This window comes from Mustela lutreola, chromosome 5, assembly GCF_030435805.1.
Source record: "Mustela lutreola isolate mMusLut2 chromosome 5, mMusLut2.pri, whole genome shotgun sequence".
Taxonomy (NCBI): domain Eukaryota; kingdom Metazoa; phylum Chordata; class Mammalia; order Carnivora; family Mustelidae; genus Mustela; species Mustela lutreola.
Genome location: NC_081294.1, coordinates 50,736,839 through 50,850,644, shown reverse-complemented (window position 1 = coordinate 50,850,644; position 113,806 = coordinate 50,736,839). Strand labels below are relative to the sequence as shown.

The 113,806-nt window shown below is 49.6% G+C and overlaps 2 protein-coding genes across 5 annotated transcripts; one reads left to right on the top strand and one right to left on the bottom strand.

The window, feature by feature from the left end:
* The first annotated feature begins 4,408 nt into the window (after positions 1-4,408).
* CCNJL (cyclin J like) lies at positions 4,409-59,830 on the top strand. Of its 4 annotated transcripts, none has more exons than XM_059174204.1 (7): positions 4,409-4,505; positions 5,270-5,384; positions 30,363-30,396; positions 32,856-33,069; positions 54,625-54,927; positions 56,072-56,231; positions 57,687-59,830. In XM_059174204.1, exons 2-7 carry the CDS (start codon positions 5,326-5,328, stop codon positions 58,108-58,110), a joined length of 1,194 nt encoding a protein of 397 aa, XP_059030187.1. In that variant the 5' UTR covers positions 4,409-4,505; positions 5,270-5,325; the 3' UTR covers positions 58,111-59,830. The 4 variants fall into 4 exon arrangements, with proteins under 4 accessions (XP_059030187.1, XP_059030190.1, XP_059030186.1 ...); XM_059174203.1 differs by lacking the exon at positions 4,409-4,505 and adding an exon at positions 4,651-4,873; XM_059174207.1 differs by lacking the exon at positions 30,363-30,396 and having other exon boundaries at positions 4,411-4,505.
* Positions 59,831-67,451: 7,621 nt separating this feature from the next.
* On the bottom strand, positions 67,452-72,220 carry FABP6 (fatty acid binding protein 6). The gene is made up of 4 exons (XM_059173459.1): positions 72,063-72,220; positions 70,715-70,890; positions 69,446-69,535; positions 67,452-67,567 (listed from the first exon to the last, which is right to left on the bottom strand). Exons 1-4 carry the CDS (start codon positions 72,127-72,129, stop codon positions 67,514-67,516), a joined length of 387 nt encoding a protein of 128 aa, XP_059029442.1. The 5' UTR covers positions 72,130-72,220; the 3' UTR covers positions 67,452-67,513.
* Between the last annotated feature and the right edge of the window lie 41,586 nt (positions 72,221-113,806).

Below are 113,806 nucleotides of genomic sequence, written 5' to 3'. Positions count from 1 at the left end.
AGGAGAGCGGACATTCTGGAAAAGAGGAGTCCAAGCTAGTGAATCATCAAGGCCTTTCTTCATTTGGTGGACCCTGCATAGAGAGATGATAATGCAGCTATGAGGAAGGAACAACAGCAACACCGACAAAAAGCCAAATGATACCGTGACTTGTTATTCAGTGGAAGGCCCCACCAGTGAGCAAGGACATCATGTCATTTAAAAAAAAAAACAAAAAACATTGATGGGGCACCTGAGTGGTTCAGTTGGTTACACGTCTGCCTTCGGCTCAGGCCGTGATCTTGGGGTCCTGGGACTGAGTCCTGCATGGGGCTCCCCGCTCAACAGGGAGTCTGCTTCTCCCTCTCTCTCCCTCTGCCTTGCTCGGTCTTTCCCTCTAAACAAATAAAATCCTTTTTTAAAAAATTGGCTTTTTTTTCTGATTATAAAAGTAATACATGTTTCTTGTAGAAAAGTTAGAAAATACAGATGTTGGGGCACCTGGGTGGCTCAGTGGGTTAAGCCTCTGCCTTCAGCTCAGGTCATGATCGCAGGGTCCTGGGATGGAGCCCCACATCGGGCTCTCTGCTCAGCAGGGAGCCGGCTTCCTCCTCTCTCTCTGCCTGCCTCTCTTCCTGCTTGTGATCTCTGTCAAATAAATAAATAAAATCTTAAAAAAAAAGAAAATACAGATGTCCTAGAATAAAAAGCAAAAGAAAATTTCCCATAATCCCACCACTCTGATTATAGTTAATATTTTTACAGATATTCTTCAGTTTCTTTTGTGTATGTGTTTCACCAGTCCCTGTTCTAATAGTTTGGTACAATAGAAAAAAAATGTGATAAAACTCCCTGTAAACAAACCTTTGTACTCATCTGCTTCTTTCTTTTTAAATAAATTTCCAGGGATGCCTGGGTGGCTCAGTTGGTCAAGCTTCTCCTTCAGCTCAGGTCATGATCCCACAGTCCTGACATCGAGTCCTGCATTGGACTCCTTGCTCAGTGGGGAGCCTAGTTCTCCCTCTGCCTGCTGCTCCCCAACTTGTGCGTTCTATATCAGTCAAATAAATACAATCTTTAAATTAATTATTAAAATAAATTTCCAGAAGTGGAATAGTTAGGTCAAAGGATACATTTAAATTTTTTTGAGTTTTATCTTTTAGTAAGAGGGTGTTAATTTATATTCCCAACAACAGTTACATTTGTCAAATTTACACGTTGTGTTTCTAAAAATCCTCAACAAGGATGTACCACACGGTTTCTTTTTTTTTTTTTTTTTTTTTTTTTAAGATTTTATTTATTTATTCAACAGAGAGAGATCACAAATAGGCAGAGGCAGGCAGAGAGAGAGAGAGGAGGAAGCAGACTCCCTGCTGAGCAGAGAGCCCGATGCGGGACTCGATCCCAGGACCCTGAGATCATGACCTGAGCCGAAGGCAGTGGCTTAACCCACTGAGCCACCCAGGCGCCCTACCACACGGTTTCTTAAAAAAAATTTTTTTTTAAGATTTTATTTATTTATTTGAGAGAGGGTGTGACTGGGGAAGAGGCAGAGGGAGGGAGAAGCAGATTTTCTGCTGAGCAGAGAGCCCAATGTGGGCTCCATCCCAGGACCCTAGGATCATAACCTGAGCCGAAGGCAGATGCTTAACCAACTGAGCCGCCCAGGAACCCCTAAAATTTTTTTTTTGTAGTGTCTTTGCTAGTGAGTATGAACATTTTCAAAATGATACTAATCCATTTGAATTTCTTCTTTCACGGCATGCCTGTTCATCCATTTCTGAATTTTGGTGTTAGTGTTTCACGTAGTACTGATTTACAAGAGGTCCAAATAGTAGTAAGACAAACTTAAGTCACGTTTGTTAAAAACATTTTCTCCAATTTGTCATTTGCCTTTTCAGTGATACTCGACATGTCTAAGTCTTGCACACTCATTCAAATATATATACTCATCCTTTGGTTTCTTCCTGTGCTTTGTATCTGGGCTTTCTCCTCTGAAATAATTCACCTATGTTTTCTCTTAATTGTCTTGTGATTTTGTTGTTGTTTGCTTGTAGTACTTTGGGCTTGATAAAGCTAATTTATAGGTAGGGACCCATAAAATGGAGGCTACCCTAGTGACCTGTTCCACATCACAAACCCAAACCTAAGTCAGACGGCACTCTTCCGGAAACACCTGGCAGGGAAACCTACATACACTAATCATGAATCTCCAAATTAGCTTTAGCTAGTTTACCTTACCTTAGAAAATTCCAGGACCGGCTAGCCTTCTAAGGAAATCCCCATCCTCCTACTGAACCAATCATACCCTGCTTCTGTATTGCCTTTTCTAACATCCTGGAAAACTTGTTTTTGCCTCAGATCCCTTCAGAAGACAGCTCCGCTGCTGGTGAGGCACTGTCTTCCCACCCCCCCACCCACCCCCCGCCCCCCACCCATGGACTGTCTTCCCTTGAATAAAGGACATCAAACTTGTCACTAAATTTTTTTAGTCATTTGACAGGTTCTTATATTTACCTTGGAGATGGCTTAAATAAATCTCTATAGTTACTAATTTCCCCAGCCTAATTTATTGAAGAATTTATCCTTTTCCCCACAAAAGTGAAATGCCACACTTATTTAAGGATGATACTTAAATATCTTGTATACGCATCTTGACTTCAATTATTCCACTGATGCTTACCTGCCCATTGTTGTACCAACACCACACTATTACAATTGCAGCTTGGCAATATGCTCTAAGATTCTTAGTTTTTCTTCACAGATATTTTTCCCTTTGAGTCTTAGAAAAAGTGTTATGTGTCCTCCCTCACCCACCGCTATCTATCTGTAATCATTAGAATTTTATTAAAAGAACTAACTTGAGGGGCATCTGAGTTGCTCAGTTGGTTGAGCATCAGACTCTTGATTTCAGCTCAGGCTTTCAGCTCAGGACTCTGAGTTCAAGGCCCAGGGTGGCCCCACGCTGGGCACAGAGCCCACTTAAAAAAAAAAAAAAAAGTTAATTTGAGTCAAGTCAGTATTTTCACCTCCTTCTATTTCTCCAAACCTTTCTTATTATGTTTCAACTTTTCTAATTTTTTCATTAACAGCCTGCACTTAACAGTAAATTTATTCCTAGGTATCTTATACTTTCACAAGAGCATATATATATATATCATATATATACATACACATATATGTATATATACACACACACATATATATTACATATATATTATACTACAATAAATATATGTGTTACATTAAAACTGCTCTTTAAGGGACGCCTGGGTGGCTCAGTTGGTTGGACGACTGCCTTCGGCTCAGGTCATGATCCTGGATTCCTGGGATCGAGTCCCGCATCAGGCTCCCAGCTCCATGGGGAGTCTGCTTCTCTCTCTGACCTTCTCCTCACTCATGTTCTCTCTCACTGTCTCTCTCTCAAATAAATAAATAAAATATTAAAAAAAAAAAAAAAACTGCTCTTTAAGCTCCAGTTGAAGCTTATCAATGCTGACTTAAAAATTTTTTTCCAGGTAGCTTATGTGCTTGCGGGAAATCAGAAACTAAAGATTCTTTAGGCATGCCTATTTTTTGTTGTTGTTGTTGTTCTTTTTTTTTTTTTTTTTAAGATTTTATTTATTTATCAGAGAGAGAGAGGGAGAGAGCGAGCACAGGCAGACAGAATGGCAGACAGAGGCAGAGGGAGAAGCAGGCTCCCTGCTGAGCAAGGAGCCCGATGTGGGACTCGATCCCAGGACGCTGGGATCATGACCTGAGCCAAAGGCAGCTGCTTAACCAACTGAGCCACCCAGGCGTCCCTGTTGTTCGTTTTTTTATACTTGTCATGGCCATTATCCTTTTACACGAATTATCTTATGTGATAATACATTATCTCCAGCAGGCTGGTGCAATTTTTATTCCCATTTTACAGAAGAAGGTTCCCAGCCTCAGAGTGTGTGAGGAACTTGGCAAAAAACATACACTTTGTAGGTGTATTTGAAACACATATGTAACTCTCCAAAAGTAACACACACACACACACACACACACACAAAAGTCAGCCAACAGGACAGCTCACAGATGAGCCAATAGATCAGCTGATTCATGGGAGTGCCTTTCCGAAAACAATCAGCTGAATTAAAATAACAATGCTTTCCATCCACCTTACCCTTCCAAAAGACAGGTTTTCCTCCAACCTAAGACGAGATCTACACTCTGCAGGAACCTGATAAATACCAGTTGGTATACTGATCCTCCTTTAGAATTAAGGACTCGTGGATAACCAAGAGTGGCTTTTCTCGAGCTTTCGTGGGAACTGTCCGTTTGGGAATCTACCTCCGGATAGCAGGACAAGTTTAGGGGAAAGAAAGAAAAAAAACCTACGTAAGGCTGGCTACAGAGAAGCACGCGGGAGACAGAACTTTCTGGGGGCATCCTGCCCGCGCGTTTCACGCGTGGTGCGCGCAGGTGGCGCTGCGGTCCCTGCGCTCCGCGTGCAAGCCCACGAGGCGCCCGGGAGGCCACCCAGAGACTCCGCGAAGGTGAGAGGAAGCTTTCCACCCAGGCAGGGGAGGAGGGCGGGCAGGAAGCGGAGCCAGCCCTGGCGAAAGAAAAGACTCCAATTCCCAGCCCCCCGCCCCGCGGGGGTGCGGGCCGGCGGCGCATGCGCGACGCCCGGCCCCCAATTCCCCCAGCGAGGGAGGGAGGCCCCCGGCGGCCGGGAGGCTGCGAGCCGCGGCGGGACCCGAGCGCACACAGGGGCGCGGCGGCGGGGGCGAGCGGGGCTGCGGAAGCGGCGGCGGAGAGCCCCGCTCGTCCGCCCTGACGCGTGCAGGCACCCGAGGGCACCGCCGGCTCGGCCCTGATAGGGGCCTGGCGCCCGCAGCCCCCCACGGCCGAAGAGGGATGCGTGAGTTTCGCCCCGGCTCTAGGGCAGGATGTGGGAGCAGGACAAAGGCTGGGCGGCGGGGGAGGAGTGGGGGACGGCGAGCCGGTGGCCGCTGCCGGAGCCCCAGCCTCGGGCGACCTACCGGAGCCGACAACTTTCTCTGCAACTTTTGCAAAAAGGAAGATAAAAATTCTGCCAGTTGTTGCACAGCTCCAGGTCGCTCCGGCTCCCGCGAGCAGAGGGCAGAGGGGCACCGTACCCTCGCCGGGACCGGAGGCGACCACCAGCTCCGCCGAGCGGGGCAGGAATGGGCGCCCGTTCGGGCCGCAGCTGGGGACGAGCTAGGGTAGGGGTGCCGGGGGTCGGAGCCGGGGAAGGGGGCGTGCTGCGGCTGCTCGAGTTGCCGTGTCCACACAGGGTGCGCCCTGAGGGCCCGGTAGCGTCGGATCGCTGCGCTGCAAACCCGATGATGGATGAGCCGTGGTGGGAAGGGCGCGTCGCCTCGGACGTCCACTGCACCCTGCGCGAGAAGGTCAGTTCCTCCCCGCCGCGGTCGTGGGGCTGGGCATTTAATGGGGTCTCGATTCGATGTCCTCACGTCGTCCCGCGTAGGTGCTCAAACTCCCGGTGCCTTGCCTTCGTCCTGCCCTTCCCCTTCTCCCGGAGTGTCGTGGGGGGAGACATTCGAGATTTGGAGAGTTTTAACTGGTCTTACTTATTAAGAACCCAGACGGCTCAACGGAGATAGTCACTAAACTCCTTAAAGCTGCGTTTCCCATAGTATTGACAGCTGAGGTAATTTTAAACAGTGCGTTAAAAAAAAAAAAAAAAAAAAGGCTGTGTATTTATTTTAATGTGAAATTTAAAAATGTATATCTAGCAAGTTCTGCGTAGGCTAGATGGTAATGATTCCCATTGGTTGTAACGATGTAGCAGTTTAAGATAGAAAAAGTTGTGACTCGATGTAAAGAAATGATAGGTAAATGAAAGTACGTGGTATATATAGTTATGCCCCCCTCAAAAAAAAAAAATCTCTGGGATGGGACTGAATAAAATTGAAGAAACACTAGTCTAAAAGAGAGGTTGCAGAACTGGGAGAATCTAGGGAGTAAACAGACACTCCCCTCCCCCTGCCAGTTTGCCTCTGGGGGCAGCTGAAATGTGATCCCTACACTCACTCCCCTCACCTTAAAGGGAGAAGTGCTGATGGGCACGGAGAAGGTAGAACTTCCGAGGTTGGTGGCATGGCCTGTGTGTCTTGCCTCCTGTTTCTGGGCTGAGACTGGGAAGGGTGGTATGGGGAACAGGTGTGAAATAGAGGAGTGTGTTGGTTTTCTTTCTTTCTTTCTTTCTTGAGATTTTATCTATTTATTTGACAGAGAGAGAGAGCGTGCATGAGCAGGGGAGAGAGGAAAGGCAGACCCAGTGAACAGGGAACCTGATGAGGGGCTCCATGTAGGACCCTGAGATCATGACCTGAGCCACGCAGGTGCCCCCTGTGTATTGGTTTTCTAGGGCTGCTGTGACAAGGGGACTTAAAACAACAGAACTGTGTTCTCTCACAATTCTGGAGTCTAGGAATCCAAAATCAAGGTGTTGGCGGGGCCATCCTAATCCTTGGAGTTCCTTGACTTGCAGATGCGTCATTCCAGTGAGTTTGGTTGTCACAGGGAGTTCTGTTTATGTGTCTGCCTGTTTTCTCTCCTTGTAAGACCACCACTCATTGGAATAGGGTCCACTTTAATCCAGTAAGACCTCATCTTAATTAATTACGTCTGAAAAGACCCTCTTTCCAAATAGGACCACCTACAGAGATTATAGGTGGACATGAATTTGGGGACATAGGTAGATACTATTCAGCCCAATATAGGGAGGGAGAGGTCTTCCTTGTGGGGTACCTGGGTCCCTACACAGACAGGTCCCACAACCAGTGCATTTGTATCCATTGTCTATGGAGTTCTGCTTAAAAAGTCACCAGCTGTTGGGGCATCTGGATGGCTCAGTGGATTAAGCCTCTGCCTTCTGCTCAGGGTCCTGGGATCGAGCCCCACCTTGGGTTCTCTGCTCAGCAGGGAGCCTGCTTGTCCCTCTCTCTCTGCCTGCCTTTCTGCCTGGTTGTGATCTCTCTGTCAAATAAATAAATAAAATCTTAAAAAAAAAAAAAAAGTCACCAGCTGTTGAGGGTTTTTTCCCCTCAAGGAGGGAGTGGCTGTTTTCCATTATTATTATTACTAACTTTTTTTCCTGTACCTATTAATCTACCTCTGTCTGACCTTGGTTCCCCAGGCTGTAGTTTTTTTCTGCTTCCTTTGGTCCTCTTCTGGGAGGGCAGAATGACCAGGGTGCAGCCCATTCTGGTCATCTGGAGAAGGAATCCGGGTCTTGGTGGTCAGGTAGAAAGCAGGGATAGCTGTTGGTATACCAGGCAGTCTAGTCTTGGTTCTTTCCCAGAGCTGGTGGCTAAGTGAAGTAGTGAGAACTGCCATGGAAACTGGGCTTCCTTGTCTCTCATAGGCTTGAGTGTAGTCAGTTCTGCTCAGATCTTGGGAGCAATGACTGTCCTTGATTTGTCCCTTTGATGCAGGAAGGCTTTCTGCGAGCAGCATCAACTGAACTAGCTCAGTTACCTGAGGAACCCCCCCATGTTTCATACGAGCCTTCCAGCCGCTCAGAGGAGCAGGGGCTGACAGTCCCCTGTTAACTGTGCCTCAGCCACACTGTGGTGCCATGGTAATTTCTTACGGGCTACCCACCTCAGCAAGGACACATATGTCCAGATTTTACAGGTTAGAAATAGAAGCCTCACCCAGGGGTTGATGCCCGGGGTCTTTTAAGGGCAAATCCCACGTTTCTTTGGCTATGGTGTCCTACTTCCTCAATATATTAACTATTTTTCTTCTTTATTTCTTCTCTCTGCTCAAAGAAACAGACGTCCCTTGAGACAATTTGGCTTTATGGAGAGTTTGCAGAGAAAAGTGAGGACTAGGGGGAACCCACACCAGCCTCTCACCTTTCTTAAGGAATGAGGGCTGGCCTTTAATTTTCCCCAGAGTAATTTTTTGGTAGGCGTCTATCCCAGTAATACGTTTCTAATGCTGTAGGACAACTTCGCAAGTGTCCGGCACTTAGTCGACCCTCGTTGTTTGTCACATGTTGCCAGGTGAACACAGAGCACGTTTGCTCGTGTGCTGTTGAATTGTCAGTCATTGAACCAGGCGCGGTTCTGCTCCCTGACAGATGTAGGAAGCAAGGCTGATCACAGAGATAATGGGAGCCCCACTTTGTCAGATGTGCGATTCCAGAATAACATTGTACTAGCGCGTGCAAAATGTGACCCTGTGGAAGTGAACTGTGGTGTTGGATGCGAACTAGTTACCATGGTCAGACTCTGAGCCACTTGTTTAACTTCTCAAAACTTGGAACCTGGCCCCATTGTCCATTCTCCCCACTACCACCCGAACTTAGATCGTGTCGGTTCCCTGCTTAAAGACCTCCACTGTCATCCTGTTGCACTCACAGTGACCTCTGCCTGTAGTACCTGACACGTTGGGCCCTGGCCCGCTCTCCGACCTTGTCTCCTCCTCCTTCGCATACTGACCTCCTTTCTCTTCCTTGAATGAGTCCAGCTTTTTCAGCGTCTCCGGGCCTTTGCGCACTGGCTGTTCCCTGTACTTGAAGTCTGTATTCCTCTTTTACTGTTCTCTGTGTCTCTCCATCAAATCATCCTGATTTCTTTCCTTTATAGTATTTGCCAGTACCTGGCTTTCTTTATTTTCTGTTGATTATCTTATCCCCTGCACTAGAATGTATGTTCTGCAGGAATTGGCCTGTGTCTGTCTTGTTCAGTGCCAGTGTCAGTATCCAGAATAGAGTCTCCCTGATCTGAGCAGAGTGGCAAGAAGAATGAATCTCCTTTGGGATTTAAAAAAAAAAGATTTTATTTATTTAATTGTCAGAGAGACAGGCAGAGCGAGAGAGGGAACACAAGCGGGGGAGTGAGAGAGGGAGAAGCAGGCTTCCCGCGGAGCAAGCAGCCTGATGTGGGGCTCGACCCAGGACACTGGGACCATGACCTGAGCTGAAGGCAGATGCTGAACGACTGAACCACCCAGGCGCCCCTCCTTTAGGATATTTTATAGGAATGTTAGGAGCGAGTGAGGACCTGAGAACTTGGGAGATATGTCACATGACAGGCACTGTGTCTTTCCACTTAATGATTGTTAAATGTGAAGCTCAGTGTTCACATTGATCACTGCTTTCACGTAGCGTGTGGTCAGAGTAAGGCCTGGGGCTTGTGACCACCCTCGGAAGGCTTCACAAGTGTGACAGGTAATCCTTATGAAGAAAGGCATCATTATCCCATTGGGCTTTTGGGTGGCAGGGGGTTGAGGCTGGGAAAGCCTTCAGTTTGCCAAAAGTCACGTCCTTGGGACCTGACAGCTAGACACCATCAGCAAAATCTAAGCAGTTAGCCTAAAGCATCCTGACCATGTGGGGGAGAATGGAACCCTCCTCCCGCCCACATCCCTCTGGAGAAATGTCTCCCTCTCTAGCTACTTTATTCCCATGCTCAGCCTTAAATTCCTCCCTTTGTCATCCTTCCTGGCTCTATTGCTTCTGCTGGAACCGATCTAGAACCCCTTTCTCCAGCTCCTTCCTGCTGGGGGTTGGGCTGCCAGCCGGTACTGGGGTGGGGGTGGCAGTGGTGGTCAGGTTTCTTTCTTGTAACACCTGTGCCCTTGAACTTCAGTGAGCACGAGGCAGGGAACAGATCCTCACTTTTAAAGCATCACATCCTTTAATGTGTCTCTTTCAATGTCCGTGGTGGTTTTTTTCTTCCACTCATTCTTCTCCCTTAATTCCTTAAACTTCCCCACTGCAAGGCCAATGGTGACAGTGAGGCTGTTGGTGATGTTTCCCCATAACCAAGTGTATATATCCCCATGAGTATTCAGTTTAAAGCTGAGAGCCCATTAAAACCTGGGGCACCTGGGTGGCTCAGTCAGTTAAACATCTGCCTTTGGCTCAGGTCATGATCCCTGGGTCCTGGGATCAAGCCTCACATCAGGTTCCCTACCCAGCAGGGAGCCTTCTGCTCTCCTCTGCTTGTGGTTTCTTGCTCTTGCTCATTCTCTCGAATAAAATATTAAAAAAAAAAAAAACTGAGAGCCACCTTTTCTTTTTTCCCCAAAAGAGGAACCCACCTTAAGTTTAAAATTTAAGACCCCCACCCTCCCAAAGCCATGTGGACAAGCCCTACCTGGCATAATCTCATAGCTTTATCTTCGGGACCCTGGGGAACCTGTGTGCCAGAGGCTCCCTCCATCCTTTTCACCTCCTAGGGTCGGGGTCATATGATATCTTGGGGGTCTTCTTGGCCTGCCCCAGACCTCCAGTCAGCCTACTTCCTGAAGCTTGCCTCATTGTGTCCTTAGAGAACTTTACCTGTCCGAGACACGTTTCATGAGCCAGTAGACTGACAGAGGACATTTTTACTGATCTGTGACTAAATTTATACAAAGCTCTTCCTATACACCATCAAGAAAAATGATGTTTAGTGATGATAATCTTGGCGGCTACTGTCTGTTGAACACTCACTGTTTCCGGTGGTGTGCCGAGCGTGCTCTGCTCCCCAAGCATTGACCCCGAGCGCTGGCATTGACCTTGTTTTTACAGATGGGTAACTACCACACTCAGAGGGTGTGAGTAATTGTTGAGAGCAAACAGATCATTGTATCAAAGCTTGTGCATTTACAAAATCATCCATTTTAACAAAGATTGGAAATCCATGGCACAAGACCATCCAGGCTCTGCCGTCCATGGCACCATAGGCTTTGGGTTTCAGTCGGTGTGATGATGACTCTCCATGTTGGGTTTTCTTTCAACCATGCTGAGAAGCTAGCAGTCCTGGGCTTTGGCCTTGCCCTGGGCCTTGGAAGGGCTGATTGCCCGGCCGGGGCCTTCCTTATTTGGTCCTGGCCCCTCACCTGTGGGTGATGCTTCTCACCTTGAAGCGGTTTGGCCTCTGCTGTTACATGTCCCTGGGGTGGACATGGTGGTGTTCTGACTTGTCAGGGCAGGGGAGGAATGCCTCCAGGGCTTCTCTGACCTGAACTCTGACAGCTGGAGGTGGGAGAATCTCACCCCAGCTCCCCTGCCCCTGAGTTAAAGCCACATCGTTTTCTAGTGGCTTCTAAAGCATCACATCCTTTAATGTATCTCTTCCAATGTCCGTGGTTGTTTTTTTTCTTCCACTCATTCTTCTCCCTTAATTCCTTAAACTTCCCCACTGCAAGGCCGACATTTGACTTTTCATAGAAAGTGTTGATCCAAGTCCCTGCTCCGCAGTTTGACTGGGTCACGCCCTCATTGGTTTTTCTATTCCCCTCCCCTCCTTTGGGGCTTCTGCACACCCAGGAGTGAATTCTTCCCAAATCAGGAGCCCAGACTAGATCTACCAATAATACCAAATGCTCTTGACACTGGCCACAAGATGTGTCTGCCCAGCTTAGTTCCAGAAATGTGTCATTTAAGCCCGTCAGACCCCATTGGCTGGTTTGGATAAACCCTTACCTACTGACAGAGCTGCCTACGGTTGTGGTCTTCAAGGGAGATCCTAAGCTGTTGGCCCTTAGGGCCCCTTCCTGGAGGGCGAGGTGAGGCTTTTAGTATAAACAGACTTCCCTGCAGCACTGTTGACAAGGGTAATTGGGCTTCCCCCACTCCCCCACCCCTGGGTTGTATAGAGAGGATGGAAGACGGATTGGGAAATGGCGTGCTCAGTGGGCCCACAACACTCACCTGAGGCTTGGTCTCACTGCACCTTACCTGTGGAAGAAGCACATTATTTTGGAGTCTTCCTTTCGCCTGCCCGTCAGGATGGTGTGACACCTGCCTCCCAGGTGTCCCAGAGAAAATACATGGATATGGGCGTACTCAGTCAGCCTTTGGGGCCTCATGGATTTTGGGGTGGGGCAGGGGTTGGCAGGTGCCCCAGCTGACTGAGGAAGCCTGTGCCAAGTGAGGGAGGACGTTTCAGGCTTTGAGCTGGCCCTGTGCCTCTGCCCTTGACTTGTTCTTTGTCTTCCTAAACCACACACCCCCTTGGGTAAAGCGAGCGCAGCCAACGATTCTCTCGTATGTCTGAGCACCTGGCAGGTGACACTGTGGGTCTGCAGTTTTCTCTCTTTTTGTTTTTTTAAAGTTCTTAAACCGGGTACACACACACACACACACACACACACACAGTGGGGTGGGGTTTTTTTGCTTGTTTGTTTAGGAGACTGCAAAAACAAATAAAAGCAAGCAGAAGAAAGTCAAGTTCCTCCTCCAGTCCCAGCACTTGGAAGTAATCTCTGTTGAAACTTTGGGTTAGGTTCTTCTCTTCCTTTGTGTGGATGTCATCATCATCATGCATTTTATTTTGTTTTCTGTGTTTTGTTTTTTTGGTAAGAGCGGGGGGGGGCGGGCTTGTCTCTAAACACTCTGTTCATTTCACAGTGTATCATGCCCACATTTCTGTATCATTCTTCTGTACCCAATTCCTGGTTATTGGACACTAGCAAAAAAAAGTAGAAACAAGTGATTGTGCTTATTTAGAATAATTAATATGAGAACATGGTAACAAAAATTAAGCTACACAAAACGGTAGATAGTGGGGCGCCTGGGTGGCTCAGTTGTGTGTTGAGTGGCTGCGCTGGGCTCAGGTCATGATCCTGGGGTCCTGGATTAGGACCCTTGCTTAGCAGGGAGTCTGCTTTTCTCTCCCTCTCCCCTCCTCCTACTCATGCTCTCTATCTCTCTCTCTCTCACACACACACACACACTCCCTCTCTCAAATAAAATCTTGAAAAAAGAAAAGGGGGTAGATAGTGTATAGGCTTCTTTCCACCCTGTTCCGTTGCACTGGTCTCCCTTTCTAAAAGGTACCACTGATCCCAGCTTCTTGTGAATCCTTCCAGAGTTATTCTCTGCATAAACAAGAACACCTCTGTGTGTGTGTGTGTGTGTGTGTTTTCTAACACAGGTGTAGTAAAATTTACACTTCTTGTACCATTTGATTTTTTTAATGTATATTTTGTAATAATTCAGATTTTATCTGTGAAACCAGTGAACAGAATCTACATGATGAGGACGGATTTTTTTTTTTCTGTCTTTTCTGCTCAGTTATATAATAGATACTAATAAATTTTTATTGAATAAATGGCTGAGATATTTCTTTTTGGTCATTTTTAATCTAAATATATATATTTCATCTTACAAAATGCACTGTAGGGATGCCCGAGTGGTTCAGTCAATTAAACATCTGCCTTTGCTCAGGTCATGATCCCAGAGCCCTCCATTTGGCTCCCTGCTTAGAGGGGAGCCTGCTTCTCCCTCTGTCCCTCTCCCCTGCTCATGATTTCTTTCTCTTTCAAATAAATAAAATCTTTAAAAATAAGCCATTGTATAATATATTTCTAGAACTTAATTTTTTTCTTTCTTAACTGTATACATTGAATAACTTTTTATGTCATTAACTATTTTTCTACGATGTCATGCATTGTGTTTAATTGTGTGGATACACAGGAATTTGGTTGGCTCATCTCCTTCTTGGATATTTAGGTGGAGTTATTACTCATTTTGAGTTAAAACTGAGTTACAGTCTGCAGTAAGATGTACAGATCTTAAGAGTACATTCAGTTTACAGTGCACGGTGAGTTTGGGTAAATGTATGCAGTCATGTAACTACCACCATATTCAAGATACAGAACAGTGCCAGAGCACCTAGCTGGCTCAGTTGGTAGAGTATGTGGTTCTTGATCTCTGGGTCATGAGTTCGAGCCCCACTTTGGCTATTAAGATTGTTTAAATAAATGAACTTGAAAAGAAAATCGTTAAAGGGGCACCTGGGTTGCTCACTGGGTTAAGCCTTTGCCTTTGGCTCAGGTCATGGTCTCAGGGTTCTGGGATCAAGCCCTGTATCGGGCTCTCTTCTCAGTGGGGAGCTTGCTTCTCCTCTCTCTCTCTGCCTGCCTCTCTACCTACTTGTGTTCACTCAGTGTCAAATAAACAAATAAAATCTTTTTTTTAAAAAAATCCTTAAAAAAAAAAAAAGATATAAGCATAACCAAAAAATACAGAGCATTGCCATCAACCTGGAAAGCTCCAGTGTGCTTCTTCTCAGTCAGTCACTCTCCATCCTGTTCCCCAGTCCCAGGCTATGGTCTGCTGTTTGTGGATTGTATTTGTCTTTCCTGGAGTTTCATGTAAATGTAGTTACCTGCATGGACTCTTTCCTGTCTGCCTTTTTCTATTTTGCATAATGTGTCTGAGGTCCATCCCTGTTGTTGTGTCTGTTAGGAGTTTATTTTTTTCCTGCTGAGTAATACTCCATTTGTTTATGTGTATAACACAAGTCTTTGTTTGAGGCACTCCCTAGTGTACATTTGATTATAAATTGCACCGTGGTGGTGATCCTAGTCTGTCTGTGGGTATGGTCTTGGGAATAAATTCCTAAAATGAAATTGTTGGTGACAGGGTAAAATGTTAAGAAGGCACATTGCCCATTAATAAATTTCCTGAAAGATTGTGTCTGTTTGCACTTCTACCAATGGTGTGAGAGAGTGCCTGCTTCCTAGCAGCCTTGCGAGACCTAAGTATTGGATTTTATTAAAAAAAAAAAAAAAATCAATGCCCTTTGGATAGGTCAGAGGGTGTCTCCTGGCTGTGTTTGAAAGGAATGGGAACCCAGAGTGGAAGAAGCTCTGGAGGGGAGTGAGAAGGGAACTCTAAATAGATATTCCCAGGACCTGGGGAGCCCCGTCTGCAGAGGGAACCAGCCTGGGGCACGTGTCAGTCTGGGTGAGGGCTGTTGAGGTCCTCTCCTACCTTGGCTGGAAAATGCACTGTGCTCCTTCTTAGACCACTCCGTGTGTGGTGCCACTGGCCCCCAAGGAGCAGTTCCTTAGAAATTGAATCCTTCTTGAGGCCAAATTTGCATTGTCCTGAGGTTTGGCTCTCTTGGAGGTCACAGGAGCAGGCAGAGCCAGAGGCTGGGCATTCTTTGGGATACAGACATCCACACTGTATCACGAGCTACCCAATCCAGAAATAACTGGGCAGTGACTTGGGTGTGTGGGCTGAGGCTACAAGGATGGGCAGGGAGGGTCATTGAAAGAGAAGCATCAGAAACTAGATGCAGTGACTGTAAGGAAAAGTTGGAAAGAACCTAAATACCCATCAGAAAGGAATTGGTTTTACTGTGATTGGTCTAGTACACTAAAATATGGGGGGCCCATGAGGTATGACATTATGGAAGACAGCTTGGCACATAAACACTGCTGGTTTTCTGATCACTGTGAAAAACCCTGACAACTCAGAGCATGTCTGACTCTGGAGTGTCCCTCTGTTTTAATTTTTTAGGATAGAGATTTTTAAAGATACACAAAAGTAGAGAACAGAGTAAAATGAATCCGCATGTACCCTCCACCAGGCTTAGTACTTGTTTCATCTCTGCTTCAGACAGCATGTCAGTTTACCCATAAATATCTGGTAACAGACTTTTTTTTTTTTAATGTAACAACCATGCCATTATCACACCTAACAAAATCAACGACAATCACTGATAATCCATTACTGTCCGGTCCGTATTTACCTTCTCTACGGGTCTCAAAAATGGCTTTAATCATTGGTTTATTCAAAACATTATCCAGATAAGGTCCACATATTACATTTCTTAAAAAAAATTAACTCTTGGGGTGCCAGGGTGGCTCAGTCTGTTGAGCGTCCGACTCTTGATTTTGGCTCAGGTCATAATCTTGGGGTTGTGGGATCAAGCCCCACCATGGGCTCTGCATTCAGTGATGGATCTACTTAGGATTCCCTCTCCCTCTGCCCCCCACCAATAAAAAAAGAATTTTTTTTTTTAATTACTCCTAAGTTTTTTATTTGCTGTGGCCTCCCTGCCCACCCTCCCTGCCCAAGTCCCTTAAAAACATTTTTTTTCCTGTAATGTTGACTTTTGGAGAAGCCAGGTCATTTGTTCTGATAAATGGCCCCTACCTTTGATTTGGCCTGTTACTTCCTCATGGTATCATTTAACTTGAGTTCACGGTTCACAGTTTGTTTCCTATACTTTCCTACTTTTGTGGGATTTGAGTATGTTGTAGCCTGCTTGCTGTCAAGCTGTCGGCTCAAACAGCACTTCTCAGAGAAGCCTTCCCTGACTCCCCGACGAGGTTGGGCCTGGGCCCCTTATTGCATTCTCAGACCACCCCGTGTTATTCCTTCATTGCTCAGCATGGTTTGCAATTACACAGTTCTTAAGGGGAATATTTGATTTAGAACCAGCTTCCCCCCAAAAAGAGCAAGCCCGTCAGGGCAGTCTGGGGCTATGTCTCTTCAGTTCCAAGCAGAGTGACTGTTGCACATCAGGGATGCTTATCTGGAGTCTCTGCCCTACAGCCTACCCATTGTCTTCCCGGACTTCACTGTTGAAACAGGCTTATGGGGTGGGTAGCATGGCTCCCAGTAACTCCATCCTGCTGGTAGAGAAGAGGCCTCTGAGAGCTTAAATGCTCAGCCAGGGTTTCCCTCTTAAGTGGGAGAGCTGGGACTTGAAAACCGTGGACATGCTGTCTGGAGTCTTAGGATGGCAGGAGAACGGCAGCCAGCCTTGAAGTCAGCGATGGCGTAACATGAACTTCCCTTCAAGCGATCTGAGAATGTGCGGGTTAGTGGCCTAAAGCGCTTGGCTCTGAGTTGATATCTCTCTTTTTTTTTTTTTTTTTTTTAAGATTTTATTTATTTATTTGACAGAGAGAGATCACAAACAGGCAGAGAGAGAGGAGTAAGCAGGCTCCCCACTGAGCAGAGAGCGCGATGCGGGGCTTGATCCCAGGACCCTGGGATCATGACCCGAGCCGAAGGCAGAGGCTTTAACCCACTGAGCCACTCAGGCACCCCTCTGAGTTGATATCTCTTGTCAGTATCTCCTTTGGAGCTCATTTTCTGTTTTGAAATAATACCAGACTTACAGAAGAGTTGCCAGCATGGTACAAAAATTGTGAACATTTTATTTAACATGTTTGCCTTACCCTTCTCTCCTTCCATCTTTATTCATTTTTTCTTCTAGAACCGAGTTGCATGGGGCGCCTGGGTGGCTCAGTGAGTTCTCTGCCTTCGGCTCAAGTCATGATCCCAGAATCCTGGGATCAAGCCCCAAGTGGGGCTCTCTGCTCAGCAGGGAGTCGGCTTCCTCCTCTCTCTCTGCCTGCCTCTCTGCCTACTTGTGATCTCTGTCTGTCAAATAAATAAATAAATAAAATCTTAAAAAAAAAAAGAACCGAGTTGTAGGCATCATACTCCATTATCCCTTAACTCTTCGGGGTTCATTTTGCATGGGATTGGCCATGAAGTGGTTTCTGGGGGGCATTTTTGTCAGGCCACTAGGGACATCTTCCTAGGTGTCAGGAACCTCCCTGGAGGCCTATTTGGGGAGGAAGGGATTTTAGCACTCTGGTGAGAAGGGAGAAAGCCTAGGGGCCACAGGTAACCTTTCTAGACCATGAGTCTGGGGAAGGCAGAATTCTGGCCGATTTCCTTGGGCCATCTCCATGACCTCATTGGCAGATAGCCTCTTTATTCAGCATTTACTGAGCCCCAAATACAGCCTGTAGACCTATAGGGGGCTCTGCCAGGGTAGACTCAGCCATGTCCTGGGGATCCCCAACAGTAGTGTAACAATAGTCCACATTTATGGGTGCTTGCTTGACAAATACTCCCTTCCACAACCCAAGTCCTCAGCAGCCCCCTCTAGTATGTACTATAATTATCCCCTTTTTACAGCTGAGACATCCTTAAGTGTAGCTAGTTAAATGACTTACCTAAGGCCGTACAGCTAAGAAGATGGCAGAGCTGGGATTGGAAGGTACACAGCCTGGCTCCAGAGCTCACCTTGTTAACGGCTGTACAGATGGTGATACCTCGTTGCCTAGAGATGTGTGAAAAGCTTCAAAGAGGAGGTGCAGTTTGGGCTGGGTTCAAAGAATAAGCAGAAGCTTGCTAGGCGGAGGGAGGTGGAGGGAGGTGGAGGAAGTTCATCTCCCAGAGCCCAGGGCAGTGTGTGATGGCCACTCAGTGACCTGCGAAGGGCAGTCTAGTGAGTAGGGGAGGGGAGGGAGAGAGACCAGAAGCTTTGGCTCTGGGGAGGTGGGGCTCCCAAATGTGCAGATGTATCCCATGAGTGCTCAGAGTGCTAAGAGGAGGGGAGTGCTAGATCACTGGGAAATGGCCTTGGCCTTGGAGACCTGTGTCTTCATCGTTGGTGATGATCCAAAGAAATGGCATCTGAGCTAGGGCAGGAAGTGGGGAGACGAGAGTTTTAGGAAATAGAGTCAAAGGACCAGTTAGCAAAAGGAGGGAAGGGTTTCAAGTTTCTTACTAGTTGGAACAAAGTATTTTTCCATTGCTGTGCCTGATTGGCTTTTTTCACAGTGAACATGGTTCTTGGAAAGCTCTTTCTCTGGGAGTGCCTGGGTGGCTCAGTGGGTTAAAGCCTCTGCCTTCGGCTCAGGTCATGATCTCAGGGTCCTGGAATCGAGCCCCACATCGGCCTCTCTGGTCAGCAGGGAGCCTGCTTCCCCCTCTCTGTCTGCCTGCCTCTGCCTACTTGTGATCTCTGTCTGTCAAATAAATAAATAAAATCTTTAAAAAAAAAAGAAAAGAAAAGAAAAGAAAGCTCCTCCTAGCGTGTGCTAATTTCGGTTTCTTCTTTAAAGACTTACTTTAGTTAAGGGAGTTGATGTGTTTTGGGTGCTTGTGATAGGCCAGATGCTGTTAAATGCTTGGTGCACATTCTCTCATTGATTATTAATGTTGCTTTAAAAAAAGACCAGTTGGGATGCCTGGGTGGCTCAGGTGAGTAAGCGTCTGCCTTCAGCTCAGGCCATGATCCCGGGGTCCTGGGGTCAAGCCCCACATCGGGCTCCCTGCTCAGCAGAAAGCCTGCTTCTCCTTCTGCCTATCTTGTGTTCATTCTTGGATTCAACATACATTGTTTAAAAGCTGATGACATGCCAAGCAGTACCATCTCCTGGGAATAGAAGTGGTGAACACAACTATGTTCTCTACCTTCACGGAGCTTGTAGTCAAGCATCAGGCTCACATGAAGCACATGTAGAGCCCAGGTGGGTGTCCTGCTATGTCCCCGGGAAATCTGAGACGACGATAAGTCTGGAAATGAATTCACTAGACCACTAGGCTGCCTCAGGCTGGGTGGTGGAAAGCAGTAGAATTTTATTCTCTCACAGTTCTGGAGGCTAGAAGTTCAAAATCAAGGTGTCTGCAGGACTGTGCTCCTACCAGAGATTCTCGGGGAGGATCCTTCCTTGCCTCTTGGTGCTCCTTGGCTTGTCGCTGCGTTTGTGCATTCTTGGTCTCCATCTTCACCTGGTCTTCTCCTGCATCTCTCACTGCCCAGTCTTTCTCTGTATGTCTGTGTGTCTCCGTTTTCTGTTCTCATGAGGAAACCAGTCATTGTGAGCCCACTCTAATCTAGTACAACCTTGTTGTAACTGGGTCAAGACCCTATTTCCCAAAAAAGGTCACATTCTGAGGTTGTGGGTAGATAGGGATTTTGGGGAGAGATTACCCAACTTAGTACAGGGGGAAGCCTTAATTTTTCTGTGAATTCTCAGAAGAGTCCAGTACCTGTGATCAGCTGACCACAGTGGCAAAAATCCTGAGCGGTACGTCAGCAGGGGAAGCTGGAGAGACTCAGGGGTCGTGGTCATGCTTACCCTCTTAACCTGTTTTGGGCTCCGTGGTTGGGTCAGGGTGCCAGAGGATCCATTAGAAGGAGTCTGAAAATTGAGGAAGGGACCTGAAAGTGTCATGTGATGAGCTATTGAGGCCACCACTTAGGAATGGAGACCCAGGAGGGAAGATTGATCCAGGGTTGGACCTGTTATAGAGAACCACCCATGCACCTAAATAAAGGAGGGTGTGGGAGAATGAGGGGCACCCCCAGTTGAGAAGGTGTGAGGGATGTGGTCATATCGAGAAGCTGCCGAAGTGAAGAACTTGGAGGATGTTTTATAAAAGGCCATGAGTGTTGTCTGTGGAAGTGTTGGGAGGTCTTTGGAGGGGAGCAGAGTGGGAGAGGGACTGCAGAGAGGCAGGTGCACCTGTGTTTGGCCACGGCTGGATACCCAGACATTGTTGCAGGGCCTGTCACCAAATGTGCTTTGGAGGGTAGAGGCTCTGGTTTCTGGGAATAAGGTGTGTCTGGAGCTGGCCCACTCGTGAGTTCAGGGGGCCCGTGATCCATGTGGTGGCTTGTGGAGACCTTTCTGTCCACTGGAGGTACGCTACCGGCCAGAGGTCAGCAGGAGGGAATGTCACTGGCATTGTGGGCTCCATGTGCCACAGGCCACCCTCTCTGAGAGTGTTGAAATGGTTTTCTCGCAGAGATGTTGGTTCTTTACCGAAAATACCCCCTAGGGCTTTATGAAGCAATTGGGGCGGATAGGGGAAGGAAGGTGAGCCTCGGGCCTCTCAGGGCCTCCTAGGTCAGTAGCGTGCGCTCCTGAGGCCTCTGAAGAACCAATCTATCCCCCTCCCCTTTCTTTTTCCCTTTCAATTTGCAAGTCTCCACTTCCTGTTGGTCACCTTGGTTACACATGGTGTTTCTTCATGTCTTGCTACTCTTTGTTCTCAGGCAGACACGATCCCTCAAGCTGTTTCCCAACCAGCTGGCCCCGTGCCTGGAGGCCCAGCCTCCCTAGGGAGGCACCAGTTGGCAGCACTGAGACGAGAGCATGGCGGGAAGCACAGAGGAGACCAGTGTGGTTTTCCCTCAGTGGCTGGTGTGGGAGAGCAGCTCAGCCCCATGCTGCCTCTTGGGCCATTTATGAAGTGGTGGTCACACACAACACAGCATCACACGCCAGGTCCCTGGGCCAGTTCCTCTGATGTCCCAGTCCAAGCTTTGCCACTAACCTGCAGGGTGGCCTCCGTTTTCTGGGTACCCGACCAATCCTGGTGGTGGTACCGCTAACTGGGCCCACCTCAGCAGGATGAGTGCCGGGATGGAGAGCCCAGGAGTAACAGTTGTCTGTAGGTGAGTGAGAGGAGTGGGGGCATGCGTGTGTAGAGAACCAGCTCTGTGTACATGCTCATGCTTACCTCTCAGTGCTGCGATTGCTGGTGAATCTAATTTTCTTTGTATTGATATATGTGTTTCCTAAAATTTCTGTAGTAATGAGTTATTTTGTAATTGGTTGAAGATAACATTACTTTGGATGGAAAACACAAACCTAAACTATCCCATGGAAGCCACAAAACCATGTTACAAGCATGGAGTCAAAAGACCAGATTCAGAGCCATCACTTACGACCTTAAGCAAGTTCCATAGCCTCTCTGAGCTGTCCTTGTCTGGAATACCAGGATGTGGAGCATCCCCACCTCAGGGGCTTGTTGGAGGATGAGAGGACTGAATGCATGGGACACAGTATCTGGCAAATGAGATACATATGTATTTGAGATGATGTGTGCAACACATGTATATAAAATGGAAGCTTGTCTAGAACTATTCATCACAATGGGTGATTCCAGATACTTGTGAAGACCAGAGAGGAGTTATAAAAGCCTGGGGATACTGAATTCTAGGGGAAAGAGAAAGCTCTGTCCTTGCCTTGGGGTGGCATATGCCTCAGTCTACCCAATAGGAGATGATTTCCAAGGAAGAATCAGTTGTGGCTTTCCAAGGAGGATTGAGAGTTGAGTTTCTATAGAATATATAGAAAAGATATGTGTACATAATATATGAGGTGGGGCAGTTGGCAGGTCGAGGGCGGCATTTAATTTGGACCCAAGACCCTAGACATGGGGCAGGGCACTCAGCCCTTGGCTGCCTGGTGGCATCTGTAGCCTCTTGTGCTGGTCCTAGGCTCCTAATATCCATGGCTTTGTGGAAATTCTTACCAGGGCAATTCTGTGGGGAGAAGCAGTGGTTTTTGATCTCAGCGAGCTTTTCAGTAAATCTCTCGGCTTAGCATCATCGACTGATTGGGAGTTGAGCCAGGAATTTTCTCGGGAGTCTCACCTTGCAGATGCATTGGGGTTTAATTTCCCTGGCACACCCATGCCCAGCGGCCAGCATCCTGAAGCACCATCTCCCAGAACTCTGGGAGTTCTGGAGTTCTGGGAGTTCCCAAGCTCTCTGGGTTGTTGTTACTCTCCCTGCACCCCAAAAGGAAGGGTGGTAAGGAAGATCTGTGGGTAACCAGATTTAATTGGGAGTGTCCTAAAACTGTGTTCAAGTTTTTTCCCAAACAAGTGTTTCAGGGCTTCTAGTGAGGTCATACATGATCCCTTTTAGGAAGGAACAAAGTAGGATGCAGTATAAAGTGTGGCCCACAGATCTCTGTTCTTCAGGGAGTGAACCTTGGGTCTGGGATGTGATGGAACACACATTAGGAAACATTGCCTTGGAAATGACTGAGTGCAGAGTGCATAATTTACCATTCTTTAAGTCCCCTGTAAAACACTACCTGCTTCCTCTGTGTTCACCCTCTGCTGCTGTTGTGTAGACTGAGGCACACACCACCCCAAGGCAAGGACAGAGCTTTCTCTTTCTCCTAGAATTCAGCATCCGCAGGTTTTTACACCACCTCTCTGGTCTTCCTGAGTATTTGAAATTGCACATTATGATCGTTTCTTTCAAGCTAAGATCAGGAACAAATAATTTTTACTTACCTTTTCATTTCAAATATTTGTCTTTGTCCAAATTTGAATGTTTTGTTAATTATTAAGGGTCTTTTTTATGTCAAGTATTGGGGTCACAGAGCTGAACAAGATGAAACCATCCCTTTCCTCATGGTAATTACAGTTGAGGAGTAAAGAAAGACACTAAAAGTGGATGGATAGATGGATGGATGGATGGATGGATGGATGGGTGGATGGATGGATGGATGGATGGGTGGATGGATGGAGAAAAGTTCTAGATGCTTGAGGAATATCTGACAGGGCATGACTAGGATGTACTTTTCAGAGGTGACTTTTGAGCTGAGATCCAAAGGAAGAGTAGATTAATAATGAGAAGTAAAACCATAAGGCATTTAGAAACAACTCAGTGTAAGACACCAAGGGTTAAAATGAAGACTTCCCTTCCTCCCTTAATAGGAGAAACCAGGGGTGACTGGCTGAACGTTTATAGTGCATGTGACCTTCAAACTTCTCTGAGGTTAGCCTCAAAATGCCGCCAGAGCCTGTGTGTGAAGAACACGGGCTGACTTTTCTCCCCCATCTGTCCTTCAGCAATGACAGGCGAGGGTCCCTGCCTGGCTGTCCTGGCCGTGTGCTCGGGGCCTGTTTAACTAACTACACTTTAGCCTGGCCTTACCCGTTCTCCCATGCACATTTGAGCCTAGCCCAGGTGTAGAATATTTGCCACCTCTGCCAAGGTCAGTGCCTCTGTGGGGGAGGGGAGAGCAGTGGCGGCGAGATCTATGCCTGGAATCTTCGGAAGCCCGTCCAGGCAGCCCTGCTCCCTCTGTGTGCATCCCAGTTTGGGCTTTGTAGGCCTTGTGATTCACTTGTCCGCGGCCTTTCTGGGAGCACTGTCCCTCTCAGATAATCCTCCTGCTTTGCAACCCGCAGACAGAGCTCTTCTTCAGCAAGCAGAGTACTTATTAAAGGACTCAGCCTTTTCTGGACATGTACCAGCTACCTTTCCCCCAGAATGGTGCCCCTAGTCACAGAAGTGTCCTGTGTCATAGCAGTCCCCGCCTCTCCCTCATTGGTTACCCTAGTGAAGGATTCAGGGCTGTATAAGGGAAACTGTGGCAAGGCAGGGATAGCCACAGGCAGAAAAAGCATTCCCCCAGCTGGTGTTGGCTGAGGTCACTCCTGTGTTCATCACGAAACACTCTCTGTCCATTCATTCATTCAAACATTCATTCACTCATTCAGCAGACACTCATTAGCCCTTGCTGTGTGCCAAGTCCCAGGGGCACGGCCAAGACATGGAGGGAAAAGTGACTCCCTCTCTCTCCCAGAGGTCACATTCTGCAGGACGGCGGGAAGAGGACAGTTACTAAGCAAGCAAACCCCTTGCTCGACAGCCACTGCGCAGTGTGGGAAGAAAGGGTCCTGTGGCATGGGAGGGAGGTCAGGGAAGACCTCTCTGATAAGTGACCAGCACAGACACCGCAAGGAGGAGAAATGGCCCAAACGTCCAGAAGGGGGTTCTGGTGAAGTCATGACACAACCTTACGGTGATAAAACGCTCGGCAGCTGCTGAAAACATGGTTTCTGGGGCTGTCTTGAAGGGAAATTGGGATACCCTTGTAGGTTATGATCCCCTTTTGTGGACGTTTGCAGAGAGAAAACATCTGAAGAGTCCATGTAAAACTTAACAGGACTTCTCTGTGCACGAGGGATCAGAAGTGATATTGGTTACTTTTTTCTACTTTTGGAAATTTGTGGGCGAATATATGATTTATAACTAGTAAGGAGGAAAGAAAAAGAAAGATCACTGCTTCCGGGTTAGACTTGGGTGGGATCTTACGTCTTGTGTGGACGAAATAGGCTAGTTAGCACAGTGCTGGTGTGGGGCATGGTCTTATGAAAGGGCTGATTTTCTCACAGTTAAGATGTGGGATTGCCAGGGAATCCTTGGAAATACATTTTGAGTGGGGCCTTAGTACAGTGGGTGTCTAGTCTCTGCCTCTTTTTCTTTTCAGATTGGAAACACAGTCATTGAAATTCAAACTGGTTACACATTGAATGGTTTTTTGTTGTTGTTGTTGTTTTTGATTTCAGTCGTTCTTTTGGAAGTTATTTTTAAATTTGTTTTTAAGGTTTGTTGGACATACAGCGTTCTGTTAGTTCCAGCTTGTACAACACAGTCATTGGATAGTTCTATGCATTAAGCTATGCTCACCATCATAAGTATAGTTATGTCTGTCGCCATATAACATTATTACAGTGTATTGACTGTATTCCCCATGCTGTACTTTTCATCCTCGAAATCATCTTTTTTTATTGACATTATAGTAGTTTCAGGTGTACGACATAAGGACCAAATATTTGTATATATTGGGAAATGATCACCACAGTAAGTATAGTGTTCATCACTTCACGTAGTTACATATTTATCTTGTAATGAGAACTTTTAAGATTGACTCTCTCAGCAACTTTCAGAAGTACGAGTCAGTATTACTAACTCTAGTCACCATACTGCACATTACATCCCCAGGATTTATTTACTTTGTACTTGTAAGTTTGTGTCTTTTGACCATCTTCACCCATTTCGCCCATCTCCTACTCCCTCGCCTGTGGCAACCACCAGTCTTTTCTGAGTTCGTTTGTTTGCTTGTTGGTGTGTTGTACTTCAAGTGTTTTTTAAGAATCCAGTGTTGAAAGCATGAAAATAAAAATCACACAAGATCTGAGCCCTCCAGAATACTGCTGTGAACATTTTTTGTCTAATAGTTTTTTCTTGTCCTTTGTTACAATTTTTTTTTTCATTATTACTATTTTGAAAAACCAAAATAAACTGCTTTGGTAACAGAAGGGGTTTTTCGTAAAGATGGATTCCGCCTCCCGCACCTGAGCTCCTCACTGTCCTCTGTCCCTCTGTCCCATCCTGCTCCTCTCTGAATAGGGAGGACAGTGTGCTCTCCTGTCGGTGTGCTCTCCTGTCGGACTCAGGTGATGACGGGCCAGGGGCTTGGGAGGCGGAGTTTCTGGAAGCCCCTGCCTGTCCTGGTGCCCTTCCTCATTGATGCGCTCCTGCCCCCACCCCCCGGACTTCCTGCTGGCCACAGAGATGTTGCCCCTGTGCTGCTGAGAGGAAGGTCATTCTGCCTGGCCGGGTTCCTGCCCCTTTCCGCCCACACTGGCTGCTGAGCGCCTGCCAAGTGCCTGCCTAATCCGGGAGGGCTTTACAGGCCGCCCCTCTCAGGCTGCTCTTTTGTTTCTGGAATCCAGGCCCCTCCGGAGGAGGGGCTGGCTTCGTGCACCCTGGCTGCTGGCGGCCAGGGCCTTAAGCTGCCTTAGGTCAAAAGTGCTGGGGGAGGAATGCGGATCTTTAAAGCAGAGCCCTTGCAATGAAGACCTTTCCCCCTCTAATTGGGTTAGGGAAGGAATCAGCTGCGCCCTCCAACTAAACCAGGGAGGCACGCTGGCATTTCGTTTGCCAAGGAATCACCCTTCTCTGCAGCAGAAACCCAGGCTCAGAGCCCCTGATTGCATCTGGCTTGGGGTTCTCTGGAAGACCTGGGGTGGGGGGTTGGTTTCCTCTCCCGTGGAGGCCCTTCGGCCCCCTAGCCCCCCAGCCCCCCTGTAAACTCTCAGGTAGGGAGCTTCATTCCACCGGCAGAAGCAGGTTCCTTTGAGAGTCCAAAGAGCTTTTCACAGAGGCAGATAAGCTCAGTTTATCTGAAGTTTGATTGCCCCGCTCGAGGAAAAGGCCACTAAAGCTTGCTGATTGCCCTTAAGTGCCATGTCCTTTGCAGTTGTGGCAGCGTGACACTCATTTTTTCCGATGATGGTGCCGGGGCTCAGAACTCACCAGGTTAATCAAAAGTGGGGTTGGGACCCCCCAAGCCGCCTGACTTCTGTGCTGGGCTGTTCCCCAGTGAGTGGGGACGGGAGTGGACTGGGTGCAGGGAGGTGCATAACTGATTCATCCTTGTTCTTGTTTTTTTAAGACTATTTTTTGGGGCAGTGTGAGGTTTGCAGCATTACTGAGCAGAGGATACAGAGGTATTCTGTACCCCACAACTGCCTCCGTTTCCACATGCCCCACGAGGCAGTACCTAGTACCTTTGTTCCAGTCACTGAGCTCAGTGACACAGTGTCGTCACTTAAAGTTTTCGGTCTGCTTCAGGGTTCTGTCTTGGCAGTGCACATCCTGTGGGTTTGGACAAATATATGATGACGTGTGTCCGCCATCATAGTAGGTTACAGTCATTTTCGTTGACCTGAAAATCCTCTGTGCTTGGCCTCTTCTGTCTGTCACCACCCCCGCAGCCCCCAGCAGCCACTGCTCTTTTTACCCTCTCCATAGTTTTGTCTTTTCCAGAATGTCATATAGTTGGAATCCTGTTAATATGTAGCCTTTTCAGATCATCCTCTTTCCCATCGTTATGTGCATTTGAGTTTCCTCCTGCCTTTTCCTGACTGTCCTTTTTTACTCATGCCCGTGGTTCTGGACCAGCTGCCTCGGTGCCGGGCACACACCGGACTCTGGGACAGTGGTATAGGCCACACGGCCCTGGCCCCCATCCTGGGGAGCAAGAGCTTAGCTGGAGGACACGTAAATAAGTAAACTTTGGCCATGAAGAGTAGCATGCTCTGAGAACCAGGGGGACCTGATTTGGAATGGTCAGAGGCCAGAGAAAACATCTCTTAGGAAAGGATATGTTACCTGCCAGAGAGAGAGAGCACAAGCTGATAGAGGGGTGGCAGGCAGAGGGAGAGGGAGGAGCAGGTCCCCACTGAGCAGAGAAGCTCCAGGGGGATTGGATCCCAGGACCCCAGGATCATGACCTGAACCGAAGGCAGGCATTTAACCGAGTGAGCCACCCAGGTGCCCCAGGAAAGGACATTTAAACCAGGACACGGGGAAGGAGCAGAAATGGGTTGAAGAGCCTCCCAGGGCAGCTGTTGTAGGTTTCAGAATCCTGCCCACTTTTGGCACCAGCTGTCTGCTAACTCCTTGATGGGTATTGTTGCCCGTTCCAGAGGTCCATAAGTCTATAACTTTCTCTTTCTTTTTCTTTTTCTTTTTCTTTTTTTTTTTCTTTTATGCACAAATGGCTTCCTTTGAGAATCTGCTCAAGCCACTGGACCCTTCCCCAGAAAGGATACCGAGGGAAGACCTACAGTGTGTTGCTCTGAGCTCTGTTCTGCCAATTCATCCAAGAGAAAAGTCCAGAAGCTATTAAGTTTGGCTGAGTTGAGCGGGGAGGGAAGTCCGGACTTTGCATGTCTTCCTTGTTGTGTGGTGGGACTTTGACCTGCCTTGATGAGGGCTGTGCAGACTGGGCCGAAGGTCAGTTGTCTGATGTTCTGTAACCAAGGATCTGTGAGTGTGGTTTGCTTCTTGTCAGGAGCCTCCGAGCTCTTGGCCGAGAGGAAATAGCCACAGAGCCTGCAGGTTTGTAGGGGCTGCTGGAGGGTAGAGAGGGAGACTGCTGTTGGAGCTATGGTCCCCCATTGGCTGCTGCTCTCAGCCATCTGGCCGTGGTCCTGGAGGGGCCCGGGTCTTCACACATAGTCATCCTGCCGGTCTTGATGCCCTGCTCAGAGCCCTTCCATGGCTCTCTGGTGCCCTCAGGAGAGGCTAGATATTTTAGCAGGGCACATAAGATAGGACTGTGCCCACCATCCCCGCCCGCTCTGTCCAGGCACACCCTGCCTGTCTCTCTGTTCCAAGTGCTTTGGATTCCCTGGGAAGAACACCTGTGTAGCTTTGCAAGTGCTGTTTTTCCTACGTCTTCAGCAGGTCAGTCCCTAGACATCCTTCAAAATCTTGGCCGGATACATCTCTCCTCCTTGAAGTCACCACTGACTGCTCCTTTGTACCGAGAGGCTCAGGGCATTTGCTGCTCGCTGTAATTCAGTCCCTCATTCCTCCCTAGCTCTCCCCGTCCCTGCCTTCATTCCTTCCACAACTGAGTATTGGGCACCTGACAGTGTTCCCCAGTCACCTCAGGGTGGTGACTGAACGGTGAGGAGCCAAAGCAGACCCAAACCCTGCCCTCAGGGGGTTTGAAATCCCATGTTGGCCTCATAAATTCATCATAAATTCATCAGTGAAGATGAATAATAAACAAGTCAGGTCTTTCCTTTAAAGAAGTTAAACTGATGATAAAAGGGCATCTCCATTATTTAAACAAAAAGAAAGATGGGGGAGCCTGGCTGGCTGGGGTGGTGGAGCTCTGAACTCTTGATGTCCAGGTTGTGAGTTCAAGTCCCACATTGGGCATGGAGATTACTTAAAATGAAGGGTTGAGAAAAAAGATAAATTGAAAGTCTTGTGGTCTCAGATCTGGTGCAGATTAAGTAAAGCCTGGGGTCTCAGGACTTTTTCAACCTCTGTTTCTTTATGTGTAAACATAAGGGAGAGGCAGTAATTTATTCACTTGGGAGCACCTTCTGTGAGCGGAGCTCCAGGGTTCCTGGGTTCTGTGGGGGAACGCATCAGAGGAGAAGAGGTCCCAGCGTGCAGGCTCATGTCAGGCTTCCCTTCACTGGGAAGGCCTTGCTCCCTCAAAGGTGTGCAAGGCAGTCACTGCCCCTGGCTTTCCTTTGTAGTATGGGTCACAGTTTGAACTTGTGTAATTGCCTTATCATTTGATTTCTAGCTCTCGCTTACTGGGCCATAAACCTCGTGAGAATGGGTGATGTGTCCATCTTCTTCTTTTTACACAGCTGTGTTGAGATATAATTCATATGCCATAAAAGTTACCGTTTTCAAGTAAACAGTTCAGTTGCTTTTAGTGCATGCAGAATTGTGCAACCATCAACACTATCTAATTTCAGAATCTCTCATGATCCCAAAGAGAAACCCCATATCCACTAGCAGTCACACTCCCCGCTCCCCATTAACCTCTACGCACCCCTAGCTCCCAGCAACCAGTGATGGACTTCATGTTTATATGGATTTGCCTATATTGGGTATTTCATATAAATAGGACCACAATATGTGGTCTTTTATGACTGGCTTTTCTCTACATAGCATGTTTTTAAGGGTCATGTTCATGTTCTTTCTTGTGGCCAAATAATATTGCACGGTGTGGATATCCTGTGTGTTGTGTACCCATTCATCAGCTGGTGCACGTTCAGGTTGTTTCCATTTGGAAGCTACTGCCACTGCCGGCTGGTTGGGTTCCACAGACCCCCCCCCCCCCCAAAGTGGGTCCTTAGCTTCTCACAGGAGAGATATCAGACGTGAGACAAGAGGAAGTGAGAGCAGTTTGGTGGAGACCTAGAGCAGATAAAGAGTGTCTGGGAGACTCAAAGGAAAGAAGAGTGAGTCTCATCTTCTCCTGTAGTCTGGGTTTTTATTGAGGATGGTGGTCTGGTGCAGTGTCTTCTCAGGCATCCAGGAACAAAGAGAAGTATTTAGGTGTCTGCCAGAAGGCTCTTACGCCCTGGAGCCAGGAGTCTCGGTGACTCATCGGTCTTGGAAAACCGTTCAGGATGACCCTATCTCTTCTCTCTTTAGATGTTATCTATTGTGCTGAAAGACTCAAGAAATCATTAACTCCTTGACCTTTACAAGGAGGACAGCCATTATCTGTACCGTAAGGTATGTGTGTGGTGGGTCGGTAGGTCCTCACAAGAGTAGAGGCAACAAAAAAGTAGTCTTTCTTAGGGTCCTTCTAGTTTCCCTAGCTCATGTTGGCTAATGCTGCTAGAAGCATTACTATGCAAGTTTTTGTGTGGCTGTAGGTTTTTAGTTTGTTCACATCCTCACCAACATGTGTTTCTTTTCTGATTTTTGTTTTTACAGTGGCCATTGTGGTGGATGTGAGGTGCACTCTCAGGTGATTTTGATTTGCATTTCCCTGGTGACTAAGTGTTGCATATTTTCTCATGAGCTTATTGACCATTGCTGTGTCTTTGCAGAAATATCTATTCCGCCCTTAGCCCATTTTTATCTATCTATTTATTTATTTATTTTTAAAGATTTTATTTATTTATTTGACAGAGAGAAATCACAAGTAGATGGAGAGGCAGGCAGAGAGAGAAAGAGGGAAGCAGGCTCCCTGCCGAGCAGAGAGCCCAATGCGGGACTCGATCCCAGGACCCTGAGATTATGACCTGAGCCGAAGGCAGCGGCCCAACCCACTGAGCCACCCAGGCGCCCCCTTAGCCCATTTTTAAATTGGGTTTTCTTTTTATTGTTGAGTTGTAGAAATTCTTTATATATTCTGGATACAGCCTCCTACTGATACACGATTTCCAAACATTTTCTCCTATTCTGTGGGTTGTCTTTTCACTTTCTTGATGTTATCTTCTGAAGCATGAGAGTTTTAAATTTCGAAGTCCAATTTAGATCTTTTTTTCTTTTGTTGCTTCTGCTTTTGGTGTCCCTATCAAAGAAACTGTTGTTGAAGTCCTAAAGATTTGCTTCTGTTTTCTTTTAAGAGTCTTACGGTTTTAATCTTAAATTTAGGTGCATGTCTGTCTTATTCTAGATTATATCCCCAGTGCCTGGAATAATGTCCGATATATAGAAGGTACTCAATACTTACTGAATCAGATGAAGGAATTAATTTATCTTGGATGAAGGTGCCTGGGTGGCTCAGTCAGTTCAGCATCTGCCTTTAGCTCAGGTCATGATCCCAGAGTCATGGGATCAAGTCTGGCTCTCTTCTCAGTGGGGAGCCTGCTTCTCCCTCTGCCTCTCTCTCTCTCTCTCTTTCTCTCAGAAATAAAATCTTTAAAAAAAAAAAAAGTTAAAAAAAAATATCTTGAATGAATGAATGAACAGATATCTCTTGTCCCAGAACTGTTGCTCCCTATGAGAAGCCCTAGTGCTAGGCAAGCTGCATTGCACAGGTGAGGAGCTTCGGTTTGTTTTAATCTTGCCCCCAAGGAACCAGCTGTGCGTGAGCTCCCTCGGTTCCTTTTCTGCCAGCTCTTCCTTGCCCATTTTCCCTCCATGTTGTTTCTCTTTAGTTTCTCGACTGGACAAGATATACTACAGCAGGGGCGCCTGGGTGGCTCAGTGGGTTGAAGCCTCTGCTTTCGGCTCAGGTCATGATCCTAGGGTCCTGGGATCGAGCCCCGCATCGGGATCTCTGCTCGGTGGGGAGCCTGCTTCCTCCTCTCTCTCTGCCTGCCTCTCTGCCTACTTGTGATCTCTCTCTGTCGAATGGATAAAATCTTTAAAAAAAAAAAAAAAAAAAAAAAAAGATATACTACAGCATTTCCTCAGTAAATCGTGTCTGGCCTACTTTGGTTAAATTGCAAATAGGGTAGGTATATAAGGAAATTTTTCCTGTCCTAAAAATCTTGGTTGGTTTGATATTTCTTTTGTTGGCTTTTCTGGTGTTAGAGAAATATGTTCAGATAACACGGCAGTGTCCAAATTACAAAGTAAAAGTTGCCTCCTGGCGGGGAAGTATGTTTGGAATTTACATGTGGGGAAAAAAGTGTATGTACAAGCGGAGAGCATGAAGGTAAAATGAAAACTAAGGATCTGGGCGAAGGGTATTTTAGGAGTGCTTTGTACTCTTATTTTAACAGCTTTCTTTGTACATTAAATATTTTTTTAAAAGTTCTCTCTCACAGTCCCACCCACAGAGGGAATTAAGCCGGGGGACCCTTAGAGGGTCCTGTGTTTATATTCACTTTTCTTTTTTTTTTTTTTTAAAGATTTTATTTATTTATTTGACAGAGAGAGATCGCAAGCAGGCAGAGAGGCAGGCAGAGAGAGAGGAGGAAGCAGGCTCCCTGCTGAGCAGAGAGCCCGATGCGGGACTCGATCCCAGGACCCTGAGATCATGACCTGAGCCGAAGGCAGCGGCTCAACCCACTGAGCCACCCAGGCGCCCCCTTACATTCACTTTTCATCTCCTCCTCAGCTGTTGAGGAGGTGACAAAGATGAAGGCCGGTGACCGAGCAGGCACAACTTGGTGAAATAGTACAGCCAGAATTTGGGTGCTGGTCCCCGAGCCGCAGGCCTGTACATACTCATCTTTTCCCCAGGGAATGACTGTCTTCGGGGCCTGTTATCTCCATCACCTGCCTCTGTCATCATATTCTTGGCACGTCACGGGCCTGTGCTCACTGAGGGCAGATGGGAGGTGGTCCAGGGGTTTCTGGAATGTGGGGGGTATGGCTGCCATCCTGGGACTTGGAAACAGATGAGTTATGGAGGGAATTGCTGCCCGTAACCAGCCAGCAGGCAAACCCTCATGTCTCGCTTTTCCTGGGCATCCGAAGCGCTCAGGAGGCAGCCCTGACCACCCCACCCCCATCCTGCCTGTCCTGCAGGAGCTGAAGCTGCCCGCCTTCCGAGCCCACTCCCCACTCTTGAAGAGCCGCCGATTCTTTGTCGACATCTTGACCCTGCTGAGCAGCCACTGCCAGCTGTGCCCTGCAGCCCGGCACCTGGCCGTCTACCTGCTGGACCACTTCCTCGATCGCTATCACATCACCACCTCCAAGCAGCTGTACGCCGTGGCGGTCTCCTGCCTCCTGCTCGCAAGTATGTGCACTCGCGGCTTCCCACCGTCCCCCTCCTTGGAGCCCGGGTGCTCCCGAGTCATTTTACATTTCTGAGGTCTTTGCATGTCTTCTGTGTCTGTCCTTTGCTGAGTGCAATCTGTAGTCATAATAATCACCATTTTCTTCAGCATCAGTAATATCCTGGACTAAGCCATGAGGATTTTCGTAGCAGATCTTAATGAATCCGCACAGTGACCTTGGAAGACAGATACTTGTAGTACCCCCCCCCATATTACCAAGGCACAGAGAGATTAAGAAGCTTGCCTCGGGTCATCTAGCTTAGTAGATAGCAGCCAAGATTTGAGCCCAGAATGGCATGATGACAGACCTGTTCTCTGAAGTCTGTGGCCCCTGCTTCCTGGCATAGGGGCTCTGAATATGCTGGAAGGGAAACCTGAGCAACCGCCCTTCTTAGAGATGTGACTGCTTGACCGGGGCCCAGCGGGACCCATTGTGTGGTCACTAGGCCTGGGCACTGGCTGCCTAGGATTTGCATCTTTGAGCAAGGCCTCACAAAACACGCAGTGTGGTTTTGACCTCTGTCTGTCTGCCTTGGTGGAGATGACCACGTGGCTGTGCTGCTTGGGTCATGCACTTAAAACACAGTTTTGTCCTGCCATCCTGCCCTGGTTTACCAGCAGTCTGAGGAGAGGGATCAGCTGTCCAGGTCCTGTCTGTCTGACCTCGTGCATCTCCAGCCAAGCCCCCTGCTGTCGTAGAACTTTGCACACAGCACACACTGTCTCTTCTGTCTGGAGAGCTTCCCCTACACCACAAACCCGGCCCACCTGTATGGTCCTCATTAAATGTCACTGGGCCCTGCATCCCTGAGAAACCAACCCCCACTGCCCTCATGAGATAGCCCTGGTACACGTTTCCCTGCATCGAGTACATTTCATTAACACCCACCTCCCCTGAGAAAGAGCTTCAGGGAAGGTAGGGAGCTGAGTACATCACAGGGCCTCCAAAAAAAAAATGTTGGTGGAGTAAAGGAGTGAATGGAGCTAGGGGTTCCTTTTGTGCTAGGTCCTGCGCTTCTCCAAGGTGGCCATCTGTGGTCATCACTCTTCTTTGACGTCTAGTGTTTTCTCCATAGAAATCAGTTAGATTTGACATTCTCCTCCATGATACGTAATCATCCTGTTTTATTACATCAGCCGTTCCCGAATCCTTGAGTCGCACGGGTGCCGCAAGAAGATGGTACCCGTTTTCTCCTGTGGCTTTGTCTGCTCTTGGCACACTGCCATGAACCTCTCCAGGCGTGATCACCCAGTTCTGGAAGCATGGCTTTCGAGTTTTAAACACTCTCATTTCCCGCCACGGCACCGTTCACTTGCCGTTACTTGTCACCAGTCCCTTTCGTGGCTTGCAGTTTACAGCCGTCCCTGTTTGTGATTTGCTTTCCCTTGGGCCAGCTGCATTGGCTGTGTTCTGCAGAGAGGGCAGCCTTGCGGGGTGGGAATCTGGCCTGCCTGTTCCTTCCAAGTCCCAGATCAACATGCTGCTCTCTTCCATCCTGGGCTTACAAGGCATCCCCGCTAGCCTCAGCCTAGGGCAGAACGGGCATCGCGTTTCAGGCGGCCCGGGAGGAGTCTGCACCGTGGCCTTTGGCCTGCTGCTGTCTGTGATCTGTGGGCTGCATCCAGGCCCCATGGGGGCAGGGGACTTAGATTTCCACAGGGCCGTGCAGGCTGTCCCCCAGCGTCTGTCTGGGGAGCTGGGATGTGAGGCACACACTGGAGACTCCTTTGTGCTGCTGCCGCCATGGTGGAGGGAAGGGGGCCTTTCAGACGGAGAGGCAGACGCCAGCCCCCTCCGCCCCCCCCATGTCTGAGGGGAGCAGCCAGCCTGGAGCAGCAAGAACGGATTTTGTAGGACACCTGCCATATGCTCAGAGGCCTCCGGAAAGAAAAGTTTCCATGACAGCCTGAAACCCTATTCATTGCTTCCTCCCCTCTGCCCAGGCTGACTGTCAGCCACAAGGGGGGGGTCACCTTGCCTCAGGAAGCTTGGAGTTCTGCTAATTCAGTACCAAATTATTCTCAAGAAGAGGTGTGGTTCCTGTCCCTGACTTTCAGTTCTTTGGGTTTTAGAGCTGCTTCCAGATAAGGGCCTTGGCACAGATGGAACCTTCTCACCTACATACATTCCCTCTGCCCTCATAAATGGGGTCGGTCAAGGGGTCCATGTCCACAGGCCAATGGAAGGAGATGGGAAAAGCAAGAGCCTATAGGTGGTTTCATGGCGGACAAGTGGCAGAGCCGCCCCTTGGTCTTCCTGTGCCTGAGTTAACTGCATTCCCTATACAGGAGAGCACCCCACTCTAATTATAGTCTGGCTATAAGTGTAAATCGGGTAGAGACGCTCTCTCCACTTTCTCCATCTTATACAGCTTCCCATCCCCTCTGTCTTTTTGTTGGTGTTGCTGTAGTTGCTTAATTAAAAGGATAATTGGACATCCTGGAGACCCCACAACTTCCAGGTGAGTTGGCTTTGACAGGACTCCTTCACTGTCATCCCAGAGGCAACAAGCTTTGTTGTTTACCCGTCCCTTTCTGTGCGCCCAGGCCTGGGCCAAGCAGGGAACGATCTTCCCAGCCAGCTTACGTGGTTGTGCCATCATCTGCCCATTCTTGAGGTTCAGAGAGGCTGAGTAACTTGCTGAGGGTCACACAGCTCAGAGTTTTGTTTATTCTTTTTTTTTTTTTTTTTAAGATTTTATTTATTTGTTTGACAGAGATCACAAGGAGGCAGCGAGGCAGGCAGAGAGAGAGAGAGAGGAAAGCAGTCTCCCTGCTGAGCAGAGAGCCCAATGTGGGGCTCCCTCCCAGGACACTGGGATCATGACCTGAGCTGAAGGCAGAGGCTTTAACCCACTGATCCACCCATGCACCCAGAGTTTTGTTTATTCTTAATTGGGGTAAAATACATAACAGCATGAAATTTACCATCTTAACTGGTATAAAGCATACTGCTTCATGCTATTTAATACGTTCACATTGTGGTGCAACTGTCCGTCCCCTCTCTTTATTCCAGAACATTTTCATCACCTTGAAAGGCACCCTTGGATCCACCAAGTGGCTGCTTCCCACTCCTTCCCACTCTCAGCCCCTCATCTGTTTTCCGTCTCTCTGGATTTGCCTCTTCTGGATACTTCCTCTGAAAGAGTCACACAGTCTGTGAGCTTTTAAGTCTGGTTTCTTTCCCTTTATCTCACTTTTCAGGGTTCATCCAAGTTGTAGCACACATCAGTGTTTCATTCCTTGTTGCGCCCGAATAACGTTCTGTCGTAGGACGTACCGCCGCTTACCCTTTCATCTGCTGATGGACATTTGCATTGTTTCTGCATTTCGGCTGCTATGACCAGTGCTGCTGTGGACATTCACTACCAGCTTTGTTTGAACACCTGTTTTCAGTTCTTTTAGGTGTAAACTCGAGTGGAATTGCTGATTAGAATTGGCTCTTCAATGTTGAACTTTTTAAGGAAACTCAAGAGTTTTGCTTTTGCCTGGCTCAGAGATGACTGGGGGTTGAGTCCTTGGCCCCGGGCATGGAGCAGCCTGAGGTAGGAGAGAGGATGGGAGGAGCGCCTGGGTGGCTCAGTGGGTTAAGTGGCTGACTCTTGATTTCAGCTCAGGTCATGATCTCAGGGTCCTGGGATGGAGCCCTGCCCCAAGCATGGAACTCGTTTAAGATTCTCTTTCCCTCTGCTCCCTTCCCCCTTGCATGTGTGCTCTCTCTCTCCCTGAAAAAATTGAAGAAAGGGGAGAGGGTGGGAAGGAAAATCAGAAGAGCCAGAGGCATGACCAGGGTGGCCTTTTTGCTAGGACAGTATGACCTTAAATATAAGACATTATTATGATGATTTAAAAAAAAGACGTGGCGCCTGGGTGGCTCAGTAGGTTAAAGCCTCTGCCTTCGGCTCAGGTCATGATCTCAGGGTCCTGGGATCGAGCCCTGCATCGGGCTTTCTCTGCTAAGCAGGGAGCCTGCTTCTCTCTCTCTCTCTCTCTCTGCCTGCCTCTCTGCCTACTTGTGATCTCTGTCAAATAAATAAAATCTTTAAAAAAAAAAAAAAAGTATGAGATACATTTTTATAAAAAATCCAGGTAAGTAGCACTTGTATAAAAAAATCCGTTTCCCCCAAACCTGTTGTCCTGTTGCCACAGTTTGCTGTGTATACTTCCAGACCCAGACTTACTTGTGTTTTTTTATAATTAGGAAAATAAATCTATTTTTATTCACAAGGAGGAAAAATGAATCCTAGATTATGCCCATATGAACTGCCCAGTAAACAAACGTTTTAAGATTCCCCCTTTGTCCCTTCTTTTTCTTTTCTCTCTCTCTGTAACCCTAGTTCCATCATACTTTCTCTTCTGGACCGTGAGCCCCATCCTGCCCCTTGCTGACTACTTCTAGGAAAAGCTAAGGGTGACACGTCTGTTTCTTGGGGTAAAGTTCTGACTTCTAGGATTTTGTAGGTGAAGCCGAATCCTCTGCTACCCTTCATCTCAGCTCTCCTCCTCCCCAGGAGAGGGAGGCATCAAGCAAGAGGGTGGTCACGTGCCCTTTTTGCAAGACACTGGTCCCCCTATGGAGCAGGGTCCTTGAGCCCAGAGTGAATCTGCCATGCTGTGCTACGTGTACCCAGAGAAAGGCTCCTTTTCCTACTGTACATTTTTATTTATTTTTATTTTTTTAAAGATTTTATTATTTATTTGAGAGAGAGAGCATGTGCACAGGAGCAGAGGGAGAAGGAGAGACAGGCTCCAGCAGACTTCACATGCTGAGCTCAGAACTCAAGACGGGGCTGCATCCCATGACCCTGAGATCATGACCCAAGCTGAAACCAAGAGTCAGATGCTTAACTTTCTGAGCCACCCAAGTGCCCCTTTCCTGTAGATTTTTAAAATTAGAAATGGTATATTTACTGGGGCAGTGAGATCCAGAGAATAAAGTAAAAAACATGTTGCCCATCCCACTTGCCAAAGATAGCTTCTGTGTTTTCCAAAACCGAGCTGGTGTATTTTTCAGAAAAGTTGTGTGCATGTACAGGCACATGGTTCTCATGATTCAAAGATTCTGTACTTGAGAATTTTCCTATTCACTAAAATTTATTTGTAACCTCAAAAGTCTGTATGTACAGAACTTGGGCAGTCATTTGAGGACACGGGCAGTGACCCCATACACCCTGTGCATGTTCGCAACTGAGGTCGAATAACGCAAGGCTCTGGCTTCTTGTTTTCAGCTCTTGGACCTACAAACGAGGGTCCTTTTCTCTGTTTAGTGCCACACTTCCTCGTTTTTGTGCTTGTTGGTGGTTTTACTGTCCTCAAGGGACGCCTTGGTGGCTCAGTCACTTACGCGTCTGCCTTTGGCTCCGGTCATTAACGCAGCGTCCTGGGATGGAGTCCTGCTTGTGGGATCCCTGCTCAGTGGAGAACCTACTTCTCCCTCTTCCTTTGCCTGCTGCTATACCTGCTTCCGTGCTGGCTGTCAAATAAATGAATAAATCTTTAAAAACGTAAAAAATAATACAGCCCTTAAGGAGCTCTTGGCTGGCTCAGTCGTCTGAGGGTCTGATTTCAGCTCATTTCAGCTCAGGTCCTGATATCAGGGTTGTGGGATTGAGCCCTGCCTCGGCTCCATGCTCAGCGAGGAGTCGTCTCTCCTCTCTTTGTCTACCCTCCCCACAAGCACATGTGCTCATGTGCTCTTACCCCCCCCCCCGCCATAAAATAAGTAAGTGGATCTTTTTATAAACAAACAAACAAATAAATAAATAAATGGGCCCCAAGCATCACGCTGTCTATCATTCCTGAGCACAAGGCTGTGATGTGTCATACAAAGAAAACAATGTGCTGGATCAGGTTTGTGCGGGCATGAGTTCTCATGCTGCCAGCTGTGGGTTCGGTGATAATGAATCAGCAGTCTGTTGACCAGAAATACACCGGTTCGGCATTGATCGATGGATGAAAACATGACAGAGGCTCAGAGGAGCCTAAGGCTGTATGTGCCCTGGGAATGTGGTTCTGTGTTCGTTGGTACAGTGTCCCCAGGGCCTTGATAGAACACAGCTTCTGTGAATAAGCAGAATGAGCTGTGTCCTTACGCAAGGGGGTTAGTACCAAAAACGCGTTCTTTGTAGTCCATCAGGGAGCGTCTTTCCTGTCGGTCTGCAGGGTTTACCTTACTCTCGATCGATCGCAGAATTCTCTGTGTCATAAACACTGCCGTCTGTGGGATGACTCCTGTCAGTGGACATTTCAATTGCTGTCCATTTTTTTCGCTACTATAAATAAACAGTATGACAGCAGCACTCCTTTTGCCTATAACTCTGCCAGTGTAAGTAAGTGTGTCTGTGAGAAGACTGCCCCACCGTGCCGTTGCTTTGGTCAGAGGTGTGTACATTCTGTGCATTTCAGATTCGGATGGGTAGTCCTAAATTGCTTTGCAGAGGCTTTAACTAACAGATGATGAGATCCCTTTTTTCTTAAATTGAGCTTAATTTCTGGGAGCCTTTGGAACCACGCTTCTCCACCTAAATAAACCACCAGAAGAGTTGCAGTGTCCCTCCCCTTTGCTGGCCCCTCACAGGTGTCTACTTGTGGCTTTTCTTCTGTGCTCCCAGCAAGGGGTGCATTCATGTCCCACCTGTCTGCCTGCCCTGTCCAGCATGCCCAGATGAGACATGAGCTCCCCAGACCCAGTGGATTTTAAGACTCCTTAAGCCAGAAATCAATAACCTCATCTCTTAGCAAAGGTCCAGATAGAAGCCATTGCCTGTCTAGGGCTTATGCTCTGGACCTCAGGAAATTCTAGGAGAGGCCCTTATCTCTCCCAGTCAAACACCTTCACTCCCCCTCAGTCACCCCTGCTTTGATTACTTAGCAACTGCTGCTTCTTCCAAGCAGCTTCTTTGACAGCAGGGCAAGGGGGGTGGGATGGGGTCTCTGTTGGAGATCTGGAAACTTGAAAGCAGTGTTAATCCCTCCTGGTAGACAGGAGTGAAGGAAGGCCTGAGGAGGTTAAGCACACAGCTCTTCCCCCAAACTGGGAATGCTTGAGATGCCTCTAGGGCACTGATTGTAGCCAGCAGATGCAAAGGGGGCCGTTTTCCCAGGTGTCCTTTTTTTAAGGTGTACTTTAGACAAAGCTTAAGATTTATTTACAGGATTAAACCTTTGGAAGGAAAGAAATATGGCTGCCTCCCTTGACAGGAGGTAATTCGTGTAAGGGTGGTTAGTAGCAGGGGCGCCTAGGTGGTTCAGTTGGTTAAGCATCTGCCTTCAGCTTAGGTCATGATCTTGGGGTCCTGAGATCGAGTCCCACGTCAGGCTCCCTACTCAGCAAAGAGCCTTCTTCTCCTTCTGCTGCTTCCTCTGCTTACTAGCTCTCTCGCAAATAAATAAATAAAATCTTTTTAAAAATACAAAATAAATTGAAAAAAAAAAAAAAAAACTTTGAAAAGAAAGGTGGCTAGGAGGAGTACTAGCATTTCCTCCCTACCGTGGCCTTACATTTCAGGAATCGGGATGGCTTTGACATTCCACATGTGCATTTCATGTGACAGCCATCAATTATTTCCTCCAGAAAGCTGCAGCAACATCGATGTGCATCTCCTAATCAGTGGCATTTCGCTGGCAGCCACACAGCATGGGGCGCACTGGAAAAAATGGCCTGTCTCATGAGGGTCACACCAAGTACATCCGGGCCCACGGCTCTGATGTTGCAGGGAAGTGAGTGAGGACATGGTGACTTTTTCCATTTCCTGTTCCCATCTCTGCAGGCTGGCAGGCTTATTTAGAACTATTTTCAGGGAAAGGATTCTGGGTGATGTGTCTGTCAGAAAGCCGACTGGGCCAGAAACTCAGAAATGTTGTTTGCTTTATAGCAGGTTTAGTGCTCAGGCCTGTTGGTCCAGGGCCTGAGGTTCTGGGATCCAAGTGGGGTTTTGGGGCGGGGGGTTGTGTGTGTGTGTGTTTGGGGAGAATAAGGGAGGAATCTTAAGATGCATGGGTTAGTTGAAAATGGGAGTGTTAGGAGCCCTTGACCCCCAACATGGGCAAGTTGCTCAAAAAACATTTATTTGACTCTGCTGTATACAAGAAGTTGTGTATCTGGGGAGGCGATGGCAAACGAAATATCTACAGCCCTTGTCACTGAAGATAACTCAATCCACACACTTGATACCTACTATGCACTGAGCCTGGGGTACCGTGGGGCACAAAGCAGATCAAGTCCCCGTCCTCATGTTGCTTAGGATCTGAAGGCATCTCCCAGAGAAGCAGCCTTCAAGCCAGGGATTACCAGCAGGGCTCTGGGCACCTGCCCAGCCCAAGCCAGTGGCCCTTCTAAGAAGATCTAAGTGTCTTTACTTTCAGGAGAATAGCCTGGCCTACGTCTTAGAGGGAAAAGGACCAAGATTGACGTCAGGTGCCTGTCTGATCTTCCACATTTACCTGCAGCTTGGCTGCTGGGAGCTGAGTGTCTTTCTTCTCGTTTACTTTAAACTTCAACCCTCTCTGGATGTGTCTTACCATACCTTGTCGCATGTTACATCCAGGATTGCATTTAAATATTCTCCTGTTAATGCTGAAGTGAAGAGGCAGACCTATGGGGTTCTTACTCATTGGGCCACTCCCCACTGGTAGAGCCACCGCTGAGTTTCCAGAGCTTTTGCTCTGCTGGTCCCAGCAGCCTGCGCTTTGCTGGGAACCCCCACCACCACCACCACCTAGTCAGCGTGACTCAGAGTCCTACTAGCAGGGCAACGTCCACTTGTTTTAAAACTTTCAGACTCAGCCCATTATACCCTTGGGTGGGGAGATTAGAGATGATTTTTTTCTTAAGATTTTATTTATTTATTTGACAGACAGAGATCACAAGTAGGCAGAGAGTTAGGCAGAGAGAGAGGAAGAGAAGCAGGCTCCCTGCTGAGCAGAGCCCGATGCGGGGCTCGATCCCAGGACCCTGGGATCATGACCTGAGTCGAAGGCTGACACTTAACTGACTGAGCCCCCCAGGTGTCCCAAGGTGATTTTTATGTTAGTTGTGTTTGCCTGGATTTTCAAGATTATCTTAAAGAAGTATCTGTTGCCTCTTCCTCCTGAGTGTTTAATTACAGGCATGTCAGTGTCTAGACAGGAAAAGTGTCTTCTTTGTCACCGACATGTTGGGGTTCCTGGAACTCTTCTAGGAAACTGTGGGCATTTGTAAAGCAGATTCACACTGAGATAGTCTTGGACTAAGGCAGAATCATGTTCTGGAACCTTCTTTGGCAGTTATTCTGCTGCTTCTGGCTTCTATGGTCCCATCAGTGGCATCCTCTGAGAATTTTAAACTTTTTTTTTTTTCCAGTGGGAGAGTGATATTTCTTCTTTGTAGAAAATTAGAAAATAGTGAAAACAATCAAGATTAAAATAAGGGGCTGGCTAAGTTGGTGGAGCTTGCAACTGTTGATCTGAGTCGTGAGTCTGAGCCCCGTGTTGGGTGTGGAGCCTACTTAATTAAAAAAATATAATAAAATAAGTTACTTGCAAATTCACTACATTATTTTTTTCTGTAATCAAAATTTGGGGGTGGAGGGCAGATCCTGGCCCTAGTGATCAGGGAAGGGTAATACTTGTTTATATGCCAGGCAGGGTTTTGAGTTCTTTGCACGGGTTTACTCATTTGATCCTCAGAACAATCTTATAAAATAGACCGTTGGTGGTTAGGTGACTTGCCCGAGGGTTCGGGCATCTCCCCGAGTCCTTGCTTTCAGCCACCACACACAACAGCCGCCTTTGTCCTATAGCTAGCTGGATGGCTCCCTTCCATGGCCGCCCCCGGGAAGACAGGCCAGCAGGTGGCGAGGTTTGCTAGGAGACTCCTGGCTCTTTGTGGAGCCTGCGGACCCACGTGTTGGCTGACCAGGGTGAACTCCTCGGTCTTCAGGACCAGGTCTCTTGGCTGGAAGCCGCTCCCCTTCTAGCCTGGAGAGACGTGGCCGACGTGGCCGACGTGGCCTCCCCTCCTCCTTCCCCTGCTCCAGCGGAGGTGCCGGGACCCCTGATGTCCACACCTCTAGCCCTGCAGGCCAGGAGGACTCGCTCCTGGCTCTCCCTGCAGCCACAGCGCCATCAGGCCCTGGTCCCGATCGGCCCCCTGCGAGCTGGTGGGGCGCATTCCGCGGAGCAGCGACCTCTGTTACTGGAGAGAAGAGAACGCCGTCCCTCTGCAGGAAGCCCTTGCTCAGCCGCGGCCCCAGGTGCCAGTTGTGTCCCTGACAAGGGGCCTCTCCCCCTGTCACCTCGGCTCTTAAGTAGTCAGGGAAATAATTCGTGAACCAGAGTGCAAAGGAGCCCAGGAATTGCCAGAGCCACTGTGTGACACCATTGTACCCGTGGCTCCGTTCTGAGACAGGGAAGTCCTCGCAGCCTGACAGGAAGCCGGTGTGTGACCCAGCTGGCCACATGCCACCTCTGACCTGGGAGGCCCTTTTTACGATTTCCTCCTGAAGAGAACAACCACCCACAACCTCCCCTCTTGTCTCTGGTTCCAAAGTAGGACTCGGGAATTGCCTCAGCCGGTCAGAAATGTGCTGTCATTCCTTCCTTGGTTTGCTCATTCATTCATCCTGCCGGTATTTGAGCCCTGCTCTGTGCAGACTGGAGATGCAGCCGTGGGTGGAGCAGTCTGCTCTGGGGGAGGAGGGAGACAGGTGCTGAGAGGAGGGACACAATGTAAAGCAGCTTGTGGACGGGGCCAGGTCTGTTGTGTGCTCCATTGTCTCTGAGGCTCGGTGCCTGGGACACATATCCGTGTGGAATGAGTCCTCTTCAGGGACAGGGACTGTAGACATTGCAGCTACTCACAGTCTCCCTGGGGCTGTCAGCCACTGTAAGGATCTTTCTTTGCCTCCTGAGCAAGGATGAAACTCACCCAAGCCTGGTCCCAGGTGCACCTTCATGCCAGGTCTCCCCAGCTGGCCCCAGAGACCAGAGGGTTTTTCTCCAGGACATTTCCTAACCTCCAGATCTCTGCAGCAGGTCAAGGGGGAGGGGACGCTCCCTGCTGCCCGCCCCTGCTGTCGGCTTCACAGATGCCTCCCTTTAGCTGGAGGGTTTTTCTGCTCCATCCCTGGCTTTTTCTCCCCCCTTTATCAGACCCTGTCCAGAAACCAACCTGTCATTATCCCTGTGACTACAATTGCACAGTTGGCCCCGAATCGACAGAAGTGCACCGATAGCAAGGACCGGTGTTGGTGGGGCGCCGGGCACCATTCCAGAACACTGAGCTCTCACGTCAGTTATGCCCGTCACAGGGGCCAAGATGTTGAGACTTTGCGAGTGGCTGGGCCTCTGTAGAAGCCAGGGAAGTCACCATAAGAGTCATCATCATGCCCTCTCTGCTGCTCCGCCAAGCAAAACAGCCTTTGAGAGGGATCTGTCCTCAGAGCAGTTTCCTGGCTTCTCCATCAGTCACTTTGCTCAAAGTCTGTCTCCCATGGCTCCTGAGAAAGACGGTGCCTGCCGGTCCTATGAACGGTGTCCCTGAGGGAGACAAGTATGAAGCCCCCTTCTGGCCTCCAGTAACTACAGAAAGCCAAGGAATTTTTTTAGTGGAAAAGCTGATTTGGGTGGCTGGGTCGGGGTATGGTTCCTTATTACAGAAAGTGTCCCCCGCAGAGACGTGCTCTTCCACATCAGTCCTGTCATTGGAAGAGGAGAGTGGGTCCTGTGGAGCGTACACATCTTCCATGGAAAGGCTCTGGGATCGGAGTGCTAACTAAAGCAGAGGGGGGATGAAGACGAGAGTGGGTGTGCAAACAGGGCCTTTAGCTGGGGAGAGGGCAGGGCACAGCTGGCCTCCTGCCCGCATCCACCATGCACCCAGACAGCCGTGGAGACTTCCTGGGATAGCGGGGACCCCGTGACTGCGAGATGCTCTGGACTGTGGAGCCATTTATTCATTATTTAAGGAAATAAATTTGGGGGCACCCAGATGACTCAGTCATTAAGCATCTGCCTTCGGCTCAGGTCATGATCCCAGGGTCTTGTGGTCAAACCCCACATCAGGCTCTCTGCTTGGCAGGAAGCCTGCTTCTCTCTCTCCCACTCCGCCTGGTTGTGTTCCCTTTCTCACTGTCTCTCTCTGTCAAATAAATAAATAAAACCTTTTTTAAAAACTAAAAAATAAATAAATAAATCTGTATTAAGTTTCTGCGGGATGGGATGCTGTGCTGGGTGAAGGGGCGCTGTGATGTTCTTAGGAGACTCACAGGAGCCCTGCCCTCCTGGATCAGATAACCAGATTTCCAATTTTCCTCTGTCGCTGACCAGCTGGGTGGTGGGAACAATGGACTCATTGGTCCTTCTGAGTTCCTGATTCCAAGTGGAAGACACTCCCAGCCCCCAGGCTTACTACTGGAATGCACTGGGAGACTGGCCCTCCCCAGCGGCTGCCTGTGTTTCTTGATGTGGTGGAACCAGGCTTACAGCAGAGAACCAAACGCGGCGGTCCCTGTGCTCCCAGAGCTCAGACCCTGGTGCGTGCGCATTCTGCCTCTTGCTGGCCAGCTCAGTGACTGGGAATTCCTGCCCCTGTAGGGAGGACCCATCTGGGAAAGGCTGTGGGCCCTAGAGTCCCCTTTGCCTCCCTCTCTGAACCTTGGAACTTCCAGCCCCAGAGTGGAGTTCAGGGTCACAGTCCAGGGGAAAGAGGCTGGAGCCAATCTACGTCCAACACAGCTGGGCCAGTGGTATCGGCAGCCGGGGTGGGGGAGGGTTGTTGGAGGGGACCTTTTATTGAGTTTATTTTTCCCCTTTCTCAGAGCCTGTAAGAATATGGCTTGGGGCACCGGTGTGGCTCAGTCGTTAAGCATCTGCCTTTGGCTCAGGTCATGATCCCAGAGTCCTGGGATCAAACCCAGCATTGGGCTCCCTGCTCAGTGGGGAGCCTGCTTCTCCCTCTGCCACTCCCCCTTCTTGTGTTCCCTCTTTCACTGTCTCTGTCAAAAAAAAAAAAAAAAAAAAATCTTAAAAAGAAAAAAGAAAATATCTTGTAGCGCTGCCTACCAAATTTGGTTCATCTGTACCTTTCAGGACTTTAGAAGAAGATTGCAGATTTGGGGTGCAAAGGATGAATACCATGTTCTGTAACTTACAGAGCAGCAGCTGCTGCCATTTATGGGCGCTGTCTATGCCCGAGGCCTAGAGCCAGTCACCGTGCCCGTGCTGTCCCAAGCCTCCCTACTACCACTGTTGGCGGTCTGGGTTTCCTGATGATCACACCAGTTGTATCTGTATTATGGGGGCAAGGATGGAAAACTGGCACCTGAGCCTGAACTTAGGAGACTTTTAGGGAGGGTATTCCCAACCTGTTTTCAGTCAGGGCCTTCTTCAAAACCTGGGCTCTCTCTGGCCACAGAATTCTCTGCTTTCATTAAATATTCTCAGCTCACATTAAATATTCTAAGCTCACATTAAATATTTGCCCCTTCTGGTGGCCACTTCTTTGCCCTCATAGGAAGGAAGAATCTGTGGAAGAAAGAACTAACAGCCAAAAGGTCTGCATTCAGCTTGGTCCTGCCCGGGAACTCATGGGCCTGTCCTTCTACCCCTGGGTACCGGGGAAAGCTTCCCCTTGGGCTTCTGCTACCTCTACTGCCCAGCCCTTCCCAGTCACCTCCGAAGCTGTTGGGCCCACCCAGAGGGCCAGGTGAGACTGGGAAGCCTCTGGAGTGGTTCTTTATCCCTTAACGTTAGCACCCTACAGAGTAGGACAGAGGGCTTCTGAGGGGTGTGGGATAGCCATGGGGGTCTCATTTCCTAACCCGATTTTGTTCTCGTTCTCAGATGACAAGGTGGGGGGGCTTTAAAATAGGAGAGTGGCCCTTCTTGGGGAATAGTAGCTTTGCCTGTTTTTAAAAGCATGCAGTTTAGGGTGTCAGGGTGCTTCAGTCCCTTACGCGTTTGAATCTTGATCTCAGCTCAGGTCTTGATCTCAGGGTCGTGAGTTCAAGCCCTCCTTTGGGCTCCATGCTAGGTGTGAAGCCTATTTTTAAAAATATTTTTAGGGGCACCTGGGTGGCTCGGTTGTTGAGGGTCTGCCTTTGGCTCAAGTCGTGATCCTGGGATCCTGCCCCACGTGGGGCTCCCTACTAGGCGGGGAGCCCGCTGCTCCAAACTCTACCCTCCCCTGCTTGTCTGCACTCTCTCTGTCAAATAAATAAAATCTTTTAAAAAAAAAAAAAAAGAGAGAGAGAGAAGAACTGCATTTCTTTAGGTAGGAAGGGGGTCCAGCTGTTTAAAACCTGGTTCTCCTTAGCCAAGAACTGACCTCAGATTGGAACCTAGGTCTAGCTCCTAATTGAGTCTGTAGACAGGCATCCTTTTTTTTTTTTTTTTTTTTTTTTTTAAATCTTATTTATTTGACACAGAGAGAGAGATCACAAGTAGGCAGAGAGGCAGGCAGAGGGGAAGGGGGAAGCAGAGAGCCTGATGGAGAGCTGGAGCCCAATGCAGGCAGGGCTCAATACCAGGATCATGACCCGAGCCAAAGGCAGAGGCTTATCCCATTGAGCCATCCAGCATCTTGCTGGACCTGAAGGACTGACTGGGGCGGGACGGGGGGTTCACAGGAAGCAGTGTGTAAAGCCACCTGCTTAGTCATGGATGAGCAGCCCTATGCCTGGATATCACAGATGGCGCCCCACTGACGTTTTACAGAATTCTACTCTGCACGTGCACTGTTTCATATTGGAATTTTTCTAAAGGGCGTCGAAATGTTGATGATTGTTGGAGGTAGGTAACATCTTCTTGGGGGTTCATTATAACATTTCTCTCTTTTTGTTATATTTAAAATTTTCCAAAATAAAACATTCTTTCAGCTATTAAAAATACTGTGTCTCTTGGCCCTCATTCAGAAAAGTCAGGAATTCTGTTTGCCCAGCTTGAGGCTTGTTTGCTAGGACCCTGGGTGGAAGAAGAAAAGCCAGGCTTTGGAGGAGTCAGTTCATAGAGACAGAAAATAGAATGGTGGTTACCAGGGGAGGGGGGAGCAGGGACAGTGAGTTACTGTTTCATGGGGATACAGTTTCAGTTTTGCAAGATGAAAGGCGTTCTGGTGATTGGTTGCACAACAGTGTGAATGTCCGGAAGACTGCTGAACTGTGATGGTTAAAATGGTAAATTTTATGTTATGTGCATTTTAACACAACAAGCAAAAATGCTATTAAAAAAAAAAGGATGGGACGCCTGGGTGGTTCATTCAGTTAAGCCACTGCCTTCCGCTTAGGTCATGATCCCAGAGTCCTGGGATCAAGTCCCATGTCGGGCTCCTTGCTCAGCAGGGAGCCTGCTTCTCTCTCTGCCTCTGCCTTCTTGTGCCCGCTCTCTCTCTTTGACAAATAAATAAAACAAAATCTTTTTTTAAAAAGGGGGGGGGCATGAAAAGCTGGCCTGTGAGGGTCCCTTTGGAGGCTTGCTGAATTGACAGCTGTCTTGCCTCTGTGGTTGATTAGGCCACTTGGCTAGACTCACTGTGGTCAGCACGGTAATTGTGTGACCTGCGTGGACTGGCTGCGGCCTTCCAGGTTGTGCACCAGCCCCCGGAGAAGCGGGAGGAACCGTCAGCCAGGTGTGCAGAGGGCTCTCAACAGCATTCTTCACAGGTTCCGCTGCGCTGAGGGCTCACGTGCTTCTCTGCCTGAGCTCCAGACCCAGGGTGAGTGCTTGGGGAATTTTAGGATTTAAAAAAAAAAGAAGTCTTTAAAAGTATGTCGATAAGGTTCCCCCTGCTCAAATTTGGGTGGTGTGACCATCCAAAAAGAAAAATGTAGATGGGGCGTCTGGGTGGCTCAGTCATCAGGCATCTGCCTTCAGCTTGGGTCATGATCCCAGAGTCCTGGGATTGAGCTTGGGCCTGTATCAGGCTACCTCTCGCACTCCCCGTGCCTGTTTTCCCTCTCTCTGTCCAATAAATAAACAGATAAAATCTTTTTTTTTTTTTTAAAAGAAAGAAAGTAAAATGTAGATAGAGTGATAGAATTGTTAAAAATTCTTTTTCGGGGGTATTGGGGTGGCTCAGTCCTTAAGCTTCTGCCTTCTGCTCAGGTCATGATCCCAGGCTTCCTTCCCCGGGGAGATGTGCTTCTCCCTCTCCTACTCTCCCTGCTTGTGTTTCCTCTCTCGCTCACTCTCTGTCAAATAAATAAAATCTTTTGTTAAAAAATACTTTTTCAACTCCAATGTAATTATTTGTTCAGGAAAGACTCATTTGTGAATGCCAAAGCATTGAATTAGGTTGTTGGAGGACAGGATATTCACGGAGTCTGATGGTGCCACCTCACAGATTCCTTACTAATTTCACAGGAAAATGGTACCTTTAAAATGGAGAGATCTGGTGTCCCCACCACCTTAACCAAGTGATCTAATGTGGCATCGCTATTGCTGGGACAAACTGACATGATGTAACTCCTGATGGGATCCGGTAAGAAGTGACAGAACATGGCCTCTGTAGTTTCCTTACCCAACCTGTTGGGTGCTGAGGAGACAGTCCAGAATATGGGGCGTAATTTTTCTTTTTTCTTTCTTTTTTTTTAAGTAAGCTCTAGGCCCGACGCGGAGCTTGAACTCAACCCTGGGGTCAAGACTTGCGTGCTCCACCACTGAGCCAGGCAGGCATCCCCAGAACGTGGACATTTGAGAAGAAAATGGGTGCAGATTCACCCAGAGTCAGTGCCATGAAGAGCAAAGCATGGAACTAAACAGATGTAACAGGCACCATGTGTGAGCCTTGTCGAATCTGGATCCAGAAAAACAAAAAGTTCCAAAAGGCATTTTGGGGACTGTTGGGGGAAAGTCAGATGTGGATCGAGTATGAGAAAATGCTGTTGCAGAGGCACCTGGCTACTCAGCCAGGAGCCTGCAACTCTCGGTGGAGGATGGTGCGTTTCAGCTCCCTGTTGGGTGTGGGGCCTACTTCAAAAAAAAAAAAAAAAAAAGAGAGAGAAAGGAAAGAAAATGTTACTGCATTAATGCTGATGTTTGTAGGGTTGGTAATAACGTTATGATTATGTAGGAAAATGACGTCAGGCATGGATGCTGTCCAGGGGTGGCATGTCACGTCTGCAGCTTGGCTAGAAATGGTCCCTCCCGCAAAACCAGTGTGTGTATACACACACACACACACACACACACACCCCTCAAATGTGACTCAGAGTCAGCACTTGGTAAATCTGGCTAAAGGGCCATTTGTGTTCATTGTTAACATCATTTCATCTTTCCTGTGGATTTGAACGTTTTCCAAATACAACGCACGTTGAAGGAGTCATAGTCTGTGAGTGTGTGGCTCTGATCTGACTTGGAAAGACTCAGACGTTTGTCCCTCACACATCCCGTGGGACCTGCCTGAAGAGTTCCAGGCATTTGGTGTCAATGCATTTTGTCGATAAGGAGCAAGCGGCTGAGTGGCCGCACTCGGTGGCCGAGGCACCCGGGACAAAGGGCTGGCGCGCTCTTGCGCTCTCGTCGTGGGAGGAGGGGAGGCAGTGTCCGCCAGGCACGTGCGGCACCAGGAAACTCATAAAATCTTTTCTGGCCACGAACTGTCTCCTGTTGGGGAGTAGCTGCTCAGCTGGGGTCTGCCGGCCAGCCGCGAAGAGCAGGAACTACGAGGTCACTGCTAGATGTGCAGCGAAGTTCTCTGAGCTTTTGCTCTGACAAATGTCAGGTCCAGAGCAAACTCACTGAGGATTCAGACCCCGCTCTGCCTGGCCCTGGCCTGCAGCAGCTTCTCCCGCTTGGGTAGCAGGTGAATTCAGATGCCTTAGTAATCCATGGCCCCTTCCACTGAAGGGTAATCCTTTAGGGCCTGGTGATGAGGGAAAAGGCAGAGCTCTGAAAGGTTTGAAAAGCTCTGAGGGCAGGCAGGAAACTAATCTCATTGAGCACAGCTGCCGGTCAGAGCAGATTGCTGGGCGAGGGTCTTAGCACCACCCCCAGGTTGATACACGCTTTTGCTGGGGCTATGACCTTCACGGTGCCACCCTCTGCTCTGGGGAAGAAATGAGTCCCTGTATCCCCTGAGTGACTGTGAACAGAGTTGGCTTAGTTCAGCACAAGGTTCAGGGAAAACATCACAATTTTGCAAAAATATTTTCTCTTTCTTTTTAAATTGCACAAAGATAGGCTCATTGGAGAAAAAAATTAGGGGATGCAGGTAATCTGAGAGAATCAGAGGACAATTAAGATGGCCTAAAATTCAGCTATTAAGAGAGTACCATTCATCCTTTCAACGAATATTCATGGGGCAGTTACTACCAGGCAGTGTGCTGGGACCTGGGGGCAAACTGCAGATGGGTCACACGAGATTCTTGTCCTCAAGGGCTTCAACCTATTTAATGACCTATTGGTTAGGTGCTAGTCATTAATATTACTAGTTGATACTAAGTAGTCTGAGCATGAGAAGTGCCTTGATGACATCCGGTGGCCTCGGAACCGGAGAACGCATGATAGGGTGAGTGAGGGGTGAGTACTCCCAGCTGGAGGAAGGGTCCCCTGCTTAGGGAGGGTGTAGGGGGCTGTAGGGGGCTGGCAAGGCCTCGTCAGCCAGGCCCCACCCCAGGATTTCCAGCCATACAAGCGGCTCTTGCCCCTTGGGCAGCATTGACCTTGCTGTTCCTGCTTGAGTTGCCCTTGTGTGCAGGACAGGGGAAGGTGTGCGCCCTGAAGGTGGCACCCCGCCAGGCTTGGGTCCTGACGTTAGAGCTCCGGAAGGAGAAGGTCTGGGCTTGTGGTCAGCTGTGGAGGGGCCACTCTGCCGTCTCTGCTCCTGCCCGGCAGAAACCAGGCTTTGTGTCACACTGTCTTTGCCTGCGTAGTGGCCTCCTTACGGCTCTCTGAGAAGACAGAGATGCTTGCTTCCCAGAGGCCGTGTTTCATTTCTCAGGGACATTTTTTGAGGTCTGCCTGAGATGTGCATTATATCTGCTGTAAGGCAGCCTGAAGTGATTCCTCGCTTCTCTCTCCTGAGAAGGGTGGAAATCTGATGGGAACTGGGTCACGAGGAGCTCACTGTGGTGCACAGGTGTGTAGATGGTTTGTCGTGCTTTTAATCGGCGCACACAGACGCGTGCTTTCTGAGCTCAGCAGGCTGCCCCGTCTCTCCTGACACTCACTCAGCTGTTCTGTCTGCAGTCAGCTTGGGCTCAGAGGCCACAGGCGACCACGCTGAGGCCAGGCTCGGGAGTCACTGTGTTGTGAGGGTCAGGTGGGACGGGGACTGTGGTCAGGGAAGGCTTCCAAGGGGCAGGGATGTGGGTGAAGGACAGGGAGAGAGGTTGGCAGAGCGAAGAGGGGAAGGGGAAGAGTGCCCCAGGCAGGGGGCTGTGTAGATGAAGGCTGGTGGGCCACCGGGGTTGGGGGTGGGGGGTGCTTCAGAGAAGGGCACGGACGGAGCCACAGCCAGGTGTGTGTGGTTTCTGCAGGGCCGGATGGGTTAAGGCTGGGAGGCCCGTGGCGGCCCCACCTGCAGAGCCTCCCACCGTGCAGGCCGCCCCTGGAGCTCCCAGCCCCTGCAGAGTGCCAGGATTGCTGTGTAAACACCTCGGTTCCCTTGACCCTGGAATGGGGTCGCTGAGGCTCGTGTTTAATGTGTGTTTGTGTCTAGCCCCATGCAGCTCTGTTTCATGCCGTTTGTTTCCAGGACCTTCCGGTATTTATTCATGGTTCCTTCGGTTCCTTCAGTACCTTCTGAGCTGTGTGACGTGCCTGTGTGGGGGTGTTTCACATCTTTTTGCCGCTGCCATTTGATAGGAATATATCGCAGTTATCTGTTCCTGCCAAACAGATCGTGCCCACACTCGGCGATCTACACAGCAGTGATGTGGGTTGCATGCCTGGCGTTTCCTCTGCCAGTTTCATCCGTGCTCATTCATCCAGCCCCGGAGGGACGCGGCTGGAAGGGCTCATTTGTGTGTCTGAGAGGTGGTACTGGCTGTTGCCTGGGTACCTCTGTTCTCCTCGTGGTCTCCCCACCTCCAGCAGGCTAGACCTGCACTCCCAGCATGGCACTCCAAGGGAGGAAGGAGGAAGTCCATAATGTCACACCCACACCCATTTTCTCTAAGATATAATTGACATTTAACGTTGTATTAGTCTAGTATATGTGCCGCTGAAGCGAGCACATCGTTGTATTATTACACAGTTATTATTACACAGTTTCACGCGTGTAAAAACCAGTTGATCTATGTATGTATTGTGCAGTGATCCCCAAAGTAAGTTTAGTTAACATCTGTCACCTCACATACAGTTTTTTTTCTAGTGATGAGAATTTTTTTAAAAAAGATTTTACTTATTTGAGAGAGAGAACATGTGCGAGAGAGCACAAGCCCCGGGAGCAGCAGAGGGAGAGGGGAAAGCAGGCCTTCCCACCGAGCAGGGAGCCTGATGCGGGGCTCCGTCCCAGGACCCTGAGATCATGATCTGACCTGAAGGCAGAGGCTTACCTGACTGAGCCACCCAGGTGCCCCTGGAAGTTTTTGCCTTTGGAACACCTTCACAAGTTTCCCCCACCCCTGCCTCTGGTAATCACCAGTCTCTTCTTTGTGTTTATGGTCTAGCTGTTTGAGATTCCACATATAAGTGAGATCATACATTATTTGTCTTTCTCTTCCTGGTTTCTTTCACTTAGCGTAATACCCTCAAGGTTTATCCGTGTTGTTGCAAATGGCAGGATTTCCTTCTTCATAAGGCTGAATATTATTCTGTTGTATATAAAGACCAAATCTTTACCTGCTCATCTGTCAGTGGACACTTGGGTCATTTCCCTGTCATGGCTATTGTAGTCCGTGCTGCAGTGAAGGTGGGGGTATGGATAACTTCAAGATAATGTTCCCTTTTTGCCTTTCCTCCCTTTCTTGTCTTCTCCCACATTCCCCACCTACCCGTCTTTCCTAGGCTCACCTCCGAAGCAAACCGTTTCTGAGGGAATCCAAGCTAAAAACCTGTTGACAGGGCTTAAACCCAGGGCTGAGGGGATGGGGAGCCATTGTTGGGCTTTTCTACATGGGGGGGGGGGGGCAGGGTCAGATTTGTAAGGTCATTCTGACTCTGGCTGTCTGACCCCTGACCTGAGATTGAACTAGTGAGGGCCAGACGGGATTGGAGAGAGGGCTCCGTTATTTCCCAGGCCCTCGCTACTGTCGCTAATGGCCACTGAGCACCTCCTGTGTTCCACGTGCTGGCCTGAACATGTGGTGTGCACATCCTCATTGTCCCTGACAAGCTTTAGGAGGTTTAGTTTCCATTTTACAGAGGAGGCAGCTGAGGCACGGAAAGGGTGAGACACCTGGGCACGATCACGCAGCTGGAAGTGATGGCTTGGGGAGCCAAGTCCTAGTGTCAGATCCAGAATCTGTGTTCTTGGTCCCTTGGCAGTAGGTAGCTTTCTGTCCTCTCTGCCTGCACTGTCCAGGCACTTGAAGGTGGGTCTTTACCTCTTGGGGCAGGCAAGTGCCGTCTTCCAGTAACCTCTGCTTCTCTCGCAGGTAAGTTTGAGGATAGGGAAGACCACGTCCCCAAGCTGGAGCAGATAAACAGTACAAGGGTCCTGAGTGGCCAGAACTTCACCCTCACCAAGAAGGAGCTGCTCAACACGGAGCTGCTGCTCCTGGAGGCCTTCAGTTGGAACCTCTGCCTGCCCACACCTGCCCATTTTCTGGACTACTACCTCCTGGCCTCCGTCAGCCAGAAGGATCAACACTGCCACAGCTGGCCTGCCACCTGCCCCCACAAGACCAAAGAGTGCCTCAAGGAGTACGCCCACTATTTCCTAGAGGTCACCCTGCAAGGTGAGGCCCGACGGCCGGACCTGTTCCCCTTTCCCAACCACACAGAGGCATGTCCACGCACGGAGTCCTTACTGAGGAGAGCCCATCCACCCAGAACTCTCCTACTTCACAGGGGTCCACAAGGGGTGGGCAGTGGGTCTTCCAGCATTACTGATACTGTGTAACGATAAATAGCAGCTTGGATACCGGCGGCTGGCACCCTACTGATGTACTGATCACCTGCTAATTTTTCTTATGATCATTAGGTCTTAGGTCATTCCAGAAGAGCTGTCATTGTACAGGTAGGGTGGGGGAGGGGTAAGTTTTAGTAATAATGTTTAACAATAAAGTTACCCTGTTTGGGGACATTATTTGAATTGACTCGTCCCACTGTCTTAAAATCCAAGTATCTTGGTATCTTAAAATACCAGGTCAGAAATACTGTTGATACAACCACCCCCGATAACCCGCCCCAAACCAAAATGGTTCCGAGTAACAAGATCAACAATTAGGATATCAAGCATTAGTGGAGCATATACTGTGAACCAGGCCACTTATTTTAGTGCTTTGGGTTATATGATGTCATTGGAATTTCCCAGTGACTCCGCATGAAAATCACTCTGTTATTCTTGTTTTACAAATCTGTTTCCTCCACGGGTGCTCAAGAGGTGAAGTAACTTACCCAAGGTCATTGCTAAGACTTGAATTGAAGGAGTCTGGCTCTGTGCCGGCTCCTGTCACCGTAATGCCACCTGCTTGACTCTGACTTTAACAGGCCGATGCCGAAGTCGTCAGAAATGATAAGCAGTATAAGAACGAGGACACACTCATCCCCAGTGTCCTTCGTGAAAATCCTGGGCCTCTGAGGAGTTGGCCTTTGCACATGAGAAGGGCCGGCTTCCCCGTGGTGCCAGACATGTTAGTAGGACACTAAGATTCATTTCACGCCGTATCCGTGTACCAAAACAGCTCATGGATTCCTTACATACGTGTAGTTTTGATTGGCCAGTCATAGGTCCGTCGAGCTGAGGGGGGAGAAGGTTCCTCACCTTTAGTTCTGAGTATCAGATGCTTATGGCTGTTCACTCATTCAGCAGGTTTTTATTGAGGCCCTGGGAGCCCAGAGCGAGGTTCTGTGGTGCTGACGGCCATGGTTCTCTTTCAGATCATATTTTCTACAAATTCCCGCCCTCTGTGGTTGCTGCGGCCTGCGTTGGGGCTGCCAGGATCTGCCTTCAGCTTTCTCCCTACTGGACCAGAGACCTACAGAGGATCTCAAATTACACCCTAGAACATCTCAGCACGTGCATTGAAATCCTCCTGGTGTAAGTTCCACCCCCTGATCTTTCCGTGTTTCTGGAACTTCCAGGCACTTGCCCTTGAGACCCATGTTACACAGTTTCTCAGAGTCAGAGGACTGTGGTGGCTCCCCTAGGCAGTGTCTCCCGTAAAGTGAGCCATGGTGACAACTGATAGAATTGAGGTTTGCAGAGGTGAACCTTCCTGTTTTGGGTAGCTCTGGGTTTGCAATGTTAAGGTCAAGGGGTGGGGGAAAAGAGAAACTGTGTGTGCATACCCTTCTGAGTGTCTGGGCTGTGTGCTCTGAGCCCCGGTACATCAGTCAGCCTTATGGATGGTTACACTGAATGATTACACTCGTGATAAGCTACTTTCCTTAGACGTGGCCACAAAGCTGACCTCTTAGCCAGCTAAGCTCAGAGGGGCTTAACATAAGAGGCCTCAGTGGGAATACTGGGGAGGACATACTGGGTGTATCAGAGAAGGTGCGTAAGGGCAGCATAGATCCATCGCTATGAAACTGGTATTGAAGGAGGAAGCATTCAGTGGTGACCTCAGGGAGGAGACAGAGAGAACTGAGAAGTCCCCTGAGCTGCACCCCTTTCCTCTTTCGCCCAACAGGTGGCAGCATTTGCTAGATGCTGGCCCCACTCACCAAGGGGCCAGGCCCCCTCCCCCACCCAGAGCTGCCTCCCAGCCTCCTGGTGAAGGAAGCTTTGCTGGTAGCTGGCTGCCTTTGTGTTGTTCTTCCAAGCCGTCCACCCTGCTCCCTGGACCTTGTTTTAAAATCTGTGTTTATCGAAGGTGCTCAGAGCCAGAGCATATCTTCTGGTCTGAATGCAGATAGGTGCCCCCAGATTTGCAGCCACCAGCCCTGCCTCTTCACCGTGGTGGTGGCTTCTGGGATGCCCAGCTTCTCAGATCCGAGGCCTCCCTGTGCTCCAGTCTTAACCTGAGTCTCTGTTAGATTAATGGAATTGTTATTTCAAGAAGCTTTATGGGAAGCTTTTTTTAAAGATGGAAATAAACCTGTTGATCCCCTTTTCAGAAGGTGAAACGTAGGCCCCAAGGGTGGCTGGCTTGAGATCTGTTCCGGGGTGCCTCGAAGGCAGAGGTTTTTCTCATCAGCTGCCGGGCTATCCCTCCTGGAGCTTGCGCTCAGCAAGGGGCCGGATGGTAACCCGGAATTTATCATCTAGGGGGTTGACTGCTGAGATGGGCCAGTGTAGTAGCTTAGAGGACAGCGAGGCTAGTCTCCAGGGGCCAGAAGGGGTTTCTGTAGGAAGCAGATCCGGGCTTGGTCTGAGGTCTGAGTTTTGTCAGAGAAGAGCGGTGACGGCCCTGCGGGCAGTGAGCATGGGCTGGGCGCGGCCGTGGGGTCATAGCAAGCACACAGATCTCGAATTCCACTTAGGGGCTCACTCAGGGGTCTGCTGCTATGGCTTTTGACCTCAGGTCTCACCCAGGTCCTCTCCTTTCAGAGCTTATGACAACGTCTTCAAGGACGCTGTCGCAGTCAAGAGCCAGGCCTTGGCAGTGGTGCCCAGCACAGCCCCTGCCCCCACCCAAGTGCTGTTCCAGCCGCCCGCCTACCCCAGCCTCAGCCAGCCAGCGACGCCGGGCCTGGCCTCGTTCCAGACCCCCGTGCAGGACCTCTGCTTGGCCTATCGGGACTCGCTGCAGGCCCACCGCTCCGGGAGTCTGCTCTCTGGGGGATCCGGCTCATCCCTCCACACCCTGTACCCCACCCTCCAGCCCCTGGATGTGTGCCCTGTGTCCCTCCCCGCGCCCCTCCGCGTGCAGATGGCCATCACAGCCGAGCCCAGGCACTGCCTCACCACCAGCTACGGAAGCAGCTACTTCAGCGGAAGCCACGCGTTCCCCACAGGCTGTTTCGACAGATAGGGCACCTTTGGTCCCCACAGGGAGGCCTTGGAAACTCACCTGGGCAGAGGAAGAGGACACGGTTCAGGGGAGCTCGGCTGAGTGAGGCAACGGGGAAGCCGTCCCCACAGAGCCTCGCTGACTTCGAACACAGAGGGTTCATGTTCTTTTTAATGAAAGCCAACAAAAGAGCAAAATAGTCAATGCCATCCCTCCCCCGAGTGAATTCCTCTGGAAAACGTCTTCCACATGTGCAGCTGGGGTGCAGGGGGACGGCTCAGCCACAGTCCTCTGGAGGAGGGACCCGGTGGAGTGAGAAAGACCTGGTAAGAGGCCAGGAGACTGGACACCGGTCAGTCCACGAGCATGTCTGGTGTCTGGCATCAAAGACTTTATTCCTTGCCGGCATCGGTGACACTGAACAAGGAGGGACTGCCTGACGTGTTCTCAGGACCCCCGGCAGATGCCGAATTTGGTGCTCTTTCCCTGGCTCCGTACAGAGGAGCCTGCGTGTGTTTTTGCCTGAGCGTCTGCCTTCTAAGGCACGGTGGGTGGTTGTCTTGCTTTTGTTGTTAAATCTAAAACCTTATTTGGCTTTTTAGATATTTCACCCGCTGCTGCTTCCCGAAGTGACTTAGCTTTCTGTTCAGTAAGATATCTTGTTTACATACTGTATCAGGGATTTTATGATACTTGAAAATTCCTTAGGAGAAGAAAAAGGTAGATTGCCACACTGCCTGTCGCATGCAAGCTGTAGGTTCGAACCCAGCTTGTAACAGCAGAAAATGCGTTTTCAGAAGCTTGTGGTTGGGGAAAGCCAGTTTCCAGGCTCTCACTTCCAGAAGATTCCACGTCTTGGATGCTGTGTTCACCTGTAGAACTTCAACAACCACCCAGAGGAAAAAAGTGATTGAAGGGTAGACAAGGGTTTACCACTAACAACCCCCACCTCCCTCCACCATGGGCTTAATGGTGCACGAGGTTAAACCCAGCCGTGGCTTTGAGTTTGGCTAATAGGGAAGGATAAAAATGTGGAATATTTGCTTCATGCCAGCTGACTTGGGGAGTGGGCTCGTGCATGGGTATATGTCACAACCACTGAAAGGCAAGCGATTGGTTGGATCGAAAGCCAGTATTTGGGTCCCTGCCGCAATTGGGCTCTCAGGAAGACTCCTGTAACCATGTGCAATATGTTTCTATTCTGACTCATGGCTTGTGCTCATTGTTTTGTTTGTTTGTGTTTTTGCTTTTTTTTGGTTGGTTTGGGGTCAGGGGGACACAGTGTTCACCCATCAGAACTGGGAGGTGCAAAGAACCACAGAAGCAGTTTTTGTTTGTTTGTTTGTTTGAAGAAGAACCCATCTCGGTTTTCTTGGCTTACGAGCCAGTCCAGGAGACTGGCTCAGGGCCTGCCAGGGAGGCAGCTACATGCTGCTGAGTTGGATCCGAAGGTGATTTCCAGAGCGAGTGGAAGCTTCCACGTAGGAGCAGAATAAGAAGAGGTGACATGGATAAGGGCGCTGCTGCCCCTTTGTCACTCGAGTGTGGGATAACTACACGTTCGTTTGTTGCTTTTCTCTTTTTCGTTTGCCAACCTCCTTCTATTTATGTGAAACTGGTTTGGATTCCAAGTTAATATGTCCATCTGTTCTGGGACTGGGGCTTGTGAGGGGCCCCCCAGTAGAGCTCCCAGCCAGCCCAGCAGCAGAAGAAGGCATCCTGCAATAAACATGTCACCTGCTCTTGGTCTCTGTTCTCTTCCTGCCCTTGTCCTCTCCGCCAGCCCCGGGGCATGTCTTCCCTCCTGCTGGGAAGTTGAGGCTGGGGGGGGTCAGGGGGATGGGGTAGGTGTGGGCAACATGAGACTGGCCGCCGTGGAGCTGGGTGCTGCCCCCCTGAGTTGGAGCTGGGCTTCCTTGGGGATACCCGTGGCAGAAGTTAAGGTTGGACACCCCAGCTCTACCAGTACTGGTCACAGTTCTCTCTCCACAGAAACGGAACCTGTGATATATGTAGCCAGAGGGATGCGTTGTAAGGAATTGGCTCACCCAGCTGGAGCTGACAGGTCAGGAACTGTGGAGGACAGGCCAGGAGGCTGGGGTCCAAAATGTGTGGGGCAAGCCAGAAACTCAAGACTTCTGCCACAGTCTCTGGGGGAGAACTCCTTCTCCAGGGGACCTGTTTTTGCTCTACAGCCCTCACCTGATAGCATAAGCACACACACACACCCACCATGCGCATACACGGAGAGTAGTCTCCCGTACTTAAGGCTTACTGATTGGAAGGGTCTCAGTCACATCTACAAAATGCCTTCCCAGCGACACCTGGACTGGGGTTTGACTAAATGGCCGTGCACCGCAGCCTGGCCAGGCCACCACGTACGACTCACCACAGCCACTTGCTGGCTGTCGGGAGGCAGCTGCCTCCACAGCCCTGAGCCTCCATCTTCTCACCTTTTGAAGTGGGGGTGATAACACTCCCCCCGGAGGGTTCTCCTGAGGATTAAGCGACGTAATGCATGTCAGAACCAAACATGAAGTCCCCTTCAGGATGCACCATTGTCTTATATGCCAGTAAGAAGAATTAAAGGAAAACCTGCCAAGTAGACCAGGGCACCGTGTTTAAGATACTGCTGATGAAACACTGCTGTCAGGAGGGTTACAAAGTAAAAATTTATGTACCATAGAGTCGATGATGGAATTTGCTGTCAACCCTTCTAGGGATGCGGTGTAAGCGTGGCGCTGAGTGGTTCTCACACAGCCTGGATGCCTTCAGTGAGGATGGGAGGTGTGGGGAGATACATGTTCAGGGCATGAGGCTGAGGTCCAGCCCCCATAGCTGTTTGGGAACCAGGCGTGTTGACAGGGCAGGGCAGGGCTTGGGGATAGGGCTCCCTACCTGCTGTGTGCAGGCCAGGCGAGGCAGGAGGCTCTAGGTTTTGGGGATTCGACAATAAGGCAAGTCATGGCTCTACCAAGAGCACCCACTTCACTATCCCTCTGTCTTTAGGCCTCAGTTTCTCCACCAGTTACTTTAGAGCTGGTTGAGTAGTGTGGTTTTGGGCTCAAGAAGGGGACTGAGCCACAGAGGTCCTGGGCTCCTGCCCGCCTTTGCCCCGAGGGATCCTCTTGTACTTCTTCCACCCATGGGCCGTCCGTGTTGGATTTGATTCGTGCCCATGCTGGGCAGTAGTTCGGAAAGCTTGAAAAAGCGCAGAGATGCATTGAAGGCCCCTCTGGGGCTGACCTGGTTCATTCCAGAGATTTTCAAACCCGAGCAACCTGCACACTGGCATGGGGCATTCTCCAAGAGGAGTGGGGTCTGGAGATCTGCATTTCTAGCTGGCTTCCAGGTGACTCAGACGCGTGTTTTCTCTGACATTCCAGCGGAGGACTTCACACAGGGCCTGCTTTCTGGCCCAAAAGACAGAGGAAGGAAACTGCATGCCTGTCTGAATTTCTGAGCCGCCTGAGCTCTTGACGTAGACCTTCTTCCATCCTTGTTTGTTCTATGCAGTTCTATGCAGTTCTTTCTTTGTTCTATGCCGTATTTCTTTTGCCAAGCCATGTGGAGGCTTGGGACATGCAGATGCATTTTCCAAGGAGAACCTGCTTCCCTTTAGGTTTAACATCGTAAATGCCTGGATTTGCGTTGGGGTCAAGGTTCCACTTCCTCATGCCTTTTGGGTTCAAACTCCGCCCCCCGCCTCCTGTTCTGCCACCAGCATGCTCCTCTCCCTTCATCCTTTCCATCCGTGATTCTCAGCAGGGCCCATTCTTGGCCTCCTGGAGGACGTTTGGCAATGTCTGGAGATGTTCCGGGTCATCACTAGTGGGGTGGAGGGTGGCAGGCATATAGCGGGTAGAGACCAGGGACCCTGCTGAACATCCTACAGCCCAGGATGGCCCCCACAAAAAAGAACAGTCGAGCCCAAAGTAACAGCAGTAGAGAGGTTAAGAAGCCTCAGCATGTGTTACCTCCCAAAGAGGTCTGTAAGAACCCTAGTCACTCGTTACTCTTATTTTCTTCATAGCTGTTAAAGCCATCTGAAATGATCTTGTTAGTTGGCTTACTTGGTTTGATGGTGGTGCCCTCAGCTACCTTCCCCCAGTAGAACATGAAGGATATTACCACCTGGTGACGGTGGCATGAATCATAGGTGTTAGCATTTATTGAGCATTTACTGTGTACAAAGTGCAATGCTAAGGAATTTGCTCCTCTTGTTGATAATCATCCTAGTAACGCTACAAGGTAGGAACTATTATTAGCCGTATTATACAGATCAGAGAATGGGGGCACGGAGAAGTTATTTGCAGTGAGGAAGGCAGGAGTCACAGTTCACACCCTGGCAGTTTGAATCTGTTCTGCCGCCTTGTAGTACCTCATTCGAGGGCTTTGGATGAGTAAAAGGCTCTGTAACGGTCCCAGCTCACCACTGCACTCACCTGGTGGGGAAGATATGACAGGATAAGGGATATGGGTTCATAAAAGAAAAGGGTTGCCAGCCGTTTGTTCTCCTGATGGACGACGTGGCAGGCAAACTCAGCAACAGAAATACAGAAATGGCTTCTTGCACATCTGCCCTAGGCTAACGTGATTTATGGCTCCAGCTGTCTTCCCCCAGCAGGCTTTGATCTGGGAGGGTCCCCGAACCCCATGTGAAGGTGGAGAGCTGGGACCAGGCTGGGCCTTTCCCAGAGCATCCCCTGGGAGGAACCCTGCCTCTGGACTGGCTCTGCCCATCCCTGGCACCACATGCCTAGGAAAGAATCTTACCAGCCCTCATTCACCTCATTCTCTGTTTCTCAGGGAAAACCTCTGTGACTTGAATTTCCGCAGAAAGGTCATAGCATTTCGCAGGAGTCTCAAGTCCAGATGCCTACCAGGACCAGGCAGGAAACACAGTGAGTCCAGCTGAGTGACCGACACAGCATGATGCAGTGGGTACTGCGGTGAAACTAGCGTCTCCCTAGAGGATGTGGCTTCTACTCTGCTCTGGTCAGTTAGTACCTTTCAGGGACATAAGCTCCACATTGCTGAACCGTCAGAGTTCCAGAGCCACTGGAATCTGTACTTTCTAGGAAACCTACTAATTTTTCATTTAATTTAAAATTAAATTTTAAAAATTCTTAACACAATAGAAGACCAGTAAAATACATTGTAAGTTAGAATAGTTCTTTGGCTGGAAGTGTGAAACTTCTAGTATATAGGTGAGAGCATTGGGCCTCAGAGGTGGAAGGTCGAGTTTGTCTGATCTTAACTAGATGACCTTGAAAAAAGCCACCACTCTGCTCTCTGTCTCCCCATTTCTAAGGTGGGAAGGCTATCAGCTTGGGCTTATGGTAACTAAGCATGGAATGTACAGTATCATTATTCAACAGTGAGTTCTATGAGATAGAGTGTAAATAATTGGGCCTTTCCCTTCTTTGGGAACTCAGGTGAGTTTCTGAGCTTCACTTCGGACCCAGCTCCAGCTTCTAAGGAAGAACTCGAGTGGTCTGGCTTCTGCTGGGCCAGCTCTGACCAGTATTTCAGGCTGCTGCCCTGGATGGACACAATGGGCAGGATACACAGGAAGTCATGCTTTCTGCAAACATGGGAGGCTTGGGACCCAGAAGAGTCTCCAAAGTCCTTTGTGGCTGGGGAGCACTGCACAGGGACAGTTCTCTAGTCTCCATCCTTAAGGGTACAGTTCAGGAGGACTGGCGTAGGGCCCAGCGGTCCTTTTAAGAGGACCCTCAGGAGATGCTCGGGCACAGCCAAATTTGGACACTTTTTCTGCTCTAAATGCTCTGGCCCTACCTGTTCCCATTCTCCCCAGTAGAACTGCAAGAGAGGCCCTTAGAGCTGTTTAATGAGCGCTTACAATGTTCCAGGGCCTGTATTTGACACTTCGCTCATGCTCTCTCTCTCAAGAGCTTGTATTATTACCACCGTTTTCCAGACCAAGACACTGGGGTTCAGGAATGCTCTAGGTCTCTGTATGGGTAAGTGGTAGGAATTGGTTTCAAATTTAGAAATGCCTGTCTGAGGAACCCAAGTAGCCTCCAATGCCATGTCACCCGTAGATGACATAACACTCGGCCACCAAAACCCAATCACTTGGATCTCACTGCCCACCCTTCGCCCCGCCCCCACAACAGACACTCCCACCTTGTCCTCTTGGGGCGTCAGGTGGGTGGTGGAGCGCCACCTAGTGGTGGTCTGTGAAGATGGCTTTGAAAAGCGCCGGCTTCGCTGGATGAGCTTTCTGGGGGGGAAGCAGTTACCCACCCCGGAGTGAAATAAATGACTCCCACGGGTCAGAATGAAAGTCACGAAGAGACTGGGATACGGGGCCCCCGAATTGAGGCCTGTGGAGTGGGGGGTCATTATAGTATCTTGGACAGTGCAGCAAAATGACGAAGCTCTTCTTACTAGAAGCCCATGAACATGGGTTTTTACCCTTAATCTTTGCAACTTCCCCATGACCCGGGAAGGAAAGGTCTTCTTGGTCCATGTTGCACATGGACAAGGTAAGACCCACAGAAAGCCAGCAGCTTGTGCCTGTGCCTGGAGTCAAGTGAAGGAAGCAGCTAACCCTCTCATCATGCTGGTTGGGAATGGCGGTGGTGATGGTGGAGGTGATGGTGGCTGGTCATGGTGGCCACAGCTAACTATTTAGTGAGCTTGTAGCATGACAGCTCTACAGGTGAGCACAATTATTATCCCCACTTTTAAATATTTTATTTATTTATTTGTCAGAGAAAGAGGGAGAGAGAGCGAGCACAGGCGGACAGAATGACAGACAGAGGCAGAGGGAGAAGCAGGCTCCCTGCCAAGCAAGGAGCCTGATGTGGGACTCGATCCCAGGACGCTGGGATCATGACCTGAGCCGAAGGCAGCGGCTTAACCCACTGAGCCACCCAGGCGTCCCTATCCCCATTTTTAGATGAGGAAACCGGCTCAGAGGAATGGGTGAACTTACCCCAAGGGGCAAAGCTTCTAGGCCATGGAGGAGGGTGAAATATTTCAAACCCTGTCAGTGTGTCCCCAGAGTCCAAGCTGTCAGCCTGAAAAACCTCCCTGCCAAGATGCCGTCAGAGTGATGCTTTCCTCCAGCTCGCTTTATTCCATCTACCACCTACCCCCCGCCGCCCCTGCCCCAGAAGCTGGATTGAGAAACTGTAGCCTCCATCAGGTGGCAATACCCAAACCCACATTATTCTCAGAGACACTTGCTGTCATGTGACCGTGGGCAATTGTCTTCCCCTCTCTGAGCTGCTGTTTCCGTATCTGTGAAATAGAGTTTAAACTAGTTGAGCTCTGAGGTCCTGCTTTTCTATGCGTGTGTCACTGTAACAAAACTGGCTTAAGAATTTCTCCCCTGCTGGGGCATCTGGGTGGCTCAGTGGGTTAAGCCGCTGCCTTCGGCTCAGGTCATGATCTCAGGGTCCTGAGATCGAGTCCCGCATCGGGCTCTCTGCTCAGCAGGGAGCCTGCTTCCTCCTCTCTCTCTGTCTGCCTCTCCATCTACTTGTGATTTCTCTCTATCAAATAAATAAATAAAATCTTTAATAAAAAAAAAAAAAAAGAATTTCTCCCCTGCTAACCATTTGAATTTGTCCTTGAATCAGTCGCCAAAGGAAGAACAGTCTCTCTCCTCTCCTCTCCCTCCTCCTCCTCCTCCCTCTCCCTGCCTCCCTCTCCCCACTCCTCCCTCCCCTCCCCCCTCCTCTTCCCTGCTCTCCTATTCTCCATCCTCTCCCTTCCTCCTCCTCCCTCTTTCTCTCAATCTCTCAATTTTCAGCCTAATTATGGTTAACTCTCTGTTATTTAGAGACTTATTATCCAAGCTCATTATGAGTAATTATTCAGTCTGGAGGAGAAACAGCAACACTGCTAGTTTAATTTAATGCTTACCTAGTTCACTTAATTAGCAATAAGTCTTGGCAAAACGATGGTATGCACGGGTACTGGCTTGGTGGGGGCTGGGGGGAGGCTGAGTGCTGTTCTTGGGAAGATAAACAAGTTTCAGGGCAGAATGTGGGAGGAGGCAGGAGGGAGCTGCCAGTAAGCTGGGCCATGTCACCAAGGATGGCCTGTGACAGTGAAAGGCTGTTCATGACAGAGGCTGGTAGCACTTATGAGGCACCTGCTGTGTGCTAAACCTTGTGCAAGGCACTAGCAAACCTAATTTCTAAGGCCCCATATCTGGGACTTGGACAATCGAGATAATTTCTCATAGCGGGTACATTCTCTTTTCAGTAGCCTTGCAGTAATTTTGATTTCACCAAGGACAGTGTGGCTTACTTGATGCTGCTTTTCCTGTTACATCTGTCTTCACTTAGGGAGGCCTCAGGCTCGGGGCTCTAACGGGATGTAGCTGTTGTCCAGTTTTGGCCTTTTTTGATAGTTTTCATCAGTTTGTGGAAAATGATGTTAAAATGTAGAAGTGATGTAAAGTTTCTATTGTAGCAAAAATAAGTGAATTGTCATACAGAAAAATATAGGGTAAGAAGTCAAGGAGGGGTCCTTGGGGGTCTAAGGAGGAAGGAGAATGGGAAAAGGACCATTCAGTGCTCTGGGTTAGGGATTCTCTGGTCAGGGCACAAGCCGCCCTTCCCCCCACCGTGCCCACTCCCATGCCCTGGACAGACAAAATCAAGCAGGGATGACCCAAAGCCTTCCTCAGAATCCTGGACTCAGCTCTAGGAACCCAGCAGGAGGTCAGACCACCTTCAGACCACCTTCCCCAGCCAGCTGAAGCCCCTCACAGTGTGTCCCAGGCACCGCTGTCTAAACTAGGACATCCCAGGTCCTTCTTGTCCCTCTTGGCACTCCCATGGCCCCCTTGCCATCTAATACTCTCTCGTTTCTCTTCAGTCCTTTATTGGTCCTCCTGGCCCCCTCGTGTGCCACTAGGTAAACTGAGGCCCAGAAGGATGCCTCCACAGCCAATGAACAGCAGAGCCACGGCCATGCCAGAACACCTTTCTGGCCAAGTGGTAGTGCCTTCCTCCTTCATCTGCCAGCCTTGGAGGCCAGCAGCAGGACCCTCTCCTGGAAGTGTCCCCCACCACCACCTGATACTCCTGCCCTGCGGCCCACATGAAGAGTCAGTGTGTTAAAGGAGCCCTGGGTCTCTACCCTCAGAGAAGTGGATGGCAAGGGTGCCAGGAAATGTGCCCACCCTGCTTCTTGAACAGCAGGGGGTCGGGAGTATTGCTGTCCACATTCAGGCCTTCCTCTGCCACACTGCTGAGCCCACAGGGGTCTCAGGGCCAAGGTTTGCCCTGTGTAGCCATCCTCCAGCCTTTCCCACCCTTACCCAGCTAGAAACTGCCCCACGACACCAGAAAACAAAAACAAAGACAAAGAGGTTCAGAGCAAACAGAATGTTTTCTTCTTCCAGCTTTCCTGGTGGCTTTGGGGCCCTGGCTGCTCAGGCCAGTCTCTTGCTCACACGCTCATAGGTCACACCTCCGATGGTGGAGATCTGAAAGAAGCAGCCAGAAAGAGGGAATCATTGCAGGGGTCCCTAAGTGAGACCGAACACAGCTCGGGGAAGACAGGCCTCCAGTCCCAGCCGCGAGTAGAAGTGAGCAGGTCGCACCACTTCTCTGAGCCTCAGTTTCCCAATTTGTTACACGAGCTCCTGTGTAGACTCAGCGAGGCAAAAGTGCTAAACAGATGTGAGGGCTGACGGGGCTCTTTGTATTGTAACCTTCCATCTGTCCACTGAAGTTCCACCTACTCCAGGCACTTCCCTTGTGTTACCCCATTTAATTCTCCCAACAATGCTGTAGGATTGTACCCATTATAGAGGAGTGAATACTGAAGTCTGGAGGAGTCAAGTAACCCCTTTAAGATGGAGAGGCCACACTCAACTTCACCACACAGCATTTATGGGGCACCTAATCCATGTGCATGCCTCTGCCCTTGTGCGTGCGTGTGTGTGTGTGTTCATGACAACCCTGAACTCCGGGCACTGCTCACAGCACGCAGACTCCATAGTCAGGAGCCTCTCGGAAGCAGGAAACAGGTTTCTTCAGTTCTGGAAGATTGATCCTCGTCTTGGACACAACCTGCTTCTGGTTCTGCCGCTCTGGGTGCTCCCCACACACCTCACAAGCTGGGAGCTTTGCTTCTGGGAGTCAGAACCCACTGGCTGACATTTCATGTAACAATGTGTCCAAAGCATTTATAGATTTTCTAAGAGGTTAATTTCCATCCAGGAAAAAATGGAGAGTCACTTTTGTTCTTTTATATATATATTTTAAAATACTGTGCATCTCTTTAGTTGTAGATTTTATTTATTTGTTTGTTTGTTTGTTTGTTTAAATTAAAGGTCCACTAGCCTGGGGAGAGCTGGCAGAGAGCCTAGTCTAGAAGTCAGCCTTTGGGACCTGCCTCCACCACAAACTAGCTTTGTGGCTTTGAACAAGTTACTTGTTATCTCTGAGCCTCTGTGGCCTCTCTGTAAAAACAGAATAATGGGAGGTCATGTCTCCTCTTCGGTTTCTAGCTGGGTTTGAGATGAAGGAAAAAGAATACGAGGGAGAAAAAGAGAAGAGAAGATGGGGGAAGGGGGTGGCAAACCCCACCTCCCGCATCACTTCCCTTCTGGAGAGTCTTGGGGAGGGCAGTCTGGACCCCAGGGAGCTCTGGCCCAGGACATGTGCTCCCAAGGGGAGAATGAAGTATGGAAGAGCCTACCTTTGCTTTTAACTTCACATCCATTTCTTTCACCTAGGGAAAATTCTGGAACCCCAGGGGAAGAAACGGAAGTGAGGTGAAGGGAGAGCAGCCCCTCCAGGCTGTGTTGACAGAGCACCGGGCGTGGGAAGGGTCCAGCCACAGATGTGTGTGTTACCCCTGCCAGCATTTTTTCAAAGGTTTAATTCATTGCCAACGTTTAGTAGTCTGAAGGTTTCACAAAGAAGTGCAAAGTTCCAGCTTCTCTTAAAAAATCAGAAGATCTAGCAGGGAGGGCTTGAAGTCCCTTGGGGGAGTGGAGCAGCATGGTGGCTGCCCTTTTGGGGCTCACCCAGACTCCCCCCTTGGTTTAAACTCGGAGGAGGGTCCCATGGGCTTCCACGCTTGGGCCGCTGAGGCGGCAGAGTCACTGCCAAGCGTCAGTTCCCAGCACTGTCAGAGAAGCTAGGTGCCCTCCAGCTAACCACTCAGCTCCTAGCCCCTCAGTGCCCTCACCTGGAAGATACAGGGAAACATCCCTACCTAACAGGGTATTGTGAAGGTTGAATGAGATGATGTCCCCCGGGCACTCTAGGGGCACATGGGAAATGCCCCTAGAGCCAGGGCTGGAGGCAGAAGAATGTTCTCATCATCGTCCCAGGAACCAGCAGACACTCACCTCCACCAGCTTGTCACCCACAATCTCCGAGGTCTGGCGATAGTTGGGGAACTCCACCGTGATCTTCCCACCCTCCATGTGCACGGTGGCCTGGAAGAGAAGCATAACACGGAACCTGAGCTGGCAGAGGCCCCCAGATGTGGGCCAGTCCCCTCTGGGACGGGACTTGGCTCGGAGGTGCAGGACATAGACGACACACACAAGTCCCTCAACCTCGCTGTGCCTCAGCTTTCTCACCTCTGAAATGGGGGTAGTAACGGTACCTCCTCCAGAGTTCCTAAGAAGACTAGGATTTCATAGGACATATGGGAAGTGCTTAGAACAGTGCCCCACACGTAAGGAGCACTCCTTGTTAACTGTGGAGTCGGTTAGGATCCTTATTGTTAGGATAATGATGATGTCATCTCGGATGTGGATTGCAGCATTGTCATTGTAAGCAACCTAAACAGCCATCCGAGCTCTCCACCAGTGAATAACCTCAGTGTCTATCAATGAGGGCGTGTTAAAGGAAGGGTAGCATTACCATACTGTAAGATACTGTGTGAGCATTAAAAAGAATAAGGCAAATCGATCCGTGCTGACACAGAAGGACATCCTGAGAAATTAAAATCCACAAGTGCCAGAAGATGAACTTTAGGAGCACTCATTCTGTACTGTGGTAGCCATGGCTGGGGGCGATAGAGGGGACCCAGCATCGGTGGAAGATCTGCGGGATCAGGTTGGGTTAAGAGAGGACAGTCACCTTTTACTTCTTTCTTAGTAAGATTACAGTTTCGGACCCACGAGAGTCCGATTCTAGGGCTATGCATCGGTAGGCTACGCAGGAAGGCAGCCCGAGCAAATGGTTATGGTCTCTGAAGCCAGGCTGCCTGGGCGTGAAGGTCTGCCAGCGCTGTGTGACCAGGGCCACGTGACTGAACCCCAGGGCTTAGCCTAACTCCCTCCTCTGTAAAATGGGATAGTAACTGTTGCGACTTCGTAGGATTCGCTGCATTAATGTGTGTGAAGTATTCAGCAGGTGTGTGGAATATACATTAAGTGCTTGGCAAGTGTTAGCAGTTTTTAACAGTTTTGTTAGTGTCTGTTAGAGGCCGAAGCATTAAGAACGGGGAGTGGCTAACTTGCTGAGTAACTCAAGCGCTTAAGGCTGGACGCTAGACTCGAGAACCGAGCCTCAGTTTGGGGTGGAGCCCCAGGGAACAGGTTTGAGACCAAGAAGTTAGCCAGAGGCTTAGGGAAAGAGGGAAGGGCAGCTAGTGGCTCTCTCACCTTGAACTTCTTGCCTCCCATGGTCTCCATGTCACACTCCTTGCCGATGGTGAACTTGTTGGTCATGGAGTGGCCGCCCGGGTAGTGCTGGGACCAGGTGAAGTTCTGCCCGTCCTGCTGCACCTCCGTGACAATCTTGAAGTTTCGGCCCTTTTCGATAGCATCACTGGGGAGTCCTGGACCAGGGATGAGCAGAACAGCATGTAAGAACTGCTGACAGCCTGTGGCTCTGGGGGAAGACTTTCCTCCCTGGTGCTGGCTAGCATGATGGTCAAAAGCACAAATCCCAGTTCTACCATGAACTAAGAGCTTGGATACCTTTCTGAGCCTCAGTGTTCCCATCAACAAAATGGGGGTAATAAGGTCCATTTCACAAGGCTGTTGCGAGGATGAAATTAAAGTGATTGTGTCTTGTAAAACTCCTGGCATATAATTGACAATAAATACTAGCTGCTCTTCTGACAACACTATAACACAAATAGAACAGACACTGCCACACTCCTAGGGTCTTAGATGAACGGGACCATCAAGACTGTCTTCTAACACTGGTGTTTCACAGATGAGGCAATGAAGACCCAGATCAGGAAACGGGCTTTCCAGCCTCTCCTCAGAGGCTAACAGCAGAGCCAGGTCTACCACTGAGACTGGCCCCATTGCAATTCTACATGAGGCTGTTGTAGGTGACACCAAGTCACTGTTCCTTCTGGGCCACTCCCAGTAACTGACTCAGAAGGGCTCTTGTCTCCCCGAGGCCCCAGAGCGCACGTGCCCTGCTCTCAGGGCCTCTCCCTTGGGGCCTCCCTCTGACTCTTGACAATGGCACTGCCTCGACTTAGAGAGTGCCCCAGGATTTCTGCAGGAGTGTCATGGCCACGGTCCCATGGGTTCCTCACAATGGGCGCTACAAACGGAGCTGTGAAGGGGAGCAGTTTTCTAATCTCGGCCCACAGTTCCTAGCGCAGTAAGAGGCCCATGTTTGTTGAATGGCCAAATGAATGCATGGCTTGTCACACCTGGCCTCTGGGTCACCTCTTCCCCAGCACTACTCATCATCTCATTACTGGGTCCTGGGTGCTCATCATCTCTGCCCCTAACTGACAGCGTGACCTTGGGCATGTCATGCTGAGGCAGCCCATCAGGAACCCGGGCTGGCCCTCGCCTGTAGCAGGTCTTCAGTGTATGTATGAATGAAGGAGTAAACCAGTCAAGTCTGCACCTCACCAACTACTGGCTGTGTGTCCTCAGACTAGTAACTCAGCTTCTCTGGGTTGCAAGGAGTTTGGGTTGGTGGCCCCAAGCTGGCTGTGACAAACTAACCCAGGGAAGGGGTCCTCATGCCCTCACTCACCAAGGCGCTTCATGAACTCGTCATAATTCTTGTCGCTCTCGAACTCGTACTTGCCACTGAAGGCCATTCTGCTGGGACAGCTGGAGGATGAGGAAGAAGGGTCGTGGTGCTGAGGGGCCCGGCGCCCCAGCTTATAAATTGTCGTCACACGCTGGGGCTCGGCCCCTAAGTCACCCCACCTCTCCCTCCAGCCCTGAAGAGGAAGCAATTGCTGTTTTACAACATGGGCAGGACCTAGCCCAGCAGAGCCTTGAGGTTGTTCACCTGGGGGAGTGCTCCCTCTGCCACTCCCAGCAAGGGCGATGGCAAGGCCAGAGCTTCCGAGGTCTCAGCCACCTCTGCCCTCCCTCCCTCCCTTCATCCTTCCCCTACCTTCTAGCCATGCTCTGCACACCCCTTACTTACTTGTTCAGCCCCTCATTCATCCACCAAAGCACAGGGAGCACCTACTGCTTGCAGGACAGGCACCGAGATGACACGGATGGACGAAACATATGCCCTCACCCCAAAAACTTCCAGTCTGGTTCAGAGACAAAACACAGGACTGCGGAGGACCCTCATGCAGGCAGAATGTGACCAGTCCCTAGACAAACACCGATGTGTGGCCTGGGGCACAGGGAAGGAGCAAGCCGGCAGCTGGGGGGCGGGGAATCTTGGCTAGGAGATGGCATTTGATGCTGATCCAGAAGAAACCATAGGACTTGGATGTTTAGAGAAACAGAGGGTTGGAGAAGGTGGGAAATACAGGAGACAATACTCTAAGATGAGGGAACAGTGTGGTGGAGGTGGGAAGGGCCATGACGAAAGGAAAAATGAGTTTGACTGCAGCAAAGAGCCCTGCAAGGAGAGACAGAAGCAAGTGCTGGTAATGCCAGCAAGGTCAGGCAGCAGCCCAGGGGCCCAGGGAGCAGCTTGGAGCAGGAGCTGCCATGGTGCACCGAAGACCCGCCACATGCCAGCCACAGGCCAGGAGCTCGGTGGATTGTGTGTTGTTCGAAGCTCACAGCTGGCAGGGTGGGGCTTCAGACCCCAGACTTCCAGGTCCTGTCCCACCTGTCTTACAGGACTGCTCCCTAGATCCGACTGACCGTGCCTTCTCTGAGGACTTTCCTTTTTCTTATTATTAAATATGAAAATTTTTGCAAGTCGGTCTCCTTTTCCAGAATCAGCTCTGCGTGAATCCCTATCATTTCTTTCTTTCTTTTTTTTTTCTTTTTGAATCCACATCATTTCTGTCTAAAGCAGACCTCACCACAGCTCTGGGACCCAGTGATTTCTGAGCAGGTGAAACCTACTTTGCCCCATTTTGCCAGTGTTCAGTCTCCAGTCTTGGAATTCCTTACTCCTGCCAGGGGCCTTATTTTTTAGAAGACCATAAACACACACACATACACACACCCACATCCTCATCATCTTTATCATTGTCACGGATTTTCTGATAAGTTACATATATTAACATTTCATAAGTCAGAACAAGTAACAGTCCCGTCGCTTGGCAGAGATGGTCCTTGATAATAGTTTGTATCTATCCTTCTGAACTTAAAACATACATATACTTCTTATGTAAATGAGACTATATTGTACCCGAGTTTGTTTGCTTTTTAAATTTTATTGATTTGTTTTGAAAGAGGGCACAAGCAGGGGGAGCAGCAGGCAGAGGGAGAAGGTGAAGCAGGCTCTCCACTGAGCAAAGAGCCCAATGCGGGGCTCGATCTTTGGACCCTGGGATCATAACCTGAACTGAAGGCAGACGCTTAACCCACTGAGCCCCCTGGGCAGCCCTGTAACCTCATTTTTATGTAATGATATGGGTCCATGTCTGTATCATGACATGAAGGTAAATCCTTTTAAACCCTTTGAGTTCATATTCTATTGTCTGTATGTTGTGATTTACATAGCTATTGCTGGATTTTCAGGTTATTTCTAAACTTTTTCTATAACAAATAACTCTGAGATAAAAAATTTTTCAGGGGCGCCTGGGTGGCTCAGTGGGTTAAGCCACTGCCTTCGGCTCAGGTCATGATCTCAGGGTCCTGGGATCGAGTCCCCGCATCCGGCTCTCTGCTCAGCAGGGAGCCTGCTTCCCTCTCTCTCTCTCTCTGCCTGCCTCTCCATCTACTTGTGATTTCTCTCTGTCAAATAAATAAATAAAATCTTTAAAAAAAAATTTTTTTTTCAGTTTTTTGCCCTTGACAGTCAGCAAATAGTTCTTATCTACATTAACTGTCTATAGATTTTCAAAAGTGGGGGTGCCTGGGTGGCTCAGTGGGCTAAGCCTCTGCCTTCCGCTCAGGTCATGATCTCAGGGATCTGGGATCGAGCCCCACATCGGGGCTCTCTGCTCAGCAGGGAGCCTGCTTCCTCCTCTTTCTCTGTCTACCTGTGCTCTCTCTCTCTGTCAAATAAATAAATAAAATATTAAAAAAAAAAAAAAAAGTGGTGGCAGGTACTCAGGCAACCAGCCTAGAGAGCTTGTTCGGTGATTCTTCATTCTCGTGGTGTTTTCTGGACAACCACACACCGAGACGGGATGGAACATTCCTTATTCCTTTGGCCCAGACAGCTTTGTTGAACGTGGCATGAATGTGCGTTATCTGGAGTTCCCATCTCTTTCATGGCATTCTTTGAGTGCCCGAGGGGCGCGCTTCCTGAAACCCACTCTGTGGACGCTCCTGTGAATGGTGATGCTGTGTTCTCCGGTCACGACCCCCTGCCGCCCTTCTTTGCCGGAGCCGGAGCCGCTCTGCCGGGGCTCGGTTGGAAAGTTGAGATAAACGTTCTCTTTCACACCCTGGTATACATGTCAGATTATTTACTAAAGGATGAATTTCTAGATGGGAAATCCGTGGAACAAAGGGGTTTTGTATCTATGTTTATATCTGTTACTCGGCTGCCTGCCGGAAAGCCTGGAGCCGTGTCCGCTCGCACCTCGAGCATGTGAGGATTTCCCTTCTTCGATACTGATGACGACAGAGCAACGGCAATAATGGCTACATTTATCAGGTGTTTATTATGCACTGGGCACGCCGCTGAGTGTGTTACACAGATTACCTCATTCATTCTTCAAAGGGAGTTTATGAAGTCAGAGTCATTTTCCCCATTTTGCCAAGGAGGAAACAAGGCTTTAGAGCAGTAACTTGCCCAAAGCCACAGAGCCCCTGTGGAGAATGCCAGCAACTGTCAACAGCATCTAAAGACATTTCCAAAAATCCTCCATAACCCATCGCCCTGACTCAATAAGCGTTCCTTTTCTTCTGCTTTCTTCCTCACTCTTTCGTGCTTCTGTCTCCTCTCTCATCCTTGTTTTCTTTATCACAGACCTCAATTATGGCAGATGAATAAGGGCTATAATCACTACATAAATGCAATACACCACTCTATTTTTCTTTGCTCAGCATTAGTTTGAAAACACAGTCCCATGTTTCCATGGAGCGGCCACGTTTATTATTAGAAATGGATGCATAATGTTTACTGGTGGACTTTTGGGGGGCCCAGCTTACTCCATTAAATGTGAGACCACAGTGAGTTTCTTTATATGATTTTTTTAGAAAGCGTTTCCTTGAACTAAAGCCCCAGGATGGAATCACAAAGTTATGGGATCTGGAATATTTTGTTTTTAAAGATTGATTGATTGATTGATTGATTGACTGATTTGACAGAGAGAGGGTGAAGGAGTAGGGTAGAGAGAGAGAGAGAGAGAGAGATGCAGACTCCCCACTGAGCATGGAGTAGGGTCTCAATCCCAGGACCCCTAGACCATGACCTGAGCCGAAATCAGGAGTCCAACGCTTAACTGACGGAGCCACCTAGGTGTCCTGAGGTTGTGTTCTTTACAGTGCAGGCTTGTGAAAGGAAAGAAAGTCTTGTGAAAAATAGAAATTTCTGGGCTCTGACCCTCAGAAGTTCTGAGTTGGCAGGTGGGGGAGTCCTGGAATCTGCCTTTGCTACAGTTGTGCTGTAGTGGTTGTGCTGCAGTTACCCTGAGAAGCTCCAAGCCAGAGGATGTGCAAAAGAGCCAGTAGGATGGACCACATAGCCTCCCCGGGGCCCCACCTAACTTCCTTTCCCATTGACCTCCTTCTGCATTGTCAGAACTGTTTTTTCCTCAATAGCTGCTCATCCAAGGTCAGCATCAAAAGCAAGGCAGGTGTGGTGGGGGTGTGGGACAGGACGACATTGGCACCTGGACGCCTGACTCAGCGGTGCTCCTCTCCCCTTCATGGGAGTTTACAAGCGCATCTGACCCTCTATCCCCCCTCCCACCCATGCCCTGCCCCTTTCCCTTTTCAGCTGGGGTCCACCTGTTCCTTCAGTTACTCATTGTGAACCTTCCAAGAGGGATAAATGAACTCAAACTGCCTCCATATCACAGTGAGGTTTTATGGGGCAATTGAGCTAACAGAGCGACTCTACCCAAGTGGAGGTCAAGAAGAGCCCCAAGGCTAATACCCCGAGCCACCCCCACTTCCCACCTGGACTCTGGCTCTAGTGTCAAATCAGCCACCATTATTCTGAGAGTAACTAGCCTAGGGAGTGAGAAATGTAGATGCTTTAGTCCCTGGTTGGAGGAGAAGCCCTCTGCCTAACCTCCCCACCCCAGGACCTTCTAGCACCTTGCTTGGAGTAAGTGATTGGGGTTACACATACCTTAACCAAACCTCCTTCCACTTCCTTCCTCAACCAAAAATCTGCAAGTGCAACTTGGAGTTGATCCTAGAGTGTCAAGGCTCAGTGGGATCTTTGAGGACAATTTATTCCATGATTGATTTTCCTAGCTGTGCTCTCAGGACTCAGAGAGAGGCTAAGAAACTCAGCATTCCCTCAGGACACCTAGTTAGGACTTTGTTAACATACCATTTAAAGCAGACGTGTTAGAGACTCTGAGGCTAAGAGGACAGGGTTTGAATCCCAGATCTGCCACTCACTGGCTGCGTGACCTTGTACAAATCATTTATCTTCCTGTGTTTCTGTTTTCTCATGAGTTACTTAAATAAGTTACTTAATAGGTGCCTGGGTGGCACAGTCGGTTAAGCGTCTATCTTTGGCTCTGGTCATGATCCCAGGGTCCTGGAATGGAGTCCTGCATCAGGCTCCCTGCCCAGAAGGAAACCTACTTCTCCCTCTCCCTGTAGCTCCCCCTGCTTGTGCTCTCTCTCTCTCTATCAAATAAATAAATAAAATCCTTAAAAAATAAATAAGTTAATTTTTGTAAAGCATTTTTCACAAAGCCTGGCATACCTCATTTCGTTGTGCTTTACTTTATTCTGCTTTGTAGATGCTGCCCTTTTTTTTTTTTTTAAACAAAACCCCATGTTAAGCAAATCTACCGGTCCTATTTTTCCAGTAACATTTGTTCACTTTGTGTATCTGTGTCACAATTTGGTAGTTCGAGCAATATTTCAAACTTTTTCATGACCATTATATTTGTGATGGTGAGCTGTGATTCGTAACTATGACTCACTGAAGCTCTGATGATGGTTAGGACTTTTTTTTAAAGATTTTATTTATTTGACACAGAGAGAGAGAGAGAGAGAGAGAGAGGGAGTACAAGCTGGGGAGCAGCAGAGGAAGAGGGAGAAGCAGAATCCCTACTGAACTTGATCCTAGGACCCTAAGATCATGACCTAAGTCGAAGGCAGGCGCTTAAATCACGGAGCCACCCAGGCACCCAATGGTTAACATTTTTAGCAATAAAACGTTGTCTTTTCAGACAGCCGCTACTGCGCACTTAGTAGACCACAGCATAGTGTAAACTAAGTTTTATATGTGCTCAGAAACCGGAAACGTCGTCCAACTTGCGGTGGTCTGGGACGGAACCTGCAATGTGTGTGAGGGTTGCCTGTGTGTAAGTGTTAGGTCAGTGTTGCCAGGACTGGCCAGTTGTGCGGCTTCACTGCTACTGTGTCTGGTCACCAGCTTTGCAGTCATAGTCATCTCCCTTTCTGCTAAGTGTCAGAAGCCCCAGAGTTTGGTCCTCATTCTTGTCTGTTCTGGGAGCACTCACGCCCCTGGTGAGCTCGCCTGACGAAGGCTTTGAAGACCAGCTTTATGCAGATGCCTCTCCAACTGCTCATCTTAGACCTCCCCTGCGGACGTAAATCCAACTGACTACCTAATAGCCTTGCCTCATGTCTTATGCCACCTCAAGCTTAACATGTCCCACAGCCCTGGTCTTCAGCCCTCAACAAAGCCTCCTTGATTGCACTGCTCCAGCTCAGCTGATGAGGAATCCGAGGGACCAGCATCTATTCTAAACCTGCAATGTGCTAAATGTTTGACAGGAGTTAATACTCAGTTCTCTCAACCAAGTGGTTGGGTAGGTCCTGATATCATCCCTACTACGTAGATAAAAAAACAGAGGCTCAGAGATGTCACACTCAGGTGTGAAGTGGAGATGACAGTCTGGCTTCAGGTCCCTGCCCTCATGTCCTCTGACTAAATGCAGCAGTTTAGTTTGGATGGAGCTTCCAGAACCAGCCAGGTATTGGAGATCATTGTTGATCTTGCCATACTTCGAGAGTGATACCAAAGTGCCAGGCACCATGCTGACTGTTTGACACAGGGCACCTCGAACTTCCAAAAGAGCTATTATTATCCCTATTTACAGAAAAGAAAGTCTAGGCTCAGAAAGGTTAGGTGACTTACCCAAAGTCACACAGCTTGTTGTTGATGATGCTTGTATTTGAACTCAGTTCTCTCTGACCTGAGGGGTGCTGAACGCCACTGTGGATCCTGCCAGATCTCCGATGAAGCAGAAAGTCAGTCTCTGGTTCTAATGGCAGAGTTAGGACCCATGCGTTCGTTAATTCATCCAATCTGCATTTCCTGAGCACCAGGTTGTGTGTTAGGAGCAGTGATACACAGCAAGAGAAAGCAGTCCCCACCCCCAGTAAATGAAGCTCCAGCCTCCCAGATGATCCCCTTTGCCCCACTCCACTCCCTAATTTTAGGCTCACTTCCTTTCCTATCCAGCCCGTCGATGCATCACGTCCTCTGCCAGGACCATCAATTGGGCTGGGCTGGGCAGTTTGTGTCAATGTTCATTGGTTACTTTGGCTTCCTGGGCCCCATCCTTGAACAGCCCCCTGCCAAAATTGTCTTTCCACCTTCCATCTCCAGGACCGCTGTCTAGAATTAAAAGAAAAGGCCCAGTGCAGTGGAAGGGAGGGCAACACTGCCACAAATTCATGGTTGTCCCTCAGTCATGTTTCCAACACTCAGTAGTCCTTCCCCTCATCACTGGATACTTATCAGCTCTTACCAAGTCTTGTACATCATTCCCAACACCCGAGTCCACTGCAGCCCCAGCCATCACTTTAATGACCATATAACAATCCACAGTACGGATGTATCTCAACTTATTCAACCAGTCCTTATTGTTGGACAACAGGAAAAAGTACATGCATGAATGGGAGACACCACGATGGGGAGAAAACAAAGGCATTATTGAAGACCATGAGTTAATATGAATAGTATTATTTGAGGAAGGCAGGAAGAGGCTGAGGTTCTAGTAGAGGTTCATGGGTCCTGAGATTTATGGAGAGAGTGAGCTCCAGTGAACTGAGCAAGGAGGCAACATTCTGAACACATTTATGAATGTTCTGGAGTGGGTCCCTGGCTTTCATCAGGTGTTCCAAGGGGGCCTCCCCAAAAGTGAAAAGCCACTAATCTGGTCTATAATTTTTAACATAAGCACTGATCAGAAAGGCCCAGAGAATTTATTAAAAAGATCAGTGAAGTGAAAATGTGAGTTTAAATCCCACAAAGGCCTGGGTTCAAATCCTGGCTCTTCAATTTCATTTGTATACCTCTAAGTAAGTTACTAAAAGTTTTTGAACCTTTAAAAGAGGAATTTAGTGGCATCTGGGTGGCTCAGTGGGTAGAGCACACAACTCTTGATCTTGGGATTATAAATTTGAGCCCCACCGTGGATGTTGAGACTACTTAAAAAATAAACATATAAAATCTTAAAAAAAAAAAAAAAAAAGATACCCATGGATCATAAACCAGTCTGGGGCCGGGGTGGGGGGTGCCTGGGTGGCTCCATGGGTTACGCAGCTAGCTCTTGATTTCTGCTCAGGTCATGATCTCAAGGCCCTGGGATCCGACGCAACAAGGAGTCTGCGGGAGGACTCTCTCTCTCTGTCTCCCTCTGCCCCTCCCCCTCCCCCTGCTCATCTCAAATAAATAAGCAAGCCAGCACAGGACAGTGACCTCAGAGATGGTACTAGAGATGAGATGGGAAGTCCTATAGCCTTCCTTCTGCAGGGCAACCCCTCACTGGAAACAGTATCGAGCAGACAGGAAAACCCTTGTTTTCTGTTTCTGCTCTGTCTCCAATGGTTCCGCTCTATTTTTGAACTGATGGAATGTCTGACTATTGCAGACACAGACCTCCAGGTTGCAAATAAAGAAACCCACTCGAGCTGGCCTAGGCCAAAAGGGGGAACTTACTAGGTTAAACCATATGTAATTGCTAATATTTGATCTTCTTGACCTTACAAAACAAGAATTTCATACGGTTCAATCTAATGTACGGATGCACAGCCGACTTGGAGAACCCAAGGGGTAGAAATGGAGACAGGGAGGAACCAGGACCAGGAACTGGAAGCGCCAGGAGCCAGATCTTCTGGCGTCATGGGCAGCTTCTCTCTCTCTGTGTACTTGATCCTGGCTTCCTGCTGTCCTTTTTCTCCTGCCCGCCCGCACCCAGACCTTCAGGGCCTTCTGAGCAACTAACAAAAGCTAAGTCAGAAGATGTAATCTGATGGGTCCATCGTGAGTCAGGTGTCTGCTCTAGTCCAGCCGTCTGGGGGCAGGAAGGCAGGGGTCTTTAGTGCAAGCAATGGAAACAGATGTGAGCAGAAAAGAAAGTTATTGAAAGATTATAGATTAGATCACAGAATTGTCAGGCTTGGAAAACAAGCCCAGACATGAGAGGATAAGCAGCTAGAACCATGGCCTCAGTGACATCACAGCAGTGCTTTTGTTGGGATCTGCTGGGCTGGGCAGTTTGCGTCCTTATCGATGGCGACATGGCTCACTGGCATTGCAGCCACCGTTGCCCTGGGCAGTGGGTATGGCCTCCCTAATCTCCCAGTGCCCCGCACTAGAGTCTCTCTTTTTTTTAAAAAAAGATTTTATCTATTTATTTGACAGAGAGCACAAGTAGACAGAGCAGCAAGCAGAGGGAGAGGGAGCAGTGGGCTTCCCACTGAGCAGAGAGCCAGACTCAGGGCTCCATCCCAGAACCCTGGAATCAGGGCCTGAGCTGAAGGCAGACATTTAACCGACTAAGCCACCCAGAAACCCCGGGGAATGGATTCGCTCATCCCTGCTTCTTTGCATCACCAGATGCAGAGGAAATGTCCCAGTGGGAGTGTCTGATTGATCCGAAGTCATAAGCAGGTACCTCATTGCCACTGGGTGAGGGGCACAGGAGTTATCTGGCCTTTGCAGCTTCCTATTAGGAAGTGAACCCCACCTTCCACCAGAACCATGCAGTGGTTCTGCATAGATGAGGCTGCAGACACTCCAACCCACCAACAGGGCCACCGCCCGCTCGGGTGGAGAGGGACAGTTTTTGAGGAAGGGGATTGCCGGAACGGGCAGATGCCCAGAAAATGTCCACAACAGTGACCTTTCCCCCAAGATCCTGCCCAGCTCCTGTGCTGTGTTCTCCAAGAAGCCTTTTTCTGCCCCTAGTGTAGTCCACCCTGGCCAGGCTTCCTTCTGCTTATAACCTGCAGGGGATTGAACTGTTACTGCTGCTTTTCTACCTGAGATTGAAGCAGCAGGAGAGCAGGAAGTTTGCCACATGCATCTCTGTAATCAGTACAGATCACCCAGAGCGGACCCGTGGTAGGACTCCAACCAGTCCTTGCTGGTCGACTCAGACATTAGTCAGGGCTCCTGCAGATGCACGTAACAGACACTGATTCTTAGGGATCAGTGAACAAAAAAGAAATTTCTGGGGAGGGTATGGGTAGCTCATAGAAAGGTTGGAAAAGCGAAGCCACCACATCTCAAGACGGCACATAGCCCCAGGCAGCAAGAAGGTAAGATGAGCGACTCACCTTCAACGGTCCCTCATCCTTACAGTGTTCCACTTAAGACTCCGATAACCAGCTTGGCCAACTACTGGCCGTTACCACTTGGGCGGGCGACTAAACTTCTGTGCTTGGGTTTCCACGCTGGCAGAATGGGGCTAAAACAGTCAAACCCATCTGCCGGGAGGATTGGTAACCCCGTACATGAAGACAAAACGCTCGGAAAGGAGACGGCACCTGCTCTTAATGGAGAGAGGGGAGTGCACGTTCTTTCAAGAACTGCAGGTCCACTCTATGATGCCTTAGCTACTAAGGCCTGGAAAGGAAGACTGCTCACCCCGACATCTGCAGGATGATCCTGCCTGGGGCCATCGCTGGGAAGGAGGAGGAGAAGTGCAGGAAGCAGCTCCAGCAACATCCAAACAACCTCACCTCCACACTCGCAACCCCAGCAGCCATGACCCTCAGAAAATATGGCTTCAGGCCAAAGTCAGGTGCCAAAAGGTCTTCATCCAGTTGCCTGTGCAATTATTCATCCTCCCCTCTCCTGCTTCTGGCTAACTGTGATTAATTCCTGTGGCCATCATAGGAATCACTCCTAATGAATTTCTAATGAACTCATTTGGTGTTAATGCAGTATGTAATTCCGCAGGACACTCATTATAATTTAGCCTTATTAAGTCTCTAGTTATTGGAAACTACTATTGCTCTAAGCTCATAAGCAGGAGAAAAGTAATTATCCGGAGGAGGCCGTTAAATTATGGAAAGGATTGGACATTCGGAGAAGGCTGGCCAGTGGCTACTCCTATTTTTTTTGTTTCTCCTTGGGCTGTACTGCTCTGTGGAGAGGAGCCAGCCGTGCAGGTCTTTGCGCTGAGGCAATGGTGCCCTCTCTGACCTTCTGTTCAGGGATGTCAGAGCTGCACCGGCTGCGGCCTGTGTGGTGGGAGTTTTAAGCCCCATCCAGAGGTGGCCCTCTTCCCAAATGGTCCACTCGTCTCCCGCTTGCGTCTGAATTTACACCGCCCTGGCAGATGCTTGGGCCTTGAGGCTCTGTTGCCTCTGGGGGAGGTGTCCTGTGCCACACCTCAGAGGTCACAAAGGGTGACAGATAGGCTATCTTATCTGAACATCACGGCATCCCTGTTATTGTCATTAAACTCCTTTGACAGATAAGAAGATTGAAGTGCACAGAGGTGAAGCCACTTGCCCAAGGTCACTGGGCGCCAGAGTGGCAACGGAAGCTGTATCTCCAGGGGTGCCTGGGGGGCTCAGTCGGTTAAGCGTCTGCCTCCGGCTCAGGTCCTATTCCCAGGGTCCTGGAATGAGTCCCGCATGGGGCTCCCTGCTCAGCAGGGAGCCTGCTTCTCCCTCTGCCTCTGCCTGCCACCACCACCACCACCCACCCACCCCTGCTTGTTTTCTCTTTCTCTCTCTCTGTCAAATAAGTAAAATCTGAGAAAAGAACCCACATTTCCAGACCCCCCAAGTGAGCTCTCTCTCTCCAGCTCACCTCTCATATACCGCCTGGCACATTTCTCATGCACACATGACTCACATTTCCTGCCTAGATCAGCCATCCCTTGAGGTTGGAGCTATGTCTGTGACCCCGTTACCTGTTTGACTGGCCTTGGTCTAGAGGATGGGCTGCCAGGCCCCCTTGGTAAGGGCAGGGCACGCCCCCTGAAGACCTGGAGTGTTCTCTCATGTGAGAGTTCATGTAGTTCTCTTCTCGCCTCTCCCTGAAATTTTCTCCCGGTTTCTCACCACCAGCTTTATTACTTTTAACTAAAATGTAGGGGTGCCCAGGTGGCTCAGTTGGTTTAGCAAGTGCCTTCAGTTCAGGTCGTGATCCCAGAGTCCTGCGATCAAGGCCCGCCCTGGGCTCCCTGCTTCTCCCTCTCCCTGCCGCTCTGCCTACTTGTGTTCTCTCTCCATCTCTCTAATAAGTAAATAAAATCTTTTTTAAAATGTAGATTAAACATTTTTAAAATTTGAAATCATTTTCTCCTGGAGATAAAAGTAACCTGTGCTATTTGAATAAAATTCAGAAAAATGCAGAAAATTCTAAAGGACATTAAGGATCCTCTGTAACCCTCTCACTCAGGTGTAACTATTGTATAACAGTTGGTATAAATATCTTTCAGCCTTCATGATATGCACGTATAAACACACATATGAACATTTTATTCATGGGATTCTACTCTATATATTTGTATATACTATATGTATATGTACTATTGGGAAATTTTTTTAAAAGATTTTATTTTTAAATCATCTCTACCCCCAATGTGGGGCCTGAACTCACAACCCCAAGATCAAGAGTCACAGGCTCCACTGACTGAGCCAGCCAGCCAGATGCCCCTGGAAATTGCTTTTTATTAAACTTGGGAACATGAAATTTCTGAAAGATGAATTTACATTGTCAAAGAATAAAAGCTAACTTCAGAATATTCTCGGCAACTGCTCTGGGTTAGGAGAAAATATAGAAGAAGGGGAATTTAGAAAATAAAGCCCAAAGCATCTCATACACAAGCCAGAAAGGCAATGTGCTTCTTGCTACCTTATCTTCCACAGCATCTCCTTCATGACTGTGCATATCAAGGGCATGGGAAGAGCAATGGGTGGCAGACGAAGGTCTGAGTGCAAAGTCACATGGCACCGGGGTCAGGATGAGGGAATGGGCCATGGGAATTTAAAGGTAAACCCAGGGGCCTGACGTGGCCCTCGCCCAGCTCCCCAGCCTCATTTTCTGCTGTGCCCTCCTTCTTTAGCTACAAACTCATTATCACTGGACTCACCCACACCACCTCTGCTACTTTGCACCTACTTGCCTTTACACATACTTTTCTGTCTCTCTAGAATGCCCAGTGGCATAAATGGTGAGAACTCACTTTTGTGCAATACCTAAGTCCATTGTTTGCCTAGAAAGTAAGCAAAGAAAACTCCTTAGAGAGCCAAGTAGGTTTTGGGTCAATATGGAAGGAAGTGTTGGGTGGTTTCCACCCCTTCGAGGTGGAAACAGACTCCTCCCTGCCTTTCTTAGTGCTCTGTTCAGTTCGGTGTCCATGACCATGGAGCCGCTGTACACACGTAAGGCACACTGGAATTGACCTCCTGCTTCCTGGGCTGTGTTCCAGTCTGCAAGTCCCTCTTTCCTAACTCTTTCCAGAACTTTCTGTCAGTCTTGGGTGAGGTGCTGTTGGCCTCTGCCTGTGGTTTCTCATCTCGCTCACAGCCAAGCAGACTCTTGGAGCTGTGGGTATGTTCATCATGGCTGTTCAGACATGGTGAAGGCATGGGCGAATTTGTGTTGATAGCAATGTGACCAGTATGTGTATCTTTGTGCCTCTCTGTACAGAAATGCGCATTGCTTAGGTGCATGCATGTCTGTGATACTGTAAGAGGAATGCACACACGTGTGAGAAAGTGTATGTATGTACACATACATACTGTAGCTCTGTGTGTCCCTGTAGCTCTGTGTCCCTGTAGCTCTGTGTCCCTGTAGCTCTGTGTGGGAGAATGTGTGCTCTCCCTGTGTATAAGGTGTGTACACATGTGGAGTGTTATGCACTTGTGTGTACATACAAAGCAGAGTGCGTGTGTGTTCAGCTGTAGTTTTCTGTGAACGGCTCTGGGTCTGTTTGTACACAGACATGTGGGAGTGTGTGTTTACTGAAGGGAAGAGAGATATTAATTGGATGCCTAGACTACAAGTAAAAACAAATAGAGCACTAAAAACCCTCAAACAATAGTTACTATCTCACATAACTGGAGTTTCAGAGACAAGGAGGAAAGGACTCTCAAGCTGACTGAGTGCATTGATCAAAACATCTTTAAGAAGCTGTGCTTTTAGGGCATCTGGGTGGCTCAGTGGGTTAAAACCTCTGCCTTTTGCTCAGGTCATGATCCCAGGGTCCTGGGATCTCGGACTCTCTGCTCAGCAGGGAGCTTGCTTCCTCCTCTCTCTCTGCCTGTCTCTCTGCCTACTTGTGATCTTGTACAAGATCACAGATAAATAAATAAAATCTTTAAAAAAAAAAAGAACCTGTGCTTTCCACCTCTGAGCTGGGATGCAGTATCCTTCTGGTCACAAAGTGACTGCAGCATTTCCAAATCCCACACTGAGACACTAAGAATCCAGTAACAGATAAATGCATCTTTGCTTTTGGGGTGACTTTCCTAAGAAGGAAAACACAAGTTTTTCCAGAAATCCCAATCCTATTCCCTGCCCCCCACCAGGCAGCCATGCCTCATTGCTAGAACTTGGTCACATGGTCAAAACTAAACCAGTCTCTGTTAAGAGGACAGAGACCACCAAGTTCCACTTAAACTAATCAGGACCCCCCCTCCTGGAGTTAAGGATAGAATTAGCTTTTTAAAGCACAAGGCTGGGGCACCTGGGTGGCTCAGTCAGTTAAGCATCTGCCTTTGTCTCTGGTCATGATCTCAGGGTCCTGGGATCCAGCCCCACATAGGGCTCCCTGCTCAGCCGGGAGTCTGCTTCTCCCTCTCCGTTTGCCCCTCCCCCTGCTTGTGCTTGCTTTCCCTCTCTTGCTCACTCTCTCAAATAAATAAATAAAATCTTAAAAAAAAAAAAAAAAGGCACAAGACTGCTTAGAGGAATGTCAGTCATTTGACAGAGTTCTGTCAGGACAGCTAATGGATGGGGTGCCCAGGGCTCAGCTGGTAGAGCTTGGAGCTCTATCTCTGGATAGTGAGTTTGAGTCCCACATTGGGTGCAGAGATTACTCAAAAAACAAACAACAACAACAACAAAAACTTTAAATATAAAAAATAACTTAAAAACAAACAAACAAACAGGGGCACCTGGATGGCTCAGTCAGTTAAGGGTCTACATTAGGTTCAGGTCATGGCCTCAGGGTCCTGGGATCAAGCCAGGGCTCCCTGCTCAGCAGGGAGTCTGCTTCTGCCTCTGCCCTTCCCCCCACTCGCTCTCTCGTTCTCTCTCTCAAATAAAATCTTTTAAAAAATAAAATAAAAATGTTTAAAAAAAGACAAATGGGAACGGGAACGGATGTTGCGTAGACAGGTGTGTGCGTGTATGCAAGCACGTCTCTGAGTCTACATGGCTTGTGTGTATGACATACGACTGTATAATGTGTATGGGTGTTTCAGTGACCCATTGTTGTATAACAAACCATTCCCAAACACAGTGGCTTAAAACAGCAAAACTGTGGGGATTCACAGTGCCTGGGTGGATAGAACCTGACTTGTACATGCCTCCCCAGCGGAGACTCCTGGGAAAGCAGAGAAGGAGTGCCCTGAACCCTGGGCCTCCTCTGAAGTTTCTTGGCTGAAGGCGACCAGATTCTTACCGCGGCTCAAGGTTCTCGACTGGGGAGTCAACACAGGCACGGGCAGCGGTCACGGACTTCACGAACTCCTTGCCTTGCATGTGGCGGATTGATTAAACTCACAATAAAAGCAGAGCTAGAGCTCAGCTCGAGGCCTTTTGCCTCTGGAGCCTCGGCCTGCAGGCTCTCTCCTTTCTCCTACTTTGGTAGGAGAAAAGTTCTGGAGTGAACTTTTCATTTGCCGTCTCAGGGTTTACCGACCAAACCTGACACAAAACCTGATCAGTCCCCATAGTTCTGTGGGTCAGGAATTTGGACCGGGTATGCCTGGGGGTGGTCATCTCCACACAGCATCATCTGTGCTGACTCATGACGCTATATTCCACTAGTCACTGGGCTGAGCTGGAAGGCGGAGGCTTCCCTCCCATGTTTGAGGTAGTGCTTCTCTGCATGGCTCCTCTCTCTCCTCGTACGATGAGCCTGGGCTTCTTCACAGCATGGTGGCCTCGGAGGCTGAGCTTCCTACACAGCAGCTCACTCCCAACGAGGAGGAAGCAGAGGCTGCCAATCCTCTTCAAGTCTGGATTTAGAAATCTCAGAGTGTTACTTCTACCACAAATATTCATAAAAATGTGCACAGAAATAGAAGTGACCGTTGGAGAGGCAGAAAAGCACGCACGTGCAGAGGAGAAAGGAATCCACGGCCGCCATCTTTGGAAGTGGTCTACAACAGGAACAAAATGTATTGAACGTGAAGGTGGGTGTTTCTGAGCGTGTGGATCCTCGTTTGCAGGCATGAAACAAGTGTGGGTGTGTCTGTGTCCGTGTGCATGTGTCTGTTAACACCAGCGTGCCTGTTTATGTGCACATATGTACCTGTGGGTGGCAATGTGTGGAGCACTGTGCACGCACACATAAGGAGAGGTGTCCATGAGTACCGGCACACATGTCCCCCTGCGCTAGCGGCACACACAGCAGGGAAAGCTGATGGAGTGGACCTCCCCTAGCTGTGGACTTCTGGGTAGACACGCTGAGCCTGCAAATTCTGGCCTGGGTAACAATCTAATCATTACTAGGATTTTATCCTTGACTAGGAGACTGTGGGTCTCAAGTTGGGCAAAAGGCTCAGCCTTTTCCACATCCCTGGAGCCACACTGCTAGCCACAGAGGAGGAGACCCCCTACCTTTGTTTTGATTTCCCGAGATCCAGAGGTTTTTTCTACCTGTGATCTCCTATCCCAGGCCTGCCCTTGGGGCTGTAAATCTCAGGACAGGACTTAAGAGACAGTGGGAGGCCCAAGCTCAAGGCTGGTCACAGGGTGGTGCTGACCCCCTGGCTTCTCTTTTATAGCACATTTCCCGGTAAAGAAAATCTGACAGAAGGGCGGTGAGCAGGGAGGAAAAGACATGGATGGAGCACTACCTTGTGTGGTCCCTGCGAGTCCTCTCTGGAATTTCACTCAGTCGCCACAGCAAGCTCTGAGGCAAGGACTCAGTGGTCTTTTTGCAGGTAAGGGAAAGGATGCTCAAACATCCCACAGTCACACCTTTTAAAGAGCAAATGGTTTTGATTTGGATTTCCCTGATGGCTAATGATGATGAACATTTTTTCATGTGTCTGTTGGCCATTTGTATGTCTTCACTGGAGAAGTGTCTGTTCATGTCTTCTGCCCATTTTTTGACATGATTATCTGTCTTTTGGGTGTTGAGTTTGAGGAGTTCTTTATAGATCTTGGATATCAGCTCTTTGTCTGTAGTGTCATTTGCAAATATCTTCTCCCATTCCATGGGTTGTCTCTTTGTTTTGTTGACTGTTTCCTTTGCTATGCAGAAGATTTTTATCTTGATGAAGTCCCAAAAGTTCATTTTCACTATTGTTTCCTTTGCCTTTGGAGATGTGTCTTGAAAGAAGTTGCTGTGGCTGATGTCAAAGAGGTTACTGCCTATGTTCTCCTCTAGGATTTTGATGGATTCCTGTCTCACATTGAGGTCTTTCATCCATTTTGGGTTTGTCTTAGTATATGGTGTAAGAGAATGGTCGAGTTTCATTCTTCTACACATAGCTGTCCAATTTTCCTAGTCCATATATACAATGGAATATTGCTCAGCCATCAGAAAGGGCAAAAACCCAACTTTTGCATCAACATGGATAGGACTGGAGGAGATTATGCTGTGAGTGAAGTAAGTCAAACAGAGAAAGTTGATTATCATATGGCTTACTTGTGGAGCATAAGGAATAGCATGGAGGACATGAGGAGAAGGAAAGGTAAAGTGAATGGGGGGAAATCGGAGGGGGAGACGAACCATGAGAGACTGTGGACTCTAAGAAACAAACTGAGGGTTTTGGAGGGGAGAGAGATGGGGGGGAGGGGCGAGCCTGGTGGTGGGTATTAAGGAGGCCACGTATTGCATGGAGCACTGGGTGTTGTACATAAACAATGAATCTTGGAACACTGTAGCAAAAACTAATGATGTATTTTATGGTGACTAACATAACACAATTTAAAAAAAAAAAAAAAGAGCAAACCGGAGTGAAGAAGAGGGGGATGGAGGGGAGAGAAGGTACATCATTCTTCTTTTGCCACCAATTCCTTTTCATTAAGGAGAGTCTTAAAAATCAGGGTGCCTGGCTGGTTCACTCAGTAAAGCATGTTGACTCTTGATCTCAGGGTTGTGAGTTCAAGCTCCGTGTTGGGTGTGGAGCCTACTTAAAATAAATGAATAAATAAAGTTATTTTTGGAATAGGTAAGATATTCCTAAATTTCAATATTCAAGAATAAGAACAGGGGCTACAAAGCAAATTCCCCCTTCACACTCCTGGCCCCTCTGCCATTCTGGTCCCCATGCCCTGCCCAGGCAACAGAGCAATCCCTTCTAATGTATCCTTCAGAGCAATGTGACGCATATACACAAACATGTATACACTTATGTGTGTTTATATATTCTCCCTGCCGGTCACGCTTTGATTTTTAAATTTAGTAGAGCTTGAAGAATGTTCCATGCTGGTGCCAAAGAGGTCCTCCTGCTGTTTTCCAGCAGCCTGGTGTTCCATTCTGGGGCTCCATCATGTATTCGAGCAATCGCCTAGTGAAGGAATGTTTAGGTTGCTTCCAACCTTTTGGTATAACAAAGTAGCAGTGGAAAATGTGCATTATTCTGTTCCACATCTGTAAGATTGTATCTGTAGGGTCAAGTCCCCTGAAGTACAACAGCTGGGTCAGAGGATGTGCTGGAAGCTGGCAGATCATGCCCTGCATGGTTCATTCCACCCCCCTCACCACCGCCCCTCCCCCACCTCTGACATGGGTGAGAGCATCTCCCAGCCTCCTCCAACTCCCAGCTCCATCCCTGTGCTGTCTTTGAAGGGAGGTCAGGTATAGCCAGTCAAGGAGGGAGGGTGGAGATGTACCCAGGGAGGGAGGGGGGGACATGACAGACACTTGGAAAAGGTCCTAGGACATCAGCTGATGACAGAGACCTCTCCCCAAGATAAGGCAGCACCCTCTGTGCCCAATGGCCTCTGCCCACATGTGCAGGAAGAACTGGGGCCTAGAAATTAGGAGATGGAATTCTGGGTCCAGGGCTCCCACCTCCACTTACGAGGGGCTGTAGACAAGCCCCTTCCATAACGATAACAGCCATCTCCAGGCAGAGCTCTGAGCTGGCACCTCTGCAGCCTGAGTTCAGAGAGGTTAGGGAACCCACCCAAGGTGGTCCAGCCCTTACATCACAGAGTCAGGATTTGATCCCAGACTTAACACTGTGTTTCATGGCCTTGATGCAGTGAGGGACTTAAAGAGCAGCTGGTTGGGGTAGAGCAGGTGGGCACGTGGCCCCCTCCATGGAGAAGACTGTGTCAAGTTCCACTTCTTGCCCCAAAACCTGAATCCTCAGCAGTTTTCCTGATTTTTCACGCTGGTTTTGGGGTTCAGCCAAGGCAGTGAGCACCCTAGTATCTGGTACTAGGGCTTACCACAGAACGGGGTACACAGTGGGTTGGCTGATGGAGATGAGGGAGAGGTGTTTAGGTGAGGAGTGGGGAGAAGCTGGGTAGGGACAGAGAAGCCATAGCAGGTAGGACAACAGGGCTAAAGCCAGGAGCACCCTCTCCTGCCCCAAGCCTCCTGCTGCCCCAGGATGCCGAGACCTGGAGTGCCCTCTGGTGGCACACTCTGCAGCCTGGCCAGCAAAGGCACCCGGGGAGGTTGGGGGGCAGTCTGGGTCCAGGGGAGAGAGGCTGCGCCTTTCCAATCACTATCCTCTCTGGCGGGCTGGCCGGAGAGTGTCCTTCCTTGGAGGAAAGTCAGCTTAAGCATAGTAACAACGAGGCACTCACACAAAGAATCACAAAGGGTCCACTGGAAGGAGGAAGGGGACTCTTGAAGCCATGACTGGCCCATCAGAGTTACAGGAAAGTGTAACAAATCTCACAAATGTCCTCTCCACTGTAACCTGAGACATCCCAGCATTGGCACCCATGCCGTCTCTGCGCCTTCACAGAGCTGCCTGGGTGAGCATCTGTTGCCCTATCACCAGGGGCTGGACCAGCCTCAACCTGTGAGTCCTGCTGAGCTGGAGGACAAAGCCTGCAGTGAGACACAGAGTGTAGAAAGGGGCTCTGAGACCATCTTATCACTTATTCACTTGTCTATTCAATAAATCTTATTGATCCCTACAATGTGCAGACGCACGGGGTCTGGGGATGTGGAAATTAAAAACAGGCAAGGTCTCTGACTTCTGGAAATCCAGAGTCCAGGCTGGGAGAGGCAAACAACAAAGGGACAAGGTCAAGAGTGCTGGGGACACTATACAACAGGGTGACGCACCAGCATCTAAGGAGGTCATTTTCACACTGGTGGGCAGGGAAGGCCTGGTAAGAACACGGGGTGCAGACACTTCAGTGCTTGGGACGCAGGACTGCGGATAGCAGGCGCAGGAACTAAAGGCAAACGTTGAGCCCTACAAAAGCTGGATTAGGGTGGGGGGCCAGCTCAGCAGATGGCAGAAACAGAAGGAAGGACAGGGCGGGGCGAGAGAAAGAGCAAGAAGAGCTGGGGTCAGAGAGGGCAGGAACCACACAGGCTCCAAGACTGCGCCAGAGGTTTGATTTGATTCTGAGGGCTAAGGTGGTCACTGCAGGGCTCCGAACTGGAGGACAGCACGATCCGATTGGCATCTTTAATAGGCTGTGCCTTTTGCTTTGTGGAAAGTAAAGGATAAAAGGGATGAGGTGAAAGCAAGAGGCCAGCTAGGAGGGGAGTCCAGGTGTCGAGACACAGAGGTGGTTCTGCAGTGGGGCAGGAGGAGTCATGTTCTGATGAACCTGAGAGGCACAGTGGGCAGTGGGCAGAATTGCTTGGGAGGGGCCGGGAGAGCCCAGAGCGAGCTGGGTGCCTTCTCTCCCACTCCATGCCCCTTTCAGCCTGGGTCTAGGGCCTACTGAGTCATCTCCCTCAGCTCACTTCCAGCAGGGGAAAAGGACCTTACACTCCACTGCCAGAGGTGCCCTCCTGCTGCCCTCCCCCTCGCCCCCGGGGTGTATCTCCGGTGGGTGTGTTCACTAGGGACCTTGGGACCAGAGGTGCTCTCAGCCTTCTATAGCTCTCCATTTCCTCTCTGGGTCTCCCTCTCTGCACCCCACTTCCTCTCTCTCGCTCTCCTCCCTCTTTCCCTCTCCCCATCCTTCCCTCCCTCCCTCTCCCTCTCTCTCTCTCTCTCTCTCTCTCTCTCTCACACACACACACACACACACACACACACACACACAGTTTACTGCAGCCTTAACAGAAGGAAGTCTGCAGCACAAACAAGGGGTCTCCTGGGACAGAGCGAGAGGCACTGACTGTGGACTTTTCCAAGGAGCGGGAGGCAGCCCTTTGCTGGCTTCCACATTCCATCCTCCTGCTGCCTCCATTGTAACGCCCTCCTGGGCAGCCTCTGAAAGCATTTTGGTTATGCTGACTGCGGAGGGAAGGAGACAGGCATCTAGTAGGGAGAGGCCAGGGATCTGGCCCCCAAGTCAACCCTCCGTGGGCTTGCTGCCATCAGAAATGGAAGAGCCCATCCTCTTCTCCAAGGTCCTGCTGTCCTCACGCTGCCATGACTCAGGGGGCAGCCATCTGTGGCTGCGTTGCTCCCTTAGTCCTCTCAGCAGCGAGGTAGGTGGGACTACCTGCCCAAGGTCACACAGAGAGAGGCCGTGCAGGTCCTCAGACTCCAAAACCAGCCTCCTTCACAGGGTGCGTCACTGTTGCTATCAATGCGACACTTTGTTTCAAGTGAAGTCATACTGGGAAGTCCAGGGTACAGGAGATGAAGTAGGGCTGCCTAGGTTGAAACAGCCTGCCGGATTCTCAAAGCCCCTTCCGTCCCCCCACTTCCATCCTCCCCATGAAGCCTCCGAGGCCATCTCTCTACTCGGGACCACTGTGCAGGGCAGCTCAGGCTGTGCTCTGCGAAATGGGGGACACCATTCCTGGGGGTTACTTCTGGGGCTGGTGGGGCTATGGCGAGCTACCTCCAGGGCAGGGGTGGCAAACAGGTGGTGTCTTGAACATGCATTGCTGGTTAGATGAGGTGCCGTGAGTAACTAACGAGGAGCAGAAGGGGGGCAGGGACAGCTGCGAACGCTGAGGCTCTGCCTTCCCTGGTCTAAGAGATGGGAAATTCGAAACTGAATTTTACAAGATGCCTTGCCACTCTCTACTCCTTACAACTCCGTGGTGACTCGAAAATGGAGATATCACCACAGCTTGAAAAAAACCTGCCCAAGGCTGGAGGCTTAGCTACACTGTGGTGCCTGAGAGCCTCCAGCATGCCCTTTCCCAGAACCCGGGCAGGTTTGCTTTTTTGGGTGCTTCTACATCACCTGATACTGACCTAGCATCCTATGTTTGGGCAGAGAGGGGCTGTCATTGAGATTTTTTCCCCCCATCTCCACTATCCTTCGGTGGGAAAGGCTTGTAGCCAGAACCGGCCAGAGGAGCCAGACTGGGGACTGGCGGGACATCTTCCCCCTCAGGGCCTTGGCTTCTTGTTCTCTTCTTCCTCTGTTTTTTTTTTTTTTTTTAAACAAACTTCCCCCAACATGGGCCTTGAACTCACGATCCTGAAAGCAAGGGTCTCATGCTCAACTGACTGAGCCAGGCAGGTGCCCCATAAAGATTATTTGTTTGTTTTGATTTATCAGGTAGTTTTTTTTTTTTTTAATAAAGATTTTATTTATTTGAAAGAATGAGAAAGAGCATGAGAGGGGGAGGGTCAGAGGGAGAAGCAGACTCCTCACTGAGTAGGGACCCTCAAGTGGGACTCAATCCCAGGACACTGGGATCATGACCTGAGCAGAGTTGCTTAACCAACTGAGCCCCCAGAAGCCCCCCACTTTTTTAAAGTAAACTCTATGCCCACCATGGGGCTCAAACTCATGACCCCAAGATCAAGTTGCGTGCTCTACTGACTGAATGAACCAGGTAGTGCTGATGCTTTCCCTAATTTTTTCTTGAAAATCGGTCCACTATAGCGCATATCTCAATAGGTACAAAAGGGTATACATGACGTGTCTCCCTGCCTCTCCTCCCTGGAGGTCAGCTGCTGCTGGCCCTTCCCTGGGCTCTTCTCTCTGTGGTATGTGGCCCAGAGAGGCCTGCAACCTGCACCTCCTGGCCTCTCTAGCCACAGACAAGGGAGAACATCCCTCTTGGCAATAGTGGCCTTGCTCTGTAGCTGGGTCCAGGCAGAGGGATGGAGGGTGTGAAGACAGAGGGCCAGGATGATTCATCCCAGGCTGGAAGATTCCTAGGCTCTGGGCCACTAGGGAAACCCCTGCAGAGAGAACAGACCAGTGCCTGCTGTCCTGCATTACAAGGTCTTTGCTGGTCCTCCTGGCTAGACCCCAGGGATGCCACCCGGCTTGAGTTAACAAATGCACAGATAGGGAATTTCTTGGGAAGGCAGAATTTCATATTTTTCTTCTTTTTTTTTTTTTTAAGATTTTATTTATTTATTTGACAGAGATCACAAGTAGGCAGAGAGGCAGACAGAGAGAGAGGAAGGGAACCAGCCTCCCTGCTGAGCAGAGAGCCCGATGTGGGAATGTGGGGCTCCATCCCAGGACCCTGGGATCATGACCTTAGAGGCTTTAACCCACGGAGCCACCTAGGCACCCCAGAAACAGAGGAAGAAGAGAAAGCCCCAGTTTGGGGTTTGTTGCTAGGGCCCCTGGATGGGGAGGTGGCCAGGCCAACAGCACACAGAGTAGGCCCCGGCTAGAAAGGTGGAAGGGCTCTGGGTCTCATCCCTTTGTCATAGCCTCAGAAATATGAAATTCTGGGGTGCCTAGGTGGCTCCGTGGGTTAAAGCCTCTAAGGTCATGATCCCAGGGTCCTGGGATGGAGCCCCACATTCCCACATCGGGCTCTCTGCTCAGCAGGGAGGCTGGTTCCCTTCCTCTCTCTCTGTCTGCCTCTCTGCCTACTTGTGATCTCTGTCAAATAAATAAATAAAATCTTAAAAAAAAAAAAAAAAAGAAGAAAAATATGAAATTCTGCCTTCCCAAGAAATTCCCTATCTGTGCATTTGTTAACTCAGGAAACAGGTACATTTTAAAGATTTTATTTATTTGACAGAGACAGACACAGTGAGAGAGAGAACATAAGCAGGGGAGAAGGAGAAGCAGACTTCCTGCAGAACAGGGAGCCTGATGTGGGGTTCGATCACAGGACCCTGGGATCATGACCCAAGCAGAAGGCAGACACTGAACGACAGAGCCACCCAGGCACCCCAGGAAACAGGTATTTCTTAAGCTCCTGCTTTGTGCTTGGCACCATGCTGGGTGCTGGTCAAGTTCCCTGCTTCCCTGGAACAGCCAGGCCTATGGCATGTGTGTGAGGTGTAGACAGGGAAACGGGTGGACAGTGTAAAATGCTGAACTGGGACCTACTACCCGGCCTACCATCAATGTAGGGTCTGAGGAGCCAAGGAAGTCCTCCCGGTGGAAGTGGTGTGCAAACTGAGGTCCAAAGACTGAATCAAAGCCAGGGAGGGTTGGGGGTGCAGTGCAGAGGGAGTCTGGGTGAGAGGCCCAGCTCTGAGACAGGGTATGGGGACTTCTGGTAGGATTCAGGAGCCATGTGAATAATCTCCAGCTGCCTTAGAGCCTGGACCCCTTTCAGCAGAACCTGGACCCATATATAGTGTCTGGTCTTACCAGGTGCACCTCTCTCTACCCAGGGGTCCAATGCGTCACTAACCTGGGACTGAGTATGGGTTTTTGTGGTTGCCCTGCTGCACTGGCTAACACTGGGCCAGGCACGCCATCAGGTTCTCTTGAATGGTTCTGGTACAAGTTCATGATCTCCCCTCGGAAAAGGACAGAGATCCAGCAATGAGGAGTTATAGCTCATCCCCTGGGGGAGGGACCCAATGCCGGAATGTCAGATAGCAGGACTGCCGGAAAGGAAGAGAACAACACAAGGCTTGTGATAAACGGGGGCGGGGGTGGTCAGGGAAGCCTGGCTGGGAGGGTATCCCTGGGCCATCTCCCCTACAAAGCCCTGAGGGTGAGGTAAGGGGGGGGGTCCTAGGAACAAAAAGAAAGCCCTTGAGGCTGGAGTGAAGGGAAGGAGGCAGGAGGGGAGGTCAGGGTGGAGACAGGGAGGGACTAGGGAACAGCACCCTGTAGGCCAGGTAAGGTTTCACCTGTTATTCCAAGTCCATGAGGAAACCTTCCAAGTTTCTTTTCTTTCCTTCTTCTTTTTTTTTTTTTTTAAGATTTTATTTATTTATTTGACAGAGAGATCACAAGTAGGCAGAGAGAGAAAGGGGGAAGCAAGCTCCCCGCTGAGCAGAGAGCCCGACATGGGGCTCGATCCCAGGACCCTGGGATCATGACCTGAGCGGAAGGCAGAGGCTTAACCCACGGAGCCACCCAGGTGCCCCACCTTCCAAGTTTCTAAGCAGGGGTGTAGCAGGACTTGATCTGCACTTTTATTCTTTATTTTTTTAAAAAAAGATTTATTTTAGGGAAAGAGAGAATCTCAAGCAGACTCCCCACTGAGTGCGAAGCCCCATGCTGGGTTATCTCACAACCCTGAGTTCATGACCTGAGCAGAAATCAGGAGTCTGACATTTAACCAACCAAGTCACCCAGGCACCCCTTGATCTGAACTTTTAAAAGATCATAGCAGCCCCAAAGATTCGGGAAATATTTCCAAGGATGAATGAAAACAAGTTGCCAATATGTTGGACGTGGCTGGAGGGAAGGGAGGAGTCCTAGAGGGCTCCTGGATTTGGGGCCTGTGCAGCACTTACTTGAGCTGCTGTCACTAGAAAGAGCTCAGTTTGGGAGTCAGATAGCCCCAGACCTCAATCCGTACTTAATGTTTTCAAGCGTTGGTTTTTCTCTTCTGAAAAATGTCAACAAACTACAGTGACAGTTGCACATTGACGGGGTTAAGGCTAGTCCCTTTGATGAAGGATAATTGGAAGGCAGGTAGGGACAAGATGCCACCCACCCCCAAGAGGAAACCACCCTTAAAAGGATTTTACACCACCCTGGAAGAAGCCCTCCACCCTTTTCCATAGCCTAGATAGGTGACAAAAGTCTGATTGGATGACAGGTGCTGGGAGGGCTAATCACATTGAAACAGTCTGCCAAGTAACCCACAAAACCCCCTAGACTTAGAAACTCTGGTGGCGACCCTTTCAGGTCCCCCCTCCTCCGTGGGAGTGCAGTACAATCACTTTAGTATCGCTCAGTAAGCCTTGCTTTGCTGACCACCATTCTGTCTGGTCCACCTCTTCAAAGTGTTGGTGTGACCAAGAATTATAGGCACGGACAGAAAACCAAAGAGATTACAGATGTCCAGAAAAAAAAAAAAAAAAAAAAAAAAGCTGTCCTAAGGTCCCATACCCAGACTAGGTACCTCCAAGTTTGCTCAGAGGAAAACAAGATTAATAGAGGCTCTGAAGACCAATGTAACACTCCCTTCCGATCTCAGCTCCCTGACCATGTGACTCTTGATCTCAGGATCATGAGTTTGAGCCCCACATTGGGTATAAAGATAACTAAAAAATAAATAAATAAAGAAAACCCAAATGAATAAAGAAACTTAAAAACTTAGTTCTGAGCCTCAGTTTCCTTACCTGTAAAATGGGATTATGGAATATGCCTATCTCCTAGGCCTGAGATGATTTTAAGTGAGATACTACACAGTGATCACCTAGCACAGTGCTGTCACAGTAAGCACTCAGAAAAGGGGGGAGGGGAGTGTAGGGCCTATCCCCTAAGTCCCTATGTTCTGCTGGGGACACATAATCAGCTACAGAACAACATACACAAAAAACAACACCTCATTCATGCAGTATCTTCATCTGTGGTCTGACTTCATCCCTGCAACCATGCTGCAATCTGTCACTATTTTGCAGATGAGGAAACAGCTCCAGAAAGGCTAAAGAACCATCTGCAAAGCTCCCACCGCAAAGCCTGGGCTGTAAACCAGGCTTTGAACATTGTTGCCTGTGGCTGAGTCGTCTGTTCAGTGCAGTGGGCTAGCTAGGAATGGCTTTTAAGTTTTTTTAAAAATACATAAAAATAAATTTTCTTGACGTGTGAGAATGATAAATTCAAATTTCAGCTGCCATTAACAAGGTCTTTACATAGCCTGGCTCATTTAAATGGCTGCTTTGCCACAAGGGCAGAGTTGAGTAGTTGTGACAGACAGGGTAGGGCCTACCGTATTTACTCTGGCTCTTTATGGGGGTGGGGGAGAAAGCGGGCAGACCGCTACTGGGAGGCACAGCTGTACTTGGACAGTTCTCGCCCCAAGGAGGCAGAATAAATGCCATCCGAAATAAACCAGGCCCCACTCCAAGGCCATCCGGGAAGAAGAGTGTCAAATCCGAAAAAGGCAGGTCATTCCAGAGACCCCTCCAACTTGGAGGGACCTCGGAGAAATCGAGTCCGGCCGCTGCTTTTTAGGTGAAAAAACCCGAGGCCCAGAGGCAGACGGCAACCTCCCCGAGGCCATCGAGCACGTGGCGGGCAGCCAGCGTAGGGGTGGGTCGGGTGGAGGGCTGCTTCCCTCCCCGCGGGCAGATGCGGGCCGATGCGGGCCAGCACCCGGAGTCAGAGTAGTTGGTGCTGGGGGGGGGGGGGCCGGGGCCTCTTCAGTTCAGTTGGGCCCCGGGGGGCTGCGGGGCGCAGGGTGGGGAGAGCGGGCAGCCAGCCTACCCCGCGGGAAAGAGGAGGCGCCTCCGCTAGGCCTCCGCCGGCCCGCACCCCCCTTGCTGGGCCTCCCCTGCGCGCACCACCCCCAACCCACCCCCAGCTCTAAGGAGAGGCCGTGCCCAGCCTGCGGCTACCTGGGCGCAGGGATTTGCCCAGCCTTCTTTTGTCTTTCGCCTTTTGTCTTTCTATTTTGCAAAGCTTGCGGACACGCCCTGCTCCCCCGGCTACGAAAGCAGGGGGGGACCCGCGCAGCCGGGGAGCGCGGGCGCTGGGACTCTGCAGGAGCCGGCGGGCGGGCGGGGCAGCCCTGGGTGCGCGGTGCCTCCCGCCGCCCCCGGGAGCCGAGCCCCGCCGCAGTCCCCTGATGCGAGCCGGGAGGGCCGCCCCGGGGAGTTTCGAAGGCTCCTTTCAATTGTCGCCTGCAGAAATAAATGTAATAGCAAACATTTATTAAGGGCGGGGCTCAAGAACCGCTCGCTGCTCTCAGTTCGTTTTTGCCACCATTCGATCTTCCGCAAGCCGGAGCTTCCCACAGCGTCCCCCGACAGTCACCTGGAACCCTGGCCGCCACCAACCCCGCACAAGTCCTCATCTGATCCAAATCTCCAGCCCCTCCCGCGACTACCCTTCTCCGGGGCCCTTCGGAGCCGCAGTCCACGGCAAACTGCTGGGTACTCAGCCTCTTCTCCGCATGTCGCCTTCACCCCCACTGCCCTCAAACCGGGGCCGCCCCATCCTTACAGCCCTTTCAAGGGAAACTGTTAATTTTCCCACACAGTCCTGTCGATCAGGGCGCAGCGGTAAGGTCACTCTCTGGCTTGCTCCTTGGGGAGCCTTGCAACCCGTTTCTCTTCCCTTCTCCCGAAGTCATTTCTGCCTGTGGACTTAACTACCACCAGCCCAGACAGCCCCAGCCCCACTTGTTACCACAGGGAAGGAAACACCTGAGGTCTAATAGCTGGGTTAAGAATTTAGGTGGGATAGATGGGCAGGAGGAAAAAAAAAAAAATCCATAGTTTTAGTACTGGTCCCCAGAGGCCCAATAGTGAATTTGAGGCCCCAACAAGGCAGGCAGTTTTTATACTTTTTAGGCAAAAAGACAATAAATCTGTGAGGAGTCGGCAGGACAAAGAAAATTTAACTTTGGAAACTTTAGGCGGTAAGGAATGCTAAACAGAATTTCGGCTGGGGGGGCAGTAAATCAGTGACAAGTACCAGGACTGTTCATACAACCTTCTGGGCTCTGAATTTCCCATCTCTGAGTTAGGATGTCTCTCCACCTCCTGGTACAGGGCGGGTGTCTCTCACGTGGGAGGTTTATTTCCTGCTCTCAAGGGGGACAGAGCAGGCTCTGAGTGTCCTCCTTACACAGGCTGTCCCTTCAGTAACTTTTATTTAAAATCAGCAATATGTCAAAGTGGCCCATCTTGGCGCAACCTCCCCTTGGTCTCTGCATTACGCTCTCCTGCAAGCTGCTTGAAAGTGACTTTCACTGGTCAAACGTTTCCCTTACTCCTGTCACCTTCCACCCATCTCAGCCCCTTCCTCCCTCCCTGGTATCCTTTTTTTTTTTTTTTTAAGATTTTATTTATTTATTTGACAGAGATGACAAGTAGGCGGAGAAGCAGGCAGAGAGAGAGAGAGAGAGGAAGAAGCAGGTTCCCTGCTGAGCAGAGAGCCTGATGCGGGGCTTGATCCCAGGACCCTGGGACCATGATCTGAGCCGAAGGCAGAGGCTTTAACCCACTGAGCCACCCAGGTGCCCCCTCCCTGGTATCCTTAATTCTTATCACCAGCATCACAATTTTAGGGTCCTCATTCTCTTTAACCGGCACTTCCTCTCCCTCCTTTTCCCTGGTCTTCCGACCAGCATCTCTTCAACTTCATCCAGACCTCCAACCCACTGTCTCTGTTGGCCGCCTTCTCCCTTCCTTCCAAGGCCATCCACACACACCCAGTTCTTCCCAGACTCTCCACTAGTATTGGTTGTGTGTGTAGTGTTTCCTCTTGCCTAGAATGCTTTCTTTTTTTTTTTTTTTTAAGATTTTATTTTTTATTTGAAAGACAGAGATCACAAGTAGGCAGAGAGGCAGGCAGAGAGAGAGAGAGAGGGAAGCAGGCTTCCTGCAGAGCAGGGAGCCCGATGCGGGGCTCGATCCCAGGACCCTGAGATCATGACCTGAGCCGAAGGCAGCAGCCCAAACCACTGAGCCACCCAGGCGCCCCCCTAGAATGCTTTCTTGAAACGCTTTTGTTCTCCTGCAGAAACGTCTTCTTTTTCCTTGCACGTCACCGGCTGACCCTTCTCAGTCTCCTGAACGCGTTCAGGCATCAGAATGTCATGTCCCTCGCCCCTTCCTCACTTGTGGTCCTTGAACTAGCTCTTAAATCAAGGCGTGTCTAGGTGATCTCATCCTATGCTGTGACAGCACCCCTAGGCTGTCACACCCACATTTCTTTTTTCATTTCTGACTTCTCTGGGGTCCAGCCACTAACTTGGCACTCCCACGTGGAGGCCTAGCAGTTGTCTCAAGGCTAACATGTATTCATCATAGTGACTCTGCTTGTTTCGTGTTGGCAGGATTCTCTCCCTGTGTCTCCCGTCTTGTGCCCCCCCAGTCTCCCCCCACTGCAATAAATGGCATTCACACCACGGTTGCTCAAGCCCAAACAAAGCATCATCTTTGAAACCTCTCCTCCCTGCTATGGCCACAACCAGCCTCTCAGGAATCTTTGTCAATTCCAAATGCATCCTTGCCGGCCCGGCCGTAGGTCTGAACACTCGCCTCCCAGATTATCACAATATTATCGCTGATCTCACAATATTATCACATTGCTTCCTCCTCGAGCCCTACAATCTATTCACATAGCGGCCAGAGGGATCCGTCACGTCAAACTGTCCCCCTGCTCAAACCCTGCGTGTGTCCCATTTCCTTCCAAGTCAAAGTCCCTACAGTGGCCCACAAGGCCTAATGGCTTGGGCCCTGTGACCTCTTACACAGTCCGTGAGGGTTGCTGTAACAAAATACTACCAAGTGCGGGGCAGATCGACAGCAGGAGTGTGTTTCTCACGGTTCCAGAAGCTGGAAGTCCAAGATCAGGGAAGCAGCACGGTCCACGAAGGGTCCTCTTCAGGGCCCGTCTCTGTGTCTCACATGGCAGAAAGGGGCCAGGAATCTTATCTCTGGAGCCCCCTTTATCAGGGCATTGGTGTCCTTCAGGAAGGCTCTGCCTCATGACCTAAGTATGTCCCAAAGGCTCCACCTCCTAATATCAGCGCCCTGGGGATTAGGAGGTAGACATGAAGTTTAAGGCCAGCACATGGGCCACAGCCCCCCTCTGACTCCTCTCTTGCCAGCCCAGTCAGCCACACCGGCCCTCCTTACCCTGTTCCTTCCACATGCTCGTTCCCCACACAGGGCCATTGGCTGATGGTCTCCTCTGCCTGGGAAGCTCATCCCCTCACTGCCTATATTCCCTCGATGTCACCTTCTCAGTGCGAAAAGAAGAGGCACTTTGGAAGTATTTCCAGAATAAGTGACACCAAATCCCCTGCAGCCTTTCTGCAGGGCCTTTGCTCATCAGTTCCTGTCCCCCAGGGCTGTGTCCCTCCAGAGTCAAGGCCCCCTCCCTGTGCTGGAGCCTGAGCTTTGCTCACATTTCCCCAAAGACACTTACTGGCTAGTGTATCTGGTGTCTGTCTCCTGACTTGCTAGATGAAGTTGGCATCTCCTTTCCCTGTTCTATCTGACCACTGGGAGATAGACTCTCAGGAAGTACTAACCAGATGGGCTTAACATTTGCATTACGATACTTTTCCCTGACCCTCCAACCCAGCCCTGAACAGTGAAGAGGGAGACGCTCCTTGAGTTTTCCATCAACTCTTCCCAAATAACTTCAAGCCACCACAGCCCAGAGAACCATCCATTCATGTATGTATTCAGTTAACCTCTGTTAAGCAATCTCCGCGTGCCCGGGACTAATGTTAGGTGCTGTATACATTACTTGTATATATCCGTCTAATCTTCACAATTCTATGACATAATGTTCTTACCCAATTTACAGATGAGAAAATTGAGGAACATGGTAGAAGTCTGGAGTCTGTTCTCTGCTAAACCTTAAGACCAGGAAGACCCAAAATCCAGACCAGAAATTCCAGCCAGACTCTGGGCAGAGCCGACTGGATGCCCCTCAGGCATTTCATACTCCACAGGTCGCTAGCATTTGCCTCTCCCCCATACCTCTCTTCCATGACTCCTCACCACCACCTCTCCGCCTCCATCCGCCTGTCATCCTGGTCAGAAACAGGCCTCACAGATCTAATCCGGCACCAAAGCCCTCTTTATTTTGGCGACTCCACCAAGCCAACCTCCAGCGCTTGCCTCCAGCCCACAGCACCCTTCCTCCAGGTCCTGAGCTTCCTAAATGCGTAATATCCTGCAGCAGCTCCCCAGTGTCCTGACGGTAAAGTCCGTGCTCCAGTCACTTGCTCCACTTCCACCTTGCTCTTCCCACCCTACCGGATCTAGAGCTCTGGCCGCAGCTGGGGCTGGGATTGGAGCACTGGAGCTGTCTTACACCTCTGGGCCTCTGCTGGGCTGGTCCCAGTTCCTCTCTCTGGACAAATGCTTATTGGACCAGAAGTCTCAGTTTAGCCTTCTGTGAGCCCTAGGACTAGATGATGCTGTGACAGCCAATGCTCTTCCCTACCATGGTGGCATTGCTTGTCTGTCCGTCCTGTCCCCCAAGCAGAATGTAAGCTGAAGTGCTGGGATCCCATTGGCCTTGCAAACAAAGGCCCGGCAGACAGGGCAGCTGCTCAACATTATAGGCAGTGAATGAGTGAATGAACCTAGGAACTAGAGAAGGATCAGTTTGGATACCAGGCATGGAGGTAGGCACGTTTACACGGTTGTCCTAGGATCGGATAGTCATACTCCTGCAGTGGGATGGCCCAGAGCCTTGGCTTTGGAGTGAGACCAATGGGTTTGCATCCTGTCTCTGGCAGTATTTGTGTGGGTGACGTTAAGTGGACTCCTTGGCTTCCCTGTGCCTGAGGTTTTCCACCTGGAAGGTAGGATGATACTATCATCTCCAGGTGGTTACAGTAAAGCCAATGGGTGAGCAGTGCTTGACTAGTGCGTGACCAGTGGGAAGGGCTCTGCAGACAGTATTGATTAAAAGGTGGTTCTGCCTATTTCTGCGGCTTGGCAGAATGGTGGGGTGACGCTAAGGATTGGGCGAGCAGGTTGCCTGGGCCCAAATATTGACTCCCATGTATTAGCCGTGTGACTTTGGGCAGATGACTTCACCATTGTGAGCCTCAGTTTTGCCATATACATTGGGGTGATAGTGTGTTCTTCCCAGGGTTGCTGCGAGAATTAAATAAGATGCTGTAGAGCTGTTAGCCCGGTGCCCCGAGGGCGGGCGACTGTATTTTCAGCCGCAGCCAACACTAGCACACGTGGGTCCTGTGATGCAGGGAGCCGGCGGGAACCCTGGGCTCTCCAGGAGTGAGTTAGAGACCAGCTCCTTCTCTCTGCTTTTCAGGTGGCACCTCTCAGGAGCCCCGAAGTGCTGTGATTCTGAGTCCTGCCTGCTCTTTGTCATCCCTAACACCCCTGGGCACCGTCTCCAAGGAAACCCACTTTCCGAGGAAAGAGGAAGAGACCCCCTTTTCAACCCTCCAGCTCTGCTGCCTCAGCCCCCACTAAGCGGAAGCCGGCTTACTGGGCTTACTCGGTGACTCATCCCCGAGGGGTGGGGGTGGGGGGGTCGCCGTATTTCCGCCTTCCGCCTTCCCCTGGCTGCTAACGGGTTAAGCTGAGGCGCTAATGGAACCGACAGGAACTCAGTGTTAGCTCACTAATGGGTCGCCCCATCTGCCCTCCCTGCAACATAATACCTTCACCCTGGTAAAAGGCACTCAGGGACTTCCTGTTGGCTCCAATGTGCTGGTTTCTGACATCTTGAAAGGCAGAGGCTGGAGAGGGAAGGAGGTGGCTCCATGGAAGTGGGGACAGGATGAGAGAGGCTTTGAACCAGCAGTCACGACATCTGTCTCTCATCCCAGCTGTGTGAGCCTGCACACACCCATTCCCCTCTAGAAGCCTCAGTTTCCTCGTCTGTGACCCCTACAGATTGTGCTATAAAGGTCTGGCTAGAGCAGACATTCTGGAATTTTCCAATCCCGTCACTTTGCAGCTGAATGTCCTTCCAGAATCACTGAACCCCCATAAAGTAGGGAGCACCTACTATGTGCTGGTCTATGCCAGGCACTGTGGACGGGGGCCTGGGTGTGCCAAGGAGGCACCGTCCTACCCCAGGAGCTCCCAGGCCCTGTGTTTTCTGCTCCAGTTTTTCTGTTTGCAAATGGAGGAGTGCAGAGAGGCCTCCAGGCTTCCCGAGGACCTCCTGTCTGCCAGGCTCAGGGCACAGAGCAAGTACAGAGGGCTGGAGATCTTCCTTTTTTTTTTTTTAAGTTTTCTGATGATACCATGTTCTCTCCCCTCCTAGCCTTTGCACAAGCCATTCCCTATGCCTAGAGTAGTCTCAGCTCCCCTGCTCTTTGCCTGTCTAACTCAACTTATTTCTCAGACCTTGTCTGCCTTTCTCCTCCCTTCCTTCCTCCCCTACTTCTAGAGCATTTACCATCTGCCAGGCTGTGCCAAGAATTTGGGATCCAGGAGTGAACAAGATAAACTTTGTCTCTGTCCCCTGGGAGCTTACAGATTCTTAGGGGAGGAAACAGCCAATTAATTCCACAAAAAAATAGGATACAGTAATTTAAGTCACAATGAATGTAAGCGGGACAGAAACAGGGCTGAGACAGAAGGTGGAGTGGGGGCACTCTTGGAAGAGGCAATAGCACGTGCACAGCTCAGAGGCAGGAAAGCAAATGGCTTATTAGGAGGGTGGAAGGGCCAGTGTGCTGGAGCGTTGGAAGGGAGGAAGGCAAGCGAGATGCTGGAGAGAAGGCCTAGCGGGAGCCGATCAGCCTGGAGGTCCTTTGTGGGGAAGCCAAGACTCCTCCCCCATGTGTGGGTGGGTGTTCCCCCTTTCCTTCCCTATCATAGCAGACATCACACTGGATCGTCACTGCTCATTTCTCTGACACCACCCCCCCACCCCAAAGAAACCACAACTTCCTAAAGACAGGGCCCTCTTGCTGTAAGAGTTGTACTCCTCCTTCCTTTTTTTTAAGATTTTTAAAATTTGGGCGCCTGGTGGCTCAGTGGGTTAAGCCGCTGCCTTCGGCTCAGGTCATGATCTCAGGGTCCTGGGATCGAGTCCCACATCCAGCTCTCTGCTCAGCAGGGAGCCTGCTTCTTCCTCTCTCTCTGCCTGCCTCTCTGCCTACTTGTGATCTCTCTCTGTCAAATAAATACATAAAAAAAAATCTAAAAAAAAAAGATTTTTAAAATTTATTCTGAGAGAGGGGGAGGGGGAGGAACAGAGGAAGAGAGAGAATCTCAAGCAGGCTGTACTCTGACGGGGGAGCTAAGCCAGAGACGGGGCTTGATCTCCCAACTGTGAGAACATGACCTAAGCTGAGACTGAGACGGATGCTTCAAAGACTGAGAAACCCAGACGCTCCTCCGTTTTAATTTTTTTTTTTTTTTTTAAGTAATCCACACCCAACTTGGGCTCAAACCTATCACCCTGAGATCAAGAGTTGCAAGAGCTGCATGCTCCACCGGACTGAGTCAGCCAGCCACCCTGCACCCTTGATTCCAGACTCACTGCATGAAGCAAGACACTTCTCTTCCGTAGAGCTGCCAAATACTGTCTCTCCTGTCAGCCCCGTTTCAGTTAAGGGCTCCACCACTCCCACAACATACGCAGGCATCGTGGTGGACACCTACATCTCACGCCATCACCTGGGCCACCGTGGGAGCTGCTCCACTGCTCTCTCTTCTACCTCCCCATCATACCACTCCCCTGCTTAGAATGTTGGCAAGTACATCTTTTTTTTTTTTTTTTTTAAACTGTGCAGACTGAAAAGCAAATAAAATAAAATAAAATAAAATCTTTTTCCTGGTCTACAAGTCCTTGCTGATCTGGCCTTGCCTGGGTCTGAGCTCCTGTCCTATGCTCACCCCTTTGCTTTTTTTTTTTTTTTTTAAGATTTTACTTATTTATTTGACAGACAGAGATCACAAGTAGGCAGAGAGGCAGGCAGAGAGAGAGAGGAGGAAGCAGGCTCCCTGCTGAGCAGAGAGGCCGATGTGGGGCTCGATCCCAGGACCCCGAGACCATGACCCAAGCTGAAGGCAGAGGCTTTAACCCACTGAGCCACCCAGGTGCCCCTCTCCCCTTTGCTTTTTTGCCACACCGATCATTCTCTCTCTCTTCTGATGCTTGCATATTCCAAGACTCATTCCTGCCGCAGGATCTTTACCTGTGCTGTTCCCTTCTTGTTTTTTGGTTTAGTTATTTGTTTACTGTCAGTCTTCTTGCTCTCAAAGTTAAATGGTATAAGAAGTCATCTGCCTCACTCAGAGCTGTAGCCCCAGAACCTGGCACATCAGAGGCTTTCAGTTTTTGGGTATTGAGTGAAAGAATTTATTTCTCTCTTTTATATGCCAGGCTCTGTTCTAAGCACTTTGCATGTAGGCTCTGACTGAATCTTGCAGTGGCAGCCCTGAGAGAGGAGCGGCCGCTTGAAGAGGGGAAGTGACCCACGGGAGGTCACGCAGTGAGGACGTCGTGGAGCCTGGCTTCAAACCGGCCTGCCTCCCAGGACCACAGTAGCAATTACAAGGATGTGCTGATCCCCATAACAAACTGTCCAGTCGTAAGAATGAATGAAGGAATGAGCAAATGATAGTCATGTGCATGAGTGGCATGCTTGAATGACAGACAAGCTCACCGTCTCTAACTCCTTGGGTCACTGTTTTGAAGCAGGAAAAAAAGCAGGGAGCATTCTCAATGACTGAGGGATCGTTGTGGGTGATGTCTTGTACCCAGTGGCCCTCCTGGTTCTCTGCTCTGCCTAGCATCGCTGTCATCAGCCTGTGCAATGGGGAACCCCAGGTAGCATCCTGGTAGCTGTGGGCTGCCCCACCCCCCACCTTACAGGGCAACTCTGCTATCTTGTGTCTCTGCCTGGCTGTCCACCCGCCTGCCAGCCAGAGCTTCTGAGCTCATCAATCACACTGCCGTGCTCTGCTAAGCTGTATCTGAGGAAGACAAGTCAGCTGAAGATGGAATGGGCCTCAGGCTCAGGAAGGAATGGAAGGTATTGGGGGGAGAAAGAGGGGGAGGAAGCCCAGAGAGACAGTCAAGGTCTGGATCCATCCCTGGCTCTGCTAAGGAGGGTCAATTGGGAGAGGAGGCAGGGGCAGGGTTCCCCTTAGAAAAGCAAGGGGGTGAACCGAAGTGGTGAGGAAAAGGCTGGGGTGGGGCTGGGGTAGTTTCCCATTGCAACTGAAATCCAATCTCCCCTGGTGCCCAGGGAGCGGACTGAAAGCTCTGGGAGGGCGGGCAGTTTGTGGGGAGGATTGCCAGCAGGCTCAGCTGCCCTCCCACGCTGCTTGGCTGAGCCCTGGGGCTCTGCTTCCCAGCACCCCCTGCTTCCTCACCCCGGTGGGGAGGGGAGTGGCCGGAGAGGCTGGGCGGTCTGCAGCTTCACCCCTCCCTCTCCTTCCTCAGATGGGAGCTGTTTGGGATTGGGATTTGCACTCTCTCCCTGGAGAGGTTCTGCTGAAAGTCAAGATGTCTGAACTGAAAATTCCTGAGAGATGAAGCTTCAGGTCCAGAGAGGCAAATCGGCAGGCTTTTGTGTTTGTTTTGCTTTTCAGCCTGCACAGTTAAGAAAGAAAGAAAGAAAGAAAGAAAGAAAGAGTTAGTTGCCAACACTGAAACAGGAATAGATTGCACATAAAAATCTGATTTCTAGTTTGTCTTAAAAAATGCAAAGATATGGCAGCTTCGGGCTGGCTTTCCCAGACCTGAGCAGCGGTGGCTTCCTGCAGAGCCCACCCTGCTGCTCAGCCCTTTGCGCCCCCTCCCAGGCTTGCAGTGGGCTTGGACTTTTCCACCCCTCACCTATTCCAAACCCCTCCTCATTCACCTACGTGAATATGTGTGGTAGTATATGAAGGCTACAGGTAATACCGCCATCCCGGCACAAACCACCCCCACACTGAGCGGCTTACAACAACGTCGTATTACTGTCTCTTGGTTCACATGGATGGCTCTCACCTGAGGTCTCCAGCATGGTGGCATCGTGGTCACACTGTGGCTGGGGGTGCGGTCACCCAAAGCTCGACGGGAGCCGAACGAACGTCTCAGGTGGCTTTCTCACATAGCGGGCATTTGCTCAGATGGGGCTGTGGACCGCAGTGCCCACATGGGGTCTCTCCCTGGGGCTTGGGCTTCTCCCAGCTTGGGTAGCTGGGGGCTGAGAGTGTCCCAGAGGAAGCAGTGAAAGCGGACCAGATGTAGCTGCCTGACCTTGATGTCACGGGGTGGCACTCGCACTATTCTTTATAGGTCGCAGCAGATGTAAACCCACTGAGATTGAACGGGAGGCGACACAGACCCTACCGCTGTTGGGGCCATCTTTTAAAACAATCACAACATATATATATATCTCGAAGCTGAGAAAGAAGTCTCCCTTCCACCCCATTGCCTCAGAGCTGAATTACCCTCCCTAGTAGCCACCAGTAACCCACTTCCTGTGTGCCTTCCCAGGGAGAGTCCACACATACAAGGACACAAGCGCTCTGTCTACACAGATATCCACAGTATTTACTCTGGTGAGCCAAACACGATCCTAAACTCAGGAACCAGATGGATTCAGATAGCCTCTCGGGTAAGCTATTTGCTGTCAAACTCTTGCTGTTTGCTATCTGAAATGAAATGCAGGAGTCAAAGATTCCAATGATGCACCATCCTCTGCTATCTGAACCCTCATTATCTGAATTCAGAAACCAAACAGATTTGGATAGCAATAGATGCTTGTGTAAATATACATGAAAACACCTCTCCCCCACCCTAAACGTGAGCGTACTAGGCACACCGTTCTGTTCCTTGCATTTTTCACTTCACAGCGTATCTAGAAGATCAGACTATATGAACAGGGTCTCCTTCCTTGTAAGAGCACAGAGCATTCCATTGTTCAAATGCACCATAATCTGTTTAATCAAATTGGCCACTTGCTTTTTCTCCCAGTTTTCTGATAATCGTCATCCACAGTACAGTGAGTAACCTTGTCCCAAGACCTTTATGCCCTTGTGTAAGATTACCTGTGTGATAAATTCCTAGAGGCAGAATTCTAGGTGGAAGGGCAGGGTTCCTGTGACCATCTCTCCTACATCCCAGCAGGACAGGCTCAGACTCCCCCTCTGCTCTTGTGTCCTGGCCTGGCTCTTCTGTCCTTGTTTCTGCTGTCACCTGTGGGATCCTGCCTGCTTCAAGGGCAGCAGGTGGCAGCTGCCTCCTAGCTCCTCATGTAGGAAGTTCAGGGGGCCTGCATCGGGGAGGGGAACAAGAGGACTCTGCATGAACAGAGATGATGGCCTTTGCAAAAGGAAGACGTGGGGAGCCGGGAGGCCCCCACCCGCTTGTCTGCCCCCTGATCTTGAGCAGCATTTGTGTCTGTCAGTCTCAGACCCCACAGAAGTTGCTGAGGAGAATCAGGCTGTTCTCCCTTTAAAGAGAATGAGAGCTTGCTTCTTGTTTGCAGGTGCAGAGCTATCTGTAGAAGCTTCCAGACGTGCAAAGGCCAAGAGGAGGAGGTATCGTCAGGGGCACCAGTCGCTCTTTCCTTTGCTTTTCAGTGTCATGAGATGCTCACAGCGGCTGCGTGCTACTCCTGTGCTCACCACAGCCCTGAGCCAGGAATCAGGGACTAAATCCTTGCTCCCACAATGTGTGTCTTCCATTCCCATTTACGGCACAAGTGTCCTTATGTGCCCTGCATGTTGATGAGGTAGCTATACAGAGTGGTTCCCTGCCCTTCCCTAGCTGGGCTCAGCATCGATGGCTCAACATTCCCCAGGCTCCCCTGCCCACTGGTTTCCTATTAGGTCTGGCCCATGGGAGGTCCTGGGCAGGATGTATCTCCAGCACCAGCACTTCTGCAGTCTCTGGCAGTGACTCCACAGGATGGCCCCTTCCCTCAGGGTCCTAGCTGCCCCCTGCTCCTGTGTCGGAGGGGGGGGGGGCATGGCTCACGGGCTACAGTGATACGCACTCAGCCTGGGGCGAATGGTGGTTTCCTATAGTTGTTACTCTCTAGGCTGCCCCACCTGTGCTTGGTTTCCATCTCTGCTAGCCTCTCTAACTGGTTGCTTATCTTGACTCCTTCTCTTGAGCTCCCTGCCCTGGGTTTCGATTTCCTGCCCGGACCACTACTGACGAATGAGTGAGCATGTGGAGGCAGGCTAGTTGGAATGTCTGGGTTCAAATCCCAGCTCAACCACATACTAGTTGTGAGACCCTAGGCAAGTCCCTGACCTGTCCATGCCACAGTTCCTTCATCTGTAAAGTGGGAATGATACTAGTACCCATCTCCTTGGCTTATTGTCAAGGTTCATTCGACCAGTAGTTTGTAATGTGCTTAGAACAATGCCTGGATATAGAAGCATAACAATAATATTAGAGTTTGTTTTTGTTTTGTTTTCCATCTTCCTTCTACTCATCCTAACTTCTCTGAACCAGGCTGTCATCTTCCTGATTTTCCAGACATGGAAACACAGGCCAGAGAGATAAAGTAACTAAAGCCACATAGCTGTAGCGACAGGATTCAGACCAGGCCAGTCAGATTCCAGTTGATGTCCACTCTAGTATGCCGCCAGTTCAGATCACATGCGGTGGCCAGGCTGGGGACCCGGGCAGGGCTGCCGCAGCTCCCAAGCTGACTGACAGGCACTGGGTGGTTTGGCCCACCTGTCACCGTAATCCTCTCCCCCAGCCCATCTTTGTAAGAAGCCAACACAGCCAGCAGCCCATTCTCCAGCTCAGGAGGAAAGGGAAGCGTCTGTGTTCTGGAAGGGAACAAGGAGGTGGTAAGGGAGGCATAGAATCATTTTCACCTTCTTCATTGTTGTGACCAGTCACTGAGCACTTCTTATGGTGGCAGATACTGAGCTCATGGCTTTTCATGACAAACAACTTAAGATTTTTGGATCTGCGTATAACAAAGCCCATCATGATTGGCTTCAGGAAAATGCTAATGAGTTGGCTCCAGGAGCTGGGAAGTCCAGGAGTGGATTCGGTTTCGAGCGGCGCATGGCGATGTACACTACGCCATCATCACCTTCGTCATCATCATTAAGGCCACCATCTTGGCTCTGTTTCCTTCTGAGAAGTAATTTCATCCACAGACAGATGGACTTTCTCCAAACTCATGTTCCCCAGCTCAGGAACTTCAGGTGGGAGAGATCCTTCCCCAAGGCTGACTCTGGTCAACCTGCGGGAATCCTGAGTCCACCGAAGGGACCAATCGCTGTTGCCAAGAAGGGGATATCATAATGGGCTGGTATGACCAATGCCCCATCCCTATGTCCAGGAAGAGGCCAAGGCTCTGTAACTGAAAGTCTCAACAGGCCATGTAGGATAATCTAGATCCCAAGGAAAGGGAAATATAAAAAGAGAGTAAATGCATGAATTCATGACTATGTCACTAGTTATGCATTACTTTATTTAATCTTTACTATCATTAGCTTCATTTTTTAGAGGAACAGTCAAGCACAGAGAGGTTGAGCAAGAAGGCTACTTTTATGGGTAGAAGAAGAATCAATGAAACAAGATGGAATTGGAGGGAGACAAACCATAAGTGACTCTTAATCTCACAAAACAAACTGAGGGTTGCTGGGGGGAGGGGTTTTGGGAGAAGGGGGTGGGATTCTGGACATTGGGGAGGGTATGTGCTTTGGTGAGTGCTGTGAAGTGTGTAAACCTGGTGATTCACAGACCTGTACCCCTGGGGATAAAAATATATGTTTATAAAAAATAAAAAAAAAAAAAGTTTCAAATGATGAAAAAGTTAAAAAAAAAAAAAAAAGAAGGCTACTTTTATCCATGATCGCTCCTGTCCTCACAGGTCCAGCAGAGCCCAAGTGGGAAGGGGAGAATCTAGGAGGAATGAGAAGTGGGAGAGAAGATGGCCGACTTTGCTTTGGGCCCTGCCTTCAAGGACC

Excerpts from the sequence above, each read along its gene's own strand:
- CCNJL (XM_059174204.1), top strand. The coding sequence starts at position 5,326 with ATGAGCCGTGGTGGGAAGGGCGCGTCGCCTCGGACGTCCACTGCACCC. Across the intron at positions 30,397-32,855 it reads GATGTGAGGTGCACTCTCAG|GAGCTGAAGCTGCCCGCCTT; the intron begins GTGATTTTGATT and ends CCTGTCCTGCAG. Across the intron at positions 33,070-54,624 it reads CTCCTGCCTCCTGCTCGCAA|GTAAGTTTGAGGATAGGGAA; the intron begins GTATGTGCACTC and ends CTTCTCTCGCAG.
- FABP6 (XM_059173459.1), bottom strand. The coding sequence starts at position 72,129 with ATGGCCTTCAGTGGCAAGTACGAGTTCGAGAGCGACAAGAATTATGAC. Across the intron at positions 70,891-72,062 it reads CGAGTTCATGAAGCGCCTTG|GACTCCCCAGTGATGCTATC; the intron begins GTGAGTGAGGGC and ends TCCCTGGTCCAG. Across the intron at positions 69,536-70,714 it reads TGGGAGGCAAGAAGTTCAAG|GCCACCGTGCACATGGAGGG; the intron begins GTGAGAGAGCCA and ends CTTCTCTTCCAG.